Here is a 144,179-nt window from a genome sequence, read left to right as displayed (position 1 = left end):
AGTTTTCTCTTCTTTTTTCTTTTCTTTTTTAAATTCCCATGTGCTCTGCTTTGTGGGATAATCCTTTAAGAGCTGTTCCACTCCTGCTTCTTCCAGAAACCTGGGAGGTTCATGAGTTCTAGTACAATATTGGTGTTAATTTCTCAATTTGGGATTCCTGCACCAAGAGTGGTGTAAATTCAGGACTCACACATCTTTGTGCTGTCTTTTCAATTCCTTGCAGACTTCTTTGTGTAACTCACTTCAGGCATGCCCCAAAGGGTAGAATTTCTTTAGTTCCATTTCATACAGGGGCAGTCCTTTAAGACGCTCAATGATGCAGGGGATTGTCCCAGTGTCTGTCTCATTGGGGCCTCATATCCTGTCTCTGAGAACTGAACTCTAGTCCCAACTTTCAAATCTCAGTCTGGTTAAGAAACCCTTGTGAGCTACCATGCCTTCGTCTTTTCCCAGCAAATCAGACTTTATACTCCTTCCTCATTTGTGGCACCAAGGATATTTATTTTCTTTCTTGGTTTACCTTTAAAATATATATTTTCCCCATATTTCCATAACTAGGAGCAGAGGAAGAGATATTTGCTGTCATCTTCTTTTACCACATATAGTTACATCTGGTGTTCCCTGATTTTCTACTATGTAGTTACATCTGCTGATCTTATTTACTTTCCCAGTGTCTCTTTAGTATTGGAACCCTTTTCTAAATCCAGCTTATACCTACAGGCCCTAATGTCTCCTAGCCTTCCTTCCCCATGTTGAATCTTCCACTCACAAGCATCAATATATAAAGGTCTTCCAGAACCAATCAACCACTGTGCATCTGGTTAGTTTTTTTGGTGGTAGCAATCCTGCCATATTTGAACTTCTATCTCCAAAGTCAAGCCAGAAGTTCCAACAGTGCTTAAATGCTAAAGAGCTTACTCTCACTCAAGACCCAGCTCTACATCCAGGTTACTTCTTCCTATTCATTCCCCAACTGTGAGCTATACCCTTTTGAGTAAATCACTGCCAGTGAAAGGACTAGGCCTCTGCAGTCTAGCTCTGTACTCACCAAAATCCCATCAAAAACACAGTAAAATCTGTTCATCTGTCAATGGACATTTAGGTTGTTTCCTTGTCTCGGCTATTATAAATAGTGCTGCAATGAACATAGGGGTGCATGTAGACTGGGAGTTTGGGGATAGTAGATGTAAACTATTGCATTTGGAGTGGATAAGCAATGAGATCCTGCTGTAAAGTACAGTGAACTGTATCTAGTCATTTGTGATGGAACATGATGGAGAATAATGTGAAAAAAAGAAGGTGACTGGATTACTTTGCTATACAGCAGAAATTGACAGAACAATGTAAATCAACTATAATAGAAAGCATAAAAACCTAAAACAAAAAAGGAACACAGTAAAATCCTATTTGAACAAACATCTATCTATTGTCAATTAAATAATTCCAATCCAAAACCATTAATAGAACTCCATTTTGACAAGAAGGAAAAAGAAGTTCATCCTGAGAAAGGAAGGTTATGTCAAAGATTTACTAAAACAATAAATTTCCTGGCTATGTGCTGAAATTACATATGTTCATCCCAATCTCCAACCAGACAATGATTACTGACATTCAGAAAGGTCAATACCACATACTGGAAAGTCACAGTGGCCAAAGGGATTAATGTTTTTGTACTTCTCATGACACCAAATATTATGAATATATTCATCAAAGATTTTCAGTAAGAATTAAGGTGAAACACTTATTCTTCAAATAAGAATTAAAAAAATAATCAAGTAAAATAGCTAAGACCCAAATATCTCCATCAATTGAGGCATTTCTGTACATTTCTATTAAGATACAGTTTCATTCAATGAGATCTTTTAAGTCTCCTGAAGTTGTTTCCTATAGATATTTTAATATTATGTTATAGTTTAATTCATATTGTTAAAACCTGCAGAAAATACTGTCTTTTAACAGGATAAAAAAAATCAATAGTGTCATTTGAAGTTGAGTTTTTAAGAATATTGTTATTTACCTCAGGATATGTACTATTGAAAACTTTTGGGGAATTGTTAAAAAGAGAAAAGAATATAAGTAAATCATAATATTCTTTTGTTGTTGTTGTTGCTATGCCTGCAATTTGTGGAAGTTTCCAGACCAGGGATTAAGCCCAAGCCACAGCAATGACAACGCCAAATTCTTAACCACTAGGCCACTAGGGAACTCCTAATATTCTTAAATGTTATCATTTTTTTCAAAAAGAAAAGTTACCTACAGAATAATTAACACAAGAGTTCTCTTGTAGCTCAGCAGATCTGGCTTCATCACTGTAGCAGCCTGGGTCGCTGCTCTGGCAAGGGTTTGATATCTGGTCCAGGAATTTACACATGCTGTTAGTATGGCCAAAACAAACAAACAAACAAACAAAAGTATAATTAATGTACATGAACTACCTATTCCTTAGCTTTTTTCCCTAGAATTCCTTAAAAAAATATTTGCATATTTGTGTGCTCTATAGGTTATTTCAGCTATCTCATTTTTGGAAACTTTTTTTAAAAGGTTCTCTAAATAACTTTTGAATAAAGAAGCCACTTATGCATGCTATGCCATATTTTCTATTTGATTATTTTTAAAAAGTTATACCACAAAATGTTTAGCAACATTTTTGAGGGGAAATTTTTCCATGACTAGAAGTAAAAGATTTCTAGTCGTGAATATAAATCCTATATTTCTTACAGCTGATCTGTATAATCTCAAATACTTCTATATATAATTTAAGGTGGCTACAGATATGAATCGATACATGATATAACTAAACCATGACACAGGCTCTATGTTAAAAACAGATGTCTATGTTACCCTTAAAGAAAATGAAAAAGAGAATATTCTCTTAATATAGGTGAATAATGAAGCATCTGTCATAGTATTTCTAACCTCATTTTAATGTCCAATCTCTCTGGATTAGAAAGCATTTAATACAACTCACTCCTATTGTAAAATAGACCTAACTATAATATATTTGCAGACCATTGATATTTATGGATCAGAAAAAAATGCTACAAAAGGCATCTAGATATGCTTTGCTTTTAACTGGGACATTTCCAATGCCCATGTAGGACTGGACTTGCTGATAAAGCCCCAGAGGTCAGTTTATTGTGGTAGCTTCCATTAATGATAGGTAGGGCTTGTTTGTGATTAAATTTCCAAGGAATTAAGTTGCTTGAAGCAATGGTAGAGTCCCTCAGACTTTTCAGACCTCTGGCAACCGATATTTCATGATTCTTCCCTTAAACTGAATATACAGCTCCTTGTTATTTCTCCTATTCTAATGAATGTTTCCACTATATAAAAAGACATTTCTTTTAGCTATACTTTGCACTTTACAAGGTGATTTTCTGTTAAAACCATATTAGTTTTTAAGGACATGAAGAAATGCCCTTTTTTATATAAATATGATATTTGAGTGGACAGCGCTAAATAATTTTAAACAATTTCACTGATATTGGCTCACTTAAATTTTTCAGTCTTCTGAATTTCTAAATCAAGTACACATTAATTTTAGAGTGGTGATAAAAGAGTAAATTTTTCTAAAAGAAAACTTCATAGAGATTCTCTTGTCATTTGTGCATAGGCAGCTTATAGAAATAACAAGAAGGCCTTTGATATAGTGACACAGCTCAGGCGTTGGAGCCTGACAGATCTGGTGTCAAATCTGTGCTTATCAACTCTATAAGGTGCATAATTCTCAGAGCCTCACTTTCCTCATCTGCCATATGGGAACAATAAGTAGCAACTCTTACAATTAAAGAAGACAAAAATATATAATAAAATGTAAGTTCTACTCTCCCTTAGAATCTAAGGATGTTCATGCTTTTTGCTTCTGACAAGAAATAATAATTAACATAATATGGATTATCAGTCTGTCTTCTAAAACAGTAGCATGCTTCCCATTTATTCTGGTAAATTACTTCCTATCAACAGGAGTTATCAGAAGAAGATAGAGGGCAGTTTATAACATAAACCAAGAACAAAATAGATCTTTATCAGTCTTACTTTAAATTAGTTCATGTCAGTCAACTAACTGCTGAGAAATTACCATGTTAGGTCCCTAAAGAGGTGTTTGCATCTCAGAGAACAAACTGGAAATAAAAAGCCAAGAGCTCCAGAGAAGGTTGAAGGAAGGCTCATAAAAACCATGGCATTTCCTGATTTTGAATTGCTCTCCCTTTGACAATAATCTATTCTAAGTCATTGAGATTTCTCCAAAAGATAAAGAAGTTCTTTTTCTTTAAAATTCTCACAATTTTATGTGTGTAGGGAATTGCTGTCTTTCATGAGTCTTTAAGCCTCAGACCCTGGGCCACTAATTCTCTAGAAATCTAGAGAGACCCAGAAAGTATGTATAAAAGGCTGGCCTGTCTAAAAGAGATTACGTCTCAATTTCCGAGTGTCCCTTGGATGCCTTTATTGACACCCTGACTTTGACCAGGTGCATTAGCCTGTGGTTTTGTCTACTTCTGAATTCTAATTCTGGCCTGCTTCCTGGACCTTGACTACTGGTCCCATGTAAGAGCATCTGCTATGTTCTCACCTAAGTTTCTGTGATTTCTTAGTTCCCATAAACTTCACACATGGTGTTATCTTAATGGTGTATCTAACCCAATACAGACTTCCAACCCACCTTTCCAATCTATGGTCAGTCCCAGCTCCATTATGATAACTTGTCTCCCCCCAAAAAACAGCAATAAAAATGCTGTCCCAGGGCTGCCTGCCTTCTTGGAATTTCTACTTAGAATTTTAGATAGTTTAACAGTACTTTTCAAATACAATTCATCAATCCTAATTGTTGGACAACTAAGTAATATAAATTGTCCAAAGAATTCCAACTCCAGAGCTCAAGAGCTCTATGAGACGATTCTTGATAAAATCCTATAGACCAATGGTTGTCAGAGAATGGTGTGTGGTCCATTGGTGAGGATAAAATCTTTCTTTAGTCTCTTACATGGAAATGATAAACACTGCTACAGATTTTCATTTGTATATATGATCAAGGACCAATTTCTAAAACCTACTATCTCAGCCAGTTTCCTCAGAAAGCAGAGACAGAAGTTAAGCATGTGTGCCACTACTTTATTACAGACTGCAATCTAGCAAAGCAGGAGACTATGGCAAGAAAACTAGTGAAACCAGCTTCAGTTCTAAGTCTGCTGTTGGCAGTATAATAAAACTGTAATTGCTATTCATCACCTCATCTTCCTCTCTCTATCATCCATTCTAGATTCCCTACTTCTTGGCCAGTTTTGGATGGTCTGGTATTCTTGCCTAATGAGTGGCCCAAAACTAACCACAGGGTGTTGGCTCCTCATTTCTAGACACCAAACAGATCCTATAGTGTCCTTTTCCTCACTATTAGAAGGAAGCACCAGAGCAGAAGATGAGTAGTCCGTAGGAAGGTAAGGACAGGTGCTTACAGCAGAGAGTGGTATTCTCTTGAAATCAGCTGAAGCCCTTACCAAGAAGGTCACCATAATGACCACTGGAGTGAGTGGAATGAGAGACCAAAGACTCTTGGAGACAAATAACGTCAAAGGGATCTAAAATGGTACACAAGTGTCTGGTATAGACTACCATGTGAGTTAGAAAGTCTTAAATTCTAAATTTTTTCATTCTTAATATAAATATAGCATGTTCACTGAGTTATTTTTCCCTTTAAAAGTAGAAATGAATAGAGTAAGCAGTCCATAGGACTTTTAGCCTTATCTAAGGAGTTGGAAGGGCGTCAAAATACTGCACGCTATTGCTTTAGATGACCTTTAAGCGGCTTTTTTTTTTTTTTTTTTTTTTGTCCTTTTGCCTTTTTCTAGGGCTGCTCCTGTGGCATATGGAGGTTCCTAGGCTAGGGGTCGAATTGGAGCTGTAGCCACCAGCCTACACCAGAGCCACAGCAACGCGGGATCCGAGCTGTGTCTGTGACCTACACCACAGCTCACAGCAATGCCGGATCCTTAACCCACTGAACAAGGGCAGGGATCGAACCCACAACCTCATGGTTCCTAGTCAGATTCGTTAACCACTGAGCCACGACGGGAACTCCCTAAGCTGCTTTTATACTTTACTTCTTATCAACTCATTTTTTCATCTTGTCTCTTAAAAGGATTTGAAAAGGCAGACCAATATGATAGACATATAAAATGGCCCAAGCAAATGAGGGAAATACAAATATGCTAATTGTATGCTTAACATAGTTGCAAAGATAGAGCTGCAAATTTGGCTTAGAGTTGTAAAGTTCAGAAAGCACGATAAGTTATATAGCTCTTGTTATCAGAAAGGAAGAAGCATGCTTTAGGAGAAGCAAAGTTTTTTCTGGCACTGAAATCTAAAAAGAACTTTCTGATGTGGAGCTATAGAGAGGAAACTATGTGATGTAATGAACAATGTCCTCCTCACCATTTTTGCAGAAAATGTACAAGTTGACTTCATTTTATTATGAGGTGGGGAAATTTATTATTTCAACAAATGGTACTATAATTACTTTAAGGAGAAAACAACTTTTGCTAGAAGTAATAGTTGGAGTAGAAGGGTCCGGTGTGGGCTGAAGGCCACAGAGGAACAGAAAAATAGTTCTGTCTAAAGAGGAAAGGAATTTGGAGGTCTTTGGGACAATTTGGAAATGAGTGGGTGAACTCACCTCAGAGCTTAGTTGAGAAGGGAAATGAGGGAGAGTAAAAGCCACAGAACAGGTGGAAAATTCTGTGAACAAGTGATCCCTCATCACCTACCACCATCCCTAGTCCTCAGGAAAGTTTATTAAACTCAAAATTGCTTTGGGTATTTCAATACACATACTAAAACCAAGGAATGCTAAGTTTTGGTCAATACAGTGGTGGGGCAAGATGGTGACAGAACACAGGGAATCTAGAAGCCAAAACAAAAAAGAAATCAGGCAATTGTAAGTCATTTGGTATTAATGAGAACTGGAGAGCAAAAAATCGTGCTGATTAAGGGCAGGTCCACTGGACTTCAATATCAGATGAACAAATGTTCACTTTAACATCTCCTTATAAAAGCCTAAGTGCCATCATGATAGACCATCCCTCCTCTGAAGCAGATAACACAGTCACTATAAAAGTGGCAGGTAACTGTCCTCCAGCATTCATCTCCCCCCCTTCTTTTAAGTTATAGAGCTTTCTCCTCCTTAGCTGGACACACGGGGTTCTCCTTAGATCCATTTTCTTACACACCATTCAGCTTGTTTAAAATGGCCAATGAGATGTAAGCAGAAAGGATGTGGACAATTTCTGGATCAGATTCCTTTGGGAGGCAACCTGCCTATTGTTTCTAACTTCTCCCATCCCCGAAGTCTACAATATAGACATGGTGGTAATGAGCCAGCTTTGACCACGTGGATAATGAAAATACTCTAGCCTAGAGATGGTCTGTAATGATTTAGAAGGAACCTGGATTTCTTTTGAAACAGAACTGCCTATCATCCTTCCCCTGACCCCCTACTTTTCAGAATTTTCATGAGAGAAAAATAAACTCTCATGTTTAAGTCACTGTTATTTGGTCGCCGTTAAAGCAGCCAAATCCATATCCTTTACTTTGACTATATATTCAATCTACTTATACTATTCTATTCTTTGGGTATAGCTCTTAAAATTATATAGTATAAAGTATCTTCCAAACTTAGCCAAAATTGTACCTCATCAGTTATAACAATGGTTCCATCACTGACATACTGCAAGCACTTCATCAAATTTATTTTTGCTGCAATCAAGTATATTACTATTAGATGGAATGCTCTGCTGAGTATACCATGTTGCTCATTATAAAGCAGGGTTAAATATGCTGCAAATAAGAAGTAAGAAGCATGTCATGCTGTCACAAAGAGCCCATACTTACTGAACATCCCAAAACTTTGCCTCATGAGTATAAGCAAGAAGGCATTCAAAGAAGTAACTCCTCTATTCATAAAGAAACACAGTGAAGAGAGGCAAATCTGTGGTTGCTTTTACAGATCCTGTGGTAATACTGTTAATCTCTAATAGTAATTATAATTATTGCTGACTGTTTAGAGCAGTAATTCCATTAGAAACTGGTTGACTTATGCAACAGAAACTCAATTGTTGTGGCTTAACCACATACAGGATTTTTAAGATCATATTTAAAGAAATCTAGACTAGACTGTAAGGTCTACTTTCTCTTAGTAAGGAAGGAGAGAATAGATACATCTATGTCTGCCATATACTGTTACTGCTACTCTCTAGATATTATGTGCTCAAAAAGATTAGCTAGAATCTAATACACTGGAATACAAGATTCCAAGCATTTCTGAGCACTCAACAATCCATTCTACTACTTCCTTTCATAACATTCTGTCACTTTTTTCATAGGAAGAATGAATTCAACTGCTCATTATCTTATTCTTTGTGTTCTGTCTTCATTATTAATTTAAAATGTTTAATACACTTTAGAGTAAATATGTTCACAAATATTTAACATTCATAAAGTCAAATTCATGAGATTTGTGCCCCTTTTCTTGAATCTCAGTGGGTTCTGTGACTGCCTGACCAATAGAACACAAAAGAAAAGGTGCTGTGCCAGTTTTCAGGCCCAGGCCTTAAGAGACTGATATCTTCCACTTTCTGTCTTTTCAAATACATACTCTTGGAAATTAGTCACCATGTTGGAAGGAGTTCAAGCAGTATTGTGGAGAAACCAACAGGGAAATGAACCAAGGCCACTAGCGTATAGCTCCAGCTGATCTCCCAGCTCAGAGCTGGCACCAAGTTGCCAGACATTTAATTAATAGATCCTCTACCTTTAGCTGAGCTTTCCTAACCAGTGTGTCATGGAGCAGAAATGAGCTGTCCCCTCTGAACACTGACCAAATTTCATATTTGTGAGCAAAATAACTGCTCTGTTTTAAGCCATTAAGTCTTGGGTGGTTTGTTATATAGTAATAGATTACATTCAGTGAAATAAATTAATGCCTTAATGAAATGTAAATATAGATGAATTTCCAGTAGTCAAATACTGTGAAGAATATAAATATCACCATGAACAGTTATTATAATAACTGTACTAATACTTGCCTTTATAGTTTATCTTGCTATATATCCACAGAGCTACTGACACAAATATGTTTAAAAAATTGAGAAGGGTACATATATTCCCCATTCATATGAGAGCAAAAAGTATTTAAGAAAGTAAACGAAGAGTTCCTGTTGTGGCTCAGCAGGTTAAGAACCTGACATAGTATCCGTGAGAATGAGGGTTCAATCTCTGGCCTCATTCAGTGTGTTAACAATCCAGCATTGCCACAACCTGCGGTGTAGGTCACAGATGCAGCTCAGATCTGGCATTGTTGTGGCTGTGGTGTAGGTCGGCAGCTGCAGCTCCAATTTGACCCCTAGTCCAGGAACTTCCATATGCCTCAGGTGCGGTCCTAAAAAGAAAAAAAAAGCAAATGAAAATCATACCTGGGGGTCCCCTGATGGCCTAGCGGATAAGGATCTGGTATTGTCACTTATGTGGCTTTAGTCACTGTCATGGCGCAGTTTCAACTCCTGGCCCAGAAGCTTCAGCATGCTGCAGGCGCAGCTTAAAAAATTAAAAAAAAAAAAAAAAAAAAAAAAAAAGAGTTCCCACTGTGGGGCAATGGGATCCACAGCATCTCTGGAGCACTGAGCCACAGGTGCAAGGCCTGGTAGTCAGTGGGTTGAGAATCTGGCATTCCCACAGTTGCAGCTCGGATCTGATCCCTGGCCTTGGAACTCCATATCCCACAGAGTTGCAAAAATGGAAAAAAAAAAAAAAAAAAAACTATACCTGAAAAGCATTTGTTACAGTAGTATCACCTTCCAGAATTCTGAATAAATTTTGAACTCTGAAGGAATTTAAACTAAAAATCACCCATTAAAAAAAAAATGTAGAATTAGTTTCTTGGGTTTTACAATGTAGAGGATTCAATTACTGCCACTAACCCACCCAGGTAATAAATACAAGAATGAGAGCAGGACAGAGTGCAATAGTCAGTCAGGATGGTTTATCTGCCTAATGTATCATAATTGCATAATTTTAACTTAAATATTTTCTTTTCAGTTTTAAGTGTATAATGTTCAGGGCTTTCAGAGGATGAAGCCATTTCAAAGTAGAGCTTGCTAGTCTGTTTGGGGGCACAACTAAAGACATTTTTCTTTATGCATTTTAGGATGAGGAGTCATACCCCCAAACTAAAACTTTTTAATGTACCCAATACACAAATAAAAATTACAGTCTACTTTTCAATGAGATCTGATCCATGAGTGGACAATTTGGTGGGCGGCCTAAAAAACTGAATTACTTTGCCCTTTCTGTAAAGATAGGGATAATAAGTTAGGATATAATCAGTGGTTTATAATCAAGACTCAAACTAATGTCTTAAACACATTCACAAATAGGCATTATAAGGCTGCTATGGCAGCTGTGTTCTACAAGTTGTTCAGGGACTCAAGTTCCTTTTGTCTTCTCTTCTTGCTCCTCTATCTTTAGGCTGGTTTCTTCACCCACATGTCCAAGGTGGCTTGTCACTACATCTATTTCCCAAACAATAGGATGTAAAAAGGCAGAAAGAAGGGTGTGTCCTCTCTTTCAGGATGCAACCTAAAGTTTTACAGATTAATTCTGCTCACATTCTGTGAACTGGAACTTAGTTATCAGAGGCCACATTCAGTTGTAAGAAAGGTGGACAATATGTAGAATTTTTCGGGATGGCCATGTGCCCAGCAAAAAATTAGGCATTCTATTGCTATGAGAGAGAAATGGAGATTAGATGTCAAGGAACAAATAGAATACCTACCACATGGGCACTCAGTCGGGAACAAGAATGAATCTTCCAGCTAACATTTTACTTTATGAGATCTTTGATTTGAATTTTCTGCCTGAATGAACACCAGACAAATGCTTTACCTAAACCTCTCTGACCAAAATTTCATAAAGAATTCCTTACCATGAAAAGAGATGATGCAGCTTTAAGTCATCTTTATGTACCATCCAATAAAATACTATAATAAATTAAAGAAACCAGAAGTCATTGATACAGGGATGGCTAATAGATATTCAGGGCAATTTTATCTTTGCTAAGCAACAATTTCTAGAGTGCTCTACATGTTGGCTTTTTATATAATTTTAACACACATAATATCTTTCAGCAGACAATCTCAAGAAGCTTTTATAAACATTAATTAACTGAACTTCACAACACTCTTGAGAACTGAGTATTAATACATCCATTTACATGGCAGGAAGCCAGATGAACATTACAATCAAGCAATATGGAGCTTACTTGGTTTCAGTCATGTAAGGACATCAAACAGGCAGAAATGGAATCTCAATGTTAATCTGAAAATCAGGTATTTAGCTATTTCTAGGCTGGTAAATGATTATAAACCTATATTCAATTCAAGCAAAGTCACATTACTAAAACAAACACAAAAAAATACTACTTCAATTTAAATGTGACTGACTGATATCTGATCTTCTATCTACATATATATGCGTGTGCGTGTGTGTATATATATATAATTGGAAACATTCTCACCAGATAGACTTTTAGCACCAAGCTTGATGAAATTTGTTTCCAGATTAAATTGGGGGGGAAAAAAAGCTGTTAAAAAAAAAGTTATTCAAATCACGTGTCAGGAAAGGATAGCACATATCGGATTTCTTTGAATAAAATAATCAAATTATATATGAATGTATGTTATGTGTACTTTCTGAACACATCATAGAGTTATTGTGACGAATAAATGATAAAAATATGGTAAACTACATTACTGTGAATACACTATTCAAAGAGCTAACTTCTCAGTGTGACATGAATTATCTTAACAATATTTAAAATTCCAAAATTGTTATTCACTGAGAAACTAATAATATATATGTTGTATGTTTCAAGGAATTTCCTAAATACACAAGGAGATATATGGTCCTTTAAAGAGGCAGATAAAGTTAATTCAGTCACTAAATAAATTTTTAACATTACGCTTATTTCTGGTGATCTGATCTTTGTCTGAAAAAAAGGGACATCTAAGCCTTACTTTAACGGAAGCTAAAATATAAAAATAAAGGCAAGAGTGTCATTTATGTTTATAAGATGGGACAAATGTCCGGTGTGAGATTTACTAATGACAAACAGTACGAGAACTAGGGAAATATGAACCAATGGCTTTTAGCTCAGACCGTCATCACTGATCTTTCCAAAATGCACCTTAAATAGATTTTTTTAAACCTTCAAATATAGGTAATCTAAAGTTCACATACAGGACAATATCCTGAAAGATATTTGAAGCTGCTCATTTTCCAAGTCACAAGAGACTTAAAACAAATTTTTGGAAAATTGCTCCTAGGACATTTATCCTGACCAGCCTAATAAAGAGAGGGAACTAAGATTCCATTCCACCTGGCTCGCCCTTTCCAGTGGACTGACATGCTCAAAACATTAGAGAGTTTTAAGCCAGCTAAATAATGAAAGCCATTTCAAAGCTAATAGTTTAACCTTGTGAGTTATTTTGTTTGGCTGCTGGGGTGTGGGGGGTACTTTTCCAAAGGATTATCAAATTTAAACGACTTAACCAAGGAAAAGAATTCTGATTATCAAAACCTGATAAACATGGAAAGTCTCTGCTAATAATAAAGGTGGAATAGAAAAGATGAGAGTCATTTATGATAGAATGGGAAACAGCTTTATCCAGGGATACAACTCTCTTTAAGAAGGATACTTACACATGTATTCCAATACACATTACAAAGTTTTTTTTGATTTTTTGTTGTTGTTGTTGTTTTTAATAAAACTATGGACTTTTGACTTACAGATGGGTGATATGAAACTCATTTTAACAACAGTTATTGGGAGTCTTCTGAGTATAATAGAAGATATGGAGATGAGCAAGACATGATTTTCGCCCTCAAAAAGCATATAGTGTAAGAGGAAGATAGGGAGGTATATTTCCACTGAGAACAAAGTAAGTATCACCAGAAAGGTACAATTAACATGTTAAGTGAGAAAAAGATTGAGCTTCTTGAGAGAATCAGGAAAGACTGCTTAAGTAAGGAAATACTTAATATGGGCCTTGATGGATGGGTAAGATTTTGGTGCTTGGAGTCTGGTGATGTGGGGGAAAGAGGACAGTAATGGTCAAAGAATTTTAGGTAACAAAAACAAAGACACAGGACACATAAAATTCACCCAAAGTTACCCAGAAAGTTATCCAAACAAATTTTCAGAGCTAAAGATGGCATAAATAATATTCCAAGTAAGGGAGAAAAATTACTGAATTTACCAAAAAAAGTTTTTTCCTTTCTACTTCTATTGTCAAAGATCCTTTACTAAATTAAGACCTCTTGACTTATTTAAAATAATTAAGACAAATATATTTGAGACTGTTTCCCTCACTTCCACCCTGACCTCTTTGTTGATCCTCAAAGATGTCATGATGCATGGCATTGTATCTATTTCATATATACATATGAAAAAAAACTAGGAGATAAATCCCATGGATTTAACATGTCAATTTTGGAGTCCCAGAAAAGAGAAGAGAGAAAATGAATAGGAGTAGGGGAAGTCAGATAAAATATTAGCAAACTTTTCAAGAACAAGAATGAGGCTAGAAGATAATGGATACTTGTCTTTCAACCTAGACTTCTGCATCTACACAAGTATCAATCAGTAACGGAGTAAAATAAAAATACACCTAGACTTAAAGTGTCTTAAAAAATTGTCATCACATGCATCTTCTTTTTTTCTCCTTTAATTTTTTAAAATTTATGTAAAATTGATATTAACATTATATGTTTCAGGTGCATGACATGAAAATTCAACATCTATATACACACCAAAGTCATCTCCACCAAATATCTAGTTACCACCTATCACCATACAATTGACTGCCATCACCCATTTCACCCACCCATCAACCCCTTTCCCCCTCCAGTAACCACCAATCTGCGGTTACAATCACATGCCACCACACCACATGTGCCAACCACATGCACCCTTTTCCAGGAAGCTACCCACCAAAAACGAAAAAGTAAACCAAGAAAAAGAAAGACAGAGGACCTAGGAAACAGGTAACAGGTAACAGAAGTGCCAGTCATCCTACCTCTGACCTTTTGGCTCATGCCTAGGATGTAGCCTTGATTCATCCCTTAGTCCTAACACAAAGAACTGCTTCTTAATTTTCACCTTTGTCTTTCCCTCTTCAATCTTATTCCAAATACTCTGGCTACATTACCACGGCCATCAGAGGTAAATAAGTCTTTCATTTGAGCTATTCTGACCTGCAGGACCTTGTGCTGTGCCTGATTCTTTAATGAGTGGGCTTCTGTTGAAGTTACTTCAGCCCAGTAGCAAGTCTCAGACAAAGCCCATGGGACTTGACTCATATAATCATGAAAGACTTTGCAACAACTGTGTATTAGTACCCCTTCAGAAGGATTTTTCTGTCCTTCAAAAGCCAAGCCCTTGCTACATGTTTCAGAATATTGCCGAAATTAGGGATCCTTCCTAAGTAAGGTTTCATTTCACTTTTTTTCATTGTAACTAGAAAGTAATTTCAGGACCCCAGAGACAAACACAAGCTGATGGGGTTTTCTATGCCTGAGCAGTCCAGGACCCCTGGCAGGCATGGTCTTAGGATGGCAAGAGGGCTTCTCCCCACCCTACACCCAGGAGCCATAAGCATGATCGGCAAGTGCTTCACAGGTGTACTCTGTCCTGGGTGACATCCAGGCAAAAGTCTCCGCCTCCAGGCCCATGAGAGTAGTTTATTGGTGGTACCCTCCAGTCACACACTCTACCTCATTTGTGATAGGTTTAATGGACACATTCAATTTCCAACATTTCTGCCTCCTTTGGGGCACTAAGTAGTGGATACCTTGTGAGTATTTGATAGAAAACAGTTAGCAAGCATGTTAGCTGGACAAAAAACGTCATCCCAGGAATTTTGCATATATTGCATGATTCTCCCTTTGTGTGGTTTGTAGAATATGTTCTTTGGGAAGGAGACACTCATCTCAGTGTGACTTCCTTAAGAGTAATCGACATTGGCACCATTTGCTAATCCCATTTGTTTCCCAGGAGAAGGGAAAGATTATTAATTACACAGCATGGGTCAAGGGTCATGAGGCCCATAAAGCAGGTTGCATAAGAGAAGGCTCTGCCCCCAGAGCACAATCTCCAATGCCTTCTATGCCTGCAGAGTAGTCTTCAGGGGACAAAGCCCAATTTCCAGACTTGCTTATGCCTTTTTAAAACTTTGCAAATACATAGATACCAATTATTTTAGGCAATGGATTGAAAGGATGTTATTTCTGGTGCCTTGACTAATCAAGAAAATGTAAAGCTGGGTTATGTTGTATATGCAACAAGGCAACCCCTCTAAGAAATGTAAAATCTCCCACTTCCTCCTGTCGCCAGTGACAGATTTTCTCATTTTCTTTGCTTTACTGCTTTTTGATCCATAAAGGAGAAGACACAAAAAAAATCCCACAAATTAATATATCATAGGGTTATAATGTCAACAAAAAAGATGAATTGCAATACACTGCAAGATATGCTAAATTAGGAGTATGAAGTGCCACTGGAAAAGAGATGAAGCAATCTGTCAGTCTGCCCAGGGTATGTGACAGGGTAGGGTGGGAGAAGGTCAGTCAAGGAAGCCCTCCAACATTAGGTTTGGACCTTTAAGGGAGAGTCAGAGTTTGCCAGGCAAATATAAGAAGAAAGGGTATTCCCACCAAAGAAATAAACAACACCAATAGCATTGCCTTTGCAGGCAAGGCTGCTAACACTGTCTCCTTTGCCATTCTCTTCTTTGAATAGAAGATATTCACGGTCTCCTTCGCAGGCTTTGAAAGAAAGGCAAAAAAAAAGCAGAAAAAACAAAACCCAGAAAGTACTCTGCAGGTGCACCCCTTTCTAGATCAAGCCTCATTTCTCAATATGGACAACAAAGTCAATACCTCTTTGTTATCATGTCTGGAGTTGAAGTCCACTCTCTTTCCAGAGCAGGAGTGTAAGAATAAGCACCTTCCACTCACTCCTGTTCTTGACCTACTCATGACAAGGTCCATAGTGAGCCAATGACATCAGGACCTCTGTCCACAGCTGTTCTTTCAACAAGAACCTACATGCCATACACTTCACCCCAAGGATGGCTCCACCTGCCAGCAGGAAGAAAACGTCTTTTTTGGCCACAATCTGGCTTGGTCCTTCCTCCCTGTCCCAAGGCATCTGAGATTTTCATGACTGGCTCTCTATAGTCCAGGCAGTTCTAGAGCACTAGATTATATTGAAATGTTCACATACAAATAATATTGATTTCTTTTAGTAACATAAAAACAAAATGCTGAATTTTCTTGAAATTCATCTTAGTTATTCTGACAATTTCTCCTATTTAGGCACAGAAAAATCATCATTCTGCACTAGTGATCACTATGAAGAGGTCAGGAAAAAAAAAACCTCAAAATCAAACAACTTCAAGTAATAAAAGAAGTTTCAAGCAGTGGTTTTTTTCAATCAGTTCTTTTTGAAAATATACTTTAGTTGTAGCTTTAAAAAGATTCAATCTGGGAAGCAGAGCTACTACGAATTATACACAAGAAGAAATTTATGATAAGAATTAGTATTTACACAATTGTGGGACAAGCTGGAAGATAAATATGCAAAAAATGTAGTTGAGGAACAGGAAAAAGTTATGAACATGTCAGAACTTACACATGAGCTGCTATTCTGCTGCTGGGATGTGACCTCGATGTCTATGGAAGATTGCTGGCTCTTCATGGCTGCCACCTCTGTGAATTGTCAGTAAAGTGTCCTGTAGAAGGCTGAGGTCACTTTTGATGACCAGCATCAGGAAGGAGGGAAGAGCAAAAACAAATGGGCACCAAACAGCATCCCTGGGTCTGACAATAATCTTCAGATATAATGACTGCTGCTTCTCTTCTGCCTCCCATAACTCACATAGTTTGTCTTCAGGCCAACTCCAATCTGGAATTACATAAAGAAGGAGGGTCTGAAAATGTAGTTCCCAGTAAAACCAAGTAGATGGTAGAACCATCAGGCACCTTGGTATTCTGACAATACTGCTAGACCTCCAACTGCTCATTGTGAAGGGACATAAAAATACTCAAACTTAACAAGTCCAAAATTAAAGCATCATTGTGTCCCAGACTTTCATTAAACAACCAAAAATAAATTAAGCAAATAAAAAGCAACCTTTCAGGAGTTCCCACTGTGGCTGAGCAGAAACAAATCCAACTAGTATCCATGAGGATGCAGGCTCAATACCTGACCTCATTCAGTGGGTTAAGGATCCGGCATTGCCTTGAGCTGTGGCGTAGGGTCACAAATATGGCGTGGTTTCTGTGGCTGTGGTGTAGGCTAGCAGCTGTAGCTCCAATTCGACCCCTAGCCTGGGAACTTTCATATACTGCGGGTGCGTCCCTAAAAAGAAAAAGAAAAAAAAAGCAGCCTTTCTGAGTGTTGCTTAATTTCTATTACTTGTAAGCAGTCCTATATGTCCTACACCTTAGGCATCCATCAAACTTTCCTCCCTGCCCTGCACCCCAGGAGTCCTTGCCTTACATCAAATTTACATCATTGCTTCCCTGCATTAAAAAAAAGCCTTCCCTTTTGCCACCCTGCCTCTAATTCACCTTGCTCCAAATTTTCCATTACGCCAGAATTATCTGGATAAAAAGTAAAATTCTAATTATTAAATAAATATTTAGATGACTCTATCACCTGCTAAACAGGTTTTCTTTCTTGGTGTGGTATACAAGACTCTTCATATTGTGATCTTCATCTACTTATTTAGACTCATTTCCTGCCTTACCTCCAATGCACTGTGCTCCCAACTATTCTGAACTACTGGTAAAATGCTGAATATACAATTATAATTATTTTAAGCCTATATGTCTGCTCTCTCTGCTAAGAATCCATTTCCTCACCTCCAACCCCCTATAAATACAGTCACCTGGCAGACTCCTGCTTATCATACATAAAATATGTGGCTCAACTGTAGCCTCCTTTGCTGTGTCTTCCATGGCTCCTTACCTCCTCTTGATCCCCATGCAGATAGCCCATAACACCCTCCTAACACTGTTTACCACTTGGCACATTGTATCAAGTCTGCTGATTTACATGCCAGTTTTTTGTGCTAGACTATGAGACCCTCAATGTTAAGGACCACATTCCATTCATCTTTACAGCTCCAGACACTAACACCTCCCTGGCACATGGCAGGGGCTCAATAAACATTTGGTTAGAAATTTCGTTGATGGATTACAAAAGCTGACATGTTTAAATATTTTATTCCGTATTTATAACTGCTTCCATACAAATTATGATTCCCATAAAGCATAGGTTTATATTTATAAAGGATTAATTTGGAAGTAATCTGATAGATGTAGACAGCCAAATATTGAAATTCAGTCTTAATCTTGAAATGCTACTAAATCATACAACCTCACTGACGAGGTTAGTAAGATCTCAATTTCTAAATCTCAATTTTACTAGGGCTGTTTAAACAGGCTCTTGACCTGCCATCAGAATATAGAACAACAAAGGAAACATCTGGTTTTTCTTAACTTTAGGGTGACAAATCCATTTGTTAACAGTAGCAATGGGAGAGCCGACAGTACCTGATAACAGCTCTAATATGGGGATCTCGGGCTAAAACAGATGCACAGATACTTCAGGGAAAGCTTTAAAAAGATGTCTTTTCTAATTCAGGTTACACAGTCCTTGAAAGTTCCTTCAACATAAGCAGAACGTTTGCAGGTGATTTTATTGGCTCTGACAATTCTGTCTAGAGGTTAGTTTGCAGTTACCTCTTGGGGGTAGTTTGGTTGGATTTTGTTTTTCAAAGTAAGTAAAGGCAGGAATGTTTATAGTAGACCAACAAACTGGAAGTCTGAAGCAGTTTGCATCACCACTAACTTTCTGAACATGACCTTTGACAGGTCACAATTTATCTGTGCTCTCCTTTTTTTAATTCTTTGTTGGCAAACAGGTTAATTCAGAGTTACTGCCTTTCCTTCCATGTACATACGCTAATAGCAATTATGTATAGACTCTAAGTTTGTTAAGCAAAAGGTTAAAATATGGTCAATGTGAAAGTGTTGGAATGATCATTGTTACACTTTAGAATACGTTAGTTATGTGTAATAATGACACATACAGTGACTCTAATCAAACCTTTCAAACATTCTATCATTTATCAGTGCCACCAAAACTTAGATATTCCCTCTTAAACTGTTAAATTTTGTAGCCATTTCTAAACTGTCAAATTTACTTTTAGATTCATTGAAGATACTATCCCAGAGGTTTTTTTTTACTAAATCAGTCATTGGAGTAGAAAAAAAGAATTTTATCATATTTGAACAAGGCAGTAGTTAATAAGAACCACACACTGGAGTACTTTCTTTCTAATATAATGTTCCTTTATGTATAAAACAATTAGTAAATTGTTTGCTATATTTACTCCAAATAACCAGTTTCAGCAAAATTTTGGTTAATACCTAATTTTTAAAAATCATTTCATCAGACTTTGGAACTGCTTTTACAGCTGAAGAAACTGATCCACAGGGGTTAGGTGCCAAAGCCCTCACCAAGTTAGTGGTTAAAACCTAGAATTGCAGTAATTACACAAACGCACATACTTATACACACATTTTTAAAGCTCTATCCATAAAGAAAAGCTGATCAATAAAGGAAACACATTTTCTTAAGTGCATTATTCCACAAGATGGGTTCATCCATCCATATAGTGCCAAACAGTTTCAATTAACAGATGAAAGAGATAACCATTGGGAAAGTAATGCTCTACTATGCTGTATAAAAATAAAATATTTTCCCCTTTTTTCTTTCCAAAAATGATTTTTACCAATTTACCACAAGGTAAAAGAAAAGAGAAAAAGAAAAAGAAAAAAGGAAAAGAAATTAGCAAGGCTTCAAGGATGGAAGTACTGATAGGAAAAAATTTGAGGACAGCCTCTGGGACTTTCTGCAAGCTTTCATCTTTACTTCTCATATACTGAGAGAACAAAGACTCTCCAAAAGACCTTTCTTAGGATCTCTGACTCTCTGTCCTCTGGTGCTTCCCTTTCCCTCTCACATTCCCTGGGTCCCCAAAGGAGAGCTCTGGGGTTGTGAAAACAGAGACATTGGGGAGACAGCATTCCAGTTCCTTTTCTCACTGGGAGGTCTTGATCTTATGCACCCACAGCCCACCACCCAGGCCACCCTGACTGCCTGGGACCCATGCCCCAACCTGCACAGTGTTTTACAGACAGACAACCAGACAGCATAGGGGGTGCCAGCACCTTTATTCTTCACAGCGACATCCAGTCCCCAAAAGTCAAGTAAACAGAAGAGTGGCCATGTCTTAGGTTGTTGTGGCTGACTTTTTAGACAGAGAAGAAAGGAAAATGAAAGGAAGCCTTAAATTCCGCTCTGCCTTAAAGACTGCATCATTCACCACAGGACAGGAGACAATTTATAATAGTTGCAATGGGAAGTGCAGGAGTTCTAGAAAGAGACAGACATAGGCCAGTATGACCTTGGATAAGTTACATGATCTATCTAAGCCTCATTCCCCTGGACATAAACTGAGAAGGATTATACCTATCCTGGAGTTTTGTTATAAGGACCTAAGTGGAACCCAAACACATGACTGATGCAATACATGGTAGACATTTAATAAATGAAAGGGAAATACATTAAACCTTTGCCTAATTTAGAGAGAGAGGCTGGATGTGAAAATGAACCAAATCACTAACAAAACTGTGGTACCCTGTTGGAGATATCAATTTATTTTTAATTTTTCTGGCTCCAGTTCCCTAGGACTTCTGATTAAAATCACGATTCTTATAACTTCAAGAGCCTAACAGTCTTATACTGGTCCTCAATAATAAATATGCTTAGTCATATTTTTAGATAACTTAGCATTGCATGTTTTATTTTTGGAGAGCCCAGCCACAAATGACCAATAAACATTGACATAAAAGCAGTTCATACTCAAAGTGCTCCCTTTTATACCTTTGTAGCTGGAATTTCCATTCTTTAAGGCAAAGCTTCCCAAAGTGTATTACTTATTAAACTAATTTTACAGAAAATCGCTACTGTTTTTGTTTTTGTTTTGTTCTGTTGTGGTTTTTCCACATAAATTTTCAGAATCATGAAAATTCTAATGTGCATGATGTATCTCTAAAAAAGTAAGAGCAGACCTACACCTCTGAATTGTATTTGCCCACAGAGATGAGTTGAGAAACCATCATCTCAACGCTTCTTGTCCTTTTGGGGAGATATTTAGGCTCAATAATTGGAGCAATGGAGTTGGGGAATGGGAGAGAACAGAGAGAATCCAAGTAAATAAGAGAGGGGTCACAAATCCCAATGCCTAAAATGGTGACATCAAGATCAGAGGTAGTCTGGATGCATTACAAGAGAGGATGGGAGGACAATGGCAAGCTGCAGAACATATATTCTGTCTGCACAAGTCAGACTTTTAAAAAACATTCTATGGCACTGTATATGTCTGTGGGCCTTACCTTCCACATGCTTCCATCAAGAAGCTACTGTTCTAAGAAGATTGCTTTCATTTTTGTTTCAAAAACAGTACCATATGGAGTTTCCATCATGGCTCAAAGGAAACGAATCCAACTAGGAAGCAGAAGGTTGTAGGTTCGATCCCCGGCACGCTCAGTGGATTAAGTAGCCAGAGCTGCGTGAGCTATGGTGTACGTCACAGATGCAGATTGGATCCAGCTTGCTATAGTTGTGGTGTAGGCCAGCAGCTGTAGCTCCGAATAGACCCTTAGTCTGGGAACCTTCATATGCCATGAGTGTGGCCCTAAAAAGCAAACAAAACAAACAAGCAAACAAACAAACAAACAAACAAAACAGTGCTGTGTGAATGAACTTAAAGAGTACCATCAAAGAGCCAAGTTTTCATGTGATTAAGGGAGAGAAAAAAGGGTATGGCAGGTTTAGAGTATGATTAGAGCTGCAGAGACATAATCCTGTTTATAGTTTAGCACTGCAAGTTACTCACAAGCATGTGGAAAAGGATAACTCATGACTTTTGAGCATTTATATTTAACCAGATACTACTTCATGCTCTTTACTTATAGTTTCTCATTTCATCTTCACAATAACCCTATTATTTTCTCTGTTTTACAGATAAGACACAGAGACTTTAAGCCAGTGGCCTATAGTTACATAGCCAGTAAGCAGCAAAACTGGGATTGAAATCTAGGCTGTCTGGTTCTAAACCCACACTCTTAACTACTAGGCTAAACTCAGCCTTGGAGATATCTTGGTTCCTATTTGAGGGGTGTATCAGTTTTGAATGCTTCTGGTCCCAGGTGAAAGATAACTCTGGCTAAGAGTGTCTGGAACAAGTATTTTTTCCACAAAATAAGAAAGCTGGAAGCAGGTGTCTACTGGCATTAATGCTGTAGCTCAGTAATGTCAAAGCCAACGTCTCTCCTTATGGTAACAAGACAGCTAACTCTACATAGTCAAGAAAGCAAGAAATGGGAAGGGGTGGCACAAACTTGCTACATCTCTTTAATCAGAAAACTAAATCCTTTTCCATAAGTCCCCAACAGACTTTAGCTTGACCTCAATGCTAGAATAACATCACATTACCATAGCTGGCTGCAAAGAAGTTTATTAAAGCAAAAATTTCTCCTTTTCAACCCTAAGAATGGAGGCAGGCAAGGGGATATCTGCTTAGGAACAGGTGCTGGCTTAGCCAGCCAACAGTGTCAGCCACAAGGGTTTGGTTTGGTTTGGAAAATACCAACAGAACTTCATCATACAGTGTGTCACTCATGCCATGGACCCAAGGAAAGTTAAACAGCAACAATTAAAGTCTGCCGCAAAACCAAAATGCAACTGCAGAACTCCTATGGCTTTTTAAAAGTATCTGTTTCTATCCTAACCCAAATATGTGAAAATTACTTCTAAACTTTTCCTGATCAAATCTATCTAGTAAGGTATAAAAACTAATTATTTGATTTTCACACACATACTTTTAGTTATGTTATTTTTATAAATTTTTTTCTTATCATGGCTAAAAAATCAAAATGATAATTTTTAATCGAGTTTCAAAATTGGATTGAAATTTGTCAGTAACTAGAAACTAGGAAACTTCAAGGCTGAAAATATAGAATAGGTTAGTTGGATTTATAATTTATTTTATTTTCTAGTTTGCATTGGCTTTGCTGGGTCTTTCTACCACTTTAACTGTAATTTTTTTCTTTTATATTTTTATCATGGCACACAAACTCAGAAAACCTGTTAAGGCAACTACATAATGCAATCTAAAAATCCAGTTAACATATTGCTATGGAAACCAGGAAATAGAAAAATAGAAACAGCACTCTTAATCATTCCTTTGGACAGCTTGTGGCTAGTTGTGTGTGTGCGTGTGCGCGTGTGTGTGCGTGCGCGCACGCACGCTCGCGCATGTATGGAAATTCAATCTTCACCTTTTATTGAAAGTTGGTATGAATCCGAATACATGATTGATCTGGCCATAAACAGGCCCAGGGCCCTCCAATCAGTAAATTCGCATTTTAACATGAAGTAGTCATTGTTAAATTGTCATGTGATATCAGGAAATCTTCAGTAGGACCAGGTTGTTTATTTAACCTTGTCAGCCTGCCCCCTCTTGGCACAAAACGAAGAACACCTGGCTGGGATTGAGAGCTGGGTTCTAATCTCTCCTCTCTTACTAATCCATTGTGTGACTCTCTTAGGAACTCAAAAGCACTAGATTTCCTCATCTGCAAATCGTTCAATGCGGGGTTCTAGTATAATGCAAGGAGAATTTTCCTTTTCTACAAAATTGGGGACTTGTGAGGTAATCATTTTTGAGGGCTGAAAGTGCTCTGTGTAATGCCTGGCACACGGTAAGCTCTCAGGAAGATGCCAACTATCCTTAGCGTATTTTTCTGTTTTTCATTCTGTGGTAAATAATTCCTGAACCTGCATAGTAAATGGTTGGTCCCCTGACTCTCAATAACTAACACTTGCCATTATCTGACAGACCCTTATGAGAGTCAGAAGAAACAGAGTCCTGAGAGGTAAGGCTGTTGTTCCTGTGAGCCTGTTACCTCTGAGTTTTATTTCCTCTCGAAGGTTAATGTCAATTTTTATACTGACATGTTAGATATAAAAAATTACCAACGCAAATTCATCCTAATATAATTCACCAAGCCCGCAAAACCTTTTTTTAAATGATTTCAACCTTCAAGAATTCGACTTTTGTTCTGTTATGCTTGTGCACTTCTGTTTGCCTAGTTATTTAATCAGACGGTTTCCTGCGCTTGAAGTTTAAAAAAATAAAAATTAAAAAGTTAAACTGAACTTTCCTCAGGGTTAAACTCCTGTGGCGTTCCTCCTTCCAGAAACCTAAGTTACTACAGTTGGGGATAATCGCTGCATAATGAAATCACTGGGACAGTTCGTCCATCCACTCCTACCTCCGTCTCTGACAATGAATTCCTTGTCTGTGGTGCCCAAATCTCCGTGTCTCCAGGTCAGCATCCAGCCGCTAATGGAGACGCGGGAGAAGCTCCTCAGAGCAGAACCTGGCGCTTTTCGCACGGGAGGGCGCGGAGGTGCGCGCCGCGTACGCGCCGTGTGCGCGCTCAGCCTCTCGGAGCGCCCGGGCCGCTCGCCGCGGGGGCACCAGGAGGGGGAGACTCGGTTCCGCTCATCTCCCGCGGCGCTAACTTGAAACTGCTGGAGCTGGGGGGCGGGGGGAGAGTGCGCGCGGCCGGGGCGAGAAAACTTCTCCACCTAGAAAGTTTCACCTTGTCGTGGGCGGGGGAGGGGCAGGAGGAAACACGACCCCTGCGGGGCCCGGCGCGGCGCGCGGGCGGCAGGAAGGGCGGGGGCCGATTTCCCCCTCTGGGTGGTGCCCGTCCCCACCTCAGCGGTCTTTGGACCGGTGGACGAGGTGGACGGACAGCGCGCGAGACAGACCGACACGTGCAGGAGCGGGCGGGCGACTGCCCCGAGTCGGGTCGCCTGGCGTGCCTCCCGCCTGGACGCGCCCGGACCGCCGCGGGCCGCGCGCGCCGATGCCCGGCTGAGTCACGGGCCGGGCAGCGCGCGGGTGGGAAGGGGTGGAGGGAGCACGGCCGGCTGGCAGACAGGACGCTCGGCTGGGCTCGGCCTCAGGTGACCCGGAGGCTCTCGCCGCCCGTGGCTCCCCGAGCGCTTTGTGACCAGATGCGGAACCCAGCGGAGGGCGCGAGCCAGATGCGGGGCGACAGCTGACTTGCTGCGAGGAGGCGGGGCAGAAAGGAGCGCGGGTGGTCCCTGTGCTGTTGACTTCTCCGCGGCAGATTCCTGGGCACCGCAAGGTAAAAAACTACAGCCCCCTTCGGATCCCACACCCCACCCCTCGTCCCGGCGCTTCTGCTCTTTGTTCCCCTGAGAGACCTGACTGCTGTTTCAGAGGGCAAGACTGGGGGCGGGTGGGTGGGCAAGAGTTTAGGGGCTTCAGAAACTGAAGGAACGTGGCCCAAGGGTGAGGACGGAACTAGAACGGGGCTTTTCGTTCTGGGCGGGGGTGGGGGGTGCTTGTGACAGCCACCTGTGTGACTCGAGAGAGAGAGGGGCGCTGGGGAGATGATGTATGATGGTCACGGCCGGGCAAGTTTCAAGGCTGTGATCTGACTCAGCCTTTACAAAAGGGATATGGTCACTCTGTCCCAGGGTGATGCGGCAGTCAAAAGGTTCGAGCCGAGCAGTTTCCTCGTTCCCAACCTTTCTTTATTCGTATTACGTGGGGCCCCGTCCAAGGGGCAGGTGTCTCTGAGGATCTGAATTCTTCATTTCTGGCAAATACACAGGGCTTGTTGTGATCCATCATTTTTAATCTTACCTTATCTCTTTGCTGGAGCTCTGTGGACATCTATCTTATTAGGTGAAGTAGATTATAACCAGAGGTCGGGCAGTCTGGCTAATGCTGGTACTGACCCAATAATTAAAGCACCAACGAAAGTATTTTTCACAGATTGTTGCCAATACAGAATTTACTTCTAAGTACGGTTTCCCATTTCATACCTTTTATGTTTTAAAAGAGCCATTTACTAATTTGGCAGTTGGAGAGAGTTCCTGTGGCTCATGCATGAATAGTTGCCCAGTGTGTTTTACCTTATCATAGTTTTTATGTTCAAAGGAGCCCTGGGCAAATGAAATATTGTCAACTCTCTTAGGTAAAATAATCTGGATGACTTTAATTGCCAAGTTAAGATGGTTGATGAAATGAGAGGATTGTAAAACTGACTGACGTTGGAGAGCATGTAGACTATTTGGACCCTCTCCTGAATTTTAAGAACACTGTTCACATTTTGTAGAGTTGGGTGGAGGTTTATTCTGTCATTTCCATCAGCCAGACACATGCACATTGCCATGCAAATGGATTCAGAAAAAAACATTATTTTCCTTTATAGCTAAATTATTATAGCTGACTAATGAATTTTTTCTGCATGAAGATGATCTGAAATGATGTACATCGTGTTTCTCTGTGCCTCTGGGACATAAATTGTGCTTTTATGTAAACTGTAAGTGGTGCTTGGGTTATTTACAGGTATATAGCTTTTCTTTCTAGCCTCTAAGCTTATTGGGCTTTGTTTTAACTACTTCCATAATGGAACAGAAAGTGAGGTGCTTTGGTTCCAGTCAGACTGCAAGCCTGTGGTGTGTCCAGTGTTCATTCTTTTCGAACTGCTGAATAATACAAGTAAAATTTACATCAATTTTCACAATTTTCGAAGACTAAAAATGTAGCTGATTGCCTATAAAATTTACTGGTGATTTAAAAATTCTGTTCATGTCTTAGACTTAATGTGCAATGCATGAGCATATAGTTATTACCCTAAATATATTTAGATTTTAACATGATGGAATGTATGGCATATAGAAGATGATGTGCTGACTACTGCTTTTTCAAAGATTGCTTTGTTCTTGATACATCACAATAGAGGTTTGCATTTGATGTACCCTCCGCGCCATCAGAATTAGTGGATGAGATTTACCTGAATGATACAGATGTATGAGATTAACCACAGCCCCTCAATAGGAAAGTTCATAACTAGTATTTTCAAGACTTTTAAACCTACAATAAAAGAAAAATAACACTTTTCTAAGCAGGAGAAGTACCCTTATAAATTCCTTTTAAGACTATAGTAAGCACATGACCCACTGTAATCTTGAAATTCTTTAAAATTAGTTTTAAGGAGAGTTAGGCAAAGAAATACATTTAAAAAATCAATTTCCATAGTTGTTAGTTTAAACAGTCCGAAACAGCATTAGTCTAATTTTCCTTTTGCACATTTATATAATAGCTTCAAATAAACTTTTTCTCCAATGTGGTCATTTTAAAACAAAGTGCATAATTCAAAAGGTCTAATAACATTCTCTCAGGACACACACTTTTCTCTAAGTGGCTGCACCAATGCTTATGGTGACACACCCATGATGAGTACACAGTTCCCTACACATTCAGAGCGCCTCCCATCTCTCTGCCACCTTCCTCTTCGACCCTTTCCCTTGGTTCGGTCAGAGCTGATTCCAAGACCTTCTGTGCCTCGTTTCTCAAATTTCATGGTTTCTTCTTATTAGGCTCACCAGAATCATCTATGTGTTGCTTTACCCATCATCCCCAATATTTTTCTTAGGCTGCTGTGTTTGTTCATGGGATACCAAATTTCCCAATTGTTCCACCTTAAAGGGAGAAAATATGCAGAAACTTAAGTGCCAAGGAGTTAACCTCCTTTACTTGGCTGGTTATGTTGAAACTAGTATCTTTGATACTGAGCCCTCAGGGCAGAGTTTCTTCATGGGCTTTGCTCAGTGCAAATAAATAGTCACCTCTTAGTAATAAATGATAGAATACTGACTAATGTCAATTTAGAATCACTTTGATTCTCTGTTCTTAACAGAGTTGCTGCCAAGCCCACATTTCTTTCAGCAAAAATAGCTAAGAACTGTAGGTTAAACATCATATGTGTTTGGTACTAGAGGAACATTTTAAAAAGAAGAAATGAAATATCTGCCCTTGAAGAATTAGATATTTGGATAAATAAATCACATGCAAAATGGAATCAAGTTCCCTGATTTTTGAGGGGGCATCGCATGAGAGTGACAACATTAGAAATTAGCCCACTTGCTATTAAATAATAGAAATTTTTTTAAATCAAAAGATTGGAACTTAAATCTTAAAATTTTCAAGCAGCTTCTGAGTATATCATCTTTCTGATACTATAACAATCTTACAAAATAGGCAAGGCTGATGTCAGTATCTGAACTTCCCCATGCTATAGACAGGGAAACTGTGCGTGAGCCTAGCCCCCATGCTATCTCGACAGCAGCATGCAGCCTCTGCCCAGCGGTCAAGGAAGGTTAACTGAAGCATTTTCCAATGAGGCATGGGCTGCAATCCTTAGGTTAGTAATAAATAATGACTATAACATTTCTAGTCTCAGGAGTTTTTCTCACCTTCTCTTTCTCCACTTTTTTTTCTTTCTCTTTTTTAGTAAAGTTCCTGAAGAAAAAGCTCCATTCATATGTGTGGGGCATTCTCCTATTATCAGATTAAGAGCTGTAATTTTGTAATCTACCCTTCTATCAGAAAACCCATTCTCAGATATCTCTTCAGCTGTGTTTAATAGTTTAGTATATTCCCCTTGGGATTTGTTTCAATAAAAACATCCAGTAAAATCTGACTGCTTTGCTTTTCAAGGGACAAAATGAAGACAGTGTTTTTATAAGCTGTAAAATGTAATTGAGAGAAAAGTCACATGTGTGGTATTTGTAACAGGAGGTGTGAGCACAGTGAAAATAAGAAAAAAACAATGAACTGGTTAATTGCATACCCAGGTATACGTATTTCCTCTGTGATTGTATAAATTTGTGCAAGTATGTTTATGCAGGTTACTCCTGTTGTTTTAAATTTACATAATAAATTATGTAGCTTTAGGACAAATAGAAATTATATGAGTTTAAGAGCCATATAGATTATATTATGGTCCATAGGATTTGAAAAGTATTTCTTCTAACATAGCAAAGGAATATTATGAAATCTGGTCCGATCAGTTATTAAATGTGGTCAGAGAATCACAGGTTCTAGTGAAAGCCAGATTTCTGTACTCTTAAGAATGTGATTGAGGATTTAGGCATTCAGGATAATTTGTTGTGTACCTACCAGACATAATTATAGACTGTCAATGCAGCAGAAAATAAAACAGACAAAAAGTCTCCAGCCTCATGAGCTCTATTCCATATTGAAGAAGGAAAACAGTAAATAAAATACGTAAATAAAATGTATGTGAAGTGGTTCTGAGGGTATAAGGAAGCATGAAGTTGAGAGGGGAGTAGGGACTGTCAAGGATAAGAGGAATTGGGGTGGTGACTGAAAAAAATTGGCAGTGGGGTAAGAGAAGTTCTCACTTAAGTGGTGGCCTTTGATCTAGAACCTGAAGGAGGTAGAAGAATAAGACATGTGGCTATCTGGAACAGGGCTTCTCCTTTGCATTCCTTGGCAGTGTCATTCTCATTTTTTTTCCACTGGAATTGTGCAATGCATAGGCTGCACAGCTGTACGTGGAGTCCCTGATTTTTTATGGAAAGTACCTGGACAGTGCCTGCCATAGTCTGTTACAGTCTCAAAGGTGAGAATGAAGGGATGTACCACATCCCTTGGTTTGAGGGCAACTGAAGAAGAGAATCATGTTATTTCCTTGCATTCACCTGTCCCATACTTGATCAGGAATATTGCGCCATTGGGACAATTTTCCTTCTTATTTTCTACACTCTGAGCCTAGCCCAGTGGAATTTGTTGAGAGTAATACCTACAGTTTTTGTCACAGATCTCTTTCATAATATCAATCTGGAGACAGCAAAGGAAGGAATTGCTGTTGTTTTACAGCTTCTGTCTCCTGTATATTTCTTATCTTTTCTCTCTCTCTCTTTTCTCTTTCCAGTGTTAAACCACTGTGCTGAATTTTCTTCCTCTTTTCTTCCTTCCCCCTTTTCCCTCTTTATATCCTGAATAAATATTTGCAAACAGGTAACCTAAAAGAGTAAAGCTAACCCTTTTACTAGGGACTGACAACCTGCCCAGAAAAAAAGGAGAGGAAGAGTAGCCACTTGGCACTCATCAGAGTTACTTTGAAATTCAGTGAGTGGTGTCGGCCCATGTGATGGTATCTTTCACACTTTCAGAAGCTAGAAATCTATTTATTTTAAAATGTTGACTCGGCATCTTTAAAACTGTGCAAGCTAGAGAGACAAAATGCCTACAAACTAGATTTGGCTCTGATGGTCCCATTTGCAATCCTGGTCACAACTATACCTGCCAAGTAGTCCCCTGAGTCACCCTCAAATGCTGTTTAATTCAGCAGCATGCATGGCCAAAGAGCCCAGGACTGCTTCTGCAAAGTATTTTGTCATCTAGAATTCTCAGACTTTTTTCCTCTCCGGAAAATTAAGTTAGCAATTAAAAAAAACCAAAAAGATATTTTCTAATTCATCGTCTATTGGCACATACTTGTTTTCCTAAACTAATCAGCCCACATACTTTGTATCAAACTGTTTATTTCTAAAGTAAGGAGTAATCTAGTTATTTCATTCTTAAACTTCAGCAGTAATTTTCTGAAATCTAAATTCATCATAACTTTATATGTAGATTTCATATTTCATTCCCAAGTTCTCATTCAAAATACACTCTCTGTTTGGAATACTGGTTCTTTGTTTTGTTTTTTTAAGATCTGCCTTACTTCACCAGTTGTTTTTCCTTTACCACTGAAATTCAAAACGTGTGCTGCACTGGTTTCGAGTGCCCTTTAAAAGCCATCAGATCAGTGTTGCAATCTATTTTTCCAAAGGAATAAAAACTTACAGGTTGTGCACTAACTTGTTTCCTTTAATCCTAAAAACTCAGTGAAATGCCTAGACTAGCGGCCTTCAGGAAGGCCATTGTGTTAGAACGGAAGATTATGTACTGTATTTCTTCCTACTATTTTAAATGCAAATATAATAATATATCATGAAACAAGGCACATATTAAGATCAGTGGCCTTTTCCTGTTTTGAAATGATCTCTTGTTCCCTGATAGTTGGAAATCTGAGCACCTAGAAACTTGAGTCCAATTTTAAAGTTGTCTATTAAAAACGAATTGACTTAGAGGAATTAAAATCTACTCCAGTTTTTCAGTAAGACCATGAGATATTTCTGGTTTTAAATAGTTTACAGAAAATATCAAGAAGAGCATTCAAAGCTAGAGACCTTTGAAATAATGTAGTCTTCACAAATCAGAGAGAGGTGGAGTAAATTTGTTTAGCAGAAGGCAGGTTGCCTCCTTTGAGGCCTAATCATGTGGGAAAGTAAAACCAAGCCAAGTTTTAGGTCCATCAGACAACTCTATCTTTAAAAATAGCTTTTGGCTTTTCTTGGGACTAATGTGTGTTTAGACCAACATTTTAGCTCTTAAAATTTAAACCTTGGGTCTCTTAAAGGAAACTTAATCCATGTGTTTTTGATTCACTAAATCCTAAATCATTACCCATAAACTGTATGTCTCTCTGAGCTCTTTGATGTCTCAGAAATCTTTGAAATAATGTAAGGCCCCTTTTGTTCCAGAAAAATAGGAAGTTGGTTTTTGCTAAGGGTCAGTAAACAGCATCTTCAAAAATCTGAGTTGGGTCTAAAATCCTGCAACCATGACATAGTGGATGTTTGAATGAGTACTAATGCATTTTTCTGGTGCAATGTGAGAAATGTAAGTACTTCTAAAGACCTTACTTACTATTGGTATTTCATTGTAATCCTTACTAACCCCAAAGAAATTATTTTGGAACAATTTCTCTTTCTATTCTAATACTAAGTCCAAATGTGTATCATTTTATCCTGGTACACAGTAGGTACTCAGGAATATTTTGTTAAATGTTACATGAATGGAATTTTTCCTCTGCCCAGAACCTTCCACCTAATGTCAATCTTTTTATGCAGTATCAATATCCATCTGTCACATCTTAGAATGATGTCTATTCTGAGTCAGTGACCAGGTTCAACAAATTTTTAAAATAAGCCATATAACTAAATATATGACACTTATTGAAATTCATTCTGTGCCATGAAGCAACAGCCTTGCAAAGAGTCCTAAATATAAGAAGGAATTTCTAGGCTAATTTGATTAAATATTCAGTTGTTACCAGATGCTTTTTGAAAATTGATTTTTTTTTCCCTTTTGCTATTCCTGCCATCCTTCCACCCACCCTGACATGCTTACTGATTGAAAGCTTTGCACAGAAAAGGGCAGGTTGTTTGTATCTATAAGCAAGAGCAGCAAGTTCAAACAGGCTTGGAAAATGTAATGCTATAATCATAAGTTGCTATAATATGGGAGGGGAGAGAAGGGTACTCAACAATAAGAGTGGTGTTGGATTTTGCTCCAGATTGCATACATAGATGACACATCTTTGAACTCTATTGTGTGGAGGAAAAAACACCTTCTTACTGTAGTTAGATTTCCTGTTTGTGAGTGTATATTTTCTGGTAACTAGACTTTCCATATAGACTTGGAATAAATATGTAGCTGTAAGTGCAGTTGAAAGGCACATGATTAGTTGAAAGGTACTAATAGCTATGGAAACAGCAACTCCTTCCCTCTAAAAGCAAGTAGTATTTAGAAGGCATTAGTAGTAAAGCATAGTCATTGACATTCTCTCGATGTCATGTTGTAAATTTATAATATCTCATCACATTTTGTCCCTAGAAAACGTTTCCTGATTCTGTGTGACATTAGGATGCCAGACTTTGTCAACTTCTTATATCTTGGCGGGGACAGAAAGGAAAATTGTGGTCATATTACGGTCATGAAATGGAGATTCTCTAAAGTGCTGAAGATTTGCTGAATATGTAAATATATTATAATTAAAATTTGTTTTGAAATTTAATTGTAGCTAAAACTGTATGAGGAGTAATTCCCTTATTTAGTTTCAACATGCTTAATTTCTATTTCAACGGTTGACCAAACCATCAGTAATAATTATATATCCATGCATTTGTACACATTCACATTTAGATGATTTTTTAACTCCACTTAAAAAGCCTCATTGATTGATAAGTGAACAGTCAAATGACTCTGTATTTGTACATTTTGGGGAAAAAATGAGATTTAATTTAGGACATTTTTTGTGGCTACTCTCATGCTGCAGGAATTGGAAATAGATAATGAAGGAGAGGACCCTGCAGGTTTTACCAGGGCATCTGGTCAGTGAGGTTAAAGGAGGGGAGAGGTGGGTGAATTCACTGCAGGTCATGGATTTCAGTTCATTGCAAGTCATGAAGAGAGTTTCCCATTAGGAATCAGGCCGCCACCTTCCAAGTAGGAAAAAGGCTGGTCAAAACTGAGCAAGGAATCAAGGGGAGCTCACAAGAAAATGGTAGGAACATGATAAGCAAAGTCTCAACTTCTTCCAAATCCGTCTCATGGAGTTTGATTCTGAGAGAAACTAGACTGTCATCTATCCATTCCTAAATCAGGCCTCTTAGTCTATCCTACCCTTAGCTACCAGTAATAGCAGCAGGAATATGTAGCAGAACAGAAAGAATTTTTATTCTGAACGTCAGAGGCATGTCTACGCACTCTTTTAGCGACTCAGAAACACTGTAAATGAAATTCTGTGTTCTCAGAAGAAATCGGAGTATTAAAAATAAACCTTATAAATGTTTTATACCATTTTTATGACTGAAATTTGCTAGCATATCAAGGCATTATTATTCATTTGTTACTGTTGGGACTAAAGTTATGGCCCTTAAAACTATCCATTTGGCTATCATCTGCTGTGGATGTATATTAGCTTTTTTGCAGATATTGTCTTGAGACCATTTCTTAGGGCCTTGATTATACAGAGTTCATGCTGGAATGTGTGTAAGAATTGTACTTCTCATGTTCTAAACGTTAACACAGGCAGTGGTCTAAAGAGTTGAGGAAAGCTTATATCAGGGCCTGCCTTCACTTCCTGTCTTTTTGCTCCTCTGGGAGTCTTAGGTGAACAGCTGTCATCTAACTCTGGACTCACATTCAGGCAGAATCCCTCCAGCTCCTACCAAAGGCTACACTGTCCCAAGTGAGCTTGTGGTCAGGCTTTCTCCTTATAGAAATGAATATGCATTTTGGACTTTTAAAAATTCACTTTATGTTATGTCAAAATTAAAATACCTCCAAATTGTATTTCGGTCTCACTAACACACACTTGGATTGTTCATTGAAACCTGTATGTCAAGGTCCATTGATTTTAAACATTTTTTCTGGTCTTCAAATAGCTTACAAAAAATTGTGCTTTAAATCACCAGGAAAGTGCAGATAAAACCCCAGACAGTTTCATTAATGACAATGAAAGGCGACAGCTCTTGAATCTATGTCATAACTTGATTAATTACTTTGCAAATGTTATTAAAGATTCTGAATGAATAACAAGACTGGTATTTAGGAAAAAGTCTCCCTCACAATTCCTAAATGAGTTTTAATTTTCAGTTAGATAATCATTATATCTGATTCATTTCTTTTACATCTTTAGACTGTTGATTTTATTGCAATAGAACAAAGTATCTGTTTCAATATGTTTTTCTTTTCCCTGAAGTTATGCCTTACAGATTTCAATAATATTGGTTTTGAAATAAAAATAATCAAATGCTGGCATTTCTTCTTAATAAAGCTTCATAGATCTGATGAATTATATAAACATTACAAGGAATTCACTACCAAGGTTATGATTATGGGACCATTTAATTCCCAAATCTGCCTTGCTCACTGTTTAGATACTCAATGAGAATGAGCATTGTGCTTTAGGATAAGTATTTCCTCAGGTGAACTTTTATTCTTGCTTTTGTCATTTTCCATTTTGGCTAATACAGATGAGAAGCACCTATTTCAAATCTATTTGTCTCGTCTCATTTTTACCCATTCCCACCGCAATGATTACAAACTTTCAGTATTCTCTCAAACTCTTGACTCTTTTTTCGCTGCCTTTCTTAGTGTAATATCTTCTCTCATAGTTTAAGAGAGTAACAGAAGCCTAAATGATTTCCATGTTACCCATTATTACCTCCTTGCTTCTGTGTCAAATGATGAAATGATCTTTTCAACTTACGATCTTGATCCCATTCTTCCCCACATCTTTGAGCATCTTGCTCCATCATTCTCTACCAACCCCTCTCATCTTTAAAATCTTCATAACCTTTTTACAGTCAGCCCTCACTCAACTTGGTGCTTCTTCTAGAAAGAAAACATACATGTTACATACCCTGATAGATCTTTAATATACACTTAACCTTAAGTATTCACTCCTATTTCTGCCTTACCTTTTAAATAATGAAATCTTAAAAATTTCTCATTCATATTTTTTACTGTTATTTATTCTTTAGCTCATTCAACTCAAGCAGTCTGTCCACCATTCCCAAGAAATATCCTCACTCTAACCACTGGAAACCTCATTGCCAAATTTGATGGACGGTTTTGTTATCCACTTGACCCCTCTTTGAGATTTGACACCATACATCTTGTTTCCTTTTCTTGAAAATTTTCCTTCAGCTTCTGAAATAATACTCAGACCTTTCCTTTGGCCTTTAGATTCTGGTCTTCATTAGGGCTCCATCTAAATCCCTCCTTTCCTCTTACTAAATAGGCCTGTGGGTGCTCTCACGCACCTGCATGACTTCAGATACACTTATGGACTAACACATTGCTACCTCTGACCCCCTCTTTTCTCTAGACCACTGTCCCCATGTTGCTAGCTACCTTAAAGACATTGCCACTTAAATAACCAGGCACCTCAAAGTTACTATCTAAACTATTATTTTTGCCCTGGAACTCTTCTCTGCTTACTTTTCCTTAACTTTGTTTGTGACACCCAAGATGGACATTTTTTAGCCATCCTTGACTCTTAGTCTCCCCTGTGGTCAAAATCCATGTTGAATCATTGTCACATAAATTTCTAATCTAGTCTTTTGTTTCTAGTATATCCATACTGCCAGAGTTTTTTTTCAGAACCTTTCACATTTTAATTTATTCCATTATTTATTCTTCAACAAATCCTTACCAAAGGCTGTGTAATGGCTCTACGCCAGGGGCTAAAATAGAGCTTACAGTCTAGTGGGAGTTATGAATAAGTAAGTTGTATCATGATGTTATGAAGTCTAGATAAGGGGAACATAGGTTTGGTGTATGAGTGTAGGAGAGAGTTCCTAATCCCTTTCTTGAGAGCAAGAGAGGCATTGGGGAAGGCTTCCTAAGATGAAGTGTTTCCTAAATGAACTTGAAGAGAGAGTAAGAGTTAACCAGGTGAAGGTGAGGGAGATTGGGAGTGTTCCATAAAGAGATCTACATTCTGAAACCCAGAGTGGGAGAGTGTATGGCTTGCTTTAAGAACTCAGAGGACAGGGTAGCTAGGCCTAGGTTTCTAGGGAGATTATGGCAAGTGGCAGTGCTGGATTTTAAGCTGTGCTAAGGAGTTAAATTGTTTTTAAACATATAAATGACATAATCAGATTGTCTTTTTAGAAAAATATCTCTGTTACATTGGGGAATTGCCGATCAGGGATGAGAGGGGAAATGGAAGACCAGATAGGAAGCTGGTGTAGAAATCCAGGCAATAAGTGATACTGCCCTGAACTATAGGTGACAGTAAGCATGGACACAGGTGGACATATTTAAAACACCTGTGGGCGGGACTCAAGGATGATGAACTGGGAATGTGGGAAACATCAGGCATTGAGATAGAATTTAGAATGGGAGAGCAAGTTTCATGGCAGTAGATGGAGGTATCAGAAGATGTATCCGACTGCTCCTTCTTAGTCACCCTCTTCTCCCCCAGCCTGTTGGCATTGGTGTGCCCCAGCACACAGTTCTTCTCTCTTCATGCCCTATGCTCCTTTCCTTGGTGGTCCCATTCAGTCTCATGGCTTTTCATACCAGTGATATGCAGATAACTTCCAATTTAAGTCTCAAGTCTAGACCTTTCTCCTTAACTCCAGGACTCAAAGATCAGCTGCAAACTCAGCATCTCCATTTGGATGCCTAAAAATATTTTAACCATGAAAACTAAACTCATGATCTTCATACACCCCTGCCAGATATGCTCCACCCATGAGTAGGTTACCCTTGTTATACAGTAGGTCCTTGTTACCTATTTTATATTTAATAGTGTGTATATGTCAATCCCAACTCCTTAGTTTATCCCTCTTGCCCATTTCCTCTTTGGGAACCATAAACTTGGTTTCAAAATCTTTGAGTTTATTTCTGCTTTGTAAGTTCTTTTTCATCAATTTTTGTTAGATTCCACATATTAGTGACCTCATATATTTGTCTGTCTGACTTACTTCACTTACTGTATTAATTTCTAGGTCTATCCATATTGCTGCAAATGGCACTGTTTCATTCTTTTTTATGACCAAGTAATACTCCATTGAATATATGTACCACATCTTCTTTATCTAATCCTCTATTGGTGGACATTTAGGTTGCGTCCATGTCTTGCCTATTGTCAGAAATCCTTAGAATATTCTTGACTCCTTTATTTTCACATACCTTATCCCCAAATCCATCTGCAAATCTTTTAGTTCTGTCTTCAAAATATAGCCAGAATTCAGCCACCTCTCATCACTCACTCCTTCCTCTTGATCTAGACTGCTGCCATCACTCACTTGGACTATGAGAGCAGCCTCCCAACTCCCAACCCCCAAACAGCCTCACTTCTCCATTTTGGCCCTGTCCCATGCCCCTGCCACCAGCAATTTTCTCCCACACCCAGTCAAGGTGATTCCATTCAACTGTAGTCATTCCCTTGCTCAACACTCTGCAGCAACTTCACATTTCACTCCAATAAAAGCCCCGAGTCTCACAGTGGCCTACTAGGCCCTACCTGCTCTGATTCTTTTTCTATTCTGATTTCATGTCTTGATCACCAAGATGCAGTCTTACTGGCCCCTTCACTGTGCCCCAGACACACCATACATAGATATATTTAGATGGCTAAGTCTCTCCTCCTTCAACTCCTTCCTTAAAATTTACCTTCAGATTTTTTAAAGCTACAGACCTTTTCCACCACCTTCTCTCTAGGCACTCTTGATCCCCCAATCTAGCTTTTGTTTTGTTTTTGCCTGTAACACTCATCCATTTCTAATATACTACATGATTAATTTAACTGTCCTATGTATAATTTGTTGTCTGAGTCCACCTGCTACAAAGTAAGTTCCACTACAGCAGGAATGTTTAATTTTTTTACTCATGTCCACCTAAGGACCTTGCACATATTAGGTCTTCAATAAGTATTTGTAGGATTAAATCTTAAGTAGATAGCTATTGGACATAACAAAACTGATGCTTGAGAAGTGTATTTCTGGACTCTGGAGATAAAGAGATGAAGATACAGATCTGAGAATCTTCATCCACTCTATCGTAAGTCTTCATCCTCTATTGCCTAGGAAGATGCAGTGACCTTCTGTTTTGTCCTCTGGCCTCAAACTCCTTTCTACTCCAGTTTACTCGCTGCACTGTCAACACACTTGTCTAATATATAGCTATAAGTATGCTGGATTCCACGTCTTGCCTAAAACCTCTCAATGACTCTTCACTCCAGATAGAGTGCAGACCCCTCAACAGGATGTATATGACTTTCTCTGATGTGCCCAGCCTAACCTTCTAGCTTCTTCCACATCCAGCCCAACCCCCCACAACCTCTGTGCCAGTTACTGCTTCCGGAACAGGCCTGCACATTCTCCCCAAGGTGCCTACAAGGCTGTTCTCTCTGTCCAGAGTGTCTATCCCCTGCCTCCGCTGTGCTTGAGCAACTCCAGTTCATCTTGCAAGTAATGTCTCCATTCAGATACTCCTTGGCCCTGCCTCTCTCTGCCATAGTTAGCTCTTCTTCCCTATATTCCTCCAGAGATGTGCGCCATCGGACGAAAAGAACCTGGAGGGCAGTGGGGCAGGAGGCTGGGATGCCAACCAGAGGGTAGCACTTATATAGTTAAAAAGTTGTTTTAATGCCTTACCTGCTTTTCTCTTTCTTTTTCCTCTCTCTCCCTCAAACACGCATACTCTATACACACACTCCTGCCCTGAATTATTTTTCTGTGAATTGATCAGTTATACAAATGCAATCCTGAGCATAGTTGTTTTTAAGTTGTACTAACCTTTTGGTTTATTGATTTTTCAAGAATCCAGACTGTTTACTGAGTTTTGGATATTGGATTCTGTACTTATTTTTCTGTACTGTTCTGTTTTTACAAGGATACCTTTGCTTGACATACTTTATTCTTTTAAAAGTATTTAAGATTTTTGTAGAAAGTTTTGTTTGGTTCTTTTATTCTCTGATTATGTATTGATCTCAACATAGTGATCTTTATATGCTTTTAATTTTTCTCTCAGTACTGTTAGAATTGCATTATATCCATCCAAGGAATCCACATCCATACAAAATATGGCCAACTTTGTTATTCTTTCCATTCACATTATTTTTATGATTCCTAAAAGTTTTTTCTACTTTGCCTGAAAAGGAAATGTTATATACTAATGAAATTCACCTTGAAAAGAGTCCCTAGTTCATTTCATGGCCAGAGAGTCTACTTGCCAATTGATTTCCAAGAAAAGTTCTCAGGTACGAGCAAAATAAAATTCAGATATACCCTAAGAGCTCAGTGCAAATGGTGTTAAAGGGGAATGCCCACCCCACTTGACCACTCCATATTTCAGGTCATAGCCTGGCCTTTGGCATCCTCATGCCTCTCTCCTCTTTGTCCCTCTTTCCTTGGATGTGGATTTCTTCTTTCTGTGACAGTGCCATATCAGGAATGGGATCCACCTATCACCAGCATTCCCTCTGTAGCCATTTGATTTCTGCTTTAGGTAGCACCAGAGGAGTTATATAAACTCAGTCCTGAGCACAGTTCTCCCCATTTGGAATTCACCATGCCTTATGCTGTGGACATTATCAAACACTAAAGGAGGGAAATGTCTGATTCATTAGTGAGTAATATACCAACTTCCCCTCCAACGTGTTTCCCTTCAGTGGTTCACATTCTAACCATTCAGCCAGTTTATCCTTTTCAAACCCTGTATTTGAATGCAACTGAAAAGGTTGTTAGGGTTTTTTGTTTAATTTATGTTTATACATGTACTTAGAAAGATATTTCTCAAGTGCGATGTGTGGATTCGTGTTATTCAAGGTTCCTGGATTAATCAGACAAAATCTGGTAACACTTCTGTGCAATCTGAACTATAAAATCACATCTATCCATTAGGATGAAAATTATTTTTAAATAGTTTTATAGGATTTCAAGCATCTTAGCACTTCCTTAGCACATTGAAAGTACACTCTTCACATTTTCAAGGGCAGTAAAACATTTTCATCTGACCTACAACTTATTAATAGGACGAAAGTCTGTCCATCATTCAAGACTCTGACAGTTCAATGTAGTTCCTGAATGGTACATTTTACAATATGCACAATGATAAAACAAATGTCCATTTATTCCTGTTTCCCAGAAGTTGAATACTTTTAGCCTTCCTTAAAAAGACAAAGATATTTAATAACAGATTATGACCATATGAGGGATAGTCTTGAGAATATAATGGAATTCTATTCTTTTTATCTTTACTGTTACCATATCAGATTTGGACAATGATCTCAATCATATGTTATAACCAGAAAATGCAAGTTTGCTTTTTCTTTTGCTATGAGTCAGTCATTTTCAATTTTTAAAATGTCTATTGGAAAAAGGGATACAATATTAGGTAAGAATCTGAATAAGAGCACTATTTAGGTTTCTTTCAGAGAAACAACATTTGTATAATAATCAAGAGTCTGTGTTTAGAGGAACCCTAACATTAATTATAATACATGAAAATTATTTTATACCATGTTTAACTTGTTTTCTCCTATAGCTACCTATATACAAATTTAATAAGATTTTTTATTGTAAATAAAGTATGCAAATCAACCTAGGAATACTTTTTCTGTTTCAGAAATTTCATGTCAGTGACAGGCTGCCATATACACAATAACTTTTCTCTGTAAGCATGTAAATCTTTTCCTTGATTTTTAGTTTAAAAAAAAAAAGAACCATTCCTTCCTTTTATACAGTTATGCCTCCATAAGATATTTAAACCCACCTGTTAGGAACAGGTTACCCTGATAATCACTTTGAAAACAGCATATTTTAGGCCTCATCAAAACAACAACAAAATGCATGCAGTCTTGCAACATGTATGTGCTACAGAAACCTAAAAATTCTGTTCTCCAAAAGATAAATAAGTTTGGCCAAAATCTTTTCAATCTGAATTCTATTAGTAAGAAGGGTGTTATTCCCTTATTTTTCTCCACTTGCTTATAATGTTATCTTATAATATACATTCAAAGAACATACTCATACTAAAAAAATTATTCATTGTTTATATGAAATTCAGATCTCACTAAGCATCCTATTTATATCTTTATTTGCTAAACCTCAGTGAGGGCATTGGTTTGCTCATCTTTAAAGAGAGAAAGTAATGGTTCCTAATTTGTTGTTCTTCCTTCATATGGAAGGGCCTTACCATGGTCTTTGTCTTGAAGGACAATTTAAGAAGGACTTCAGGAACTTGAAACAGGTTTAGCAGAAAACCACAAGATGGCCAAAGTGTGGGAAAATAATAAATAACACTATTTAAACTATAGATGAGAGGGCTAAGGTGATGAAACAGTCACCAAGTATTTGGAGTGGGCTCACCCAGTGGACTGTGCCAAATTCCTCATTTTTGATGAGAGCAAGTAGCAACTAGCTAAGACGCAACTTGTAATGATAAGCATAGTAGCTACATTTATTAAATGCCAGTATGTGCAGCATGACTGAATACTGTTGTCTCATAATTTATCTCTAACCCTCCTGGCAAACCCACATATGCGTACCATTATTATCCCCATGATTTAGATGAAGAAACTGACACTCAGGGCCAGAAAGTAAATAGTAAAGCCCACATTCACATTGCATCAAAGTGCCATAACACCAAAACCCACACTTTCCCTGCTACACCCTACCACTTCTGCAGGAGGTTTAATGAGTTATTGGGAACAATGGTGTCGAGCAAACTAGTCCATAAATACTAGACATGAGATCGACTCATGGGTATTTTGAATCATTTAAATGCGGTCATATAAAAGAGCAGTCATGTGGGATGAAAAATCCTAACGATTTTTTCTGTCCCTTTGACTTACTAGGGACATTAGGAACATTAGGACAATAGGAAATAATTATCAAGGTTACGTTTGGCTACATTAGAAAGGACTATTTTTTTGGCCACACCCAAGGCATGTCAAAGTTACCGGGTCAGGGATTGAACCAGCGCCACAGCTGTGGCAATGCCAGATCCTTAACATACTGAGCTACATGGGAACTTCCTAGAAGGGATTTTTTGACATGTATTGTTTTATCTTTCTAAAGTCAGCTTAGGTTTTTTTGATGATAATAACACTAAGTGTTAAAGATTTAGACATAAGATTCAAATGTTCACTAAAGCATGTTTTTAAAATTTGCTTTCTCAACAACCCAGTAAATCCATCACTTTTCAATTGAGATTACAAATTTATATTTTTAGCATTACCTTGCTGTCTTCAGATTCACAGATGATACACTTTTTTGTTATTATTATTAATAGTTATTTCCCCAATACAATTTTTTTTCTACTATACAGCATGGTGACCCAGTTACACATACATGTACACATTCTATTTTCGCACATTATCATGCTCCATCATAAGTGACTCTACATAGTTCCCAGTGCTACACAGCAGGATCTCATTTCTATTCCATTCCAAAGGCAACAGTTTGTATCTGTTGACCCCAAGCTCCCCAACCATCCCACTCCCTCCCCCTCCCCCTTGGCAACCGCAAGTCTAATCTCCAAGTCCATGATTTTCTTTTCTGTGGAAAGGTTCATTCATGCCTTATATTAGATTTCAGTTATAAGTGATATTGTATGGTATTTGTCTTTCTCTTTCTGACTTACTTCACTCAGTATCAGAGTCTCTAGTTCCATCCATGTTGCTGCAAATGGCATTCTTTTGTTCTTTTTTATGGCTCAGTAGTATTCCATTGTGTATATATACCTCATCTTCCTAATCCAGTCGTCTCTCGATGGACATTTGGGTTGTTTCCTTGTCTTGGCTATTTGAATAGAGCTGCAGTGAACATGCAGATGCATGTGTCTTTTTTAAGTACAGGTTTGTCCGGATATATGCCCAAGAGTGGGATTGCAGAGTCATATGGTAGTTCTATATATAGATTTCTAAGATATCTCCATAATGATCTCCATATTAGCTGTACCAGCTTACATTCCCACCAACAGTGCTGGAGGATTCCCTTTTCTCCACACCCCCTTCAGCATTTGTTATTTGTGGACTTATTAGTGATGGCCATTCTGAGTGGCGTGAGGTGGTATCTCGTGGTAGTTTTGATTGCATTTCTCTAATAATCAGTGATATTTAGCATTTTTTCATGTGATTGTTGGCTATCTGTACATCTTCCTTGGAAAAATGTCTATTCAGGTCTTTTGCCCATTTTTCAGTTGGGTTGTTTGTTTTTTTGCTGTTGAGTTGTATAAGTTGCTTGTATACCCTAGAGATTAAGCCCTTTTCAGTTGCATCATTTGAAAATATTTTCTCCCATTCTGTAAGTTGTCTTTTTGTTTTCTTTTTGGTTTCCTTTACTGTGCAAAAGCTTTTCAGTTTGATTAGGTCCCATGGGTTTATTTTTGCTCTTATTTCTGTTGCTTTGGGAGACTGACCTGAGGAAAATATTCATAAGGTTGATGTCAGAAAATGTTTTGCCTATGTTCTCTTCTAGGAGTTTGATGGTGTCTTGTCTTATATTTAAGTCTTTAAACCATTTTGAGTTTATTTTTGTGCATGGTGTGAGGGTGTGTTCTAGTTTCATTGATTTGCATGCAGCTGTCCAGGTTTACCAGCAGTACTTGCTGAAAAGACTTTCTTTTTCCCATTTTATGTTCCTGCCTCCTTTGTCAAAGATTAATTGACCATAGGTGTCTGGGTTTATTTCTGGGGTTCTCTATTCTGTTATATTGGTCTATATGTCTGTTTTGGTACCAGTACCACACTGTCTTGATGACTGTGGCTTTGTAATACTGCTTGAAGTCTGGGAGAGTTATGCCTCCTGCTTGGTTTTTGTTTCTCAGGATTGCTTTGGCAATTCTGGGTCTTTTGTGGTTCCATATAAATGTTTGGATTGTTTGTTCTAGTTCTGTGAAAAATGTCATGGGTGATTTGATAGGGACTGCATGGAATCTGTAGATTGCTTTGGGCAGTATAGCCATTTTTACAATATTAATTTTTCTAACCCATGAGCATGGAATATCTTTCTATTTCTTTCAATCCTCTTTAATTTCCTTGATTAATGTTTTATAGTTCTCAGCATATAAGTCCTTTACCTCCTTGGTCAGTTGTATCCCCAGGTATTTGATTTTTTGTGGTGCAATTTTAAAAGGTATTGTATTTTTGTATTCCTTTTCTAATATTTCATTGTTATTATACAGAAATGCAGCTGATTTCTGAATGTTAATCTTATATCCTGATACTTTGCTGAATTTGTTGATCGGTTCAAGTAGTTTTGGGATTGAGTCCTTATGGTTTTCTGTATGTAGTATCATGTCATCTGCATTACACACTTTTTGAGGGTAGAAACTCTCGGTATCTAGACGAGGGCATAGTATGCAATGGGAGCTCACAAATATTTGATTAATATTCTATGATTATAATATGACTTTTCCTAAGTAGTGAGTGTTTATAAATACAGTATTTGAAATGCCATCAGGAATCTCTGTTTGGGATCATCTTTCTTTAACTTTGTTTTTATGGGTCTGCTTTTAAAATTAATGGAAATAATATAAATATAGAAAAAGCTAAGAATTTTCCTTAGGATTTCACTCTGGCAAGTCCTCCTAGAGATTTAGCCATGACTATTTTTATGACTGTAATTTCCTTAATGTGGGGCCTCGGCCATTTTCCATCATCATAAATCCCTTTTATATACCTAAAAGCAGGATTGAAATGTTTTCTAGTTTTTATGTCTTGACTCTTCACTTAGATACATTATTTCTTTCTTAAGATTATGTTAAGTAAATGTTGTAGAAGAATTTTTTTTCCTACAGAGCAGGGAAAAAAAAACTAGTATAGCACCTCAGAAATTTTAACTAGTAGATATGTTTCCAAATGCAAAGTGAAATGTTTAAAGTATTTACTCAAGTAAATAAAGAAGCCATCTTTTCCAGTTACTTGAATATTTTCATTAAATTTCTCTCATGCACTTAATTTTGTGTTTGAATTCACAAGTTTGTAGAATCTTCGAGTGGACATTGTTTAGTCATGACTTTTTCAGGTGTGAGAAATGAAAGAATTGCAGAAACTGCTGATGAAAAAAAAAGAGAAATAAAGGAGGAAAGAAAAAATGTACTGGTCCTCATCAGTGGAAGACACAGTGGATATATGCTCCAAAAACAGCATTTGTAGCCTTTCTCCATGTCTAACATTCTCTGTTCCTTGGGTCACTTTCATGCTCAAGCAGGCTTTCTCCACACAGTGGCAAAGATGGTCATCAGACTCCCCAAGTTAAATCATCTTTACTGCTTGTGATTTTTGATGGAGAGAGTTCCCCTCCTAATGTCTTTATTAAACCCCAAAAGACTGATTGGCCTTGCTTTATTCACATGCTCACCCCTGACCAAGTTCTGGGTCAAAGGAGAAGCCAGCCTGGTTTGTAAGCACCTTGTGGTAAGGAGATAGGCCATATGATTGACCAGTCCCATTAGATAGGGGAGGGCTTTCAAAAGAGTTGCTAGGAGTAGAGATAGTGGAAGCTGGCCAAGTGAAAAAAAAAAAGATGTTTACTAAAATATTGTGCCTTTAGAACAAAAATCTCTCCCAGGAAATGCAAATAATTTGAAACAGTTCAAGTAAGCATCCTACTTTTTTAAAAAAATCGTAATACATTCATAAGAACTAGATTGTGTTTATCATATTTTATGTACTGTTTTACCCTCCTTGAATCTCAGTTTTGTCATGAAATCATGGGTGTTTCCCCTGTTTTCCCCATGATGGTTTTCCCTGAAAATACAAGAATAATGCTTACCTTCTAAGAAAACATGCAGATTAGAAGGGAGGATGTAATTGGCAGCATCTTATAAACTGTGAAGTACTATCTATATAGTTACAAAATATTATGATTTCTTTTTTTTTTTTTTTTGTCTTTTTACCATTTCTAGGGCCGCTCCCACAGCATATGGAAGTTCCCAGGCTAGGGGTCGAATCGGAGCTGTAGCTGCCAGCCTACACCTGAGCCACAGCAACAAGGGATCCGAGCCGCGTCTGCAACCTACACCACAGCTCACAGCAAAGCCAAATCCTTAACCCACTGAGCAGGGCCGGGGAGCAAACCCACAACCTCATGGTTCCTAGTCGGATTCGTTAACCACTGAGCTGTGACGGGAACTCCAAAAAATATTATGATTTCTAAGAAAATCACTTCCTAACGAAAATAAAGTTAACTTTGTCAATGTTTAGGTAGTTTCTCTTACAAAACATATTCCATGATACCTGTTGTGTTTTTTTGATGAAGTATCAGTACTTGCATACACCACACATGTGTTCTTTGAGGCAGATTTCTGTTGATGAGGACGATGATGGTGTCGGTAGTAGTGATGATAGGCGTGGGTAGTACTCGTAAATCTTTAGAGAATTAATGTATTTCTAGATGAGGAAGGGCAAGAAAAGATCAGTGTAAGCTAGCTACATGAGAAAACTAGAGGTAGACTGATGACAGAGTTGAGTAGCTGGTCTTATGGTTAGGCTGAGCTGATATTGGTTGCTAGTAGAGCAGTCCTCTTTAAAGGAAATACTCCTAAATACCAATAGCTTAATGACCAAGGTACTATTGAGATAATCACTCCCAGGAAATGTTTTTCCAGTGAGCTTATCTTAACTATCAAGTGAAAAGAAATAAAGGAATGTTTTATGAATGATTCAGTTTCACCTGCTATGTGCATGACATTTTGAAAGAATGAATTAGTCAGTCTCTTTGAATCATCTTTACGTGTTCCTTTCAGTAAGGAACTCAAAGTTGATTAAATGGCCAGCAATATTTCAGAAAAAAAGAAAGAAAAAACAAACAGTAAAAAGACATTTTATATTGAAAGCCTGTTCCAAGCACATCACAGGAATAAATATATCAAGGCAAAAATATATGAAAGATGAAAGTATTTCTGAAGTCACTTCCAATATAAATATTAAAATTGCTCACACAGCCTGCTCTGGCAGATGATATGGATAGACAAAGCAATATATGCCAGTTCAATGGTATCAGAGTAAAATATAATTGTAGACAAACAATCTCAGAGTTCAAAATTATTAGAAATGGAAAATACTTTAGAGTTCATTTTTTCAACCTGGGAGTACACTTATAAGTATTTAATAACCATCCCTCCGGGGGGTGGGGGGAAGCCTGAATTGTAGTGTTTGCCAATTTCTATCATGTAGATACTCTCAACATGGCGGAATTTAAGCTACCAAGATGAGGTCACTAAACACAAGCTGGAAAGAGATGCACATGATAGGCTATCTTTAGCCAGTTCAGGAGTGCTCCAGCACACAACTTGTTCAACACTATAATTTTACAAATAAGGAAGCAGCTAAGGCCAAAGGAGTTAGATGACTGGCTTTGGGTCATACAGCTGTTTAGCTGAACTGCCACAACTAACACCTGCTTCCCCCCCACTTCCCATGCTGAGCATCAATATTGTGAATGCATTGTGAGAAAAGGACCAGGACTGATTGATTGGTAAGCCTGCCTGACTCCGCTAGCCTGGTTAAGTTCCCCTTGAGGGGATCCTTTAGACCTTTCCACATTGAGTTTAAGCTATGGTCTGTTAGTCTGCCTCCCCTACTAGTCTGAGATCTCACTGACAGAAAGTGTTTTATTTATTTTTGTATATTCAGCATTCTGCACAGTATCTGAAACATAGTAGATGCCTAAAAAGTATTTTTTGTGGGCTAGAACAAACAATAAGAGAGAATCGTTATTAGCCTACTATGTGCCAAACACTGCTCTTAGTGGTTTATATGCATTAACTCATTGAATCCTCAGAGCAATCATCGGTGAAACAGGTACTATAATCACTCCTATATTTCAGATGAGAAAATAGAGGCTCAGAAAAATTTACCCAAAGTCACAAAGACTGAGTGGATTCAAACCCTGTATTCGGTCTCCAGAGCCTGTGGACTTGATCACTCAGCTCTCACTCAGTTAACTGCAGTGTCATCAGGGTGCATAGTTCAACAGCAATACCTCTGAAAGTATTCCTCTATTCCTTGTGAAGGACACAAACATTTCCTAGAAAAGATCTCATCTGACCAACACACACCATTGTTAATGGGGAAGGCCTTAATTAATTAGACTAATCAAAGAAATAAAATGTTTAAGTTTTGTCATTATCTAAGAGTTAAACAGAAACCCCTATTTTAATTAAAACTTCTATTGTTGACGTGGGTCTTAGTCCTATATTTTTGCTTTAATAAAAAATTTTATTAGCCTTTCTTTGATTTTTCACGCTGAAAAATAGCTTTACTTTGCTATCAAGAAAATGTAAAGGAGGTATAGGAGACTGGGTTACTAACTCCAGGGGTATTCTGTAGGGTTTTTTCCTTAAATAGAAAAAAATCCTCCTTCCCTACTGGTTTTCTTAGGATTTGCCATCTCATCAAGTGAGATAACAAAAAAGCCCATTAATACATTTGTACATTTTCTTAGATTCTAATTAACTGAGGTTTAGTACCGTGAGCAACTTATGTACCAGCCTTACCATATGAACCTTATTTTTAGAACATAATCTAATATAGTACCTAAGATTTTTTTTTGAAGATCATTTTGATATGATCAAAAACACCTAGAAGAAAAAAGTCGTTCTCCTCCACACTGCATTAATGGGCATTAATTAAGATGCAAATCTGTTGTAATGCTTTTTTTTTTAATTTTGGCAGTAACAGTTCATTTATTTTCTTTCCTTATTATTTTTTCTAGATAAAATATGGTGATAAATTACATATTAGGCTAATGTTTTGAATTTTAGAAGGTATCCTGATACCATATTGAGAAATGCATTTAATTTTTCCACACCATTTAGGTTTAGATAACATTTGGAGTCTGTAGTTTGTATTTGTCTTCTAATAGGACAACTTATCCCAAATCCTTTTCTTCAACTTGTCCCAAATCCTTTTCTTTTCCTCTGCTCCCCTACCAGCACCAAAAATTTTCTAATACATTTCAAAATAGAATTGTATATGAAAATAATAAGATTACATATATATTCATTTATATTTATATGCGCTATGTAACAATAAAAGTGCTTTCAAAGAGGAGATTTCTTTTGATACTAAAAATAGTCATGTGAAGCTATTGGACCCTGGGACTCAGAGGTGGATGAATTGCCTGAAGTCACATAGCCAGAGAGGGAAAGGGCTGGAACCAGAGCTCTAACTTCTGCTGCCATGCACTCTCCCTCTTAGCTCAGGAAACTGCTTCAGTGTGAGTGAAGCATTCAACAGCCTGGACAGATTCCTGTCAGCCAGGCTTGGGATTGAATCCGGTACTAACTGTGTGACTTTTGGCAATGCTCATCTATAAATGGAGAATAATAATACTTCCTACTTCACAGGGTGTTTATGAAGAGCAAATAAGAGGATTTAACAGAATGCCTAGCAAGCACTCAACACATGTTACTTTTATTTTACCTTAATGAAGCTTAACTTTGCCTTCTGGCCCAACTATAGTTTTCTAGCCAATCAGATGCCTTCATTTGGATCATGAAAATCACTTTGTCCTTGACCTTCTTCCTTAGGTTTCTCCCATATCTCATGAATGTTAAGAAAAAATCATATACATTGTCTCTTAACTTCAAGGAATCCTCAAAGCTACTCTACAATCCTTTCTTTCATTTCTTGTTGACCTCAGTTTGCATGCCCTGCTTTAGATACTCTAAACCTCCTCCTTCACTCTGAAGTCCCTCGTTACTCCTCTATAACCATCAATTTCAGTAGATGGTCATATACCCTATTTTATTTTATTTTATTTTATTTTATTTTAATTTTTATGACCCCACCCTTGGCATATGAATGTTCCTGGGCCAGGGTGGCGTCAAATCAGAGGTGCAGCTGGGGTCTATGCCATGACCACAGCAACACCAGATCTGAGCCACATCTGTGACCTATGCTGCAGTTTATAGCGATGCTGGATCCTTAACCCATTGATCAACAAGGCCAGGGATGGAACCTACATCCTCACAGAAATAACATTGGGTCTTTAAACCACTAAGCCACAATGAGAATTCCTCCTAATTCATTTTTAGAACATTGAGATCATATGCCCTGAACTCCTTAAATGTCCCTATATCTTTATCTGACTTCTCATCCTTTCCTACTGTCTCAGGAAAAGTGACCTCTCTTATGTTTCAGGGCTCTTGGAAATGCCTCTGTTTGATCCCTTGCAGTATTACTACAACAATTTTTATGACCCTCTTTTTCCCTCAGTTGCCATTTTTCCCTCTTCTCTAGGCTCAACTACTTGTATTTGTCCTGATTGCCTCCTCTGCTCTGTCCTGCCAAATATCTTTGCACAAACTGCTCTTCCATTAGAAATTTCCACTCCTCAACCTCTTTCAAAACTCAACTGTGGCATCATTTCCTGGTTTCCTCCCATATTTTCTGTCTCTCAGTCCCTCCACCAAGTGACTATGAGCTTCCCGGGGAAAGGCACTGTGTTTCTGTGTTCCCAGAACCTACTCCAGTGCCTAGCTCTGAATAGATACCCAACAAATGTTAGTAGAAGCAAAGAAGATCTGCAAATAATCATATGGCTTTCCTGCAATTTAAAAATAAAGTCCTCCTGATCCTGATACTGCCGTCTGCTTGTCCTTCCTCTGACAAACATTGTACTTCCTCTTCACACATCCCATTGCAATTTAGCATCTGATACCACTATTGAATCTCCTGAAACTATTCTTTTGAAGGTCAATAGGAGCGTTTGTGTGGACCACGTGCACTTTCTTGAGATCCTCGCTTGCCTTCTTTGATACAGTGGAATATTGACTCTCTTGACGCCTCCCTGAATTTATCTTCCTTGATTCCTTCATTTGTTTCTCCAGTGCAGGTAACCAAGACCTGGTTCATTTGCCTTGTCTTCCTTCATCTTGTCCCTCCATGAACATACTGATTCTTGGTTATAATCATCACCTCTGTGCAGATAACATGCAAAGTTTATTTGTTTCCTGAATAGAATCCTAATCATTCCACTAAGATCAAGTTCTGGCAGACACTTGGTACTCATGCTTCTTCTTGCCACTGTCTCATCCAAGATGGACAGTGTGTCACCCAATCGTGCTGCTTTCTCAGGAAGGGCAGGCTTCTCTTCAAAACCTTTCTCATTATTCTTCCCTATTGCTTGGCACAAATGCTCTGTCTGCTTGGAATCTTCAGTCTTCACTTATTCCAGCCATCTGCTTCCTGGTGAACAAAGTAAACCCTACTAGTCATCCCTGTAGCAGAACATTTTCACTCATTCCTCAATAATGTATCAAAGTTAATATATTTAATACCAACTTACCATATTCCTTGATCTTTAGCCTAATTTCATCCTACTAACTACTGTGGTTTTACAACTTTTTCCACTTTTCCTCAGATGATGCTAGTTATCTTTGCCTTATCCTTTGTGTATCCACCAATTTAGGTATCAAATCTTTTTATTCAAAGATGTCTCTCATTCATTCCTTCCTTTCTATTCTTGGGGCAGCCATCTTCGTTCTGGCGCTTATTACCTCGTTATGCCTATAATAATAGCCTGTCATCTGGTCTTCCCATTACCAGGTTCTCCCGACTCTAAGCCACTTTGCCTCAAGATCAATTGCCCAGAGTAAAACCTTGCTTATATGACTCTCCTACTCAAAACTATTAAATAATGCCTATAATTCCTAACAATCTAATAGAGTAAAATTATCTTTGATTTTTGAGTCAAAAGATTTGCTTTCAAGTTCTGGCTACTATACTAATCTATTCTTTGGCTTCGAACTTATTGTTTAATTTTTATTCACTCATTTATCCAACATAAATTTAAACACCTACTGTGTTCGAGGCTCTGTGTCAAGTCCTTGAGATAGAATGATAAGCCAAACAGACATTGGCCTTTCTCTTCTGGACCTCACAACATATTGGGCTTGTTCGTATTTATCGTGATCATAGTAATCCTAAGTACAAGCCATGCCTTTCTCTCTTGAGGCTTTTAGCTTTTGGTTTGTGCTATATAGGGTATTATAATGCTGTGTATTATAGTAATTTGCATATGTATATTATCTCAACCACACTATAGGTTCACTGAAAGGTAAGTGCCACCTGCCACTTTCCATAGTGTAAGCACAAAGCCATGTACATACTAGTTACTCAGTGAATTCTGTTGTGGTTTGGTAGACCTAGAGTTAATCTTTGGCATAATTATAACGCCTAGTATGTTTTTCGAGGATTCCTTTGTCCTGTCAGAATTATGCATTTTAAAAGGGAAAAAAGTAATAATTATTTCAATTCTGTTGCTTCTAATGTGTCTCCTTTCTAATCCACCAACAGCCTATAGCTGTTATAAGTAGAACTCACTATGGTTATAAGGTGCATATTAAGTTTTTAAAACCTGAATAACAAATCCACTCATGTCTCCCAGTAAAATGACTGTCCACATGCATACAATGGAATGTAAAAATAATGTTCTTTTAACGAAATAGCTTTTGACTTGGTAATGAACAATATGTTGTTTTTCCCTGAGAAATAATTCTAGGACTTTAGTCCTAAAGATATTTTATTTAATACATTTTCAGCTTGCTGTTTTTACATTCCCAGTGATCTTACATTAAGTTAAATATTTGTCTATCCAAAACAATAGGTCAGTTATAGCCAAATTATAACTGTACCTTTCCTCTGCACACACAAAAAAAATCCTATAACAGCATGTGATCATATTGCTTCTAGAATTTATGATTGTTTTCTTCCAAAAGGAAGCTAAATTTAGCCTAGTAATTCTACATGCTCCCAAGGAAACAATGCCTGCTGTGATTTCTAGGATAAATGAATCTGCACCACAATTCCTTTACTTGACTGAGAAAGTTTAAATATCAACCTAGTCATTAACCACAGATATTAAACCACATTAAACAACCAGCAAGGGGTTAAGAAAGAAATTTGCTATGTTTCTGATTTCACTGCTGAATGAGTCTAACTTAGTTGCTGTATCGTTCTTAATACAGAACATTGTTTGCATCTCATAATGGGTCTCTAAAATTACTTGTTCATGGGTTGAGTTCTAAAATTAAACTGTGTAGAGTCATATCCAACTGCACAATACATCTTTATGTGAAACCAGCTAGAGTTTTTTGTTTTCACTCAATGTAAAAATTCCAGTTAGGAAGACTTATTTCTCATAATTTAACTGGTAAAGTTCTTTCAGTTTCTTCTCTGTTTCTAGTGACAACTAAACTGTTCTCGCCTTGAACATGTTTTGACAGATAAACTTCTCACCATGAAGGCCCCTGCTGTGCTTGCACCTGGCATCCTTGTGCTTCTGTTTACCTTGGTGCAGAAGAGCAAGGGAGAGTGTAAAGAGGCACTGGTAAAGTCCACGATGAATTTGAACATGCAATATCAGCTTCCTAACTTCACTGCGGAAACACCCATTCAGAATGTCGTTTTACACAAGCATCACATTTACCTGGGTGCCCTTAACTACATTTATGTTTTAAATGACATAGACCTTCGGAAGGTTGCTGAGTACAAAACTGGGCCCGTGCTGGAACACCCAGATTGTTTCCCATGTCAGGACTGCAGCCACAAAGCCAATTTATCAGGTGGCATTTGGAGAGATAACATCAACATGGCTCTGCTTGTTGACACGTATTATGATGACCAACTCATTAGCTGCGGCAGTGTCCACAGAGGGACCTGCCAGCGGCATGTCCTTCCACCTGATAATATCGCTGACATCAAGTCAGAGGTTCACTGCATGTACTCCCCACAGGTAGATGAAGAGCCCAGCCAGTGTCCTGACTGTGTGGTGAGTGCGCTGGGAACCAAAGTCCTGCTGTCTGAAAAGGACCGGTTCATCAACTTCTTCGTGGGTAATACCATAAATTCTTCTTACCTTCCGGATCATTCATTGCATTCAATATCAGTGAGAAGGCTAAAGGAAACGCAAGATGGTTTTAAGTTTTTGACAGACCAGTCCTATATTGATGTTCTACCTGAGTTCCGAGATTCCTACCCCATTAAGTATGTCCATGCCTTTGAAAGCAACCATTTTATTTACTTTTTGACAGTCCAACGGGAAACTCTCGACGCTCAGACTTTTCACACAAGAATAATCAGGTTCTGTTCTGTAGACTCTGGATTGCATTCCTACATGGAAATGCCTCTGGAGTGTATTCTCACAGAAAAGAGAAGAAAGAGATCCACAAGGGAGGAAGTGTTCAATATTCTCCAAGCTGCATATGTCAGTAAGCCTGGGACTCAGCTCGCTAAGCAAATAGGTGCCAACCTGAATGATGACATTCTCTATGGGGTATTTGCACAAAGCAAGCCAGATTCTGCCGAACCAATGAATCGCTCTGCCGTCTGTGCATTCCCTGTGAAATATGTCAATGAATTCTTCAACAAGATTGTCAACAAAAACAATGTGAGATGTCTCCAGCATTTTTATGGCCCCAACCATGAACACTGCTTCAACAGGGTAAGTCACCACAGGTCCCCTACTTACATATTATGTGGTAAAAGTCAGAACTGATAATCAGTCTAGAAAAGACTATCAAAGGCTTTTTGGTGCTTGGTAAATGGTTTTTACCCAAAATATCTGCTAATTCTTTCCAAGAAAATTTAGAAATTGAATCTTCGTTTAAAGGTAAGTCATAACTTGAGAAAAATTTAATGTGATTACCAAAAGAAAATATAAAATATTTTTACAATTTGTGTTTACATGTTTGCCATCATTTTTCAGATTATTAAACTTATTTCTCATATAAGTTTTAGTAGTTGTGGTAATATGTACATAAATTTTAATACAACAACAGTTCCTGTGAAATACAGTTATTGAGATCCCATGCAATCTTTACAACTTTTAGAGTAAGTTGCTCAAGTTAATTTGTAGGTTTTGCAGACTTTTTTATGAGACCCCCATTTGCTCACTGATATATGAATAAGCGGTCTATATTCTTAGCAATACTTAAAGGAATTTACCCAAAAGCAAACAAACAAAATCCCTTCTAAAATGTTGAGATATAAAACATTTTTAAGTGTGCTAATATACTTCTATGAATAAATTAGAAAACTAGATATGAAATTTTTGCTCTCAAATCTCTCCTTTAGATTTTGACTTCACTTATGGACTTCCTGCTTTAATAGGCATGTGTCTACCACGTTCTAATTTGGTGCTTTTTAACCTGGTTGATATTTGAAATTTATAGATATAAATATTTTTGGTTAATGATCGCAGTTACATGAAATGATATTTTGACAGAAAGTGTTAGGGAAATTCTTTGTTGCTTTGATTTAGATATAATAAAGACTACTAGTAGAGGATTTTTCTACTACTACTAGAGGATTTTTCCTGCTAGTCGTCAGATCACTTGATGCTAGAGGAAGAGCATCAAATTGGGAGTCTATTGTGCCTTGGGCTTTGTTGGTTTCAGCCCGGATTTGAACATATAGACCAGGCTGTGCCTCCTAAAGTAATGACCACTAGTGGTCATAATTGGATGAACAAATAGCACATCTTTTCTAAAGGCAATTTGGCTTTGAAAATGTATATCTCACTTACTCTAGCAGTTTTTAGTCTAAGTAGTAAAGGTTATCATTGTAAGCAGGAAGAATATTAAACATGTTCTCAATAAGAGAAAAGTATATAATTTGCAGAAAGGTACCAAGGACGTATGAATTCAGAAACATTTGCTGAAATGTCTGGGATACTTCTCCAGATGGAATCTCAAAGTAATTTATTTATAAAGTTAGAAAAACACTTTTGAGAAAATAAATCTGTCTTTTGGTGAACTAAAGATTAACTTCCCTTTCTTCTTCCTCCAGTCTATGAATATACATAAAATACATACATACATACTTATCCCAATTAAGACTTATTTATCCGTGAATACATTTAATATATGTTGCAAAATCTGTGAGAAGCAATGGGATTCCTCATGAGGTTGCCTCTTCTTGCTAGAAAATACAAAAGAATGAAAGGAAATGAAAAGACTTTTAGAAACCTGGAATTAGTGTAATATTAATAGCATTTCAGAGAAAACACTTTTCCTGCATCCAATAAATTGCTTCAGAAACACAAGTTTAAAAAAGAGTCTATTAGGAATTCCTGCAGGGCCTCTAAAGCACATGACTTTGCTATTTAAATCTTGTTCTGTTAAAAATTAAAAAGAGACTTTACCTTACAAGGATATATTGATATCTTATTCTCATTGTTTTATTTTGTACATTTTGCCCCCTATGTAAAAGTATTTATCTATTCTAGGAATTCTCAAAACACAACTGAACTTTATCCTACCTCTTTGACTTTTTTAGTGTTCCAAAGGGAACAAAAAGGCAGGGTTACCCAGTGAAATTCAGGTCAGTTTTATCTCCCAGGAAAAATGCCCAAAATGTACCAGCCACACCTGAAACCATTATCACTCCCATCACAAAAAATTCTTGTGGGAAACAAGACAGAACTTGCCAACATAGTCTTACAAGGAAAGCCAGCTTTTACACTAGCCAAATTCCATAAAAACAAATACCTTCAAATCTCCTCTATTTATTTGTCTGTTTATCTTCTCTGGTTACTAAAGGTCAAAATTATTCCAAGAATGAGACTACCCACGTTCTCGGTTTTCATATACATGTCACAGAAAAACCTCAGATAGTTCCAATAATCAGCATACAATCATTTCCAAGCTTCATCATAAAATGAAGACACCCAGAGCTGTTACTCACACGAAACCAAAATGATTTACAAGACCAAGTATGTTTGGAAAGACTCAAAGCAATACAACAACTCCATTTTGTCTTGGCAAATTTACTTGGCAAAGACATCAGGTGACCCATCTAACAATTTCTTGGAACTGAGTTTTTGTTTTGGCATAACGTTTAGTGAATAGGCACATATATTACAGTTTTGTTATTAATATGTCTAATCAATCAGATCTTTATGAAGGGACCATTGTGCTTTGCGGACAAAGTTAAGAAAGCTGCAGCAGTAACTTTCCACCAAGGCTTCTGCCCAGTCCTCAGTGTGAGAGCACAGCTGGGTTCTCCTTGAGCTTCTGCCCTATGCAAAACACTTTTCTATCACAGCATCAGACAAAGCACCAGGAAAGGGACTTCTAGAGTCTAAGGGTCCAGCAGGTATATCAGACCTGACTTGCTTATTTTAGGTCATATATTATGTTGTTTTTTCTACTCTCATGTTTTATGAAAGCATCTGTGCAAACTTTTCATATACATCATCTCATAATGATGACATCACTAAAATCTTTATTGGAGTCATCTGGTAGTTTCCAGAGCACATCGTCTTCACCTCTGAGTTATTTGTGCTTCATAACTTGATGATGCTATATATAATCATAACAGTATAATGATACTATTTCTGAAAACTTATACCAAGCCACAGATATCCATTCATGTAATTAAATATCCATTAAATATAATTAATAAAATTAATATGTTTGTTTATATATAAATAATATATAATGTATAATATAATTAATGTAATTAATGTATCATGTAATTATCCATTCATGTTGATTAAAATAGCTGTTCTGTAAGAATATATTCTTGATCTCTACAATGTAATCATTTTCTCCGTTGCTTTTGAAAGTGATTCTTAAAGGATTTGTTTACAATGATATCCAATATTTACAATTATGAGATTATACACCCACAAATAATTAAATCTTTAGTCTTAAATATCTTTACTACCTTTTTTACCCATTCATCATTCGACATCTATAAGAATCCTAAATTAGTATTGATTGAAGTTGTCTTAGGCTAATGGGTATTCCCTAAAAGAGCACATTATTATTCAAAATAAAGTAACTGAGAAAATGCCTCATAATTGAAGACTTTGTAAATTCCCAAATTTGGGCATTAAAAAAAAAACACCTCACCTTCTATTTGGGGATAAACTATTCAAATTTCATTTTAAGCACATTAACTGGAATCTGTAACAGTATCACATAAAGAATGTAGTAATATAACAGTTATTCCAGGAAAGAACTAGAATCAGTACACATTGACCCAGTTTGCTCCAAATAAGAATCAATATTGTTTGAAGGAATTTTTTGTTCCCAAATCAGCAGAGATTCTGTTTCCTAAATTATAGTATACTCACTAATAGAAGTAGAATTACACATTTTGGAAAGATTTTTAACCAAAATTGAAATTAAAAAGGGCTCTTGAAATAGCTCTCACCTACCCAGAAAATACAATTGTGACATTATACTTTTTCTTGCAATCCCACTATCAAAGTTTTGCTCTGTATATAAGCATTTGACAGAATATAAGTAGACTTGTAGCAAATACTTTTACCAATATCTTGGTCATCTTAATGACCAATAATTGATCAGTTGAGCAGGAAAAGCATGCAATTTGGTGCCATACTCACCTGGTTGGAAGTCCTGGTTTCCTTTGTACCAGCTGGGTAACTTCTGCCACATTACTTAATTCTTAGAGTCTCAGTTTCCTCATTCATAACATGCAGATAACAATACCTACTTCCCAAGGTTTTGTAAAAATGTGAGATAATAAAGTACCTGGCACAATAAGATCACCATAAATTTAGCTCTTTGGGAGGCATCATGGCCTAACAGCACAAGACTGAAATTGAAAAGATCGGGGTTCAAACTTATACCTCATGATTTTCTGTCTGGCCATGAGAGTTGTATTTAAACTATATGAACCCATTTTCCTCCATGCAGGACTATGATGTGGACAAGTGCAATAGTGTTTATAAAGGCTCTAACTTTGTCCTTGGCACATAATAAATAGGAGCTATTATTGTAAGGAATATTTGTATAAAGAAAGTCAAATTCAAATTATTGGATTGTTTTCTGAAAGAGGCACATTGTGGTTCTGTTGCTCATGAGGGTCTTTTACTTCCCTCACTAACTCTTATGAGTGACTTACCTCCATAATGCTTAATTCGTATAAGTCCTCCTTAAGACTTCATAGTTCCAAAAGAAAAAGTAAAAAAGGAGAGATGGGAGTAGTGGTGGTTCGGGCGGTAGAAAGACAGCTGAATCAGAATTGCACTATACAGTCAGGCTGGAAGGTATAAGATGTGCTTCTTTCCCTGACTTTTAATCCTAACTACCTATGATGCTGTTAAGATTATGCTAACAGAATTTGTTATATTATGCCTTCAAGTGTTGGTAGATAGTGCAGTTTCAGAAAAAGTCAACCTCATAGGTTGTTTGTACTAAGCTTCCTTCTTTTTAAACATCATTTATACTCAAATTCAAAGAGTAGCCAACTGCTTCCCAAAATAAAGGAAACTTAAAGTAGTAATTTTCCATCTCCGTTTCAAAGAGTGCCAAAGTTAAAGGGTCACCACTCAGAGCCATCAAAGGAAGAAAGCAAAATAATTAGAACAATTTTGAATGAAAACAAAATCAAAACAAGATGCAAACAAGGGATAATAGGAATAGGCAGAAAAATAAACATACACTAATGTTTCTTTATTACTATTATAAAGATGATAGATGAGTAAAATTGGGTTACATTTAAGTTGTAATGGAAGAAAATAATTGCAGCCTTCCATCAGGAAACCACAAGGACCATTATTGATCTGTCATCCTCAGGGCATGTCTCGTAATGTTTAATAAAATAAACAAAGATTTATAACTCTTTATAAGCCATACATCTATAATCTCCTACACCACACCATTTGAACTGAGAATGTGGAGTCGTTGTTACAAATAACATCCATGTAATTTTACTAGTTTGGCATGTCTTCTTTAAACAGTCTAGCACTCTCAAGAGAACGCATTCTGTATTAGGGATGAAAAATGTGAAGTCAGATTTCAGGGTTTTTTTTTACTTTCTGTGCTCCAAAATGAGAGAACGTTATGCTATATGAAAAATGTTATTGAGGATTCTTCATTCCAAATACTAAATATCTTGGCCATATGCCAAATGTAATAGCTACCAAGGCAAAATCTTTAAAGAAAGAAAATCCTTGAGATAGAAGGATTAAATATACTTTTTAAAAATCTAAGTAGAAATTCATTAATTTTATGTTTGATTCCTTTCCTTCTATAAACTGTTCTTTATTCTCTCTTGGGCTTAGGGAGTCCCCGCTCCCTGACTTGCTTGTTTGAATTCTCCTTTCTACCCATCCTATGAAAAGAGCCATATTGCATTATTTTATTAAAAGGAATTTAAAATTATTTTCTTTCCAGGACTTTGTAACATTCTCTGAGATCACAAGGCACACCCTGGGGGTATTAGAAAACACATTACAGAGTGAGCCATTAATGCCATTTGCTTTTTTTATCGTCCTCCTGCTAACCCTTCTTTAAACCATTTTGTAGCTTATTCATGGGGACACCCCAGGAAACAATACAAAGACATGACATTTTAATAAGCTAGACAAAAAAACACAGTTAATGCTGAAACTGTCACCTGTAAAAAAGTGTAAATAATCTTTACCTGTGGATTATATCAATTCATGATAGTATTTACCACATGTGCATGGGTATTTAAGAGTTAACTATACCACATGCAAATTAATTCTTCATTCTTCTTAATGTCCTTTGAAGCAAATCATGTGATCTGTGTTTTATTTAAGTAGTTGATGTCTACATGGAGACTCATTTGGTAAAATTAATGGAGCAAACAATAAGGTCAGGCAAAAAATAAATAAATAAATCTTAAAGTTGGTTTTTGAAAAGCTGAAGTGTTAATAAAACTTTGAGGCCACAGCTCTGATACACACTCTAGGTGATTAGAGACTTCTGCAAGCATATGGGATCTTGGGTTTTTATTAGAATATTAACCTTCTTGAGTGATAGTGAATTTTTTATTCTAAATAATATATCAATTTTTGGGTGTTACACCCTTACTGCAGACTTCTATCTCATTGATGGCATTCCACCTTGCATTCTTATCTCCTCACTCTAATAAGAAAAATGAGTATCTGTCAGAATTTGAATAGAAGACCCTCCAGGAGTTTCTGCCATTCCTTTTCATGTATTGGCACAGATACTGAAGTCAGTGGGCACCCAGAGTCCAGAATGACTCAGTGCCCAGTTAAGTCACATCTTCAGTGTCCTGTATAGGGCTCTTATAACAGGGAAATGAAACCAAGGGGCTCAGCTACTCTTAAAGTCATTAAAACTCTTTTGATTTTTTTTTAATATAATAGTGAATGTGGTAAGTGATTCTAGGATCCTGGATACATTCCAGCCTGCTAATTATCTATTTTTTCTAACCAAAATGATCCAGGCAGCTTCATTTGCATTGAATGACTTGCTGAGCAGTGTTGACTTCAACCCTAAAAGCCTTGGAAAAGAGGTTTCTTGCACTTCACCTTAGACCTAGGCTATTGTGGAATGGGTGAAATGTGTCTACCTTCTATCCTTCAAATATATTCTCTAGTTTTTCAGCAAGAGGACAGAAAAATATCTTACAAATGCATACTAATCTAGGATTAAAGACTTGTTTTAACTATTCCCGATGTTCACTGATGGAGATGGTTAATTTATTAGTGATGTAACTATAAAACAAAAAAATGAAATTATGAATTCAGGCTAAAGTCTGACTTCAGTTGTTTGATTTGGGTAAATCACCAAAATATTCATCAATCAGAGGACATGAAGATGATTAAGTGATATTTCAAAATGGTGTTCTGGGTAAAAGGCATGAGTTAAGGTCTGTTTTGAGTTATAAGGCATTCTTTTCTAGACCTGATTTTATGAAAGTTAAATTTGCTAAGTTGTCATCTCAAAATATATGGCTTATTCATGATTTGCTAGAATTTGTGTCCATATACCAGAAAATATAAATCAGTGTGATACTAAATTTTCTGGTGATATTTTAAATTTAAAATCCGATTAACACCTTTTTGCATCTAGCAACCAGACTACTAACTAAACTATAGGTGAGGTGCTACTCAGGAAATGGGAAAAATGCAAAGATTAAATTGGTCTTTTAGCGCTGAGTGAATCAATAGTATTTAGTGCTAATGCACTAAACAGATTACGAGCTCTATGCAGTGGCAGTCAATAGCAAAACGAATATCTCTAAAAATTATCTTGACAATAAAATGTGCAATATTTTCCAATTATTTTAAGCTAATTACATTACAGGCTTGTTCTTTCATCTTATTAGTTTAAGCCAAGTGCTCGAGACCTAACCATTTTATTTAGTGCATAAAATAACCAAAAACTTGTAATCGTTGTTTTCAACAAGAGACAGAGGAAAAGATTTATTTATACAACTAAGATTCAACAGGAAATTCAACAGATCATTTACTGAGTGTCTAACCCTGCTGGTATTACAATGGTGAGTGAGATTGGCTTGGTTCTTGTCTTTACGAAGCAAACTTACTATGGGAGGAGATAACAGTAAGTAGTCATACCCGCAAACAATTACATCATGATATTTTATGAAATACAGTATGGGGAAAATAGATACCTACAAATGCAAATGAGGAGGAATATCTAAATTTGGTAGTGTAGTCAGAAAAGACCACCCTAGGGAGGTGAAAGCTAACTTTTTCATGAAGCTAAAAGTTAATTAGAGAAAGCTTAGAATTTTAGAAGAAGCAATTATGTCGTTAATACATGGTCAAATACATAGCTAATATTTAACAAACTAATAGTCATCACCTATATCATAATCTTGAGGTCTTAACTATATACTGTGGCATTAAGCAGCTTTTTAAAGTGGGTTCTGACTATGAGTACCTATTACTTTAAACTTAGATAAAGGTATCACAAGAAGTAAAACTGTTGGAGAATTTAACTTTTTAAAAATTCACTCTTTTAAAAAAGTTTTCAGTGTTTTCAAACTTTCTCTTTTTTCTTTGTCTTTGTCTGTCTCTTAATTTCTAAATGAATTGTTACTTTTCATTAAGTGATTCTTCATATGAAGAAGATAATGTGTACATTCCTAGAAGCCAAGGACATAATTTAGGTATCTTTCCCTCTCACGCCTCTCATAGCCTATCATCGTAATCAGCTTCTTTGAAAATGAATTTCTTATATCAAAGTTGTTTCTTCTCTCCTTCTTTCTTCTTTGGCCAACACTTGGGATCCTACTCATCATAATTCTTGGGGATAGAAGGGACTGTTCTTTTACCAACAAGTTCTATGACAAAAAAAAAAAGTCATGTAATTCTGAAAACACACAAAAGAAGCTCTTTTGAAGCTATCAAAATTGTAAAAGTTGATGGAAATCAAGGGAATGTGATGCTGAGGCTCATTTCTGCACCTGTGAATTATCCTCCACACAGCTGCACCCATTTTAGACCGTTTCCTTCTCATGAGAATCGTGTGGCCTAGAGGGGTAAGTGAAGGACAGGTTCTCCCAGGACTCACAAGGACATCGTGAGCACCTACTGGACATAAAGGAGCATACGCTCTACTTGGTGCTGCCTTTATGCTGTCCTAATGCTCTCTAGCTTTTAGGAAAATTTTGCCTTTCTCTTTTGTTTTAATCATGTTTATCTGTATCTATTAATCCTTCAAATATCTAAATGAGTGTAACGTCTTAGGCACTTTGTCATGCTTTTTTGTACTTAAGCATATGCTTTGCAGATCATAGACAATGGTGTTGATTTTGACAAAAAAAAAAAATTCTCTTCCAAAAAGATGTATACAGTAAACAGAACTCATCTGTTTTGCTGCATTGTTTGGACAAAAGTCCTTGATAAAAATCTACAAATAAATTGTTATAACTGGATCACAAAAAGCATTGTTCTTTTCATCTCCACAAGCCACAAAGATTTGAAATGCAGATGCAAAAAATATGTATAAAGAATAGAAAGAAATTCTCACCTTTTCTATATTCATTTTGTTCACTTTTGTTTGGCCAAGAAAGAAGTAGAGTTTACCAAGGGAGAACATGAGGGAATAGGAGGCATTTAAACTTCAGGGCTTATTCCTGTGCCTACAAGTCAGAAAGGTCACTGACTTGCCCCTTCCTGAAGGCTATAATTATAGGCAGAAGACTGTTTATTTTCCAGTAAAGTGACCAGAACCTTGAATGTAATTGTTTATAAGAGTACAGTGTGAGTAGAGGTTATACAAAACCTCAGAAAAGATAATAGGGAGATGAGATTATTTTTCTTCATATATTCACTAATATGAGAAGTTCCAAGACTTGGAAATGTTCTAAAGTGCAGTAACAGAGGTGAATGTGAGGTCAAGTTAGATGATCCTGATACTTAAGGAACTGAATTAAATTAATAAAGAAGAGGAATTTACAATAGAGTATAACATACCTGATTATTCACTAAATATAAATTTATTGTGGCTCAAATGTCATGGTAAACAAGAATCAGTAACTATATTAGAGTAATTGAGAAGCATTTCTAATTTGAAAAACACAAGTTTTATTGGGTTTATCTAGAGCTGATGTGGGGAAAAAAGGGGGGCAGGGTTTCATACTCTCAACTAAATTCATTCTCATTTCAGAAGAGTTATAGGAAAAGTATTGATTCCAAGTAAAATTGAGCAAAGTGCAAGATCACTTCTGTTACTGGCCCAATATTAAGGATATTAGACAGTATTTGCAAAATGATGAGTAGTATGTAAATGGTGGTATAACAATAGTAGATATTACTTGTAATTAACTTTGAAAGGTCAAAATACAGGGTTTTGACATATATAAAGAGGACTGAAATATGCACCTGCTTTAAAAACTGATATCATATTACGGTAAATCGTGACAATTATGGTATTTTCCGCTTAGATACATTTTTAGAATCAAATGCTTGTAAAAAAAATACCAGCAATTTCAGGTAGTTCCTGTCGTGGTGCAGTGGTTAACGAATCCGACTAGGAACCATGAGGTTGCGGGCTCGATCCCTGGCCTTGCTCGGTGGGTTAAGGATCCAGTGTTGCCATGAGCTGTGGTGTGGGTTGCAGACGCGGTTTGGATCCCAAGTTACTGTGGCTCTGGCATAGGCCAGTGGCTACAGCTCCGATTGGACCCCTGGCCTGGGGACCTCTATATGCCTCAAGAGCGGCTCAAGAAAAGGCAAAAAGACCAAAAAAAAAAGCACCTTCAATTTCAGATTTTGAAGCAAACAGTGCTTTTCATGATTCTGACTGTGTTGTTGATGGTGCAGTAATTGCCCCCATGCCTCCTCTCCTGTCTTCGTTGGCTTTTAGTGTATTTTGCACAGGAAAACATATTCACCACAGCACTGAAAATTTGAAGTTCACCTTTTGTGATACAGTTATAGATCCTAGAAAAACGCATACCAGGACTTTACTACACCTAAAACAAGAAAGTTCTTTATTAAAAAAAAAAAAAACCTCCAAATTGTTATAGGATCTAGGGTAGCCATGGTGTAAACTGTATGATATTGAGTATCTTTTGACCCTAGTGATAAGATAACAATCCAGTTGAATGCAGATGAACTCATGAAAAAAGAAGGATTATTAAATATTTGGAAAGTAAACACCTAAATTTTCATAAGTAAATATTAATTTAGTATTTGTGTGAGCTTTAGATATTAAAGCTTTCCCTGCACCCTCTGGGCCCTCAGAACCAGCTGTTATAACTCCTAATGCCTTATTTAATACTCTATATGCTGAGGATTCAAGAACTAGTTAAGTAATAGTCAAATTTTCTATTTTCTCTGCCAGTGTATAATAAAATCTCTGTTCCATTGAGTGGCTAGACAATTACTTTAATAATTATGTTGACATAGCTTCATTTTACCTTTTTTGCTACTAGCAAGGCTTTCTAAATTCCAGGTGAATCACATGTTAAACTGAACTATTGTTTGTTTAATGCTCTGTTTCCTTCGAAACTTACTCTTGTCTATCAACCTCATCTCAGTTCCCCAGTGGCTCAGGAAACCCTCATTTGGGATTGAGTAATAGTTTACACAACCTCTCTAATTCATTAACCCATGTTGACATTCTCATTCTGTGTACTAGCCTTATTTAAGACTTCTTAAGTACCATAACCAGGTTTGGGTGCAAATAATACCACCTATTTAATCAAGAAACAATATTTCCAAAGAAATCTCACCTATTTCAACCTTCTTCATTCAATTAAGTCTGCTTCTCCTGTGCCTTCTCCAGAAGAAAACCTGGTCTCATTCATAGTAAGTAGGAACTTTAAAAATCTTTCATTTCTTTTCTTCTCTGTATACACAAAGCAGAAACAGAAAATTGTATATTATCATTCCATACAGGTTTTGTTTTATTAGTGTGTTGCAAATGTACCAGTAAGATAAAACTAGATTTCCCTGGCTCCATCCTCATCCCCAAGCAATCTGTTTGTTTCCAGACTGCTGCTGGAGTAAGGAAGGAATCTTTCTCGAAAGCAAACCTGTTTATGTAATTGCATCCCTTGAAATAATTTGAGGGCTCCCTGATGGGTTGGGAATAAAATCCACATTGTTTAGTATGATATTCAAGGGGTTTCTTACCTTGGCTTTAGCTATTTCCTAGTCCTCCTTCACATTCAGTGGTATTCTGGCAAATGTTTAACTAAGGGGTCAGGGAAAGTAGAAGCCCCTGATTTGTAATGTTTACAGATCTCTGTGGTGTAAATACCTCTACCAAACCAACTGCAAGCAATGAAGGTGAAGTCTCTGAACAAAAATCAAGATGAAATGTTCACACTTGGCTCCTAAGCTAGTATGAGATAGCTCAAACACACCACTAAGACCTTACCCTACTCAGCTTTCCTTTTTTTTATCATTTTCTCTTTTGCTACCCTCTTAGCAGTTTTAAATTATACAATACAGAGTTATCAACTGTGCTCACCATGTTATAATTAGCTCCTCAGACCTCATTTATCTTTTAATTGAAAGTTTGTACCCTTTTACCAATCTCTCCCTATTTCCCTCACCCACACCCAGCCCCTGGCAGCCACTTTTCTGTTTCTATTAATCTCCCTTTTTAAAATAAGAGTCCATGTATAAGTGATATCATGCAGTATCTGTTTTTCTCTGTCTGGCTTATTCAGCTTAGCATCATACCCTCCAGGTCATCCATATTGTCGCAAATGGCAAGATTCCATTCTTTTCAAGAATGAATAATATTGAATAATATTCCATTGTGTGTGTGTGTGTATATATATATAAACCACATCTTCTTGACCCATTCAACCATTGATGAACATTTACTTTGTCTCCTTGTCTTTGCTTTGTGAATGGTTCTTTAGTGAACATAGAAGTACAAGTATCTCTTAGAGATAATGGTTTTGTTTTGTTTCCTTTGGACTGCTGAGGTGGGACTGCTGGTTCATATGGTAGTTCTTTTTTTAATTTCTTGGGGAAACTTCATACTGTTTATTGGCTGTGTCAATTTTCATTCCCACCAAAGGTGTGCAAGGGTTCCTTTTTTCATATTCTCACAAGCATTTGTATCCCTTGTCTTTTTTCTTTTCTTTTTTTTTAATTTATTTTTTTCCACTCTACAGCATGGGAATCAAGTTACACATACACGTATACATAATTTTTCCTCCCATTGTTGTGTTGCGATGTAAGTATCTAGACATAAGTTCTCAATGCTACACAGCAGGATCTCATTGTAAATCCATTCCAAGAGCAATAGTTTGCATCTGTTAACCCCAAGCTCCCAATCCCTCCCACTCCCTCCCTCTCCGCCCCCCCCCCCAGGCAGCCACAAGTCTATTCTCCAAGTCTATGATTTTCTTTTCTGTGGAAATGTTCATTTCTGCTATATATTAGATTCCAGTTATGTGATATCACATGGTATTTGTCTTTCTCTTTCTGACTTACTTCACTCAGTATGAGAGTCTCTAGTTCCATCCATGTTGCTTCAAATGGCATTCTTTTGTTCTTTTTTATGGCTGAGTAGTATTCCATTGTGTATATATACCACATCTTCCTAATCCAATCATCTGTCGATGGACATTTGAGTTGTTTCCATGTGTTGGCTATTGTGAATAGTGCTGCAATGAACATGTGGATGCGTGTGTCTTTTTTTTTTTTTTTTTTGTCTTTTTTTTTTTGCCTTTTCTAGGGCCACTCCTGTGGCATATGGAGGTTCCCAGGCTAGGGGTCTAATCAGAGCTGTAGCTGCCAGCCTATGCCAGAGCCACAGCAATGCCAGATCTGAGCCGCATCTGCAACCTACACCACAGCTCACGGCAACACTGGATCCCTAACCCACTGAGCGAGGCCAGAGATTGAACCTGCAGCCTCATGGTTCCCAGTCAGATTCGTTAACCACTAAGCTGCGACGGGAACTCCTTCATGTGTCTTTTTTAAGGAAAGTTTTGTCTGGATATATGCCCAAGAGTGGGTCATATGGTAGTTCTATGTATAGATTTCTAAGGTACTCCATACTGTTCTCCATAGTGGCTGTACCAGCTTACATTCCCACCAACAGTGCAGGAGGGTTCCCTTTTCTCTACACCCCCTCCAGCACTTGTTATTTGTGGACTTATTAATGATGGCCATTCTTACTGGAGTGAGGTGGTATCTCGTGGTAGTTTTGATTGCATTTCTCTAATAATCAGGGATGTTGAGCATTTTTTCATGTGTTTGTTGGCCTTCTGTATGTCTTCCTTGGAAAACTATCTATTCAGGTCTTTTGCCCATCCTTGTCTTTTTCATAGTAGCCATCCTAACAGGTGTTAGATGATACCTGATTATGATTTTGAATTTCATTTCCTTGATGGTTAATGATGTTGAGAAATTTTTTATGTTCCTGTTGGCCATTTGTATGTCTTTTTTTGAAAAATGTCTATTCAGGTTCTTTGCCTATTTTTCAACTTTTTATTTGGTTTTGCTGTTGAGTTATATGAGCTCCTTACTGTGTTTTGGATATTAAACCCTTATTGGATATGTGTCACCCTATCATCCATATGGTTCCCAGATCCATTAGTCTTTCTTACAACCCTGCCTTAAGATATATGATTTCCTCTCCTCAAATTCCCTTTAACACTCATTTTGTCAGGTTAACACTTTCTCCCTATTTTTTACAATTCTACTAAGGCATTTCCTTCCCAAGAAAATCTTCTCTTGCTTTCCCCTAACTCCCCATTCTGGAAAAGCTGCCTTTCCTGTGTATTCCAGTAGCACCCTTTGCTTATCTCTACCTTATCTTTCACCATACTTCATGGTACTATGTTTACTGATCCCTTATTAGCCCCTTGAAGATAAGTACTATACCTTTTATCTCCACATTTCCAGTACCTAACAAAATATCTTGAACAAAATATTCATTTATCAAATGTGCAATTAGTTATGACAAAGCCTCATATTTCAAATAATGTATTAAAATGCTGATTAGTAAAAATAATTTCTTATCAAACAGTTTTTCATTCTTTCCCCAAAATCTCTAAAAACTAATTTATAGAATTAGAGAGTTTCCAAGAGTTAAAGAGCACTTAAAATTTTCTGGAAAGTTCCACTGGGCAAAATTTTCTGGGCAAGTTCCTATGCCCTCTCTGTGACACACACACACACACCACACACACACTCCTCCACCCATCAGTTTGGGATGAAGATGGATTAAAGAACAAAAGTTTAACAATTAAAGAAGAAAAGATGAAGATAAGGAAGGTGAATAGACAGAAATTCCTGAGCTTTGTACATAATCAAAATTGGGAAAATACAATTAAAGCCATTAAAAAGAATAAGACATTAAAAATAAAATAAAATAAATAATCCATAGAAGAGAAAAAAAAGAGAAAGAGTAACCTCTGTGTTCCTTCAGGCTTTCTCAAGCCTTTCAGCAGAACTTCTCCTTTGAATGGGTGATACAGTCTGTATGAGGGACTTTAGCAACACCTCTGGTGCACATTGCTCAAGCCATGGTGCCAGAAGAAGTGCCCTCCAGTGAAGTTTGCTTTTGGAATCCATAGATTTCACTATTGACCATCAATCTACCACTTCAAGTAATATACAAGCTAAAGAAAAGAAGTTAAGTGTGAGGGAATTCCCATTGTAGCTCAGTGGTAACAAACCTGACTAGTATCCAAGAGGATGCAGGTTCAATCCCTGGCCTCTCTCAGTGGGTTAAGGATCCGGCATTGCTGTGAGGCTGTGGTGTAGGCCAGCAGGTACAGCTCCGACTTGACCCCTAGCCAGGGAACCTCCATGTGCCATGGGTGCGGCCCTAAAAAAAGACAAAAAAAAAAAAGTGTGAAAGTCTTTTTGAATATCACGCTTACTGTGGCCACAGGATTAGACTCCAGTGGCACCACTTCATAGGCACTAAGTACATGCTTGGTACAGAGAGAAACTTTCTTGAGCTTGACCTTGATGGAGCGCAATAAGAATAGAAGAGAGTTTGGTAAAGGCCTCAGGGACCTTGGCCAGTGAGAAGAGTGGTCCACAGGTTGAGGTTTCTGATAGACAGTTCTGGGCAGGAACAAGTAAAGAAGTAGACTTACTGCATAATGGTGAGATGGAAAGAAGGGAAAGAGGTGATGACAGTGATGGCAGGCTATAACAGTCACAAGTTTAAACAACATATTGGGGCGCAATTGAAGGAGTCTGTTTCACCTCTCCTAGCCCTCCACCATGACATTCATCAGCCGGTTACTATTGAGCATGACACTGTTAGACATATAAACAGACCATGGCTCTTACACGGTACAGGAGGAACTGCTTTTCTTTTATTGGTTAGTGCAGAGTGACTGGTGTTCTGTCTTTTGAGTGTCTCTTATTCTTCTATGAGTAAGTACGTTAAATTTTTGTTAACTAAATAAAGAAAAGCAGAAATCTTCCATCCACTAAGCATTAAAATCTGCCTCACTTGGAACAACTTTCATTATGAATCACTCTGTCACTCCTGGCTGTGATTGAAGGGCAACATGAAGGCTGCTAACCAATACCACATGGACTTAGTCTGTTTTAGATCTGATTCACCTTAGGAAATGATGATAAAGAAGCAAACATTTTAGCATTTGGAATTCCAGTGCCCTAAGCATTGTAGAATTCTGAGTCCTTTGAATCCTGGGGATAGCTCAAGAGGACAGTGGACATCTGTTTATTCCATTTGTATATAAATGCATTTGTACACGTGTGTATGTGAATTCATACCCACATACACATAAAATATATTCTGCTCCAAGTATTTATCTCTTCCCTCTTTACTGATCCATCTTCTGTTAAGACCTGACTCAGATTTGGCCTCTGCCATGAGCCTTCTCCAGCAGTTTAAGCCCATTCTGATCTCATCCTTATCTAATATTATAGCATTTACTACCTGTACTGATGCTTTCAGAACTTATCTATCAATGGTGTTCTTTGTACTTTGCATTATTAGTTAGCTGTTTTGTGTATCTTGTCTCCCTTTGTGTACAGTGCCTTCAAAGGACACTGAGGAAACAGACTGGGCTATAGGTAGAAGCATTTGCTAGGGCTGGCAAACTATGATCTGTTTTTTCTACACCTAGCAAGTTAAGAATTATTTTTAGGTGTTTCTGTTGTGGCTCAGTGGGTTAAGACCCAACATTGTCTCCATGAGGATTACCATGAGCAGATGAGGCTCGAATCGAGTGTTGCCATGGCTGTGATAGGCCTCAGCTGCAGCTCCAGTAAGACCCCTGGCTTGGGAATTTCCATATGCTGCAGATGCAGCTGTAAAATGAAAAAGAAAAGAATTGTTTTTACGTTTTTAAAGGGTTAAAAAAATAAAACCCAGACTAAACTAAAATATGCTACAGGGACCCGATGGTGCTCAAAGCCAAAAATTTTGCTCCCTTGCGCTTTACCACAAAGGGATGCCAACCCCTGCTGTAGAGAATAATGAAAAACAATAGAGGACAGATAAGAAATCTGACCTAATTATCTATAAATAATTCTGTTCAACAGGTGTGGATGTTTCCATTTTACAGGCTTCTTAATCTAAATAATTAGAATTTTGGACTTTGTCTTTATAGGCATTAGGAGGACTCACCAGACCAGCCACCACCACCAGTAATAATAATAATGTTATTAAGCATTTGCTTCTATATCCCTCCAGCATCCAGAACAGTATCATGGTATGGTTTTGTATTAGTTTTCTAGAGCTGCCATAACAAATGACCACAATCTTGGTGGCTTAAAACAACAAAAATTCATTTTCACACAGTTCTGGAAGCCAAAAGTCCAAAATCAAGATGTTGGTCAAGGTCATGCTCCCTCTTAAGGTTCTAGGGAAAAACATTTCCTTCCCTCTTAAGTTCTGGTAGTCTGGGCATTCCTTAGACTGTAGCAGCATAACTCCAATCTCTGCCTTTGTCTTCACATGGCCATATTCCCTGTGTATCTCTCTGTGTCCTCTCCTTTCTTGGGAAGACACCAGTCAATGAACTTAGAACTCACATTAAATTAGAACCATTTCATCTCAAGATTCTTAACTAATTACTTGAAAAGAGGCCTATTCCGGGAGTTCCCATTGTGGCACAGCGGAAACGTATCTGACCAGGAACCATGAGGTTGCGGATTTGATCCCTGGCCTCACTCAGTGGGTTAAGGATCCAGTGTTGCCGTGAGCTGTGGTGTAGGTCGCAGACGCTGCTCGGATCTGGCATTGCTGTGGCTGTGGTGTAGGTCGACAGCTGTAGCTCCAATGTGACCCGTGGCCTGGGAACCTCCATATGCCGTGGATGCAGCCCTAAAGAGCCAAAAAAAAGAAAAAGAAAGAAAAGGAAAAGAGGTCCATTTCTAAATAAGGTCACATTTTGAGGTTCCAGTTGGATATGACTTTAGGGGGAACTCTAGTCACCCTACTGCAATTCTCAATAAGTGTTTCTGAATGACTGAATGAAGAAATTGACCATTTAATATATTGCGAGTACTACCTCGGAAAAATTCTGTTAGATAGGTGTGTGTTTTTCCATTTTATAAATAAGGAACTGAGGCTTGGAGATCTAAGTATCCCAAGTTCACACAAACAGTAGGGCAGGGTCATCCCTAAACCCATGTTCTTCTCCACTAGGCTTGTGTGATTACCACTGCACATGATTAACAAGGGGACTTGAGGAAGGAGTTTATGGAATCAAGCAAATAAGATGGTAGGAGGCTAAGTACAAGATTTCCTTTAATTCAATAGAAAAACTTATAAGAATTGATAGGTGGACATAAACAATAAAGGAAAAAGAAGAGTCAAAGATGGCTAAGACCTCAGATTTAGGGAAAGAGTGGATATTAATGCTGTATAGAAATAGGAAGCTAGAAAAGAGTCAGTTTGGAGAAAAAAGTGATGAATTTCAGTGTCATCAATGGCACATTCAAACTTGGCCTAAAGTCAGTTGCAGAGACTAGTCTGGCCTCAGAAGAGAGAATGCGGCTGGGTGTCTGAAGTTAGGTCATCACCACGAGGCAGATCCATCACCTCGTGAATCACCAGTGTTGAGCCAGCAGCTCACTGGCCATATGCCTGGTTATACTGTGTTCATGACTGTCTCAGGCACTACATACAGCCCAGGAAGGGGCCTTTTCTTCCTTCCTAGAGATGATCAACCCTTCTCTAACTGCTCCCCCATTTTGCTCCCCTGCTAAAACTCCATCCGAGGTCTCAGGTTGTTGAAGCCATGAGGCAAGATAACTTCATCAGGGGAAGTTTGTGGCAGCAGAAATACTGAGGACACATCTTTTAAACCACTCTTTTTAACTGAGCCCAACATTAGGCATCCTCTTTATAGCACACAATGTAGCATATTCTTAAGAGTTCAACCGCATAACCCTAATAGTCTGGCCGTGCATTAAAGACCCCAAAGGGAAGGGGCTGCTGTACCAGAGATTGACTTTTCTGCATTTTACAGAGAATCCAGGCTTCAGTGTTGACATATTAGTATGAACTGAGAGAAGTCATCTGAAAGAAACATAAGCAGACACCAAAGTTCACAGCTCTGTACCTCTGCCTGTGGTGAGCTCTATACCACCCACCTTCCAGTCCCTCATAATAAAGGGAAGAGAGCACACAAAGGAAATTTTAGGAAATAAATGATGTAGAATTCCTGAAATTAAAGCAGTTGTGTTTTTAGCCAACTGTATGAAAAGCCCCAGGCAAGGAGAGACTTTCCTTTGGAAATATGTATGGACATTATTGCATGTCCATAGAATCTGTACAAGGTGTAATTATGAATAAAGTTAATATTAAGTTGCTTCTGAGTCATGGGCAAGGAGGGAAGAGAACTTGTATAAGTGAACTGGCAAAGGTCTTACAAAGATAGTACATTTTTAAAAATCTATCTCTAAGACTGATTTAAATTATCTATAGATGAGCTAAATTTGGCCTAAAGACCAATTAGAAGAATCACTATTTCAAATATATCACATCCTTAATTATACTGAATTAAATGTAATTGCATATTCACTGCATGCATCATAATGTTAATTAGGGGAAACATTTTGAATCAAATACATTAAGGTATAAGCACTTTAGTTTTCTTTTTATGAAAAAAAAAAAAAGCAGTATATGTCTGAGTCAGGTTAAAAAAACCTGGCAAGTACTCATGTAAAGGTAAAGAAAGACTAAAGAATTGTTTCAAGGCTTATGAAGTGTGGAGTAATTCCTATTATTTAACCCTATAACAGTATAAACCTTTAACAGGTTTTAAAAAACACCGAAACAGAATGTTTACCAATGGTTCTCAGAGTTGATGTCACACAATTATTTTAGAAGAGAATAAATCTTGAAATGTTAAATGCTTTTTTCAAAACTTCTTACTGAAGAGGCATATGTGTCCAGAATTTATTCATGTTTTAGAGTAGCCTTTGGTGGTTGGGGGAGATTACTCATAGCATCTTAAACATCGTGAGCAATCATTTGTTCTGACAGTGGCCTGGTGGCAGTTGTGTGATTCCAAGCCCAAAGGAAGCTTTGAAATCCACCCATAGACGTAGGCATGGTAGAGCTGGAAGAGAACTTGGAAATCAGTTTTGTCAACTTCTCCCTTTATAGTCAAGGAACAAATAGCCTAGTTCATGGGTAAAGACCTAGGGCCAGATAACCTAGGTGTAGTTCTGGCCCTGCCACTGTTGGTCATCTAACTTTTCAGTGCCTTAGTTTCTTCGGTGGATCGTTATGAGGATTCAGTGAAGTAATATTTAGAAAGTGTTCATAACAGTGTCTGACACATTGTACACACTATAAACAAAAGTTTGTTAAATGAGTGAAGTAAAATTCAGACCCAGAGAGATCAAGTGATTTGCCTAAATTCATGAGACTCATCAGATCCTTGCTGGGGTAGAACCAGTCCTGCGCTGTAGGCATGCTCATTTTTCTTTCCTCCCAGGTCCTTAGATTATCCCTAGAGTGTGGATTACCCTCAGAAATACTGTAGGAGCTTACAAATAAGTAGTGTGGTGCAGTATAAGGAACCCAGGATTTGAAATCAACAACTTGATTCTTACTGACAGCCCTTGAAATCTCAATTTCTTCATCTATAGAAATAGGATAATCATAACAAAACCAACTCACATCTGATCCTTGCTGACAGGATCAGATGAGATAATGGACTTTGAAAACTGTACTCCACCATAAAGATCTTAGTGAACATCATTATCGTGAGCTCCTGTGAGCTGAGAAAAGCCAGGTTTCTCAAACCTGCTTAGGACATCAAGAAGTTGGGGTTGGGAGAGTGCTTAATAGACTCTCTCCACTTTCTCACTTTCCATTTATTCATTGTTTTCTTTTAAATTTTATAATGATATATTCATATATATAAAAGAATAGTGTACTATATATATGTATGTATTGTGTGTGTATGGGGAAAAAAATACTAATTTTCTACCACAGACTTTAGAAGAGAGCCAGGCAGATAAAATGAGAGACATGAAAGCCAGTGAGGAACTCCTAGCCTGTGGCAGAGGTACAGGGGTGGCTGGAGGGCTGCAAAGGAGAGATACTGCAGAAAGAGTTTAGTCAGACTAAGCAACTGCTGGATGTGAGAGATTCTAGAGAAAGAGGAGTTGGTGATGATTGAAAGTCAAGGTTACCAGAATAGAAAAACTATAATGTTTGTTAACCAAAATAGGTGACAAAGAGGTAGATTTGAGAGTCACACTGATTAGGACAGCCCAAAATGCTAGTAGTTATCTCTATGCCATGGTCCAGAAAATAATGATTAATTCCAACCTTTCTCTCAGGAAAGGAATCAAAGGTAAATCTACATTTCCTACTTGGAAGAGTTGTGGGTTCACATGTTAAATGATAACTTTTGTTAAGTGATTCCAACTCTCTGAGAGTTACAACTTCCCTGACTTTCAGTTTCTTACACACAAAATGAGAGGCTGGAGTAAGATGGTCTCTAAGGCCCTTTCCATTTCTGTAATTGTGCAATTCTTGGAACTTTGCCCAGAGTAGTAAGCAGTAGCAAAAGCAATTCATGAGCCTGAGAATCAGAGAGAATTAAATTTGAATGCCTGTTCCAGTATGAACTTGTGGCTGCCACTCTTGGCTGCCCTGGGTCTCCTTCTCCTGAAACTCAGTGTGGTGAAACCTCACAGGGCTTGTACATGAAAATGCCCAACTCAGTGCCTAGAGAATGTAGGTACAGGGTAAAGATTTCCTCCCTCCTTTCCTTCCTCCTTCTTCCTCCTTTTGTTAATAAAGGGAAAGCATTAGTCTGTCTCCTTAAATGGTACTGGGGTGAAACTTTCTCTGTAGACTCTTCTACAGTGCCCCCCCAAAACAGGTGTTGTACTAGAGAACAGCTTTCAACCACCTATGTTCAGTTTTACCCCAAAGCACAAGACTTCCTGGCTTTAAGAGAAGCATGAGTGGGTGCTTCTGTTGTGGCTCAGCAAAAATGAATTTCACTAGCATCCATGAGGATGCAGGTTCAATCCCTGGCCTCGATCAGTTAAGGATCCAGTGTTGCTGTGAGCCGTGGTATAGATCGCAGATGCAGTTCAGATCCCACGTTGCTGTGGCCATGGTGTAGCCCTGCAGCTATAGATCTGATGTGATCCCTAGCCTGGGAACCTCCATATGCCAAAGGGTTGGCCCGAAAAAGCAAAAAAAAAAAAAAAAAAAAAAAAGAGAGAGAGAGAGAGAGAAACATGAGTGGCAAGGAGACTCCTGGCAGGGGTCTACAGTTGTTCTCCAGCTGGATCCAATCCCACCCCAAATGTCACACCCAGGAACTGTGTGTAAAGTGGTGAGAATAAGTCACTCTATCTTCCCTGCACAAATGAGCAACAAATACTTTCACTCATTATGTGTAAGGGACACAGTGAATCAGATGGTTGTTTCATTGTATTTACACAGTGCTTTATCTTTGCAATGCTGAGAGCTTAAATCAAGGCTTCCTAAAATAGTTAAATTCTACTATTCAAGCTTAAAGACAACATGCGGCTCTGTAAGCCAGTTCCTACCACCCTGACCCCAGGTGTCAAATTTATCAGGATTCTCAGAGGGAAGAGACAAGGAGTAGTCCCCTCTCCTGAAGTGAACACTGACTGGAATGTTACTTTATCCTAGAAACTAGTGCCTCTACCCCTCTCCTGGTGATCTCAGCTGTGGAGAAAAGGAAAAAGTTTGGGTCCCTGTCTTATGAAATTTGAATGTCAGTTGAACCTGACAAGATGTTTGATTTGGGGCTCCGAATTGCACAATTGTTCAAGATCAAGGAGTTCCGTAGATCCTATTTCAACATTGTTCAGTGTTTCTAAACTTTGGAATTTATTTAGGAGGGAAATAGAGACTTAACTAAATCCTGTCAGTCCTTAAGGAAGTACCATTTAGAGACCTTACTATTTCCTCAAAGAGAAGCCTTGAAGTATGCAGTATTTACATAACTGATGCAGAGTTCTACATTTATTAAGCCTTGCAGGTGAGAAAACAGACACATAGAAGCTAAAGGTCTAGTCCTGTTGCTCTTTCTCCATTTAGAAAAGATCAGCAAGTTCCTGCAGGTTTCCATGCACTCTGAAATGCATCTCACCTCCATTCTCCAGCTCCTCCATTCAGCAAGGCAGACCACAAAGCAAGCTGGGTAGGCAGATGGGCTTTATCCCTGGGTTATTTTGCAAATGCATTGATATTTCAGCAGTCTGTGGTTAAATACCTACTGTGTGCTAGGCATGATACACAGTGGGGATAAAAGATGAATGAGACAATTTCTGGCCTCTTCTTGATAGTAGGCTGCTACTAGTTTATAGCTTACCTGTCTTCTCCGTATGTGGCAAACTGTTTTATATCCTGATGAATTCATCATATCTCCACCAGCACTGAACCCCAGGTCAAATCTCAGGCTTTAAAGTTCCCAGAAAGCCACCTAGATATAGAAAAAAAGGGAGTTTCTGTTGTAGCTCAGCGGTAATGAATCTGACTAGTATCCATGAGGACTCACGTTCGATCTCTGGCCTTGCTCAGTGGATTAAGGGTCCGGTGTTGCTGTAAGCTGTGGTGTAGGTCACAGACATAGCTCAGATCCTGCGTTGCTGTGGCTGTGGTGTGGGCCAGCAGCTACAGCTAGCCTGGGAACTTCCATATGCTGCAGGTGCAGACCTAAAAAGACCGGGAAAAAAAAAAAAAAAAAGGTAAAAATAAGCAAGAAACAAAATCACAGCAGCTGACTCTGAAGAGCAGCCACCACTATAATGGAACACTTGAGAAGGCCTTTGATTTAAAACTGGCCTTTTCTCATTTAAGAAGCTTCCCTAGTTCTGTCTCTCTCTGTGAAATGGATGATTGATCACCAATGGAAATTTAATTACCAGTTAATTGGTTACTATTGAATTGATGGTACATCTCAGTTATCTACTACTCCTCAAAGCAATCTATAGCACTTTAGCAAAGAAAAGCTTCTAATTAAATAGTGAAATAGCACTCATTAATATATCAAAAAATGTCTGGAACTAGAACATATATTATGTCAGTGGGTTTAGCATCTCAGAGACTATCTGTTAGCTAACATCTCACCATTTAAAATGAAGAAGTAATTGTTGCTATATAAAACAGCTTTTTAAGTAACATTTAACCATAAAAGTTAATAGATATAAGAACTTTGCATTCTATCTGACAGAAGTTTGACATTAAGGAGTAAAGTTATTTTACATAAGGATAACAATTTTTTTATTTCAGTTTGTTCTTAAATACTAAGTTGGTTTGAAATATACGCTAATGACTTTCTGACTATTACAAATATAGGAGGACAATAATAGAAAATCTCAAATCTTCAAGTCATTTTCCTGGATTTTTAACTACACACAAAGATGTGTAAAAATGAGCTTCTGTCTTTTTCTTCCAAGTTAGACTTGTTTTCCTTATACATCTTCTTGCCCCTACCCCCATTATCTGCCCCAAACTTTCCAATTTGCAATTATCTTGTGAGGAGCTGCTCACTCCATTTGTCCCTCATAAACTCTTAAACTACCCCCATTCCAAAAAAAAAAAAAAAGAGCTTTAATAATATTGGTTCATATCTTCACATTCATTCTGTATCTACCCATAATTAATTTACAAAGTGATTTGGTTTCCACTTAGGTCATGTTGAGCCTGAGGTCTTTGAGAGATCTGAGTACAGATTTCATAGGCCATTTGATAAATGCACAGTCAGCTCAGAGAAGCAAAGTAGCCTGGAGGTACAAATGTGTGTGTCAACTAAATAGTAATAGACATCACAGAAAAAAACTGAGATGTATTTGGGAGAGAGGATAAAGAGTGAGCAGAAGAACAGCCCTAGGATGGAACCTTGAGAACCCTAATATTGATGGGCAAGCATGGATGGTCCTTCAAAGGCGACAGAAGTTACAGTCTGAGAAGCAGTAGAAGGAGAACCAGGAGACTGAAATGCCAAGATGAAGGGAGGAATCCACAGTGCTTAATTGTCATGTATTAGTGAACAATATTTTTTAAATCTTTTCATTTGAAGTTAAAGCTAAAAGATAAATACTTCATTGGGTGGTAATTGTCTTTTTGTAACCTGGTTATTAAGGCATTTGATGTACAACACTTACATTTTTTAAGCTCTTCACCATAATGAGGACAAATACTCTGTGTTCTCTGTGTACTGGGTTCTATTGTAAGAGATTTCTATAAGTTAGCTTATTTAATCTTTACAATAGCTCTGTAAGGCAGGTACATTTCTGTAATTCTCTCAACTTTACAAATAGGGGAACTAAACAGCGATAACATGAATTTCACAAACACAGAGAGATTAGAGAAATTACATAAAACAAATAACCATTAGGGCCCAGGATTTGATCCAGGCACCTGGGTCTGGGGTCCATGCACTGCTGCCTTCTCATGGGCTATCTGTCAAGCATTACTCCCTGCCACCCCAGGGCACACAAATGCACAATGACACAAATTTTAAAATATAATGTCCCAGTGTGAGTCTAACATTTATGATTATTCTAGCTGCAATTCATTTCATTGGGCTTGCCTGCTAGAAGCATTACTTTTATATCCAGGGCTGAGACATTCATAGTTTTGTTTTTCTTTTACTGACACCAGCTAAGTTCCATTTTTATGTACGTACATATCAAACCACGGTACAAACTGTAATGGTAAGATTTGCCCCTGGAGTTAGAGTCCACATGTACACAACAGCACCTATCAATACTGGAGCCATTTAGGTCACTAGAATTGTTTCTGCCTCTCTGGGGCTATTTGTCTATTTGCATGATTCTCCTTGCTATCCCCTTCCAAGCTCTGAAAAGACACACCAAAAAGTTTCTTAACATCTTGCTCATATCTGGATTCACATTAATTCTATGATCATATTTTATTCCAGACACTTTTGAGAAATTCATCAGGCTGTGAAGTGCGCAGTGATGAATATCGAACAGAGTTTACCACAGCTTTGCAGCGAATTGACTTATTCATGGGCCAGTTCAACCAAGTCCTCTTAACATCCATATCCACCTTCATTAAAGGAGACCTCACCATCGCTAACCTCGGGACGTCAGAGGGTCGATTCATGCAGGTACATACTTTCTGAGAATGGCTGGGTCTGCTTTGTCCAGTGTTACACAGTTAATTTGCTTGTTTTTGCAGTGAGGGGTTTGCAAATACTGTCAAGTGAAAATCACAGTAGAAGCTAGACACACAGACTGAAAGCAAAACGATGAAGTCTGATCCACTTTTTATGAAGTGCATGGCCTATTTTTGTTAAATTCTCAAAGCATTCAGTTTAAATGTGGTTGCTTTAGTTTTCTTGCCTGGAATGGTTTGGTGGTGGGTTTTTTTTTTTTTTTTTTTTTTTTTGGTCTTTTTTTTTTTTTCCTATTCATGATTTCTATCACATGATTGGAAAAATAAAATGAAACAATTAAAGCACTTCCAGGCGATGTTTTCCTATTTCAAGGGAAGCCACAGATCAAAGGAAAGCTATTGTGTGAACTGTGCGTCTCCATGAGAAGAAACATTCACATCATTGAGAAATATTGGCAGGAGTTAGGAAGGGACGTTATCATCAAAATCCCATTGTAACTCCAGCTCTCCTGATTCTGCAAAATGATGGGGTCAGACACAAAGAAGTGCAAACACTGGGGGGGAAAAGATCTGGATTTTGTTAAGAAATGCTTTTAATGGATAGCAACAGTATTTCCATACAATGAAAGTTCACATTTCAAATTTGCAGTTAAAGTGCTTCCTAGATACAGGAACCCTGGCACTTTGCAGAAATTAAAATCCTCTTGTATTGAGTCTGTTTTACTGCTTTAATAGTTATTGGTAGTGCTTTCAAAATGAGTTCATTAATAGATTCTTGGTTAATGCATAATGACAGTGGTAGCTATGGAAATGTTGACTTTCTACAAAGACTAGAAATTTCTTTTAAAGAGAATGTTTATTTCTTAATCATCTAACATAATTAACATCCTTGTCAGACAATGACTTCTAGTAAACATTAGGATGATGATGCTTTCCTATGACTTCTTCATCGCACATTCTCTACCTGTATTCTTTAACAAAACATATTTTTTAAAATAACTGCTGTCTTTATAGGAGTCAGATGCTGATCATTGCAATATTTTTTTTTGTACTAGTGGACCTGGTAGAATTTTTTTCAAAGTCATAAAACATGCAAATAAAGCATTCTCACCTCAAAATGAATCACATAGATCCTGTCGTCTAGATGGTCCCACACTTAGTTTCCCCTCCTCCCACTGCTTCACACTTAACTACTCTTTTTCTCCCCTTTCCCTCTCTACCAGCCCAGTGTTGTTATTTACACACTTCAGACCATTTAATTCTGTCCTCAACTTCTCGGAATGTGCAGGAGAGATGCCCTGCACACAAGCAGGCTAACATATTTGAAATACAGTCATATCTATTATCCTTGTAAAACATGTCATATAATGTGGTGTTTACATTTGTTTTTAGTTTACATTGGTATTATTCTATAGAATTCAAAAAAAATATGAAGTTGAGAGAAGTGAGCATCTATTGCATTCATACTCTGTTCACTGTATTGCTTTGCTTCCCTTTATCTTTTTTCTGCTTTTCTTTTTTTCTTAATTGTCTATTACTTTGCCAATCCAGTTTCATATTAATAAGCTTTTTATAGTCACTTTAGTTCTGACACTTTTTTAAATCGTAAGGTTTCTGGACTATTTCCAGATTTTAAAGTTCTAATAAAATTTCATTTTTAGATAAATTGCTTTAATAACTGAGTAAATTCTGCTGTGTGACAGATTGCACAACCCAAATGATATGTTAACAATATACATCAGTTTCATTATAATAGAAATGCTGTAGTAAATGTTTTATTCCTGTCTCCTAGCATTTTCAAAACATATACCTGTGCATCCATAACACCAAAGATGAAAATAAATATATAAGTAGATATTTATTTTATGAAAAGCACTGATATCCCTAAATTTTTTTAAAACCAAGTGGCTCATAATTCATCAACTATATATCAGGAACGTAATAATTTTGCTTTACTAGGCAGATAAGTCAAAGGAAACAGTGACACAGAACCTGACTCTGAGGAGCTAAAATTTGCATATGGGAGACAAAAACATGTACCTGATACCAAGAGTTGAGGAGACAAAGACATAAAAGACAAAGAGCTACTGAGAACCATGGAGGGAGAATCTATTTCTCTGACACTTGCCCAAGAGAATTCCATTCAGTACAATTTTATGTAAATAAACCCAAACCATTTGAAGGATCAAAGAATGAACATCACTGAAATCCAGTTTGTTTATAGCAAATAATGCTGGAGGCAGACTTAGGAGTGCAGCAGAAACTTGGGGACCATCCAGCTTAATCTATCTGAGCAGTAACCTACCAAGTTTTGTAAATGTTTTGACTGCACTGAAGTGCTAAATCTGTGGCCAAGCCTAAGTTTCCACAACCCAGGTTTTAATAATGCTGTGAAGTTTCTGTTACAAAATAGAATGGACATAATTTTTTTTTTCCCAAAGACAGCTGCCATACTTGAAAAGGAACAGAAAAATGATTTTACTTCCTTCCTACCCTGAAGCCTAAAGGCAAAATTACTTTGCAAATGTTTTCTCCCAAGAGTTTGCAGCTGTTTCTGCCTCTCCTATTGTGCTTATATTCAGCTCTGGCTGGGAATACAAGCTTCAGCCCCAGCTGTTGGGTGCAAAGTGAATCAGGTATTTCACAGTGGTTATTTGATTAGAAAGAATTATATTGTTTAGCTAACAATATTATATGTATGGAAGAGAAGACATTTTTGACATGTTTCTAACATTTAAACGTGTAACATCCCATACGGGTGCAGCTCTGAGTAAATACACTGATGGGTACATGTATTCAAGTCTATCTGTAGAGCCATGTCAATAAAGACATAGATTCGAAAAACAGTTTTTATTTATGTGATCACTCTCTTGGGGTGCTTTGAAGTAAAATAATATGGTAAACAGTGTTTGAAATAGTATAAATAAATAGTAAGAATGCTTCTTCTTACAAAATTTGGAGGGGGAGGGGATGTAGAGGAGAGTAAGGCTGGGGAACATGGACTCAGTGTGCAGGACTACTTGGGAGGGGGAAGCAGGATACTCATGAAGATCACAGGACTAATCACAGGGATTGCCTACATCTCCCCTCTGAGCTCCTCGTCTAATCTACATCCAAAAACAATACTTGCTTGATTTTTTTTTTACAGCACTTATATAAGGCCTTTAATCTCTAGATGCAAGGCATTGCTATTAAAATATTTGTGCATGACTGTCAGGCCAGGGAGAGTGAGTAGGTGGGGGTGGAATGGGGGTTGGGAGGCACTTTCAAGATTTGTCTTAAACTCAGCTCTACAGTCATGGAGCAGCTACCTTGTCTATTTACACTGGCCATTGCCTGAGTGCTATCACAGATATCATTAACTTCTTTGGCATCATCCTTGCTCTTCTCCCATCCCTCTCCTAATTCCCTGGTGCTTTTACCACCCATAACCCCTTTTCTCTTGTGCCTCTTAACTGGACCAGTTGTTCTTAAGCAAGAAACTTCAAGAGGAAGGGATCTCCTGAAAAGATATCCTTAGATGATCATTACTTTGACCACTACTTCCATTAGTAATCAGTGAACTTGAGAATAATTACTCACTTCCAGTAAGAAGAATCAGTCCATCTACTGACCTCCTGTCTCCAAATTTCTTCAGTTCCTGTGCCACCATCATGGTATGCCAACTCTTTGTGTTGGAAGCCTGCAGCATACATTATATTTGGAATTACTGCTGTTTTGGAGAATGTAGACACGATCATCAATTCATCAGTGTCGGAGGAAACAGCCAGATGAAGCTTGAACTTGAATATTTCTCTTCGGGGATTACTAGTTTATCTGTCTCTTTTATAAAATATTCAGATAAAAATACCATCTGCCTTTTTTTAAAGGTGTATATCAAGTTAGTTATATTCCCTAAAGAATGGTAGCTTTGGTATATTTCTTTAGAAGAAAATATACATCATGGGTTCTGAAATTGCTTTCATGTGAAAAAGAATGAATTGTAAATAATAATTTCAGAGTTACGCCAATAACAAAAAAATTAAGCCCAGTTCATATATAGTCTCCTATAATAAATTAATGCATGTTCTTGAAATACGTATTTCTTATAAACGGTTTTAGGCATAGAAATCTAAAACATCATAAGTATTTGAAACCATGAGAAGATGCTAAGTTTTTGTTTTATTTTTTGGTGGCAGGGATAACTGGAATTTCATGTTTGGGTGCTTATTTGAAAAAATGGAGAGACATTTTAAAACGTGAAATATATTTATCAATAGTTTTTTCAAAATTCAGGCAGATACACTGTATCAAATATACTACAGTCATTATATTTGGAATATTGACTTAAAAGTATAAGATTTTTAAAATTTTTACAAATTTGCTAGGTTATTTTGTTTTTAGATACTTGAAATTTTTTGCAAAGGTCTCTTTGAAATTTTTTACAAAGGTCTTGTTATTGACTCATCTCAACTCACCTTGACTCATTTCAAAAAGTTGAAACTCTCATACACAACAGTATTGGAATAGTAAAGAAAATTGTTTCACTTTTTGTACATTCCTGGCCTTTGTAGTGTCAAGCTAATATAGAAGGATTATTTCAAAAAGTTGAAACTCTCATACACAACAGTATTGGAATAGTAAAGAAAATTGTTTCACTTTTTGTACATTCCTGGCCTTTGTAGTGTCAAGCTAATATAGAAGGACTTATGCCCATTTACCAGAAAGAGTGAAAGAACAGAGTAAAGTTTCATTTAATTCAATTTTTGCCACCTGGTACTTTGTCTCACTACTTCTAATTTTGAATTGTCAGCACCAATATTCCTATTATGTTTCATTTTTTTTCTATCCCAGAAAACTATTTATATTCTTGGTTGAAACAAAACTCTTCATATGTGATTTCTTTCTAAACAAATACCAATTTCTCTCACATATTTAAGATATAAACCTATGGCTGGTGTTTTATTCTGTTTGGGCCACTAACAAATTACCATAGTCTAGGTGGCTTAAAAAAAAAAGAAAAAATTTTGGAGTTCCTATTGTGGCTCTGCAGGTTAAGAATCCAACTAGTATCCATGAGGACACAGGTTCAATCAGTGCATTAAAGACCCAGTGTTGCCTCAAGCTGCAACATAGGCCACAGATGCAGTTCAGATCCAGTATTGTTGTGGCTGTGGTGTAGGCCAGCAGCTCAGCTTCCATCCCTAGCCTGGGAACTTCCCTATGCTGCAGGTACAGCCCTAAAAAGAAAAAATATATATATTTCTCACAGTTCTGGAAGCTGGGAAGTCCAAGATCAAGGTGCCAGCAGATCTGGTGTCTGGTAAAGGCCTGCCTCCTGGTCCATAGGTTGCCATCATCTTGCTGTGTCCTCACATAGTAGAAAGAGGGCAAGTTCTCTGAGATCCCATTTATGGGGCACTAATCTCATTCATGAGAGCTTCACCCTCCTGATCTAATCAGCTCCCAAAGACCTCATTTCCTGAAACCATCACACTGGGGATTAGTCACATTGGGAATTAGGATTTTAACATATGAATTTTGCAGGGACACAAACTGTCTATTGCACCAAGCAATAAGCAAGAGGCATCAAAAGTCGTACCCTGAAAATGCAAATTAAATTCTTGAAGATTGTCTAAATATCTGAAACATTAAAAAAAAATCCCTCCATCAAGGCTTAAGTTGCTTCTTATTTCAGTTTATTGCTATATCTAAACAAGAAATATGCCTTTCGGGCCTGCTATAGTGTATCTGTATGTATCAGGAACTACCGAGAAAGCAGACTCACTCCCTGGACCTGTAAGGTCACATCCAGTTATAAGCCAGTTTATTTAGTCATGATGTTGTCACCTTTATTCACATTTTCTTCTCTCAATTCCTGTTTTTTCTCAAGGAATCTCAAACTCTAATAATTTGCCTCATCTTTCATTTAAAATAAAGTTTTCCTTATTCCTTAAAATAAATTTCTATTTTTCTTAACTTTTAAATTAGAAATCAATCTAGACGATATCAAAGGTTCCATTCTATTTGCCTAGAAACAGAATGCATATTTTTTATAAAAGGAAAATTCACTTTAATCTTCAAAGTAAAGTAACACCTGGAGAAGGCGCTGTATCTCCCATTCTGATTCTCCTAGTGAGAATCCATTGTTGTTCCTTCTATATCTCCCCCACCTCCAGCCTCTCTAGATCCCTATTTTACAAAAGTCTAGTCTGACCATGACATATGTTCATCAGGGCACTGGTTGGGAGGCTGAGCAGGTGATGCCCAAGTATCAGTCTCAGGCAGGAGGAATGGATGGAAGGCTGTGAACTTCCAGAAGTAAACTTGTCTTTTACTTCAGTTAAGGAAACTTTTGGCAGAGAACCAAACCAAAGCCACAATGAAGTACTACTTCACACCTACTAGGATAGCTATAATCACGAAAATGGGAAATAACAAATGTCAGTAAGGATGCAGAGAAATAGGAACCCTCATACATTGCTAACTGGAATTAGAATTGTGCACCCTTATAGAAAATGGTCTGGCAGCTCCTCAAAAAGTTAAACAGAGTTACCATAAGACATAACAATTCCACTCTTAGGTATATACCGAAGAAAAGTGGAAATATATGTTCTCACCAAAAGTTATACTTAGATGTTCATAGCGGTATTATCCACAATAGCGAAAAAGTAGAAACCACTCAAACGTTTATCCACTGATAAATTGATAAATAAAATATAGTATAGTGATACAAAAGAATATTATTTGACGATAAAAACGAATGAAGTACTGATACACTTTCTAACATGGATGAATCTTAAAAACATGCTAAGCGAAAGAAGCCAGTCACAAAAACCCCATATTTCAGGATTCCATTTATAGGAAATGTCCGTAATAGAAAAATCTGTAAAGATAGAAAGTAGATTAATGGTTGCCAGGAAGTAGAAGGTATGAGGGTCTGGAGTGGATGATGGCAAAGGGGTGTGAGGTTTCTGTTTGAAGTGATAAAAATATTTCAAAATTAGTTGTAATGGTTGCACAAATCTGTGAGTATACATAAAAAACCACTGGATTGTCTAATTTTTAAAAATGGGGAGAAAACCACATGCTATGTGAGAAATAAAATCTCGTATTTAATTATATTCATCCTTCATAAAGTTAAATTCTAAAACAGTTTAATCAAAAATAAAATTCTATACGTGAGGTGAAGAGGTCTGGCCATGATGTATTTGTAGATATATTACACAAAATTACTTTGTTCAGGGCATGAATTCAGGGCCCTAGTTACAAGGTTTTATTTTATTTGTGCATGTATTTCTTGCCCATGTCCTCTCCCAGATAATTTGAGATTATAGCCACAACAATTGAGTGAATTCAGATTCCTCCCTACTTCCTCACCCTAAAACATATTAGTCTTACAATTTCAGAAACATTAAAGAAAAGATTTTGAGATCTAAATACTAAGGATTAGAGGTCAACACAGTAGAAACTCAGTTCTGTTCCTTACTGATTGTCCTAAGGCTGCCAGGTGATTTATCATAAGAAATAAATTTAAATGCTGGATTCTGTTGTCCTTAGAAATATCTCCGTAACAACAAAAAGGAACTTGCAAACATTGACTCAGGGGTATTTTGAGAGTGAAAGTGTTTACCCAATTATTTAGAATTCTTGCAATAAGAGAAAGTGAGGAATTAATGATAGAAAGGCATTCTTGGCATTTTATAGCAAATAGGTATCCCTCCAGAGAAAGGGCTAACGGTCAGCTAAAAAGATATTTGCATCTTTGATACAACTTCTTAAAACTCCAAGAAGTCATCTCACTTTTCCACACAGCTTCCCTGTCTTCTCTGCTTCACCTCATTTCCTATACCAAGCGACACTCATCCTAGCGCCTGATCAAAAGTAGAGGCTGCCATCTATACTAATAACATTTCCTCTGTGCCATCAAAAACTCTAGGTGCAGAATCTTTCTCCTTAGGCACACTTAACTTGTGCAGCCAAGATTACTGAAACAAGGAGTGTTTGGCAAGGCAAATATATTGTGAAATTTGTTTTAGTGCTTTGACTCACAAGTGGCTCTTGGGAGCTCTGAGGTGAAGTTTTTTATTGGTATTTGCTCTGGTTCTCCAAGAGTATATCAGTTGAGTGTTTAAGAAGAGGTCAAGCAAACAGATTCTGGCATGAGATAAAGCTCCTTGGAAACCTGCCTCTTGTACTTTCTAGCTAAAATTGTCATATTTTCTTTATAGGAAATAATAATACTGACCCTGTAGGATTATTGTGAGTAAACAAAATATCTGTTTAAAGCACTCAGCACAATGCCCAGCTCAATTACCATCATAAATGGTGTTCTCCAGACAAAAAGTCTTAACAGGGAATGCATCATATCACTCTGTCCACATCCCAGAGATACAAAGAGCTTTATGAAAAAAGAAAGGTTAATCCTTTCTGGGAAATGAATGTTTGGATGGGCTTCAGATATTTGATAAAGTTAAAGATGATGACCTATTAATTAAGAAGGGATTGCTTATTATAGATAAAGGAAAAGATAGTAAAAAGAGCAAAAAGATAGAAGGGAAAAAAGTAGTAGGAGTTGACTATTATGTAGCAATTCTGAATAGAATGGAAGGTACAGAAGAGACAGACAGAAAATGCAAAAATCTGTAGGAATGTTCAAAGGGATGAGTAATCGCCAACGAGGTGAAAAGCACAGGATGAGACAGAGAGCAGACTAACTGATAGTCTGCTTGTAACCAGCACCAAAAGGGAGGTAGAACTGGTCATTGAACTTCCTTTTACTTTCCCTACAAAAGTCACAAGAAACTATTTGGCCCTAAATTTAGGAATAACAGTAGTTTCCATCCTTTCCCATCCTGACTAAATGACCTTTGATCCATCACTTAACTTCTGTGCAAATATAGCCACCCTGCTTAATAGAGTTGTTTTTAAAGTGTTTGGGGTAGAACAAATGTTAGGAAAAAACGTCATGATGTGTAACTTTTATAGCTCTTTGTGGGTTTGGTGGTTCTCTATCAACAATCCCCTCTCTAGGAGCAAATTAGGGACTTTGGGAATCTCCCCAATTTGTGTCAAGCTACTTAACTCCTTTATTGTGCTGAAGGAAAAAACTTACCACTGGTTGCCCAGAACATTTGTATGTTCTATGTTTAATAGAGTACTAAGCAGTTCATTCCCATTTCATGGATAAGAAAGCTGAGATAGGAGTGGTTATTCAATCCTAATCTCACAGATGCCCACGTGATTCAAACCCACAGCAAATAAATACACCTTCACTGAAAAATAAAAGGGTGTTTGGAAGTTAGGCAATTTCACAAAGTCAATTTCAAGCCCAGAGCTATGCTCAGCCTTCTGCACCCCCATGGAAATACAACCTTTTGGCTTATTTGAGAATGAGAGTCCCTCTGAGTGCTCCTAAACTCGCCTATAGTTTGAGCATTCATCTCAGCTAGTAATTGGATTTTATATCTGGACTTCATTATTACTGGGTTCTAGCAACTGGGCAAATGGAAATGATATAGCTGAAAACCATCCCAAATTAGAAATACCTAACAGCAAGAATGACGCCAGTCATTTCCAAGGCATTGTTAAAACCATCAGGCCTTATTATAAAGCCAGGCCAAGAAGCAGAACTTTATTTATCATCAAAATAATAATGTATGATGGGACAGTGGTTTATAAAAAATGACAGCACATAATTTCAAAGTTAGCTGAGGGCCTGTTTTGACCTCCAAAGATCTATAAATATGGCTTAAGAGTAGTAAAGCTGGAACCAGATCCAAGTCTCCAGCCTCCCCACTCAGTACCCTTTCCATTACGTCAAGAGAAGCTGCCCAGTGGAAAGGGTCAGGAGGATGATTAAAAAATAATCCAGCATCCTTGTAGTATAAGTGAGTTTTTCTGTGCTGGGGAGAATTTGGGCTCCTCCGGTTTCCAATACAATAGTGAAGATTTCCCTGACTGTGCTGGCTGATGGACTGGAAGCTCACCTTCCCTAGAAATCATTAAAAAATCTTTGGAGATGGAGTTCCCATCATGGCACAGTGGAAACGAATCTGACTTGGAACCATGAGGTTGTGGGTTCGATCCCTGGTCTTGCTCAGTGGGTTAAGGATCCGGCATTGCTGTGAGCTGTGGTGTAGGTCACAGAGGTGGCGCAGATCTAGCATTGCTATGGCTGTGGTATAGGCTGGCAGCAACAGCTCCGATTGAACCCCTAGCCTGGGAACCTCCATGTGCCGTGGGTGTGGCCCTAAAAAGACAAAAAACAAACAAAAATCATAGGAGGAACTCTGTCCCTGGGGAGGGGTGTCAGATGAATTGCCTTCAAGGCAGGAGATTAGAAGATGTTATATGATTTACAGTGAGATAAACTGCTGGGCCTATGGCTCAAACACCCAGGAACTTGTCTAATCTGTTATTACCATTATCATCCAGGGTTTTTCACTGACAGTATATTTAAACTGAGCATGCTGGACTAAAGGTGTTTTCTGGTTTGTTTCTTAGGTTGTGGTTTCTCGACCAGGATTGTCAACCCCTCACGTGAATTTTCACCTGGATTCCCACCCTGTATCTCCAGAAGTGATCGTGGAGCCACTAAACCAAAATGGCTATACCCTGGTAGTCACTGGGAAGAAGGTAAGCCCTGTTCCCCAGGGAGGTTCCATGAATGTGGTTCCTCCTGAGTGGATATTTACAACCAGCATCACCTGTTCCTTTTTTTTTTTTTTTCCTTTTGGGCCACACACTGGGCATGTGGAAAGCCAAGCCAGGGTCTGAACTCACAACACAGCAGCAACCCAAACTGCAGCAGTGACAAGGCCAGCTCCTTAACCCACTGAGCCACAAGGGAACTCCCCGTGTGGCCCTTTCTAATTTCTCTCTTCATCTGGCTTCACCTCTCTTCTATCAAGTTCTTTCCTGAGTGTTCCAGAGATCTTCTGAAGTCAAGTTAAATTTTTACTCAGGGAAGATTGGACCTATGGGAGGTCCTCTTCATAATGTGAACTTCTCCTTGTGTCCTGTATTTCTCAATGAGAAAAACAAACACACAGAATGAGAATTATAGTCCTAAGGGCAGAATTCTAGAGCAGGCAGATAAATCCCAAAATGTACATTGGAATCTGATGCTGGCCAGTAATCCCTTTTCTCCGAGAGAAGGGGGTGCATCTTGATGCCAGAATGATGTGTAAACTTGCTTAGAATTTCCCAGAGATTCAAATGTGTTTTCCAGCAGCTTAAATTATACTCTCTTGTTATTTTAAAATTATCTCAGAGAGCAAGATATCCCTACTAAATAGAACCTGTAGCATTGCATGATAATTCTTATGTTCACTGGACAGCAATGGTAACTTTTATCACATACATCCCAAGAGCAGAGGGAAGGAAGGGATTTGTTTTTCTATTTTAATCATTAAGCATATTACATGATTTGCAGAAATCTGTCACATTCTGTAAAATTATCTTTACATGTATATTTGGTATATTTAGTTTTTATTTAACAAGCAACAAAAAAACCCTCTGGAAGCTCTTTCCATCACTTGTCTTCGCAGATCACCAAGATCCCGCTGAACGGCTTGGGCTGTGAACATTTCCAGTCCTGCAGTCAGTGCCTCTCTGCCCCTCCCTTTGTACAGTGTGGCTGGTGCCAGGATAAATGTGTGCAATTGGAGGAATGCCCCAGTGGGACATGGACTCAAGAGATCTGTCTGCCTACAGTCTACAAGGTAGGAGTCTGTCAGCCATCGTGTATGTTCTTTGGAAAGCATAAATCCCACTGATTAAAATTTTCAAAAATTAATGTATTCATTTAGCTTTGAAACATCAGCCCATGCACCATCTTCCTTCAAGTTTTTCCTTTAGGGTGGCATTTGGGCACATGCTTCTGGGCCCTGCATTTAAAGTGCTTGCTTCACACTCTCCTTGGGCAATTGCTCTGCCTTGGTGCTATGTGAATAAGAGTGGTGACTAGTTAGCAACACTACTCCCAATTTCCTCACAGTGGAACCTGTTCCCTTCCAACCTGTTCATTCTCTGGTTCCTCACCAGCTGCTTTATCTACCAGGTGCCTAGACATGAGCCTCCACTACACACGGAGATCCACTCATGGCATAACCTGGAACCCTAAACTGGACTATGCAAGCTAGAGATCCCAGCTGTGCTGGAGCAGGCAAAACAAGAGGTTTCGTTCTCTCTGACACATGGATGGTGGCTGTCTCACCACTGATGAGTCTAGAGGTTACTTCTCAGGGCAAGGTGGGAGGCAAGTGGATGGTCAACACATGTGGGTGGCTGTGCACCTTCTGTCAAAGTTCCTGGAAGAGAAGTAGAGGCACCACTGATCACTACTCTAGCCTCTCTACTCTGTGAGCCATTCATTCTTTAATTCATTCTGCAAATATTTATTGAGTGCCTACCACACAGCTGGCACTCTTCTAGACACTGGGGAGATACATTCCCACACAAGACAAAAGTGCCTTCTACTCTCATTTAGAGAGCTGAGCTTCTAGCAGTGGACTTTAGCCATGGCGTTGCAGCCATCCTCTCTAACTCTGCTGCTTTAAGCATGTGTTTGGCACTCTGAAAATCTCCATGGCAATTTAAAAAAAAAATGTTTTTTTCTTGATCCAAACGCATTTTACTTGAAGCTACTTCCTTGGTGAGGACTAGTGTGTATTTTCTCTGCAGAAGGGTTGGACTTTAGTAAATGGTTCTTGTGAAAGATTCAAGGTAAAGGTCTCGGCCGCCTGGTTCAAGCCCAAGTAAACAAAGTGTACAAGTCAGAACAGGAACTGCCCCCAAGCACATGGCTGTTTTCGTTTAGCTACGGTTCAGGGAAAGATTTGTACTGGGTGACTGGGTTTTTAAACCAAATCATTTTCTGTTAGGTGTGACACAGTTATTAAGACTTAGCTTGATTAGCTAGAGAATAAACTAGAAAATATGAGGAAAACAAATATAAAGCTGTACTGTATTATTTATGCACTTTTTCTTTGTGAGTTTACTATACTTTCAAAACAATATGCAATTTTATACTTTTAAAACACATAGCCATAGCAATTTGAGACACCAGAAATCTGAACTCAGCGATTCCATGAAAGAGATATGGGGAATGTCTGAGGCGTGTGTGTGTGTGTGTCTGTGTGTGTGTCTTTGTGCGTGTCTGTGTAAGCGCGTGTGTGCAGTTAAATCACAACAGTTTCATTTCAAAAAACAACCAAGCTGATTTTTATATAAAGAGCAGGTTGAGAACCTGTACAAATGAAACATTTAATTTTAACCAATGTACCTCCTTTTATTAGTAACGAAAGCTATGTTAAAATGGTTAGAAACAGTAAATATCTTAGAATTTTCTGAAACCAGAGAATTTCTCATAATATTTGAATCTCCCCCTATCTCACCTCCACTAACTCCAGCACTATAGCTGGAAATTTTAAAAAAGTTGCGTTGCCTCATATACGAGTCATTGAGGCTTGGGCTATGCAGTTAGAAAGAAAGTCATGCAGCCGAATCCATAAATCCCTTTTGATTCATAGTTGTTAGGAAGATTTCATGCTGCACTAGAGTATGTTATTTAGCATTTATTTATTTATTTTTGTCTTTTTAGGTCTGCACCCATGGCATATGGAGGTTCCCAGGCCAGGGATCCAGTCGGAGCTGTAGCCGCTGGCCTACACCACAGCCACAGCAATGCCAGATCTGAGCCTCGTCTGTGACCTACACCACAGCTCAAAGCAATGCTGGATCCTCAACCCACTGAGTGAGGTCAGGGATCGAACCTGTATCCTCATGGATACTAGTCAGATTCATTTCCACTGCACCATGGCAGGAACTCTGACACTTAGCGTTCTTACTGCAAAAAATAAGACAGATTATTCATCTTTTTCTTATCTGTCTTAAACACTGCAGGCACAAAACCCAGCTAATGTGTATAGAATTTCACTTTTCAATAAATGAAAGTTAACCTACTTTTCAAGGTACATGATGTTCAGTGACTGAAATTCTTTGCAGTTCCACACATGAAAGATTTCAGGATTGCAAGCCCGTTATTTTGTTTCAAATATGTTACCTGATCTTATACTTAAAGAGCAATGAAAAATGCTTCAGGAAAAGAAGAGCACTTTCCAATATATTCTGAATGTATTAGGATAAAATGTCGTATCTTGTAGGATTAGAGTTCAGTTCCAGTGAGACAATAAAACAGTTTATTAATTGATCAAAAGACTCAGATAAGAAACGGCAGTGATATTTTATGAGGGACAGGTGTTGTGCCTACAATACACTCAGTAGTGTATTTGTGACATTTACTAAAGAGGCAAATTTTGATTTAAATTTTAAGATTTTTATTGTTGCTGTTTTTGTTGTTTTAGCTTTCTCATGTATCATTTCAATGGGTTGTGAAAACATGATCATTTAAATCATTTTCACCTGTGAAAGGACAATAGCTATGTTTGTGGCTATTTCTACCCTACCCAGACCCAGCCTTCATGGCTTTATGCCGGACACTCATTTCCTTCCCACAGAGTTGCTCTACCCTCAGGATAACTCAGAGTTTGCCAGCCCATTGTTGGTATTGTCCAAGGGTGTGCAGTCCAAGATTGCGTCCTTCCTTTTCCCATGGAAGAGTGAACATTACTCTGTTCGCTAAGGGGGAAATGCTCAGATGCCCTCCTCTAATATTTCAGCTGGGATGGGAAAGCTAACTGGAGCTGGTCTTTCAAACCCTGTCAGTCTAGCAGAGGTTTTATGGTATCCATTTCTGTTGTCAGCACACCATCTGAACAACTCTCAGTGTCTTTTCTCGAATCATCACCCAATCCTTCTGCCTTATATAGAAAATGATGATATATGTAGAGTGACAGACTTAAATTTTTACATAGAAGTGGGGGGTGGGGGGGATCTAGTCAATGGGATCAGGCCAACATCAGCCTTGGGCAGCTGTTTTCAATGGGGAAAAATCCTCATTAAAAGAGGAAATAGCAGCTGTGTGACTGCCTCAGGCTGGAGAGAGTTCTGAAGGGTTAGATGTCTTGTTCTCTCCTACTGTATTTCTAACATAATAATAAACAGATATTTTTTTCCAGCAGTTCTCATTTGACTAGACGTGAACGAGGTAGGTTTTCATGAAAGACACAACTGTGTAATGGATTTCATGGCTAAAATATCTATCATAAAAGCATTAGGCTAAGACTTTTAAAGGGGTTTGGCAACAAGTGTATGACTTTGGTTGTGATTATTTACTTGGAAGGGATGGGAATGTCTGCAAATATGAATTTTTCTGAAAACTCTTCTAAATTGTAGAAGAATCACTTTTACACTTTCACTAACTGGTTTTTAGCAAATACCTTTACTGGTTTTGAGTTGCCTCTACAGCAGTGCTAACTTTTCCCACCATTGTACTTTACAGCACAATTTACAATATGTCCCCCCAAAAGAGCATTTCCTGTCTCAATTGTCACAAAGCTGCTGAGGAGAAGCTTATTTTTAACTTGGAAATTTGTTTCACTTTAATAGTTTTAGCCAATGAGTGGTTGTCTTAACAGACTTCATAGGAACCTAATGCTGTCTTACATCACAGTTGCCAAATTTTTATTAATAAATTCATTTTACCTTTTAATACACCAAAGATGAGCCTACAATAATAAAATAAACCTATTATATATTTAATACTGAGCATGAGGAAATCCTAGAAATGAGATGTACCATAATGCCAAGGGAGATAATTAGAAATATCGCTACCGTACAGATCACACTTGGGGCTCTCTCAATTCTGCTTTTATCTATTTCTAATAGAAATAATATGTTGACTATATTAAATAGTACATCATTTTAAACTCTATCAACTAACCAGATACTATATATCAAATAAAGAAAAAAAATCACAAATTAATAAGAAATATGAATTAACAAGTATAAAGGAATAGGTTAATTCATTTGTTGATGGCTGGCACGTAGTAGATGATTTGTAAATAATGAATAAATGAATGAATGGCAAGTATGTGTTGAATACCATCTGCATGGTTAATATTATAATAGCTGCTGAATACAACTATGAAACACAGAGTACAGAAAGAGGTATTTTTACTGTGTGACTTTCTCCTCTGGGTAGGAAGTACCATAGCAGCATGAATGTAGCACACATCCAGCTGGTTACACAGAGCAAAGCATATATTGGTGCTTGGCTTCTAGGGCCCATGATGGAGTTCTGATCAGAGTTCAGTCTAAAGGGCCATGAATGGGTTATATAAGCATGAGAAAGTCTGGGCCCAAATGTGTCTACTCCAGCCCAAGAAGGCCCTTCATCCCTACCCAGGCTGAATCTGCTCTCTCCCATCTCTAGATCTCCTGAAAACAGCTTGTTTCATCAGCCTGTCAGATAGTTTTAATATTAGTTCCAGATTCCCTGAAATTTGTGACTCTTTTTCCTATAGTAAAAATTCAGGGTTTTTTTGGATAGAGAAGGGAAGGATTTCAGACTCTTTGAGGCTACGTATTTTGTTTGTTTGTTTTCCACACATATGAAAGAGAGTAGTATATTGGGTTTTTAAAACTTCTGCCTTGTCCTTATAGGTTTTCCCTACTAGTGCCCCCCTTGAAGGAGGGACAACGCTGACCATATGTGGCTGGGACTTTGGATTCAGGAGAAATAATAAATTTGACTTAAGGAAAACCAAAGTTCTCCTTGGGAATGAGAGCTGTACCTTGACCTTAAGTGAGAGCACGACAAACACGTAAGGATCTTAAATACTTTGCCAGGGTGTGGTTGCAAAACTGGTTTTGTTTTTGAATGAATACTTGTAAAACTTGCTCCAAAAGTCCACTTCTTAAATTAAGAAGAGTCTTGGCCCATCACTCCCCTTGTAGATTTATTTTTGTTTTTAAACCTATTTATTCACTAGGATTAAGGAGGGAGAAAGGTGACATAACTTAGGTGAAAAAAAGAAGAATCCAGCACCTGAGAGTTTTTCAGCCATTTTTGTTAACAACTCTTGAGAAATTGGGTAAATTTGAAAGCGTAGCACTGATTGGAGTCATTCCAAATTTAAAGTCTTCAAGTAAAGAGTCTTCAACAGCCTTTGCTATAAAAATCAGAAAACAGCTCAGTATGGACCCTCTCTTCTAAATTCACTTCTGTACTTCAGAAATGTAGTAAAGCAGCTGGATCACGTTTTTGGTTTTTTTTTTTTTCTTTTTATGGCCACACCTGTGACAAATGGAAGTTCCCAGGCTAGAGATAGAATCGGAGTTGCAGTTGCAGGCCTACACCACAATCACGGCAATACCAGATCTGAACTACATCTGTAACCTACACAAGAGCTTGCTGCAACAATGGATCCTTAATTCACTGAGCAAGGCCAGGATTTGAACCTGCATCCTCAGAGAGACTATGTCGGTCTTAACCCACTGAGCCCCAGCAGGAACTCCTGAATCACGTTTTTGAGACTCATTGTTTTTGATGAGTTTAAACTTATCTTTAGCTGATATTTATTGACACTGTAATGTAAAGGGTATACCTCATTTAGTCATCCCCAAATCCTGGGAGATAGCAGTATTATCCCTATTTTACAGAGATAGTAACTTATGTTCAGAAAGGTGGAATGTAGATTAGCAGAGCTAATCCAGAGGGTAAGAGCTGAACAAGCCTTTAATCTCAGCTCTCCTGATTCAAGACCTGTGTCTGTTCTACTATATTCTACATGTGACTTGTGTAAATCTGAATCCCATAGTGAATAGAGAATCCAGAAATTTTTAGTTATCATATAGTAACAACCACCAAACATTTAAAGTTTTACGGTTGAACCTATTCTTTCAAGTAGAATTCTTTCTAGGGTTCTACAAAGATCTCAATCTACTCATTTTACTAAGGCTAAAACATCAATTAATGTCATTCTTGTTTAGCTTAATGGTAAAACAGATTTATTCTAGAAATCCCCCTTGTAAATTCTTGCTCATTGAATTATAAATTAGAGCCTATAAAAATGAAACATAATTCATCCTCTTCTTTAAAAAAAAGTTTAATAAAACAAATTATATTTATACTTTTTTAGAATTATAATAAGATTATTAAATTCAAAAATAATTTTATGGAAAGCCTATCACAATTTCATTATTTTTAACTAACTTAAGTAAGCATGTGTAACTGCAGAAATGTATCTTTTGACATACTTTAAAGAAGATATTTTGCTTACTTATAATTATCCCATTGTTTCATATGCTATTCTTTATTTTAAGTATACCAAACATCATGCCTATAATTGTACAGGAGTAGACTTAGATTATTGTAAACTTTTCAGTTGACAAAGTCTGCACTGATGAGGTTTAGCATTTCCTGTTTTGTCTGTATGAATAACACAAGGCAGTCAATATAAAGTTTAGCGTAATGGTACAGAAATAGAATTATACAATTTTCAATCCTGATGCTTATCTTGAGACTCTGCTTGCTATTTTAAGTAGTCAGTTCACTATTTAAAGATAATGGCCTTTCGTATAAAACAGCTGAACCATAAAATGCCTTTTGGATTTGGAACATATTAAACTTTGTTTTTTCAGGTTGAAATGCACAGTTGGTCCTGCAATGAATGAACATTTCAATATGTCCATAGTTATTTCAAATGGTCGAGGGACAACACAATATAGGACGTTTTCCTATGTGGTAAGTCTAGTCATTAATTCTTTCGTGAACTGAGATATTTAATTATCACTCAATCTACTTAGAGTTATAAAGTTAACAAGTTATTTTGTTTTTATCTCTCATTCAGGATCCTGTAATAACAAATATTTCTCCAAGTTTTGGTCCTAAAACTGGTGGTACTTTACTTACATTAACTGGAATGCACCTAAACAGTGGGAACTCTAGACACATTTCAATTGGTGGAAAAACGTGTACTTTGAAAAGGTGTTGTAAATGTATTTTTGTTGCATCAATCAAGTCAGATTAATATGTGTGCCTTAAAAATCAAGAAAAGATTGTTCTTTTGTAGCGAAAAAAATCGAGGTTTATTATTTCCTTATAAAATTTCCTTATAAAATTTCCTCCTCCCCAAATTCATCTACTCCCTTTTGCTGATTTTTCTACCTTTCCCTTATTATTTATTAATTCACCTTTTAAGTTTTGTCCTCCCATCCACCTTCCTTATTGTTATACTTAATACCCCATCTATGCTATGAGCTGTGAAACTCTGGTGAAAGACAATAAATTAAACATTTCCATCAAGATTTACAATTAGACCAAACCACATTGGGGAAATGAGAAGCATGAGGGAGATTGAGTTAGGAGGGAAGTTACATTTCTGCTTCTTAGAGTTGGGAGAACTTTAATAAAGTACCAAAAGGATACTTTAAAAATTACTTAAAATCCCAAATATTTTGAAGTCAATGGTAGCTTTTCTACAGTAAAGCTAAGTTTGGGATCCAGTCAAATGTAAACTACATTAGAAAGAACTTTTTTCTAAACCATATCAGGAAATTCCTATTTATGTGCCATTAAGTGATATCCTTTTGATGTATGGATGTAATTCTAAAATGTATATATATGTCTCTAATGTGAAGGTCCATTTTCTTAATCTTTTGTTCAGTGTGTCAGATAGTATTCTTGAATGTTATACCCCAGCCCAAACCACTCCAACTGAATTCCCTATTAAGTTGAAAATTGACTTAGCCAACCGAGAGATAAACAGCTTCACTTACCGGGAAGACCCCATTGTCTATGAAATACATCCCACCAAATCTTTTATTAGGTAAGTAAAAGCTTCTTTTTCTTTGCATTTTTTTTCAGACAGGAAAAAACACTTCTTTTGCATATTTGGTGAATAAAAAGATAAGAGCATTTCTTCATCTTATGAAATACGAATTTTTTAAAAATACTTTCAAGTTAAATAAGTTGTTTCCAAACATAAGTTATCACTGAACTTCCATTTGACTTTGGCTGTGGCTATAACTTGCAGTCACTACATGTGATTTAATTTAATTTCTCTCTTAAAATACTTGGTAGAGAAAGAACCTCTCAATATTATTGTTTTTCTATTTTATTTTGCCAGTGGAGGGAGCACAATAACAGGTGTTGGAAGAAACCTGAATTCAGTTAGTGTCCTGAGGATGGTAATAAATGTGCATGAAGCAGAAAGAAATTTTACAGTGGTAAGTCCTTTGAGTGATAGTTGTGCTTAAGAGTTCTGCATTTCTGCCTCTACCACCAGCTTTCAGGATACAAGGGATATTTCAGTTTTGTCTTTAATGTTTGCTGGTTATCTTACTTGTAGCATAGGTCAAATAGTTTTGTTTTTTTCTTTGTTTGTTTACTTGCCTTTGCTTTTTGGGGGGTGGGGGGGCAGTACCTGTGGCGTATGGAAGTTCCCAGACTGGGAGTTTTGAATCTGAGCTGCAACTGCCAGCCTACACCACAACCACAGCAACGCAGAATCTGAGCTGTGTCTGCAGTCTACACCACAACTTGTGGCAGCGCCAGATCCTTAACCCACTGAGCAAGGCCCAGGATCAAACCGTCATCCTCATGGATACTTGTTGGGTTTGTTACCACTGAGCCACAATGAGAACTCTCCAAACAGTGTTTTTTATTCAACAACTAAAATTATCTAGTGCCAGGCCCTTATAAAACACATACACATAATGTTTAGACACAAATAATGATTACCAACTTGAGCGCACACCTGTGGCATATGCAAGTTCCCAGGCCAGGGGTTGAATCAGAGCTGTAGCTGCTGGCCTTCACCACAGCCACATCAACACCAGATCTGAGCTGCATCTGCGACCTACACCACAGCTTGCAGCACCGCCGGATCCTTTAACCCACTGAGCAAGGCCAGGGATCAAACCCACATCCTCATGGATACTAGTCAGATTCTAGACAGTACAAATGGAAACCACATCATTCCCTGTCTTAGTCAGTTCTGGCTGCAGTAACAAAAATAACATGGACTAGGTGGCTTGTACAAGAAACATTTATTTCTCACAGTTCTGACTGCTAGGAAGTCCAAGACCAAGACACCAACAGATCTGGCTGTCTGAGGAGAGCCTGCTTCCTAGTTTACAGATGACTGTCTCTCATTGTATCTTCACATGGAGGAGAAAGAAAGAGGAAGCAAGCTCTCTTGTGTCTCTTCTTATACGAGCATTAGTACCATCATGAGAACTTTACTCTCACCACCTAATTACCTCCCAAAGGCCCCATCTCCAAATACCATCCCATTGGGGATTAGGGTACCAACATATGAATTTGAGGAGGATGCAGACATTCCAGTCCATAGCATTTCCCTACCCCCCTTTTATAATTCCCCATGGAACATCAACCCTTGTGGTCTAATAAAACCCTTAGATAAAGTCTCTAACCTTGCTGCAACATTTTTGTCTTCCTAAGTGGCAGACACACAGTGTTTTCTTACATACTTCTTTTTAACTATTACTCTTATGCCTTTATTAGCATGTTATCAGATAAATGAGAAAGAACATGGGAATACTTACATCCTAGAGTGTGCATACTGTTTGGTATTTTTCCACCTTTTCCCTCATATTTGCAAGGTTGATCAATTTAACTGAATGCCTCCTTAAAAGTGATTGACCTATTTTGTTCTCTGACAATTTATATGGATCATATTAAAATGGTAATTTTAATTTAAACTTTAGGAAATTTGGAGTTATTTACAAAGATTTCATATTTTTGTTTTTTTTCTGATATAAAATATCCTTAATCTAGTTGGACTTGTTTACTCAACATAGAACGATAGTTCTAAGTGCCCCCTCTCAAGCAGGGTCTTGATTGGAAGGTAAAAGATTGAATTACAGCACTTCCTTTTAGATTCCCATCCGATATTTCTTGAAGGCTAAGGCACAGTGTGCTTTAATTACAAAAACCAATTTGGGGCTAAAAATGTCAAACTAAATCACCAAACAATTAGGTCATTTCAAATGAGATTTTTCTTGACCTTCTCAATCAGCCACATTGCATCACCTCTAAAGAGTATTATTAGATTTTTATAATATTCCTGGGAGATTGTACTCCAGGGAGTCACCGTATGAAGTAGAGAGCTTTAAAACCAATCCCCACACATGGCCACAAACAAAGTTAGGATACCGCTATTAATTTAAAGGACATCAGTTCTCCACAACCAGGCATAACAATTTTTCATTAACCTGTTAGAATAGTAGTAACCCTTTTTGGTGTTGGCATGTGACTTTTTTAAAGTAGAAATCTGAGAAATTATTAGTTTTAGCTAATTCACACCAAGCCTACATTATTAAAATAATGGCCAAGTTTTCTTCCTTCTCCCTCACTATCCTTATGATGACATATGGCTTAATTCATTCATTTGTAATCAAATAGTTATTAAAAAAAAATTCCACATGTAAGACATGAATCCACCGTCACAAGGAAGATTCAAACAATGGTAGAAGATTAAAATCTTATCTTTTTACATATCTGGAAATGTAAACTTTATTTTAGTCACAAACATATTAGTACAATGCAACTATGCATTCAAATTGAACAAAAATGAAAAATTCAGTGAGTCTATTTGACTATTGTTTGTGAAAACTACCTCATAAAGATACATGTGTTCCTTCCATATTCCCTGCTTTTTATAGAATTTGAAGCTGACCTGGATGAATTGAACCCATTCATTATTTAACAAATAAAAACTGTTAGTCAGGTCTGATTTAAATATACTGATCCAGCCACAAAAATTTTTAAGTCCCACAAACTCAAATCTTTTAAAATAAAAATACTAGTTACCTTCTTAACAAAATACACATTAATTTGTTAATATGCCTTAGGTCCCAGAAGCCAGCAGTTTATTGTCTAGTTTTCAAATTTCTTGTTACGTAGAATTATTGTAAGAGCAGTAGAATTGTTTATTTCTTTTTTTCAAGATGATATGATAAATAGCTTTTAGCATTATAATATGGATTTGATACAAAACTGAATAATGTTTTATTCATATTATATCATTATCAGTTTTCTTTATTTGCTTATAGCACACATTTATTTAATGTAGGAAAATTTCTTAATTACTTTTAAAAGAAAATATCAAATATCCAAATTTATTTGTGCTTTTTATGCATATCCTGAGCCCTTTTTCTATTGTGGCCATAAGTAATTGTTTTATCTCCAACTCTGTCAAAGAAAAGGAAATCTAAGGGATATTGTTGCTTGTTTGTCTTTTCCTTGGGGGAAAAAATGCAACCATTTAACCTTAAATGTGCCACTGTGTGTTGCTGGTTTAGTCAAAGTACAATCAAAAGGAAACCACATTTTCCAAACTTCTATAAATCAGATTACAAAGGGAACGATTTGAAATGAGAGATGAAAGAGCATAAAATAATAATAGTAGAGCCTTCGTTAAAAAAAAAAAAAAAAAAAAGAGAGAGAGAGAGAGCGCGCGTGTAAGTGTAGAAAAAGATTTACCAACATAAAATACAGAGTTAGCAAGAAACTGTGCAGCTTGGGAGTTATATAAATTTTAGAGGCAGTGGCCAAGGATTTATTTTCCCTACTTTGCCATCAGAGCTATGTGACCTGGTCTGATGACATCAGCTCAGCTCGAAAATTCAGTTTCTCTATCTGTAATATATGTGTAATCATAGCACCTACCTCACAGGATTATTGTGAGAATTAAATGAGACCAGCCTTATAAAATATTTTGCACACAACCTGAAGCTCAGTAATGGATAGCTTAAAACACACTAATAGGGAGTTCCTGTTGTAGCTAAGTGGATTAAGAACGTGACTAGTATCCATGAGGATTCGGGTTCAATCCCTGGTCTCACTCAGTGGGTTAAGGATCTGGTGTTGCCGTGGATGTGGCATAGGCCAGCAGCTGCAGCTCTGACTCAACCCCTAGCCTTGGAATTTCTATATGCTGCAGGGGTGGCCCTAAAAAGGGAAAAAAAGAAAAAGAAAAAGCATCTTTGCAAAACACACTAGTAGGATGACCTAACTACGTGGTTAATTATAATGTGAACCCTATGTGCTTGGCAGTTGATGAAGCACTTTACCATGTAGTATTCCACACTGTGAAAAACATTTTAATCTTAATTCCTAAATGAGGAAACTGAGTTTCCAAGTAAAGGCTGTGTCCTGATTCTCACAACCTGGTTTAAAGCTAAAATGTGAATAAAGACTTTAATTGCACCAAGTCCAGCTCCCACTCTGCCATAGCTGTTTGATAACAGTCACCCTCCAGGTGACTGTCCTGTCTTCTTAAGGAAAATAAAATGAAGGAGAGACAGCTTCAGATAGATCAGCGTAACTTGTTCCTGAAGTGAAACTCTGTAGCTCCTTTAAGACTGTATTGTTTAGGTAATCTTACATCTGTTGTGTTTCCAGAAATGTGTTCTTCAACATTAGGAAGTTAAATATAGATTTTTTTTTTCAAAAATTACAGATTTTCAGTTGATTGTCTGAAACAGTGAAATGTAAAACTTGCTGCCGATGTTGTCAAGCTGTGTTCTATTTACAGTGGATGATTGTGTCTTACTATAGGCATGTCAGCATCGCTCTAATTCAGAGATAATCTGCTGTACAACTCCTTCACTACAACAGCTGAACCTACAACTCCCCCTGAAAACCAAGGCATTTTTCATGTTAGATGGGATTCATTCCAAATACTTTGATCTCATTTATGTACATAATCCTGTGTTTAAGCCTTTTGAAAAGCCAGTGATGATCTCAATAGGCAATGAAAACGTACTGGAAATTAAGGTAAGAAATGCTTAAAATAGTCTCTTAAATCATCAACTTACACTTAATTGACTTCATACCATGTGAATAGAATTGTTGTATTTGGTCATTATCTTGTACTACATCAGCAAATATCTAAGCTCTGAAAAACAAGTCTTTTTGACATAAGACTAAAAGGTATGTATAATCAGAGACTGCTTTTTCAATTAAGCACTTAAAAACTCTTTCTTGTGTATTTATTAAAAAGTAGTAAATGTGGGATATAAATCCATTAAGTAAGCTGCCTGGGATGCATTATTCTGCAGATGTTATGTCTTTTCCTGGACACCTAAATGTGCTCATTATAAGATAAAAGGTAAGACTCATGAAAGTAAATGAATCAATTGTAGTTCTGTGCTTCCTTCTAATACTTGGAATTTTGTATCTGGGTGTGGTCCTCTCTAAGCTGATTTATAAATGGAGCTGGATTTCCTCTACCTTGGGAATATATTAGCCTCTAAATACAATTTAATTGGACAATAACAGATCATCTTTTCTAACCTAGCCTACTACAAAGAATAGTAAAGCCCAGAGAGGCAAGTGGTTTAACAAGTGATGAAATTGTTGCAGAACAAAGACTAGAATACAACTCTTTTATGTTGCTTCAGTCATTTTTACTTCAAATAGAAATAAAAGAGGCAAAAATAATCAAAACTTTAATTATCTATAGCCCCAATCTCTAAAAACAACAAAATATTTATCCTTCAATATGTTGTTTTGTTTAGACATGCAGAATTTTTCCCCATCAAAGATAGCCCAAATGCGAAATGAACAAAAACAAAGTAATAGGATAGTCCTTGTCTAGATGTAATATAAATTTCCGTAGATCATCTCCATCTAAGTAAGAACACATTGCCACTAAAATTTTTCTGCTTTTTCAACAAGATTTCATCTATAGCCAAACCCATGTACATTTTCACACTCATACAAGTTTACTAACTTGTTTTGTACAATAATTAAGCAAGCCCAGCATGAAATTAAATGGAAGCCTGCTTCAATGAACAGCATGTTTACCATAGCAGAGTTCTTTCATCTGCTTCTTTAATTAGTTTTAGAAAGGGAGAAAGAGCTTTTATCACTTCTTTTTTTTTTTCAATAAAACTAATCTAGTGTGACCTTTTGCTTTCAACAATTACTGTGTTTGCCATTTGAAAGATTCCATTTGGTTTTTCTTGATGAAAACAAAGGTTTATTTGCAAATATTTTTATACCCAGATACACTCTATTTTTCTGGTTCTATATTAATGATGGAAGGATTAGAGATAAACCGTTCTTTATCTACCCTTTCAAGCAGTCTTATATGAAAGAGAAAATTCCTTTTTCTATAAATACCTATTATTCAATGTCCCACAGAATTGTTGGACCAAGGAAAACATGATTTGACATCATCCTCAGCTTTTCAAGGCTATTCCTAACCTGGCTGAAAGAGTCTCTGGAAACAAACACAAGACATTTTCTTTTCTTGCCTATGTACAGAATGACTCTTCTCTAACAAGTGTATAGCACCTGTCATGTCACAAAGTGGCAATCTGGAGATAAAGGCAACAGTTTAGGGGGACTATTTTGGTGTCATGATTCAATCTTCTCCCATATTCCATTTTCCATATGTGTAAGAGGAAATCCAAGGTGTAAGAAAACCTTTGTGTGGCAGCAGTTTAACCCTTTATTAGTTTCTAAGTTGTTCACATTAAAACCTCAGCCTCTCTGAGGGCAGAAACAAAGGAACGTAGAGCAAGAGAAAAGAAAAGACCTCTTCTGGACAAGCAGGGGATTGTTTTTATCAAAAGAAAGGGTGCCATTTTATTTCATGTTGTGCTCTTCAATCACCATTCAGACCATGAATGTGAAGTATGTTTGTGTTCCATCAGTGAAAGCACTGTAGAGAGAATTGTGTTTAGAATGAGATTTGCTTCTTATTGCCAGGAAGAGTTTGTGCTCCTCAAGCAGCCATGCATACAAGGATTCTTTAGCTAAAAAGAGATTGTGATTGTTTCCAGCCCTAGTTGGGAGAATTGCCTTAGTCAGCAGTTGGCTCAAGGACTATATCATGGCCAAGAGCGTTAGCCAAATTTGGATCAAGAGAACATGATAGAGACCAGGAATCCGTCACTCCTCAGGACAAATCAGAAGCCCTATCAATGTGGGAGGTAGTTTATGACCAAGGCTTAGGCACCAGCTGTGGACAGTGGTCATCAGTAAACATCTCCTTGGGAGTCAACAGTAGGGCACAGTGTTCACGTCAACAACAGCTTATATTTGCATGGAATTTTAGCTAACACGGTGCTTTGACATATGTTGTTTCATCTGAGACTTATGTGGACCTGTGAGCTTGGGAGGTGAGTGATGATTATCCCCATTTATAGATTAGTAAACAGGTTTAGAAAGGTAATTTGTCTTGGGTCAGCAGGGGAGCAAACAGCATAACTAGGGCTCACACTCTCAAGTTTCTTGATTCCAAATTTGGTCTTCTTTCCACTAAATTAGAAAGCTTTTTATATTAACTTTCATTTAATGTATACCAAAATACCTTTCATAATAGAGTAATAGTCTATCATATGGTGTAATATCTATAACTGTTCTCTAAGTAAAATAAGTGGAAAGAGTTTAGAATTAGCTCTAAACTCTTTAAAAATATCTAAAAGTCAATCCTGTTAAAAGAAACCCTATCTTTTCCCCTAATTACCTTATATGACTTTTTGTTGAGTATATTTTATGGAAATAGAGAAGCACTGTATTTAATGCTGGAACAAGGACTGCCTGACACTGCCCTAGGGGTTCATCTTATTCTGGCACATATTGATATACATGGTAACAGAGATGCTTTAGAAGTCTAGTTTGGAGACTAGTTTAGATCACTAAAACAGGAACAAGGGAGCAAAAAGATCAGCTAAGGCAGGGAATAGGGACTCAGGCTATGACACTGGGGGCACAAGAGCTGGGATCTCATTTAGAGGCCTCCCAGTGTCTAGGCATCAGAAATATCTAAAAGGGAGAGTAGTTCTGAGCCACCTCAGTCTACCTGCTGTCCAGAGACCACCAGAGTTTGTCTTCCTCCCCCCTTCTGAGTAATGTACCTGCAATTATAGGTCTATATCCTTCCACATCCACTCTGAGGCCAGCTCTGTCTCTAAACAGGGTAGAAACAAAGGGCTCCTTTCTTAGAGGCCATTTGGCCCAGTGTAAAGACCTATTCTTATTGATGGTGCTCATAAACTAATACAGTGGACCCTTGAACAACACGAGTTTGAACTGCACAGGTCCACTTACGTAAAGATATTTTTTTAGTGAATACAAACTACAGTACTACATGGTCTACAGTTGGTTAAATCCATGGCTGCAAAACCTTAGATACAGAGGTCTGTCTGTGAAGTTTTACATGGATTTTCAACTGCACAGGGGTCAGCACCCTTAACCCCCATGTTATTCAGGGGTCAACTGTATTTACCTGTGCTGCACACTTAAAATGCATTCTGTAGAGGAGAACCCATATTCTAGGGCACATAGAGCCTGTGGTTTCCCAGTGTCCCAAGAAGCCAGTGAGGAAACCAGTTTAGTTTTGATTCACCCAGCCTTTCTCAAATGACTTGGGAACTTTTTCCCTCCAATGGCTGTGTATGTTCTGTGGACTTAGTTTTGAAGCTTTCTGTGATGCTTCTTTGGCATAGTTCCAGGGTGGGGTGGCATAATCCTCTGGATAAAGTATAAATGCCCCACCACCACCACCACCGCCACCTCAATGATTTTCTGGTGCCAGCCTTGCTGGATCTTTGCCTGGCTGAGTTCCCATCACACCTCACTGCTTAACCAATTTTCCCAGACCCAACACTGTGGCCACCTGGAGGTATGAAAACTTCTAATACCCCTCCTGTAACAATGCTATTTTCAAATCTTAACTCACTTCCACTCCTAGCTGCTCTGTTCTGTAACCAGCTCAGAGACAGGTTCTCGGGCCTGTGTCCTAGGTAGAAACATGTGGTACCTGGCCAGAGTTGCAGAGGAAAAGGACAAGGGACATTAGGGATAATAGTTTTTTACTTTAGAAATGTATTTGTTTTAACATTATAGCGAGAGGGAGAAACTCTTATTCATCTTTATATTTTCAGTAACTAGGATTGTGTCTAACACGCAGTAGTAGATGGTAAATAGATTTTGTATCAGGTAGAACTGATTTGCTTCATGACCATATCCCTTCTTAAATCTTAGTTCTCAACTGTAAAGCAGAAATGACAATAATACCTACCTCAGGGAAGTGTTTTTACAGGAGAAAATTAGATAATTATAACTCTAAATTGCTCAATTTGTATAGAGGATTAAAGACCAGAAAGCTCCTTCTACTTTGCTTTTTTAAAAATCTGTATATTACCATTTTAATGACTGAAAAATTAATCCAATTTTGCAAATATGTTCTACTGTTTATTAATAGTTAATATTAAATCATAGAAGTGAGTAATAAAATTTTGATACATACATCTTTTATCATAGCTCCATAAATCTATGTTTATTTTAAATGACAAAAAGTAGCCTATAATTTTTTTTTCCTGACTTGGGCCCTTCTGTTATATAGTATTGGGCTTCCTGTATCACTTTTGTGATATCTTGGATTGTAGACTTTTAAAATAATCACTAAACATACAAAGCTGATAGTAATTGCTTATGTAAGTCACTAATTATCATGCATTTCTTAGTAGGCACAAATGAAAAGGGTTTCATTGTTTAGCTGTGTGATTTGTTTTTGTTTTAGAGAAGCTTTTATGCAACGTCCTAGGCAACCCTGAGCATGAAAGGAGGAGTATTGGAGATGTAAATGCAGTATGTTCAGCCCTTCCCCCAGCTTTCTAAGCAAGCAAGACACATTTTAGTCATTCCCTCATAAATCAAGCCCTCCAGCTCTTTAATCTCTTTCCTTTATCATTCCCTGAATTCCCTCCAACATGTAAGCCAGGGCCTTATCCCTCCTCGGACCTAACCAACAAGTTGTCATTTGAAGCCCCAGAGTGACCTATTAGATTTATGTGCATCTACATTGACTTGCCCTATGTGGCTGACCTGGTTCAATGGAGTACACATACTGCCTCCAGAAATATCATAAGGATCGTGTTTGTCTATATCCATTTTTCTTAAACTCCAAATTCATGTTAGAAATAGCTATTTTCTTCCAACTTCTTTTCCCAGAATAGTATCTGACCTACCAATTTACTGAGATCCATATGAGACACTGTATGTAAAGCAATTTGCCAAGTATTAAAGATCAGGTAAAGCTGAGTGGGAAACAAAGTAGCTGTACTGCACTTGCTACTGGCTACACTTTGTCTCTAAGAAAAATATTAATATGCTTTGATATCTCTCTCCTCAAAGAAATGGCTTTTTTAAATAATCATACTACTTAAATCTTTATATGAGAAATTATGCCTCTATTTTCACTTCTTTCCCAAGGTTAATTATTGGTTTGTTCAACAAAATATTGATATTTTTAAATGCCTAATGGTAACTTCAGTTAACTGAATATATCAAATTGAATAATGTTTTGAAAGCTCACACATAACTATATAATTGTTCAAAATAATGTAATCATACTCTCAAATCAAAATGAGGGTCACACGGCATCTTATAGGAATTTCTTCAAAAATTGATTCATTTATGTATAGGATTCAGCTGTGCAGGAGGGATGAAAAACTGCCCAATTCAAACACAAAAAGACCTAGATCCTTTACACTATAATCTCTGGAGATGCCACCCAGGCATTGGTATTTTATAAAGCCCTCAGTATGATTCTAAAAGTGAAGTCAGTGGGATGGACAGAAAGATTGGGGTTAGTAGATGCAGACTATTACCTTTATTATTATTGTTATTTGTCTTTTCTAGGGCAGCACCCACAGCATATGGAGGTTCCCAGGCTAGGGGTACAATCAGAGCCACCAGCCTATGCCAGAGCCACAGCAATGTGAGATCCGAGCCATGTCTGCGACCTACACCACAGCTCAGGGCAACGCCGGATCCGTAACCCACTGAGCAAGGCCAGGGATCAAACCCGCAAGCTCATGGTTCCTAGTCAGGTTTGTTAACCACTGCGCCGTGACAGGAACTCCTTTTTTTTTTTTTTTTTTTTTTTGGCAAACTACTACCTTTAGAATGGATAAGCAACGAGGTCCTACAGTACAACACCATATACCAATCCAATCTCTTGGGATAGAACATGATGAAAGATAGTACGATAAAAAGAATGTGTGTGTGTGTGTATATATACATGTATATAAATAACTGGGTCACTATCTTTTACAGCAGAAATTGACACAACACTGTAAATTAACTATAATAAAAATAAAATAAAATTTTTAAAAAATACAATAAAAAAGTGAAGCTAAAGCTGAGCATCCCTACACTAGGCAGCTCGACAACTGATCTCTGAATGGTTTCCCTTTTGCCAACCATCAGTACCCCCTGAAATATTAATAAGGTAATTATGAATAAGACATTATTTGATATAAGGGTGTGAAACACGAATCCCTTTTCTTTTCTCCAAAATCCAATTTGATGGAAAAGCTATTTGCTATGATTCCTTACTAATTAGTACACTGAAAAGGTCATATTCTCTTTTAACCATCCAAATTCCCATGAAAATGAGTGTCAGAAAATCATGTGCCTTGGCAAATGACATGGCCTATGTTTGTAGTGTATTTATATTCCTTCACAATTGTTTGCATGCCTGCAAAACTGTCAAGTGTTATTAACAAGCTCTTTTTTCCCCCCCAGGGAAATGATATTGACCCTGAAGCAGTTAAAGGTGAAGTGTTAAAAGTTGGAAATAAGAGTTGTGAGAATATACATTCACATTCTGAAGCCGTTTTATGTACAGTCCCCAATGACCTGCTGAAATTGAACAGCGAGCTAAATATAGAGGTGGGATTCCTGCTTTCCTCTCATGATGTAAATAAAGATGCCAGTGTAATTATGTCACTTGCAGGCTTAAAATAAATCATTAAAGCTCATTTGTCTGTTGACTTTGGCTCATCAGCTCAGCCTTGATTCTTAGCTGTTATTTTAGAAATAGTTTTTTGTTGCACTGTCTCCTTCCTGAGCTTCAAAGAGTAGATCTCAAAAGCCTTTGCTGGCCACACTCTTCTCCACCATACCACACTCCTGCGGAAGTTTGCTGTAATTCTCAGGAGGGATAAGGACACATTTAATAATGCTCTTCCCCCACCCCAGGAGGCCAGAGCCAACACACTCCTGTCCTCCACAGTAATCTCAAATGCATTGACCCATAAGTAAAAGACTATGTGTGCACTGGATGAGGTAAAATAAGAATTAAACTATTTTACAGTAATTTCTTACATATGAACAGCTAAATCAGATAACTAGGAACCAGAGTGAATGATTATTTTTTCGTTTTTTTCTTAAGAGCTTTATTGAGATTAATTCATACACCATGCAATTTATACCTTTAAGGTACAATTCAATGGTTTTAGCTGTGTCACATTATTATTTTTAATTATGATAAAGTATGTGTAATATAAAATTTGCCATTTTAACCATTTTTTAGTGTACAATTCAGTGGCATTAATTACATTCACAATATCATGCAACCATTACCACTATATAATTCCAAAACTTTTTTAACACCCCAAACAGAAACTTTGGAATCATTAAATACTACCATCACATTCCTCTTTTCCAGACCCTGGTACTACGTCCTATCTTTATGAATTTTCCTATTATACTAGACAGTTCATATGAGTGAAATCATAAAATATTTATCCTTTTGGGTCTGGCTTACTCTACTTGGCATGTTTTCAAGGTTCATCCATGTTGTAGCATGTGTCAGAACTTCATTCCTCTTTTAAGGCTGAATAATAGTCCATGTATAGATATGCCACATTTTGTTTATCCAAGAATGCCTTTTTTTTTTTTAAGGCTGCACCTGTGGCACATGGAAGTTCTCAAGCTAGGGGTCAAATTGGAGCTACAATTGCTGGCCTACACCACAGCCACAGCAATGCCAGATCCTTAACCCACTGCAAGAGGCCAGGGATCGAACCCACATCCTCAAGGATACTAGTCAGGTTCATTTCCACTGAGCCATAATGATAACTCCAAGAATGCCTAATTTTAAAGGGTTCCAAAAAGTTATGAAAGTATGAAGAAATTTAAAAATGTAAGGCTGAATCATAGAATCAGAGTTTGGAACTCAAAAGGACCATAAATCTTAAAAATCATACCATGTTAGAGCTGAAAGAGACATCAAATATTTTTTTCTATGTATAAAAACTGAATTAAAAATATTCTGAGTCTTTATTATCCTATCATAATAAAATGATTATTTACTTCTTATGGGGAGTCCCCTCTGCCCTCTACCATACCCTCTATGGCAGAATTAATGTCGTATTGTCCCTATTTCTTACTATATGTTTATACGTTTACAATACATAATGCATTGTACTATCACCATTTATCTTTGTGTTTGTTTCCCTTTCATACTTCAGTTCCTCAAGATCAGAGACTGATTCTTATCTTTTTATCCCTAATACCTAGTTGCAGTTATAAATAGCTAAGCATCAGTAGTTCTTCAGTTATCAGTAGCCCCTAATTATTTGAACACTGAAGCAGAATTGAGGGATATCCTATTACTCTGAAGGCAATTATCCCATTTCTAGAACCAGAGAGACTGTGATTCACCTGTGAGGTATATTTTGTATCTATCATGGCTAAATTATGATCTTTATTTGTCATTTTTAGTGGAAGCAAGCAATTTCTTCAACTGTCCTTGGAAAAGTAATAGTTCAACCAGATCAGAATTTCACAGGATTGATTGTTGGTGTTGTCTCAATATCAATAATACTCTTATTACTGCTCGGGCTTTTCCTGTGGCTGAAAAAGAGAAAGCAAATTAAAGGTGCATTTTTTTCTTATTATTGTTTGTTTTAAGGAGTTGCCTTAAGAATACAGTCAGTACAGTTTAAAATTGTCATAGATTCCTGTGTGCAGTCTTATATGTAATCCATAAAACCCATAAGTTCTGGTCACTGGGTCAAAGTCTACGGGGACCCATGACAGCCAAGTCTTTAACAAGTTCTTTCTCTCTCTCGGTTTTAAGATCTAGGCAGTGAACTAGTTCGCTATGATGCAAGAGTACACACTCCTCATTTGGATAGGCTTGTAAGTGCCCGAAGTGTAAGCCCAACTACAGAAATGGTTTCAAGTGAACCTGTAGACTACCGAGCTACTTTTCCAGAAGGTACATTTCAGTTTACTGTTCTGAAAAATACTTATACATACACCAAAGTAGATTGTAGCATTGTTGTTTATTTTTGGTTTTGCCTTTATATTTTTATAAAATTATAAAAGAAGTGTTCACCTCTTCTTTGGCCAAAGAAGTATTTAATTTGATAGAGTTACATTGCTCTTATTCTAAAATGAACTCATTTATATATTATATGAGATTTTTAGAGTCTTTAAGCTCTGTTCTCACAAAAAGGTTCACTTTAAAATTATTTGTGCAAAGGTAACGTGTTTTTCATATGAATGCGATGCTAAGCAGCTGTGAAGCTCATTTTAACAACATAGGAAGAGTTGAGATATGAAACTTGTATTTATTGAAATAGAAGTTGGTACTGCCACATTTTTTACCTGTTGATCCTCAAACATTTAAATTATATCTTTAGCACTCCTTTGAAGGCTTCTCAATGAACTCTTAGTACTCAGCCTTTTGCCCGCATCCCAGAGTTGAATATATTTTGAATCTCATCCAATAAAAACCTTCAGTTATGCTATTTAAAATGGAAGGTTTAGCATCATCTGTTTGGCGAAACACTAGGCCTAATAATGGTCAGGTTATCCAGAGCATTTCACATTGTTTTATTTAAAATCTCCTGGTAAAAGCAAAATGTCTGTATTGTATCTGCTCCATTATCTTTAGAAGTTACAGGACGTGAGTCAAGTACAACCATTTCCCTGGTTGAATATTTACCATTGGACAAATAAAATGAGTCACAAATGGTTGAGGATACTGGAAAACTTAGAAGTTGCTCATCAAAACAAGTACAAGAGCAATGAGGCACTTAACATTTTAACTTTTTCAACACTTATTGCCGCTTACATTTCCAAGTTTATGTTAGTTCTATAGAGGGTTCTATAGATGCTGTTAATAGTATTGTCTTTTCCCACATGACTCCACTCACCTTTCAGAATTCAAGCCCTTAACAACATGGACGAATCATCCAGTTTACAGTTTTGAAATTTAGACCTACTTATTATTTTATATTCACATTTAACGGCTCTAATCTGAGATCTTTAAAGTTCAGAAGTAATTTTTTAAAAGAAGCATACTAAATCTTCCTTCAGCCTCATTACCTGCCAGACCTCTGTCATCATTGCTGCTAAGAAACTTGACTTTCATCTCCTTTCCTACATTGAACCTACATCTTGAAGACATGGAAAAATAAAATAGGCAAAGGAAAGGCATCCAAAGAGAATAATAAAGAAATGCACAGCCAGCACCTAATAAAGAGGCACCTATAGAGCTTCTCTCTATATGTGATGGGGACAGCTTCCTTGTCAGTCTTTCATGCAGACCTAGACTTCTGTGTGTTACACCAGAATCATACATTGATGGTTTAAATTGGTTTGTGCTCATACTTGAACTTAGCCCAGAGGTCAGTAGAATTTCCATGCTAGAGGACTTTTTCCTGTGCCTCATCAAGGCTATCCCTCAATCTCTATCTATACCTCTGAGAATTTAGAACCCTCATCTCTAGGTGCAAAGGTTTGAGAAATGAAGGTAAAGAAACTGAGTTTAGGGAGGCTCATCTGCATTTCCATCCCCTGGGGAAGTTTCCAAAAACCTGGCTCTGGTATTAAAGGAATTGATGCCCAGCTAGGCTTCTTCCTTCCCTTACCCATTCAACATCTCAAGCACTCCCCTGATGGTCTCCATCCTTTCCTTAAGGTTTCATCTGTCTAATTTCCAGCTAGTAATTACTATAACTACAGGTGGTCCCAGAGCTGTTCTGGGAGGACTGTTGAGATTTACTGCTGTAAAATTGATATTTTAACCAAACCATCCAATCTGGAAAATACTAAAAATGCTTAAGTGGGGTTAGGAATAGGCAGGGTACCATCAACTTTCTTTTTATGCCCCTTTCTTAAATTCTGATTTTCCTGCTCATTTACAAACAAACAATATTTTCTTTTGGTTATGGGCCCCCTGCCCAAATAAGCTTCTCCCCTCTCCTGGCATTATATACTAATACATCTCAATTCCCATCCCAGTTTATCTTCAAGTCAGTTCCTGCAGACATAATGTCCTTTCTTTGACATGTACGGATTCCTAGGGAAAAGGGAGAAGCAACTGGTGGTTTCTCTGCCCTATTTGGCATTAAGAAATTTATTCTCAGCCCCACAATTCCTTACCCCTGAAATGGAAAAATTCACCCAGCAAAAGGGAACCTTGTCTGAGGCTCTTAGAGAGGTTTGGTTATAAAGATAAACTAGTAAGGAATGCTAATCTGGTCCCTCTCCAAGTGCCCTCAACTAAGCAATGAGAAGAGAGCACACTAACCCAATTCTAACCTGCTTTATCTAGGTAGCAGTAACACTAGATATACTGCTGTCACGACATGATGGAGAATTTACCCCTAATGGGAAAAAGTTTGACTCCTGAAAACTTAGCCATTATATATTTCTAGTCATTTGTGTGTATGTATATTTATATACAGTATATAATATTTCACTATACATATTTTTCTTTGGCCAGGAATCCACATAGGTTTTGAGCAATACTAATTAATTCCATTAATAAACACTTATCTCTCAAAAGGCTTCTTTTTCATTTTCTTATATTTGTGTTGAATTTTTGTCACACAAGCTAGTAGCTTGACTACTTTTGCTGCCTTCCACTGTAAAGAACATAGTATATTAAAAAACAACCCCCAAGCTTAGCTTTTAGCTATATATTAAAAGAGACATGTCTAAGGAAATGAAGAGGGAAAAAATCTTTTAAAGTTACTACTTAATATACTTAAAGGAAAATCGATAAGTATTTTTTTAAATATACACATGTATCTTTTCCCAGTTTATCATTTTATTAAACCAATTCATTTGCAAAGGTCTTCCTAGCCTTATTCATTGATAAAAACACTATTTCTTTAAACTTGAATTTAAAATTTGGTTTTGCTCTTAATTTACTGCCACTGTTAAAGTCTCTCCTAAGTGAGATTTCACTATTGTTTCTAATAATTTTGCTTTATCTTGCAGACCAGTTCCCTAACTCATCTCAGAATGGATCATGCAGACAAGTGCAGTATCCTCTGACAGACCTATCCCCCATCCTAACTAGTGGAGACTCTGATATATCTAGTCCATTACTGCAAAATACCGTCCACATTGACCTCAGTGCTCTAAATCCAGAGCTGGTCCAGGCAGTTCAGCATGTAGTGATTGGGCCAAGCAGCCTGATTGTGCATTTCAATGAAGTCATAGGAAGAGGTAAGTATTTCCACTCAGCTTTTTGTTAAATACGATTTTCCAGTAAGCATTTTATCTTCTGCCTTTGCAGATTAGGAATTAGACAATGGCAAAAGCAACTGACAGAGCAGTGATAACAAGAGCACTTGATTTCTGTCTGCAGAAATACAGCCCTGCAAATCACATCCATGGGGATTTGCCTCTGTGCATGGAGACAACTTGATAATCTCCCAAATGTATTTGAAATGAATCACATTCCTTCCTCACCTTTTTCATAATTACAACTATAGTTTCTTGAAAGGTGCCTTTTACTTCTTTCTAAAAACCATTCTGTTAAGTTCCAATATTTTTACTTATATCTCCTTCCAATCTTTCTTTACCCTGAGAATAGTGACTAATTCTAAGAAACCCTGGTTTATAGAAGTTTGTACACTGCTGAACGCCATCAGAAGACAGGGAATTTATAGCCTTCCCTTGATCTGAAGCAACATACATCATCTCTACAATGCGCTCCAATTTCTTTATACAAAGAAGAATGACTATTTGTAATAAGGCAGCCAGAGCAGCATAGCATATACAGTATTTGCGGAAATATTGAGCAGGAAGAGAAACCAACCAGAAGCCAGCAAATGAACTCCACTCTTCCCTTTTTTTCTAAAAAGCTTTTGCCTTTAATACTGAGTGGCCTCTGATCCCCTGTATTTAATAATGTACTGCAAGAGGTAGCACAGATATCAGCCAGCATGATGCAGAGAAGCTGATGGGACAATACGCTGGTGTGTTCATGAGGCCTTTCCATTTTCCTGTGACAGCATCCACACATTCTTCTATCACATATTCTAGATTTTAATCCTTAGCATGCCCCCTTCCCAAATAGCAGCCTCACTGTTAACAAATGTGTTTTACATCAGAGTAATATAGAGTCCTTTTACCAGCCTATAAATGCCAGTAATTGCACCAGTTTTAGAATGTGTGGCTTCAGTAATTATAGAGGAATTAATTCTAATTCTACATATTATAAAATTTGAATTTTATATTTTTATCATAAAAGGTGCTAAAAGTAGCAGTTATCTCTCTTACGAGTGATAATAATGATTTTATAAATATTCATATTATTTATTTATATACCTTTCCCTGGTAGAATGTGAGCCTTCAATAGCATAGGTTTTATTTATTCATTTTTGCTGCACAAGAGTAGACTAATGCCCGACACTCTCATGCTAGGCACCCAGGGAGTCTTGGCCAGCTGGACGAATTAATTAATGACTTATACAGCTATCAGACATTTGGCACCTCTGGGGAAAATTACTGCTACTGGATGAAAGGCTACCATTGGGAAAGTGATGTGGCTAAAACCAGAGAGAACTAGATGAAATGACTCAGAGTGAATTTGCTTCATTTGGGCAATTGCCTTTCAGTTTCTGCCAACCTGGATTATGTATTAACCAGTGACTAATGGGGGAAATTCTTATTCTATAATGCTAACCTTATTTCTAATGGTGACATTTTTATTTCAGTTTATTAAAGCTTATTTTTTTGCATTTCTTCATGTGGGTAAAACTTTATATTTAAAAGATGTTATTTCATCCTTAAAAATAGTGGGGTTTTTGGGGGGTTTTGTGGGGGTTTTTTGGGGGGGTGTTTAGGGGGTTTTGTTGTTGTTTTTGCTTTTTAGAGCTGCACCCATGGCATATATAAGTTCCCAGGCTAGGGGTCAAATAGGAGCTGTAGCCACTGGCCTACACCACAGCCACAGCAACACCAGATCCAAACCACATCTGCGACCTGCACCACAGCTCACAGCAACACTGGATCCTTAACCCACTGAGCAAAGCCAGGGATGGAACACGCATCCTCGTGAGTACTAGTCAGATTCATTTCCACTGAGCCCTGACGGGAACTCCCTCTTTTTTTTTTTTAATGGCTCCACTCACAGCATATGGAAGTTCAGGGATTGAATTTGAGCTGCAGCAATTGAGCCTGGAGATTGAACCTTCTCCCCTGAAGTAACCCAAGCCACTGTGGTTGAATTCTTAACCCACTGCGCCACAGCAGGAACTTCAAAAATAATGTTTGTTGGAGTTCCCGTCGTGGCGCAGTGGTTAACGAATCCGACTAGGAACCATGAGGTTACGGGTTCGGTCCCTGCCCTCGCTCAGTGGGTTAACGATCCGGCGTTGCCGTGAGCTGTGGTGTAGGTTGCAGACGCGGCTCGGATCCTGCGTTGCTGTGGCTCTGGCGTAGGCCGGTGGCTACAGCTCCGATTGGACCCCTAGCCTGGGAACCTCCATATGCCGCGGGAGCGGCCCAAGAAATAGCAACAACAACAACAAAAGACAAAAAAAATAATAATAATAATAATGTTTGTTTTACAAGGCAAATGTTACTCCTATTTTCAGTGGTTCCACTGTGGTAGAACATTTTAGTATGTTAATCTTTTTTGGCAGTTAAACCACCTGGATATTTTACCACATATTAAATAATCATATTGCTTATATCTTTGGGTGAAGTATATTACATCTGCATATTTCACAAACACCCAGAACTGTGGTATTGTTAGTCAAAAACATAAGAAACAATGCACTTTTTGCCATGTAGAAAAATAAAGGAAATGAAGATTGTGAAGAGCTTATTAAATAATACTGCACAATTAAAGCATTGTAGCACTAACCAAGTTCTCTCTTTCATGTAGGACATTTTGGGTGTGTATACCATGGGACTTTATTGGATAATGATGATAAGAAAATTCACTGTGCTGTGAAATCCTTGAATAGTAAGTTACATTTTATCTAACAGTGGAAAACAATTTTTTGGTTTACAAACTAATAAATACTTTGTGATAAAATGTAGATTTACACTTTCTCTTATGGAGAAATCAGCAGCTGCTGGAATTATGGATCGAATCCTGAAAATCTGTTTGATCTAAATTCTTATTGAAATATTTCCTCAAAAATTTCTCTCAGAACCCTCATAAGTAAGAGTGAAGGATAAATGAGGTTTTTGGATGAGCCATATCATTGAAAAATATGTTTGCCATATAATATTTGCTTTGCAAGTGACATTTATGGAAACTATTGGAAACATTTTGGCACATACAGTAGTAATGACTCATTTTACCCAGAGGCATTACTATAATTATTTCTTAACCACAATTTCCATTTAAAAAGGTAAAAAATGAAATAAGACAACAGGAGAAAAATGTCAGCAGAAAATTGAAAGACTGCAAATGTGGTAATACCACATTTATCCACATTTTTGGTGAATGAAGTATTCCACATAAATGAACTCCCTTAACAGGTGATACTAACCCCCCTTTAATGCTAGAATATATGTTTTTAATATTATCTGTTATTGAAAAAAATCTCTTTTAAATGTAATGCATACTCTTTTTAAGAATCAGGGAGGAGTTCATGCTCATCAGTAATGAACCCGACTAGTATCCATGTGGACGTGGGTTCAATCCATGGCCTCTCTCAGTGGGTTAAGGATCTGGTGTTGCCATGATCTGTGGTATGGGTCGCATATGCAGATCTGGCATTGTTGTGACTGTGGTGTAGGCTGGCAGCTATAGCTCTGATTCGACCCCTGGCCTGGGAACTTCCATATGCAGCCCTAAAAAGACAAAAAAAAAAAAAAAAAAAAAAAAGAAAGAAAAAGAAGAAGAAGAAGCAGGGGATGGTAGAGTTACTCAATTTTCCTGGGTCTCTCCCATGTATACATGTTATTAAACTTTGTTTGATTTTCTCCTGTTTCAAAAAAGAGAAAAGAAATAGGGAATGCTTCCAAACATAAACTAAGACTTTATTAATGACTCAGAACCATAATTACAGCATAACTTACTATCTTGTATAACCCATTGTACTCCTCATGTTAAAGCTTTTCTGGCTCCACTTTTGCTGACAGGTTTCACATGTCAAGTCAGTGTGCTTGCCTTTTACCCCATTTCTAAATTTCCACTAATAGTTTGCAGCAGCCTGAAACATGTTAACCAGCTATATTACAAATTTATTTTGGAATTAATAGGCTTTCAATGCACAAGTGAAAGGTTTTCCTGTAAGATTCATTATTGCCAGAAACATTTCAGCCTTTTTTTAACATAAATCTCCAGGTTGTGCAGTGTTATGTATGGTTGATTTTGTTGGAAGTCTAACCACAAGGTAATTAAAGGGACAGTTTATATGAAGCCTAACTACAAACTGTGATGGATTAAGTATAATTGTCAATAAATTTACCTCACTAAAGAACACTGCTGCCAGTTGTACTCAGAACCATCCTAACGCCAAGAAATCTTTCTCTGTCCCTGGTGTGTGTTGATTACTTTTTGGTCCAGATGGATTCCAGGTCTTGGAATTCATTGCATTTGTAAAAGAATATCATCACTGACACTGATACTAATCAGATTAATAAATTAAAGATTGTTAACTCTCCATTAATGCTGACTAGTGTCAAGCCCTTGGGATGTCTATCTGGAAATGATTAGAAACAATTACACCAAAATAGTCTACTTAGATATCATAGACAACATTTAGTCTTCAAATCCTCCCCGTCCAGGGATTGGAAAACTATGGCCTGCTGCCTGTTTTCGTAAATAAATGTTTTTTGAGACTCAGCCATTTATTGTCTCTGACTGCTTTGCTTTTGCACTGCAATGGCAAGACTCGAGTATTTCCAACAGAGACTAAATGGCTTACAAAGCCAAAAATATTTACTATCTGACCCTTTACAGAAACATTTGCCAACCCCAGCCCTAGTCAATCACTATAGAAATGGACTGGCCTGCTTCCCTCTCCTTTTTTCTATATGAGACAAAGTGTGGTTCTGTACGGCACAAACTGTTTGCTAGACTCTTGTCTTACAAAAAAGGGTGCAGATTGTGAGTTAAAGGTGCAGCACAGGTGACGTCATTCATTCAGATGTATTGTAAAAAAAAAAGCACTCTGAGGATGAGCTATCAGGGCAAGATGTAGCCCAAGATGCAGCCCACTGGTTTTACATTCCATTGCTCTCCCTATTTGAACTTGACAAAGTAAGCATTGTCTCATAATGAAGTTAATGTCTCTACTGCTGGGCTTTCTTAGGAATCACTGACATAGGAGAAGTTTCCCAATTTCTGACTGAGGGAATCATCATGAAAGATTTTAGTCATCCCAATGTTCTCTCGCTCTTGGGAATCTGCCTTCGAAGTGAGGGGTCTCCACTGGTGGTCCTACCATACATGAAACATGGGGATCTTCGAAATTTCATTAGAAATGAGACTCATGTAAGTATATTATCAACCTTACTAACTGATGAACTAGCTATAAGCTAGCTAGCCTTCCAAAATGTGCCCATTTTGAATATTTTTAAAAGCTTTTAGCAAAGGAAGCAAATATAAAATGAGGGTACCATTCAGATGTTTCGAGGCAAATTTAGTTCACTTGTACCTCAAAATCCTCTATCCTGGTAGGAAAACAGTGATACCTAGAAGGGTTCCCTGGGGGCAGTGATTCTTACCCACCCTGTAAGCAGCCTTGCTCTACCAACGCCCAGAAAGGTACATTTAGTCATCTTTGAGTCCCTACTATGTGACAGGAAAAGCACAGCACAGGAGACAAGACCCAGAATGGGCCTGAGCCCACACAGAGTTTTAACTTTAGAGGGAAGGACATTGAAAATTAATTATATAGTTCTATAATAATTAATTATAAATGAGGAGTTCCCCTTGTGGCGCAGCGGAAATGAATCCAACTAGGAACCATGAGGTTGTAGGTTCGATCCCTGGACTCGCTCAGTGGGTTAAGGATCCATCTTGCCGTGAGCTATGGTAGGTCACAGACACAGCTCAGATCTGGTGTTGCTGTGGCTGTGGAGTAGGCCAGTGGCTATAGCTCTGATTGGACCCCTGGCCTGGGAACCTCTATATGCCATGGGTGCGGCCCTAAAAAGACCAAAAAATAATAATAATAATTAATTATAAGTGAGCCTCCTACTATTTTTCAAACTTGCTGCCCACTCTTCTACCTTTGTACTTCCTAATCTCTCTCTGGAGTACTCTTCCACATGTCCGCATGTCTCACTAAGTCACTATTCTTCCACTTTTTGCCCTAATGTGTCATCTTCAAAATGAAGCTCCCCTAACCTGTCTAAAATTGCAGTTGACCCGCACAGCCTCATGCTTTCATTCTGTCTCCTCTCCCCTGCTTTATTTTTCTTTATCCCACTTATCATCATCTGATACACTAGGCCTGAGTAATCCAATATTGTGGCCACAGCCATACATGAAATGTAGCTAGTCCAAATTGAGAAGTACTGTGCTTGTAGAATACGTCCCCAGTTTTTAATACTTAGCACAAAAAAAGAATGTAAAATATCTCATTAGTAATTGTTTATGCTGATTACATGTTGAAATGATAATATTCTGGATATGTTGGTTTGAAAAGCATTATTGTGAAAATTAATTTTGCTTGTTTCTTTTTAATTTTTTAATGTGACTATTAGAAAATTTTAAATTACTTATGTGGCTTGTGTTGTATTTCTATTGAACAGTGTCCTATTAGGCAATAAATAAATAATAGCTATGTGTGTGTATAGGTAGATGGATATAGATGTGTACACACACACATATACACACATCCCATTAAAATGCAAGCTTATGAGAGTAGGGTTTTTTATTTTTTGCTTACTTCTGTGGCTCTAACACCTAAAATATCAGATATTTGTTGAATGAATGAACTGAGGGTTACAGAACAGGTTCTTAGGCTCTTGCAGGTGAGGGTTTCCTTAGTGACATTTATGCCAATCCCTAAACGCTGAGCAAGCAATGTCCAGACCAGGACGGGGAAGAGGAGAAGGAGTCCCCAGAACTGAAGTCGCAGATGGCCCCAAGCTCCTTCTTGGCTCCTTTGTCCAGGCCTCTGTGGGAGTTATGGATTAGCTTTACTCTCAATCAGAAACAACTTAATAAACATGGGGTCAAGTTCTCAGAGGAAATCATCTCTAAAGGGTAAAGAAATGTTTGCATTCAGCCAAAGAATAAAAGACTCCCTGGCAGTGAATTTTGGCAAACATGAATTTACCTTACAAAGCATAAAGCTTTGGTCTTACCGTACCTACTTTCCACTCTAACTCTTGCCGTTACCCTGACAAGCTTATCTGGTTGGATATGCTACCTTCTCTAGGTATTATTCCCCCAGGGCTAAAGCATGATAGAGATTTCCTATTATACAGTATCATGGCCTTTTATAGTCCCGGAGTCTATACATTACAACCACTAACAGAGAAGCCAAATACACAGGAACTGGCCAAATAACAGGAACTGGCCTTTGAACATACTGTGCATTAAGAGGGCTGTAGCCCTCCTTGCAGGGTCCCCAGTGCCTACCTCTAAAGCTCACAAAGTCCACAGAGGCCGCTTAAGAAAACATATCCTATTCCTGATGGCCGGACACCAGAAAAGCTATCAGCCACAGTGACTATGTGATTTCAGATATAGTTCTCATAGTTACTAAAGGCATTACCCTATCCATCCACTTTTGTGTGCTGAGCTTATTGAGAATGAGATTTTCTGTTCTCCGTGTGGGTCCAGACCACTGGAGTTGTGAGCTGATGCTTCAATACTAGCAGGATGGCTTCTGATGTGATTGATTTCACTAAATTATGGGCTTTAGAACCTTACAGATTTAAATTAAAATCCTAACTCAATAACTTATTATCCTGGTTTGGGGTGGTTTATTTTTCTCTGAACTTACTATATTAACCATGTATTTCTGATGCTCTAACTTCTAGGCCTTGCTAACCATGGAGGGACTGCCCCTACCAGAACTAGCAAATTCCCAGAGGTATTAAACAACTCAACTTCAAAGGGCACGCCTTTCATCACCAAACCAGCCAGTCCAGAGCCCATACCTAACCACCTCTTTTAAAGAGCTTTCACAGTCTGGAACACTGTCCACCTGCCCTAATCACTTCAAGGCCAGGTACCAGTCTCCTAGAGACAGTCCCTACACCCCAGAGCCTGCTGAAATTACTCAAACCAGGCAGTCCTGAGCCTGCTTACCCTGCCTCACCCATTCCTGCCCATAGGTATCACAGTAAAGGCTCTAACTACTACATTCCGCCCTTGTTCCTCTGCCTCCTAACTGACCCTGGTGCTTCCCTGGGTCACCTTTTATGACAGAGCATACGTCCTCCTCTTGGAATTTGTGGGTAACAGTCTTTTCCATGGTAGTTGTTCCCATCTGATGACCTTACCATACCTGAAAAATAATAAAAATCTACATTTAAAACACCTCCAGTTCAGGAAAATAGAGCCTGTATCACCTGCCTTACAGAAGAGTATAAGGACTAACCAAAATTTATAAAATTATATAGCATGGTACTTTTGCAAATAATAGATACTTAATAAATGATTGCTATTATCAACAGGGCACAAGTTATTATTGAAACAAGGTGATGCTTATAAACATTTCAGAACTCTGAGGTCATAGCTAGAACAGTAAATGCTTAGTTTATGCATTTCCAATTCTCTTTGATTACAGAACCCAACTGTAAAAGATCTTATTGGCTTTGGCCTTCAAGTGGCCAAAGGCATGAAATATCTTGCAAGCAAAAAGTTTGTCCACAGAGACTTGGCTGCAAGAAACTGTATGTAAGTATAAAAATCTCTGTGCCCGCAGTCCAAATTAAGTGACAAGGAGGAATCTTTCCCACTTTCCCATTTCGGGCTAGTGAGGATGTTTTCTCTTCTCCTGCAAAAGACCTTTATTTCCATTACAGTTTTAAACCGAAATGTAAGCACTAGGGATGTGGGTGGGGCTTTTAGGCTTTGTCCATCAGAATTTAAAAGGAATTCTCCAGAGGGGTTCTGAAACAGCTGCTGTGTGCTCTTGCCTTTCTTTTTACTTCCCACCCATAGCCCCCAGTATTGTGGTTTCACACTGCGTTAGTTTTTGGTAGGGAGAATTTGATCTTCAGCATTTACAGTGAAAAGGAGAGGGCTGGTAATACAAATATCAACATATTGTAACTTCCCAAGACTGGATTTGAAGTCAGCCTGCAGAATCCCTACCAAAAATGGTATTTGGGAATGAATATACAAAGAACTTTATTTGTGTCTGGCTGCCTGGGCTGTATAATTCAACAGTCAACAGTTTGTAATTGATTCAGTGCTTTCCCTTACATAGCACTGATTCATGGCTTATGGTATGTGTGAATGAAAGAACTGTGCTGTTAATTTCCTACCTTGGTTTTGGTCAATGTAGCAACATAAAAGCTAGCTTAAATGAAGACTACATAGCCTCAGATAGAAAAAAATGATTTTTATTGAACCTTGCTATTTTCCTAGGTGATACACTATGTACCCTTTTCCTATTATACCTCACTGGTGGAACAGATGGGTTGTATGTGCTAGCCTAGCCCACTGAGAATGAAGAAGTAAAATAATAGTTCCTTGTCATATCTCCCTCATAAAGCTAAGTATTGCTAATAAGTTGACAAGTGAATATTAGTGATTACTTCAGCTAATCAGTTGGCATTACTCAATGTAGCAAACAAGGAAAGCTGAGAAGGTGGCCAATTTTACTACTTCTCCAGAGCTACATTAAAGCAAAAATGATTTTCTGATACCACATCATTCATAATCTCTTTCCTTGGCTTGTTGACTTTGAAATGCAAATGTCAAGCATCTTTATTCAAGAATTCCATTGTAATTTAGTGCTAAGTCAGTACAGGCCAGATGAAGCCCTCCCTGCAGAAGTTATGGATTTCAAATACTAAAGACACTTGTTCTAATCTATAGAGATTCAGCATTGCTATAAATTGTTCTCTTTCAGTCACCAATAATAATTTTTCTCCTTTCTATAGGCTGGATGAAAAATTCACTGTCAAGGTTGCTGATTTTGGACTTGCCAGGGATGTGTATGATAAAGAATACTATAGTGTACACAACAAAACAGGTGCAAAACTGCCAGTGAAGTGGATGGCTTTAGAAAGCCTGCAAACTCAGAAGTTTACCACCAAGTCAGATGTGGTAACGTATTGATCACTCTGTCCTCTTTTACTTTCATATCCAATTTTTTAGTAGTTTTATGGGAACTTAATTTTTAAAAAAAGAACGTTCAACACCACTAATTTCAGTTCTATACATGAGTTAAAATGAGCTTGTCTACCAGGTATCCATAATATGTTTTCATAAAGTCATTCATTTATTCAAAAACATTTTTTCAGCATGTCAACATTTTAGGTCCTTAGGAAGACCAGAGCTGAACCAGGTATGAACCCTGTCCTCCAGGAGCTTTTTCTCAGCAGTAAAGGGAAGGCATTCTTTTAATAACTCACACAAAGTAGACTGGGCTTAATCCATCTACTCATAGCTCAAGGACAGAATTCCACCTCGAGAAATCTGGAAGCTGCAGCTGAGGCAGTTCTAGCAGTGAGGGCATTATCTCTGTGCCTAGCTAGAAAGGTGCCCTCCTTCATCTGCAGAGATCATCCTCTTCTCACAGAATATGCTTTTAAAGGCATGTGCCTGAGCTCTGAGGATGGACAGGACACTCACCTGAGCAGCCATATCTACCACACTGCTCTTCCACCTGGTAGAGGAGGTGGTGCTTGAAATGGGCCTTAAAGGAGGATGGAATTGTCAATGAAGTATAAAACCCTGGAGTTCCCGTCGTGGCTCAGTGGTTAACGAATCCAACTAGGAACCATGATGTTGCGGGTTCAATCCCCGGCCTGCTCAGTGGGTTGAGGATCCAGCATTGCCATGAGCTGTGGTGTGGGTCGCAGACACGGCTCAGATCTGGCATTGCTGTGGCTGTGGTGTAGGCCGGTGTTTACAGCTCCAATTAGGCCCCTAGCCTAGGAACCTCCCTGTGCCATGGGAGCAGCCCTAGAAAAGGCAAAAAGACAAAAAATAAAAATAAAATAAAATGAAAAATAAAACCCCATTCCAGGTGAGGCAGAGGGGCAAAAAAGTATGCACCTCTCTAAAGTTCTAAGGAAACAGTAAGCAGTGGTGGGTTGGCAAAAGTAGAAGGCACAGAGGGAAGTTATGAGAATAACTTGAGAGAAATATTTGCGAGAAATATTTTCATAGTAGATCATAGAGATCCTTGGAAAGCAAACTGGAGAATCTGGAATTTATTCTCTGGCCATGTGGAAATATTAAAATGTAGTCAGATTACACTAGTCTTTCTTCATTCTGTAAGATGTTTTGAGAGGAGTATATGTGGGAAGACAAAGTGAGAGAACTTGAAATAATATAGAAATTGTAAGAACAGAAATGAGATGGAAGGGAAAACATCTCAGATATAGAATCAGCAATATTTAGAAAGAAATTGATGAAACTCAAAGCTGAGCAAAGTTATATACTGGTACAATTACAACTACGTGAAGCAGAGAAGCAAAAGCTAGTTTAGAAGGGAAATTACCAGTTGAGCCTTGAACATACTGAGTTTGACTTGGGAGTAGGATATACAGACAGAGAGGTCTTTCGGGCAATTAAAAATGTGGATCTGCAGCTTGTGCAACCTCTTTGCTTGTCTTAGTCAACTCCAGCTGCCACAACAAAATACCCCAGACTGGGTGGCTTAAACTACAGACATTTTTTTTCATAGTTCTACAAGCTGAAAGGGTGAGATCAGGGTACCAGCATGGCCAGGTTCTGGTGAGACTTGAACATGGACTCCTTCTCTCTGTGCCTCCTGCTGGGAAGAAAGTAAGAATAAGCTCTCTGGTGTCTCTTTCTATAAGAGCATGAATCCCATCCTCATGACCTCATCTAAACCTAATTCTCTCTCAAAGGCCCCGTCTCTAAATACCATCATATTGAGAGTCAGAGTTTCAACATATAAATTTGGAAAGTGGAGGCACAGTTCAGTCCATAGCAGAGGTCAGAGCTGGAAATAGCCTCTTGAGGGTCCAAGTACAATTATTCAGAGGAACCTACCTACATATATGAAATGAGGGAGAAAAGCAGAGAGGTGGGAGATGCCCACGAAGAGAAAATTTAGAGAAATGAGATATGGTCAGCAGGGTCCACTACTACTCAGTGCACAAGAAGGGTCTTGGGAGCTGAGTGACTTGATTCATTTGGTCTAGAGTGTGCTGAGGAGCCTGAGTGTTGAATGGAATAGAGAGTACACTTATTCTATTTGCCTTTAATAAATCAAGAGGACTATAACATTAATGTCTCAGCCCTTGGGGATAACAGCTGAAAATGGGAAAAGTATAAACTGGTGACATCAGCAAACAAGGTGGGTAAAAAGTAATGTCAATGGACAGCATACTGCAAAAGAGAAAGAGTTGGCAACTATTAAGCTATAACAGGGCACAGGGATCTGAGCGTGGCATTGGGAGGCAAGAAGTCATCCACCCTCCTCTCTGTGAGTCAGCAAGAGGGAGAGGTGTGGCCTCTATTGGTAAGAGTTTGAAGACATGTGGTCTTCAAGTGAAAGCAGAGTTTCAGTTCCTGAGGAAGTGGGGGAGACACTAGAGAATAAGTTGAGGGTGACTAAGAGCCTGTTTTCAATAAAGAGGTGCATCACAGGACATGGTGGAGGAATGGGACTTCGGGGTAGGTAAGATCGATAAGAGGATGTGATAGCCCATTCTAGAACTTAATGCCTGGGATCCTGACCCTGAAATACTCTGAAAAAGATGAAAGAAGTGAGTGCTAGAGAGGTAGACTGGGGGCAGTTTAGTGATGGTTGCACATGAAGATATAAGGTAGGGAGAATTAATCCTTCCTCAAAGAACATACATTTCATCCAGACTAGACTACCACCAGAAAGAACCAGAACCAACTCTTACAACTCAAGAAGAAGACAAAATAACCCCATTTTTTTAAATAGGCAAAAGATTTTAATGGACATTTTACCAAAGAGATATATGAGTAGCTGGCTTATTACGACGTGAAAACATATGGCCACACAAAGACTTGTCCATGAGTGTTCACAGTAGTGTTATTCATGATAGCCAAAACCCAGGAGCAATCATAATGCCTGTCAACTGGCAAATAGGTAAATATCTATACAACACAATAACACTATTTAGCAATATAAAGGAACCACCGATGCACACTATAACGTGGATAAACCTCAGAAACATTATCTTAAGTGAAAGAAAGCAGACTCAAAAAATTACATATTGAGTGATTCCATTTATATGAAATGTCTAGAAAGAGGCAAATCATAGGGACAGAAAATAGATCAGTGGTTGCCTGGGCCTGCGGGTGGGGAGAAGATTGACTGCCAGCAGGCATGCAGGAACTTTGTAGGGTGTTGGAACTGATCTAAAACTGAATTGTGTTGATAGCTGCACAACTAAATTTACTAAACCATCATAGACTACGCACTTACAACTGAGAGATTTTATAATCATAAATCACACCTCAGCAAAGTTATTAAAACAAAACAAGCCTGATGAAATTTTGGAAGTTCATGTCAAGAATTGCGATCCTCAGTTTTTTGACAACCCTGCATACACACACTGCTACCTCCACAAAAAAACACACACAGCAAGGAGGCCAGCATTTCTTATATGGCAACTATCACTCAGATAATTGACTGGAAATTTACATAGGCTTCTATAGATAAGACATGCTATATATCTCTCCTTTTCATTGAAGGACATTATACTGTACTGTGTAAGGGTGAACCTGAGTAATCCATACAGTACTGCTTGGGCAAATGGTTATTGATTGCATGGATAAATTTGCATAAAGTTTCATTTACAGGACAGCACAATCTTTTGAATGTTGACATGGAACATTTCCAAAAGCATGTAATAAACTGTATGTATATTGAGACCAACAAGCAAAAACTTGCCTGCTTATAGAAAGGTCTATTTCCTCAAAAATGCCCAGATGGAATTCAGCTAAAGTCTGAATACTCTTGACATCCTTTCAAACAAAATGGGAGTATCTCTATACTTGCAGTTACTCGTACCTAGTATTGCACGTTGTATCATGCTTAGTACAAGTGCTTCCATTAAAGTCAGTACTGACTTGGATTTCCCATCGTGGCTCAGTGGTTAATGAATCCGACTAGGAACCATGAAGTTACAGGTTTGATCCCTGGCCTCGCTCAGTGGGTTAAGGATCCGGTGTTGCCATGAGCTGTGGTGTAGGTTGCAGACGCAGCTTGGATCCCGCATTGCTGTGGCTCTGGCGTAGGCCGGCAGCTACAGCTCTGATTAGACCCCCAGCCTGGGAACCTCCATATGCCACAGGAGCGGCCCCAGAAAAGGCAAAAAGACAAAATAAATAAATAAAGTCAGTACTGACTTCTCAGTTCAGCCAGCTGTTTTTTTTTTTCATCCTGTTCATCATTTAACACTGTCAACCACTCCTCCTTTCTTGAAATGTCCTCCTCTGGTTTATAAGACAATCTACCATCTAGTTTTCCTCCTGCTAATAGGCTGTATTTTCTTTGCCCTTGACAGTGTCTTTCTTCTCTAACAGCTGTTATACTACTGTCCTCCAAGATTTTGGTTTTCAGGTGTCAGCCTCTCTCAACAATTTCAACCATTCCCACCAACAGTCACCTTTTGTGTTTTTTTGTTTGTTTGTTTTGCTTTTTTGGGCCACACCCACAGCATATGGAAGTTCCCAGGCTAGGTATCAAATCAGAGCTGCAGCTGCTGGCCTACATCACAACCACAGCAATGAGGGATCTGAGCTGCGTCTGCAACCTACACCATAGCTCACAGCAACACCAGATCCTTAACCCACTGAACAAGGTCAGCGATCAGACCTGAGTCCTCATGGATTGTAGTCAGGTTTGTTACCAATGATCCATGACGGGAACTCCCTCAACGACCACCTCTGAAGTTCTCTTCCTCGATGTTTTTATCAACATCACAGATTTATTGTGTTCAAATTCTTTCCTGCCAACTGTCAGTGCCTCACTTCTTAATTTCTTCTATGAATAGTATCACCATTGTGCAATAAAGTAACTCTTCACACTTTTTATTGCGTGGTTCTTTCAGTTGTGAAGATTGCATACCATTGTTTGACCACCACTGCCACAACCAGGATATGAAACAGTTCCATCACCCCAAGAAAATTTCCTTATGCCTCTTTGTAGTCAGCCCCTGCCATAAACCTAGGACCTGAAAACCACTGGTCTGTTTTCTGTATCTATAGTTTTAACCTTTTCTAGAATGTCGTAAAAATGGAATCATACAATGAATACCTTTTGAATGTGTCTCCTTCACTTAGCATAATGCATTTGAGAGGTATCCTTTTCACTGTGGTAAAAAACATATAAAATTGGTTATCTTAACCATTTTAAAGTGTACTGTACAGTAGCGTTAATCATATGCACATTGCTATGCAACTGATTTCTAGAACTTCTTCATCTTGCAAAACTGAAACTCTGTATCCACTGAACAACTCCCCATTTCCCTTCCTCCAGCCCCTCTGGCAACCACCATTCTACTTTCTATTTCTAGGAGCTTGACTACTTTAGATACCTCATTATAAGGGAAATCGTATAGTATTTGTCTTTTTCTGACTGCTTTACTTCACTTAGTATAATGTCCTTAAGTTTCATCCATGTTGTAACATATGACAGGATTTCCTTTTTTAAGGATAAACAATATTCCATTGTTTGTATATACCACGTTTTCTTCATTCATCTGTCAACATTTACATTGCTTCCATCTCTTGGCTATTGTGAATAATGTTGCTATGAATGTGAGTGTGCAAATATCTAGATAACAATTTAATTTCCTGTGAATATATACCCAGAAGTAGGATTGCTGGGTCATATGGTAATTCTGTTTTTAATTTTTTGAATACTCTTTCCCATAACAGAATAATTTATTCCTTTTCATTCTTGAGGAGCATTCCATTATACACCTGTTCCACATTGTGTTTTTCTGTTCACCACTGAAGGACATTTGGGTTCTTTCCAGTTTTAGGCAATTGCTTATATGTAATGAAAACTGCTGTAACATTTGCTTCTAGATTTTGTGTGAACATAGTTTTTATTCTTTTGGGTTAGACATCTAAAAGTAGGATTACCGGGTTGTGAATTAAGTGTATGTTTAACTTTACACAAACTGCTGAGTGTTCCACAGCAGCTGTATCATTTTAAAATCCTGACAGGAATAATTCTACTTGTTCAGTGTCCTCACCAGCACTTGCCATTGTCAGTTTGTGGAATTTTAGCCATTCTAATAGGATGTAGTGGTGTCTCATTTTCTTTTGAATCTGTATTCCACAAATAATTAATGATGTTGAACATCTCTTCATGTGTTTATTTGCTATCCTTTTGTGGAATGTCTACTCAAGTTTTTTTTTTTCATTTTTTTTAAGTTTTAGAATCTATTAAAAAATTGGGTTTGTTATTTTATTATTGAGGTGAGCTCTTTATATATTCTAGATACAAGTATATGTTATCAGATACATATGTTAACAAATATATTTTATTAGTCTGTGGCATGCCTTTTCATTTTTATAATGGTATTTTTCAAAGAGCAGATGTTTTTATTTTTATTGAAAATGTTATCAGTTTACCAGTTGTTAAACTTTATCAATGTATCTATTTTTTAATCAATTGAGTTTTTTACAAATTGTGTTGTATCTCAATTTACCTATTCTTGAATGCTCAAATTTGGCTTGTCTGTTCCTTGGTTGCCTCAGTAATGTGCCTTTCTATCACTTTTTATAGCTTATAACATTCTCTCACCTCTAATATCTGCTCTTCACCTGCTCTAACTTGAAAAAGTTAGGCAGAGATTCTTCAGATGAGCTCACCGCTGGTGCTCAGATATTCAGAAAGGCTTGACCATTCGTACAGCAAATATGAATGGCAGAGCTCTCCCATCTTGAAACTAAAGCCAACTTGTTTCCATCATTCCTAATGCACCAACATTGTACACCACCCTCTTCCTTTGTCTCTCTCCCCTTCTCTCTCTCTTTCCCTCTCACCCCTCTCCTCTGCTCCCCAACCCGACCCTGTCTTCTCCCTCACTGCCCCTGCCCCCACCATCCTGTCTGTCCCAGATGTTAAGGGGAGTTTGGAATGCAAATGGTTCATTGCTTTTCCTGGAAACTGCTTCCCTCTAACCTTTTCTGTCCCATGAGTCCTCCAACCCTTCTCCAATACCCAGTTATGGTCCAATTCCTGTCATTCTACATGAATTTATCCATCTCTTCCCCCTTTTTGTGAATTTTCCTGCCAGTCTCCTAAGTAGCCTAGGCTGTCAGTTAGGGAGACCTGGTCACACACAAGCAATCAGCCCCTCAGAACTTCGGGTTCCTCAGCCAAAGCAGCTACAAAATCTATTACATTACAACATTGTTACAAGGATTAAATACAGTCTTTTTTTAAAGGGCACGATGCCCACCCATGCCAGGCTTATTCTATGACACATACTCTCTCCCACCACTCTAATTCAGGAGTTCAGTATCCTAAGGTTCTGTGTTGCTAGTATGAGGTAGCAGCCCTCACCTACTCCTGTTCAGAAACCTCCTAACCAGTCTCCATATTGTGGATGGGCTTCTCCTGTTTGCCCAAGTAGAGTGTTTACAGATGCAATCTCCTGGAGCTCAACCCCAGTCATGTCCCATCGATTTCAGTTTAACCCACATTCAACACTGAAAACCCCCACAGAACGGTCCCCTTTCAACCTTATCTGTTCCCTGTCCCTTCTATTCCACACATCAAGCAGTGACCTCTTGTCCTTATGGTTCAAAAAAATACGTAAGTACTCTTACCCCTGGGCCTATTCCCTCCATCCAGAACACTCTTTCTGCCCTCACAGTGCATGTATCTATAAAACAAATTCTCCCTGTTCCTCAAGACATGCTATACTGTTACTTTCTTCCCAACACCTTTCTCAGTACCTCACTCTTATCCCTTTGCCTTTTTCACATTTGTACCTCTTTTCTATCATTGCTCTACATCACAGTTATTAGATCTATGTAGCAGTTAATTGCATAATACTCTTAACCCTGCTAAATCAGCCTTGGAGCCTATTCTGTAACTTGGAGAATAACCTGCTAGTACATCTTCAAGGGTCAGTAGATAATGTTAAATTGATTCGAATTCTAATGTAAATGCTAGAAGTTGTTAGAGTGACTCATAAGATTTTCAGGTTTTGAAAACTTCAATTTTAAAAGGCTGCAGAACAGAGCAAAGTTTTCTAGTGCCCACCTGGGAAGGAGTTGGTTTTCTCTCTTTGAATCAAGGAAGTCAATGACCTTAAAGGCATCTTGCTTTTGAGCAAAGAAAAAAAGTCATTAATGGAGATTTGTATCAGAAACTGCAGTGTCTACCTGGTTTCTTTCTTTCAGAAATACATGCTTTATTGTCCCTCTTGCTGAGTATAATGAGCTACACTTGCTTCTCAATGTTCTGTTTTCCTGCTCTGCCTGTCTTGTGTAAATTCTCTTTCCTCAGCCTCTTTTGCACAGGGCCTCATTTCTGCCTCCCTGTGCTTCTTGGTCTGTGAGTGCCTGGAAATGTTGCTTTGTGAGAACTGATTTCCTGGGTCCTCTGCCCAGGAGTGAACTACACATGCTGACTTAACTCTCATTGTGCCATTCTTACCTTGGCACACGTCCAGGGCAAGATAACATGTATGACCTAATCTAGTCCAACTAGAGTACTTTAAATCAAGAAACTGCATATTTAGTGAAGTTTAGTAGACCAAACAAGATCCAAGACTCAAAATCTCTTGAGTGTTTATCCAAGGGTGCATTCAGATTTATTGGCAGAATTTTTAGCAAGTCAGTCGACCTCTCTGTGTCCTTGTGATTGTCCTATAAAATACTATTACTACTGTTTTATATTAATCTCCTCAACATTTTAAAAACATAATTTATTGAATTCATTTTCAGTAGAAAGCCTTGATGCCTAGCAGTTTTATTACTTCTGATTTTTAATACAGATTTTTACTTTTACTGACTTAAACCTTCTAGTTAACATTATGTTTTAGATATGGTTACATTCATTTGGAAATCCCACAAATTTAAATTTTGAAAGGCTTGGTTTTTTCTTTCTTTTTTTTTTTTTTTTTTACTAATAACCTAAAATTGTAGAGAAGCTGCTGGAATAAAAAGATATAAACATGTTAATAACAAGAGCAAACCAGAAAACACACTCTACTAACTAATGATGAAATCCTAATCCTCATGTGGACATCAGATACTTCTTGAAAACTTTACATTTACTTGTAATCTAAACTTTATCCAATTCTGGTTTTAAAAAGTCATAAAATGTATAGCTTATTAATAAATTAGCTTTAAGGAAAATTTTGCCCAAAACAACAAGATTATTGAATACACTTAGCCAAGTTGCATTATAAAGACTCATCACCTCTCACATCAATACAATCACACTTCCCTCACCGGGATTCTCCCTTCCCTTGTTTGACCAGTGGTCCTTTGGCGTGCTCCTCTGGGAACTGATGACAAGAGGAGCACCACCTTATCCTGACGTCAACACCTTTGATATAACAGTGTACTTGTTGCAAGGCAGAAGGCTCCTACAACCTGAATACTGCCCAGATCCCTTGTAAGTAAGAATTCTGATAGAATCTTCTATAGCTCTTATATTCTTTACATTTAGAGAAATGTTTGCCTTCAAAGGTCATCACAGCATTGCTTTCTTTCTGAAACAGGTACGAAGTGATGCTGAAATGCTGGCATCCTAGAGCTGAACTTCGCCCATCCTTTTCTGAACTGGTCTCCAGGATATCAGCTATCTTCTCTACTTTCATTGGGGAGCACTATGTCCACGTGAATGCTACTTACGTGAATGTCAAATGTGTTGCTCCATATCCTTCTCTTTTGTCATCACAAGATAATGTTGATGGCGAGGGGGACACATGATGGAAGGATGCACCTGCACCACCAGCCCTCTTCTGAAAAACATCATCGAACTGTCCAAACAGCAGTGCACACTTTGTCCAATATTTTTTTTACTGCCTGGCCACTGAAAGGCCACCAAGTATTTTTTGCTTTTGCCAAAATTGCACTATGATGGGATTTATATTATTGCTTTAAATGACTGGATTCTAAGGAATTTGTCATCTGACAAAGCATCAGAGCCAGAAGCTTGGTCCCACAGATCAGTGATCAACAGCAATCCTGTAGCTGTGATGATGCTTCTGTCACATTCAGGCCAAAACCTGTGTGCTGGGTTAAAATTTTTAAAAATCAGGATCCCACCTGATTTCATACAGGGAAGTAAAGTAATGAATCTTGAGGGCTTCTTGATCACAGGAAATTCAAAAGACGTGGTAATGTCCAGGACGGATGTGGCAGCCCCAGGACCAGGTTACTTGTTTAGAATTAAAGTGTTTCGAAGAACTTTTATATGTTGTATGGTCACTAATATTTTTCATTAATGATGTTGTCATTTGCCTATTAGGTAAACATTCCCTTTTAAATTTTTGTCTACACATTCCTTTTATTGGAGAACTATTCATAGAAAACACAGTCAAGGTTTCAAAACAGCAAAACGTGAAATGTGTTTATAAATCAGTAGGAATATTTACATACTGTACATAGGCAACATTAGGGTTTTCATAAAATAGCTTAGTTACAATGAAATATTTAATTGTCATTTAAAAATCAACTGAGAATGATACTGTTCTGAACTGAATGTGGACATTTAGATCTTTTGTCTTTTTTTAAAATGAGGACTGAAAATAAAACAAGTAATTTGTGATGATAAATGTTTTTAAAGGTAACTCAGCATGTTTTTAAAGCAAAACACATCTGACTAAAAGCTTCATTGATTCCAAAGCCAAGAAAGGATCAATGAACTGGAAACAATAGCCCCTTTTTCAGGTGGCACCTTCCTACCCACAAACAATTAGAGAAAATAAAGTCGGGGGGAGTCCAGTTTTGTATTAGGACATGCTTTGTGTTAAGCAGAACATATTTTAGAAGAAAAAAAAAGTCAGTTAAAGGTTCTGGCCATTTCACCTGAATGAACAGTCACTCTGGGCAAAACTTTTGTGATGTTTTGTTCTGTGGGATTTTGTGCTTACTACTGTATAATGCATGTGGCACAGGATACTCTGGTTTTGTCGATGTAAACATTGAAAGTATTATATTTTTATAAAAATGTTTATTTTTAATGATACAAGAAAACTTTTGTTAGGACACAAAAATACTACACTGTGAACATTTCAGAAAAGGTATGTCAAACTTGGATTAATAACAGCATGATTCTAAATTGCTGTAAATAGTGATAAGGAAATGTCCTCACTGCCAAGACACCCCACCCTCATTACATCACCAGGACTTGAAGCCAAGGGTTAGCACAGCAGCTAAAACCCAGTGATAGAGTTGGGCTCTCATTGCAGGAGAGTGATTACAACCCAAAGCTCTTTGACAACGGTGGAACTTACCAGAAGACATAAGGAATTGTACTGCAGAGATATTCCTGATCACATATTACTCTTTCAGAAGTGTAAAGAGTAGTACTAATTCACAGAATGTTGTAAATGATGGATGAGGAAGAAAAAATCTGCTCTGCAAAAGAACTCTCTCTACTGGTATCAAGAGAATGAACACATCAAGTAGAGACAACCCATCAACAAGATTACACAACTGTATATATGCTTGAGAAAGCTACAATGTGAAAATCATGTTTGCTATTTATAAACCTATCCTTAGGTTAATGTATCTGGACAGACTGTGGGAGTAAGTGATTCTTCTAAGAATTAGATACTTGTCACTGCCTATACTTGCAGTTGAGCTGAATGGTACTTTGTATGTTAATAGGTGTTGTTCTGATAAATCATACAATTAAAGTGATGTATCATCTTGTATACTGAGAGTTGGTTATCGCTTCTCATGCTTGATTACCTATTCCATTTACATAATGACAAAGGAAGCCTAAGATTTATTTCACCTGGCTACATCAAGTCATCCATTTATGAGGTTGTTAGACAAGTTAATGCATGAGCACCTAAAGGAATTTGCATCCTTGGATCTCAGAAAATCTGTGCCTTTCTAAGGGTGGTTTCTCCTGAGCTGGTGAATTACCTAGCATTTCCCTGGCAGTCTTTCAGCTGCTATAGCACCTGGCCCCCACATCGGCTTGGTCTTCTTCTCCAGCAAGAAGCATCCTTGGACCAGAAGATATGACAGTGGAGCTGCAACTCCACAGTTGGCACAGAGATACTGAGTTAGGTATTATAAGAGAGAGGCCTTCTTATCCCCTTAAAACTACCCTTTTTGGAGTTTCGTTTGTAGTTCCCATTGTAGCTCAGTGAATTAAGAACCCAAGATAGTATCTGAGAGGATGCAGGTTGGATCCCTGGCTTTTCTCAGTGGGTTAAGGCTCCAGTGTTGCCGCAAGCTGCAGTGTAGGTCCCAGTTGCAGCTTGGATCTGGTGTTGCTGTGGCTGGGGTGTGGGCTGGCAGCTGCAGCTCCAATTCGACCCCTAGCCTAGGAATATCCATATGCCATAGCTATGGCCATTAAAAAAAAAAAAAAAAAAAAAAAAAAAAAACTACCCTTTCTATCTACAATTCCCACTCTAAAGGAACTGCCTTCAGGTTATATCCGTAAGTATTCTTGTAATGGTAAGGAAATTCAAAAGCGATATTTCAATCATCTAAGAATCATGTGGTATTTTAGGGCAATCTGAACCCAAACCCCCTCTGCGCCAAGAGATGCATTGCCACAGGAGGTTCATCAGACCTCATACCCCTCACTCGCAACTAATGAATATTAGAAATGTTCATTTTTTAGATTTGTAAACCATCTTGAAGAGAATTCACAGTTTATAACTAAGTTTGTAGCTTTTAACCCTTGACCTATTTCTCTCATCCCTCATCCCCTCTAGCTACCCCCTACCACTAATCTGTTGTCTGCATTTATGAGCCTTTTTGTGAGGGCTTTTTTTGGGGGGGGGTGTTGGAGGAGTTTTGTTTGTTTTTAGATTCCACATATAAGTGAGATCATATGATATTTCTCTTTCTCTGTGTGATTATTTCACTTAGCACAATGCCCTCACAGTCCATCTGTGTTGTGGGAAATGGCAAGACTTCCTTCTTTTTTGGCTAAATAATGTTCGGCCATTGATGGGCACAAAGACAGTTCACATGTCTTCTTAGCTATTGTAAATAATACTGCAGTGAACATAGGCATGCATATACCTTTTTAGAGTTAGAATTTGCATTGTCTTTGGATAAATGTCCAAAAGTGGAATTGCTGGATTGTATGATAGTTCTATTTTTTTAATATTTTGAGGCAACCCCATACTGTTTTCCACAATGGCTACATCAATTTACATTCCTAACAGGGCACAAGGGTTTCTTTTTCTCCACATTGTCACCAGTATTTATTATCTCTTGTCTTTTTTTTCCTTCTTGTCTTTTTAATAATAGCCATCTTATGGGGTGTAAGCTGACAGCTCATTGTAGTTGGTTTTGATTTGCATTTCCCTGATGATTGGTGATGTTGACCATCTATATGTCTTTGGAAAAATGACTATTAAGATTTTCTGCCTATTTTTAATTGGATTGTTGTTTTGCAACTGAGTTGTATGAGTTCTTCATATATCTTGGTTATAAATCATTATAAGATATATGATTTGAAAATATTTTCTCCCATTCTTCAGTAGTTTGACTTTCTGTTTTATTGATGGTTTCCTTTGCTGTGCAGAAGCTTTTTAATATAATCACACTTGTTTATTTTTGCTTTTGACGCCTTTGCTTTCGGCATCAGACTCAGAAAATTATCACCAAGACTCATGTCAAGGATATTACTATTTACATTTTCATCTAGGAGTTTTATATTTCAGGTCTTATGTTCAAGTCTTTAATCCATTTTGAGTTGATTTGTGTGAATGGTGTAAGATAATGGTCTAGTTTCATTCTTTTGCATGTGCCTGTCCAATTTTCCCAATGCTGTTTATTGAAAAGACTGTCCCTTTCCCCATGTATATTCTTGGCACCTTGTTGTAAATTAATTAACCATATATGCATACACACATAGGTTTATTTCTAGGATCTCTATTCTCTCCCATTGATCTATCTGGTTTTATGTCAGTACCATAATGTTTTGATTATTATAGCTTTGTAAAATAATTTGAAATTAAGGAGGGAATCACAGTTTAAACATATCAAGTAAAGCCTCTTAGTAAAGAAAACAGATCAAGCTCTGACTTACCTGGGCAAAACACTCTCTCAACCTAAGTTTCTTCATCCATTCAACTTACTGCACAAAGTTGTTAAAGGACTAAAAAATAGTATGTAAATTCACCTGGCACACCATAGTTGCTCATAATTGTGATATTGTTATTATATTCATTCTTGTAAAAGCCCATGTGAATGTAGCCTGTAGTTGAGGAAAGGGAAATTAAGCCTAAAAGAAACCTTGCAGATGTTTAAATACAAACTCTTACCCCATCCTTCACTTCATACCTGCTTTATACAGTAAAGCAAAGCTATGATTCCACCTCATCCTTGGGCATTGATATGGCAGTACAGCTGGGGGTTTAGAAGGATGACAAAGCAATAGGATGGTGGCACCTCTCCTCTTAGAGCAGGACACCTGAAAACCACCTCTATCCCTTTTTGTTTCTCCAAACTCCCTACTGTTCCTTTAATTACTTCTCCAATAACTAGTTTCCTTTTTCTTATTTAGCCTTCAGACCCAGAATACTCAACAGACAGAAAAAAAAACAACCTTCCTAAATTATAGGAAAGTTGCAAGAAAGCACAAGGATAGGAGTCCCAATTCTTAGTATTAATGTCTAAAGATTGTTTCCTTGCTTTGCTCAAATGGATGGTTAATGATTATTCAGACTCAGGAAAAGTACACTAAGAACAGTATTGTTATATGGTGTGTGTTTTTAAGATAAGGCATACTTCATTAAATATTATAATCAATTCAGATGACTAGACATACACAGATGAATATACAGATATATAGTGGTGCTTTAGACAATATCAGGAGATATGTATGCAGACGTTGTGCCCCAAAGGAAGAAATGCTTATTGCCTTTAATTCCATAAAATGTTTTTTCCTTTTCATACTTGACATTTTTCTTCAGGACTATTTCAATTCCCTATCTATCAAAAACTGGAAATAACTTCAGTCATAAACCTGTGAAATATTTCAGTTCGTGAATTGAAGGTAATAAAACAGAGACTTGCCCAAACTGTCCTTTGTTGTAAATTACACTAGAGGTCTAGATTACGTCAGCCAAAGGTATTGATCATAACGCTGAGAGGTTTATAACTACTATTGACTTACCATGTGACCCTGGAGCAGAAATCTAGGAAAATTGCAAAAGCATATCTATGGTAATGAAAAGCAGCATCATTAATAGAACTGTGCTGTCGTCCAGCTGGTACTATGTTGGCTTCAAAGCAAACATTTAACAAATGCTGGAAACAAAAGGAACTTTTGTCTTCATCCTTTTCTCCATTCCATGTTTCTGAGCTATTCTGATGGATGTGTTTTCCTTCTTATCAATAAAAAGTATAGGGTTTTTTTAAATGATATGAATCAGTTGCAAATAAAATTAGCATCAAATATCCAAATAGCTCCTAATCCTTTATGATTAATTTTTTTAATGAAGGGCTAGTTCCCTATATAGACCAATTTAGAATAGGGCTCAGTTAAACCCTACCTGGTTTAAGCATTCTGAAAACTAGTTAGCATTGAAGCATCAACTCTGAGATGAAAACGGCCATATTTAGGATATATAAACAGGAATTTTTAATTTTAAGTAAACTAAAAATTTAACATTAAACCCTGCCTGGTTTAAGCATTCTGAAAACTAGTTAGCATTGA

General features: G+C 37.7%; 1 protein-coding gene across 5 annotated transcripts; it reads left to right on the top strand.

Moving 5' to 3' along the window:
- On the top strand, window positions 24,722-140,204 carry MET (met proto-oncogene (hepatocyte growth factor receptor)). 5 transcript variants are annotated; one of them, XM_021078532.1, is made up of 21 exons: window positions 24,722-25,407; window positions 53,691-54,907; window positions 81,055-81,246; window positions 91,740-91,871; window positions 92,786-92,959; window positions 97,803-97,963; window positions 99,783-99,885; window positions 99,992-100,128; window positions 100,808-100,969; window positions 101,270-101,369; window positions 105,727-105,945; window positions 112,714-112,860; window positions 114,697-114,853; window positions 115,055-115,195; window positions 118,213-118,443; window positions 121,115-121,195; window positions 123,501-123,682; window positions 126,939-127,048; window positions 128,263-128,428; window positions 137,791-137,927; window positions 138,034-140,204. In XM_021078532.1, the coding sequence occupies exons 2-21, from the start codon at window positions 53,705-53,707 to the stop codon at window positions 138,242-138,244; spliced, it is 4,146 nt and encodes a 1,381-aa protein (XP_020934191.1). In that variant the 5' UTR covers window positions 24,722-25,407; window positions 53,691-53,704; the 3' UTR covers window positions 138,245-140,204.

This window comes from Sus scrofa, chromosome 18 (genome assembly GCF_000003025.6).
Source record: "Sus scrofa isolate TJ Tabasco breed Duroc chromosome 18, Sscrofa11.1, whole genome shotgun sequence".
Taxonomy (NCBI): Eukaryota; Metazoa; Chordata; class Mammalia; order Artiodactyla; family Suidae; genus Sus; species Sus scrofa.
This window is presented reverse-complemented; position numbering and strand designations above follow the sequence as displayed.

Bases quoted from the DNA above. Each gene is read 5' to 3' on its own strand.
- MET (XM_021078532.1), top strand. From the start codon at position 53,705: ATGAAGGCCCCTGCTGTGCTTGCACCTGGCATCCTTGTGCTTCTGTTT. The intron at 54,908-81,054 runs GTAAGTCACCAC...ATTTTATTCCAG, and splicing joins ATGAACACTGCTTCAACAGG to ACACTTTTGAGAAATTCATC. The intron at 100,970-101,269 runs GTAAGTAAAAGC...TTATTTTGCCAG, and splicing joins CCCACCAAATCTTTTATTAG to TGGAGGGAGCACAATAACAG.